The sequence below is a fragment of the Aquarana catesbeiana genome, linkage group LG04 (genome assembly GCF_042186555.1).
Source record: "Aquarana catesbeiana isolate 2022-GZ linkage group LG04, ASM4218655v1, whole genome shotgun sequence".
Lineage (NCBI taxonomy): Eukaryota > Metazoa > Chordata > Amphibia > Anura > Ranidae > Aquarana > Aquarana catesbeiana.
In genome coordinates this window covers 363,292,365-363,436,543 of record NC_133327.1, presented here as the reverse complement: position 1 = coordinate 363,436,543, position 144,179 = coordinate 363,292,365, and positions in this window count along the sequence as shown.

The window sequence follows — 144,179 nt, the reverse complement described above, 5'->3', positions numbered from 1 at the left end:
CCTCTATATAAAGATACATATTGTAACAGAGGAAATAAAAATATGAGAAAGTTTGGTCTAGTTGGATAGCAATTCCTACAACTGCATCGGAACAGTCTATTGACTAAACTAAAATAAATAGGAATAAGGTAGGGAAGATAGATGGGAGTGAGCGTGTGGGAAGTCTATAGAGCAATAACATGAAGCAATTTAAGATAAGAAAGCGGATTGGGGGAGAATGAGACTCTTGTGGTAATGCAAATGTGAATATAATAAAGTATATGTAGAAGCTCTTGTGTGAGCTCAAAATAGAGTCTGAATGTATGTTTTTTTATATGTATTTTGAAAAAAAGCAATAAAGAAATTTATAAAGAAAAAAAAAAAAACTGTGTGTGTTTGGTATCACTTTAATGTATTCTATGCATTAAGGTAAAAAAACCTTCTGGGTGCAGCCTGCCCCCCAGTCCCTTTTTATACTCACCTGGGTCCCATTTCGATCCAGGGATGTACATGAGAGCAGTGGTTCTCCAGGGTCTCTCTCTCCTTATTGGCTCACACAGCAGCTGGAGCCATTGGCTCCTTCTGCTGTCAATCACAGACACTTTAAGCCAATAAGGAGAGAAAAGGGGGCAAAGCCAAGGTTGGCGCTGAATAGATACACTGCAGTGCAGCTCAGGAGACAGCCTGTTCCAGTGCCCATATAGCAAGAGGCCTGCTATCGGGGGCACTCGGCAGAGGGAGTAGCCAGGACTGTCAGCGGGGGACTCAAAAAAAAGAGGATTGGGACTTCTTTTTGCAAAACCATTGCACAGAGCATGCACTGTAAATAAAACAAGTTTGTTATTTAACCACTTGCAGACATGCTCACGTACATTTACTGAGGCAGGTCAGCTCTCCTGCGCAAACCGACGTACCTGTACATCGGTCCGTGCAAGGAGGGTAGCGGAAACGTGGGCACGACCCTCGGTCGCTGTGTTCAGATGCAGAATGGGGAACTGCCCATGTAAACAAGGCAATTCCCCATTCTGCATAATGACATGTCAGAGATCTTCTGTTCCCAGTGATCGGGAACAGCGATCTCTGTGTTGTCCCAGTGAGCCTGTCTTTCCTACAGTTAGAACACACTCAGAGAACACACTTAAAGTGGTGTTCCGGCCAAAATGATACATTTTAAATAAAAATACCCCTATAATACACAAGCTTAATGTATTCTAGTAAAGTTAGTCTGTAAACTAAGGTCTGTTTTGTTGGATTATAGCAGTAGTTTGTTATTTTATAAACTTACAGCAGGCCGTGGCCATCTTAAGTGTGGGCATCTGAAGCCAGACTGTATTTCTTCCTGGATCTCATCCTTGCAGATCTCGCACATGCTCATTGCAGCACAAGCAGTGTAATAGGTTTCAGGTCAGGTTTCCATAGCAATGGCAGTGTCAGAGGAAGTTGCCGCCCCTTCCCAGAAGGCATTGCAAACAGGAAATGATGCGATGGGCCACGGCCAGGGAGGAGGAAGTGAAAAATGAATACAGCAGATATACAGTAGGTGCTGAGAAAAAAAATATATATATCCAATTCGTTTACAGTGCACAGTTTAGTGAGGGATGCTGAAGAGTTGTAAAAGTGGGTGGAACTCCACTTTAACCCCTTGATCGCCCCCTAGTGTTAACTCCTTCCCTGCCAGTGTCAGTTTTACATTGATCAGTGCATTTTTATAGCACTGATGTAATAATGTCACTGGTCCCCAATAAGTGTCATTTGGGATCAGATTTGTATACCGCAATGTTGCAGTCCCGCTAAAAATCGCAGATCGCCGCCATTATCAGTATAAACAATTTAAAAAGAATAAAACTCCCTAAATCTATGCCGTAGTTTGTAGACACGGTAACTTTTGTGCAAAGTAATCAATATACGCCTATTGCGATTTTTTTTTACCAAAAATATGTAGATGAAAATATATCAGCCTAAACTGATGAATAAATTTGTTTTTTTTATATTTTTTTGGATAAAGTAAATTTTTTTTTTTCAAATACCACCAAAAGAAAGCTCTATTTGTGGGTAAAAAAGATGTCAATTTTGTAACAGGTGTAACATGTGTGGAAAAATTGTGCTTTAGATGTTGATGGTGCCTTCTCACAGTAACCCTATAGAGGTAATCTTGATGAAAGCAAGTATTGGCCTTGCTGTCACAAAAAAGAGAAATTTGATGCCCCTGTCAAACAGTTGCGGAAAAAATTGGTCTTTCGGTGTTTGTGGTCTCTTCACCCCGTAACCTTCTAGAGGTACTCTTGATGAAAGCAAGAATTGGCCTTGCTGTAAAAAACTGAAATTTGACACCCCTGTCACACAGTTGCGGAAAAATTGGTCTTTGGGTGTTGGTGATGCCTTCACCCCGTAACCTTCTAGAGGTACTCTTGATGAAAGCAAGAATTGGCCTTACTGTAAAAATTTAAATTTGATGCACCTGTCAAGCAGGTGTGGAAAAATTGGTCCTTGGGTGTTAATTGTGCCCATGAAACCTATACCAGAAAACTACTTTAAGATAAAATCACCACCCACAAAGCTAGGCAGCATAGACAGTTTTGCAGAGATCCCAATAAAACTTAATTAGGGACATCGGCATCAGGGGTTTCATAGCTGCTGCTAATCCAGGACTGATTCATTCTGACAAATGTCAGCCAGTCAACGGAATCTATGGACAGACACACTCTTTTATCTGTCACAAAACCTCTGGCAGCCCTAAATGCCCCTTTGAAAAGCACGCTGGATGCTCAGGAGCCCAGCAGCTCAAATTCATACTGGGCAAGTTCTGCCCGGTGGTCTTTTCTTATGACCCAGAAGCCCAGTGGATCATCTACTGGAAAGCTCTCCATGTCTTCATGTCTGTTTTTGCCCCTAGATAATCTTCCACCATATGATGCAGACGCTGCCGATGGGAACTTGAAGCTGACAGCCTTTGGTACCAAGGACTAAAAAATGTTTTAAATGCATCACTGAGATGGCCCCCTTCTCCACTGCTCCTCCTTCGACCAACAGAAGCCTCAAAACTAGATTTTCCATGAGACTGTAACCAACCTGGAGTCTCGAAAGGCATTACATAAACTCCTCTTTAAGGTGTCCTCAAGATTTTTCATCCTGTGCTCTCTCTGCGAGGGCATGATGAGTTCCAAGACATTCCCCTTGTAACAGTGGTCAAGGAGGGTTGCCAACCAATAATGATCCTTATCCTTGATGCCAAAATTTCTCGGGTCCTCTTGTGGGCTTTGAAGAATAAGGGAGCCCAAGCACGGCAAGTTTGCGGAGGCATGAGAAGCAGAGTCCTCAGGGTCACTAAGGTTTACAGTATCTGGAGCGTCCTTCTACCAGCCACGTAGTACTCCCAAGGTTTCTGACTGAAAACCAACTCTTAAGGTTTGATGTATGTCATCCTCTGCTTCTATGCCTCCAGAACGGCCAGAATCCTCCTACTCCCTCTCCTCTTGCGTGTTCTGTGGCATCGCAAGAATGGTGTCTGCATAAAGCGGGCCTTGAGGGGAAAGGAAGTCCTCCTCTTCCTCTCGCTGCTCGGCCTCGAGTGCCCTGAGGGCACATTCTGCAAATTCACAGAAGGGTGCAGAATCCACCAGATGGAAAGGCAGCAGTTGTACTATTGTACACATTGTACAATTTGGACAAGCTGGAATTTATACGCTGGGCATGTGGGTTGCGGGGAGTGGTTTTTTTTTTTTTGCATTGGGGCAGAGAAATTTGCTTGCTATACAGATGGTGGTGTGCTGATGGCAGACGTGTTGCAAGGACCTGTGACACCCTTTGCTATACAATCATCCCTGTCATTGGAGGTTGCTGAGAGTTCATGCAGTATAGTGGGGGTAGACATGAAAGGTGAGGAGCGAGGAGGAAAAGAGTTCTGTCCCTTGTGTGTGGCTTTCGGGCTGAGTGGTGGGAGGTTAAATCTCTGCAGGCAAATTCCCTTCCTCTACCTCAGAACCAACATCAGAATCAAGTAATGTCTGTGCTTCCTCAAAAAGCAAGTGGCTGATGCTGTGTTCAAATAATTCAGCTGACTACTCCATGCATGATACTGGGGCTATGGTGGGAGAAGCTGTGGACAAGAAGGCAGAATAAGTCGCTCTGGTAGCTGCGGTGGACTGCGCGCTAGTGTCAGCTTGGGTCATAGAGGATGTGGAGGCTGAGGATGGTTTAGTAAGCCAGCTCAACACCTTCTCTGCATGCTGTGGCTGGATAGCACAGGCAGCATCACTAAACAGAGACAAGCCCTGCCCTGCCTGAGGACAGATCACATCAACCTTTGCCTGTGAACACATTTGCTGCTTGCCCCCTTATAGTGGCATGGGAACGCCTGCCTCTCCTTGTTGGTCTCCCAGACATGATGGGGGGGGGGATTTTTACTCAAATTTAATAGAAACTATGAAATGTGTGATTAGATGCATGTTTTTGAATAAAAAGTGGTGTTTGGTGCACTTTAAATTGAGGACTGACTCTGACAGAAATGTAAAAACTATAAAAAAAATAAATAGATAGGGGGAACACCATCATTGCAGTCAAACTGCGTCTGACAATTAAAAAAAAAGGGGTTAGGCAGGAAACAAAAAGAAAAAAAAACAAAACAAACAAAAAAAAAATGGTATACGGCACTAAACACTGCACTAACACTCTACACTTAGAGTCACAATAAGTGATCACACTAACTCGCTAGTAGCAAACTGATCCATGCTCTATCTATCTCCACTCCAACACAATGCAAAAGCTTCCTATGGGAAGTTATCTTTTTGAGTGTGGGGTGGGACTATGAGCACTGAGCCCCGATTTGAGAAAGTCATCATTACTTTGTCCAATTAGTGCTCTGAGAGTGCTCTGATGCCCTAATTGGCAAAGGTGAGGTGCAAGACTTCATCCAATCAGGCCCCTAGAATGCACTGTGAAGCGCGCCGTGCATTGCAGGGCGCTCGGTGGGCGAACATCCCGCCGAGATACCCACAAATTCAGGTGTTCTCTGAATGAGTGGACAGGCAATGTTCATGCCGAACTTTTGCTCAGCTTGAACCCTTCACTTAACACTAATTCTAATGATAAAGAGGCTCTCATTGGGCTTGAAAGGTTATAAAATAAAGTTTTGAATAGGCACAAGCTCGTCTTTCTCAGGACGAGGAAGTTCTACACCTATAGAGTTAACAACAGTTGACAGCTAAATCTAGATATATCTCACTGTACCTGTCAAACACACATGTAATATAATTTATGTATTTAATTGTACGCATGGACAAATATATGCTTTTTGGATCGTTGGTCAAAACTGTAAAAAACTACAGACAGCTATTGCTGTGATTGTGGCAGGTAAAATCTAAGATGTTGAGAACCTGATATGTTAATTATGCACGGATGCTTGTAGCTACATCTTTCACCAAAAGAAAACTGACCCTGCTTAATTACTAAAGGTGTATCTGTCTCCTTCACACCCCTCTCCCTTGGAGGAGTAGCAGAAATACAAGTTAACAGTGATGGTGGTGGTGGAGGCATATGTAAAACTTACCCTCCTGAAACGGGTGCTTGGTATTGCTTGGTATATGGAGCGGTATCAACACGGTGAAGCCTGTGTGCTCACCAGCCGTCTTAGTCTTGGGTTGCTAGCCTAAATGTTTGTGCATCGGATTGGTGCAAGATAGTGCACTCTTCATTTTAACTCATACATAAACCAGTGGTATGTATAAAATACCCATACCTGGAACTATTCTTTAAGCAGTAGAATAATTGGACTTGAAAGGAATAAACCTTGTGGAAAAAGGGAAAGTTCACTAAGCTCACTAACATAGGCACGCACAGGAGGTGTGCCTGGGCACACCCTAATCACTATGTGCGTTGCGGATTCCCCCTACTTCCCAGGCTCCTCCCCCTTGTTGAACCCCCAGCCCTGCATTGCTGCTGACTTTCCTCCTTTCCTCTCCCCCCAGCTGCTGCACTTCACATTCATTCACTGCCCTGTGCAACTGAGGCTGCAGAGAAAGGAATGTGTGTTTGAGCTTTGGGGTGCACACACTAATGCAATAAGCTGCGCCCACCTATGCTCACTAAACTTCAATCGACTAATTGTGAGCTACTGGAAATCCTGGGTTTTTACATTTCCCTCACACGTGATCGCGTATTCTATGTGAACACAGATTCAGCTTTATTTAACATTTACCTTGCAAAGTGTATATACACTATGTTAAAGTACATGCCCAGCCAAAACATGTTTTTCCTTCTTTTGGATAGAGTGGGGAAGAGTTAAAGCCCCTTCAAGTTTTTACTGCTACCCAAGGCTACATTAGGTAGATTTCCCATCACTTCCTGTTCTGGAGACAATGTCCTATGAGACAGGAAGGGAACTATTCAACAGCAACAGAGACAAAACTACAAATGCTTTCTTTAGTAGAACTGGAAATGCCAAAAAAAATCTGATAGAGGAAATCTCTCTAACAGGGTTAGCAGTAAACACCCTACCGGGGTTCTAATTAGAAAAAAGTTTTTTGGGATGACTTACACCTTATAGAAACAGGATACCCTGCTTCAGTAACTTGATCCAGCTGTAATAGCTAATCTTCTTGGCTGCATGTACATATCTCTATTCAATACAATAAGAAAATATGGAAAAGCAAAAACAAAAAAGCCACAACCAAAAGTACTTTAAACACCACAATATTTACCAAAAATATAAGCTCAATCAGTATACCCTATACTTCCTGTTTAAGCCGCTGCTAATACCCATTTCAATTGACCAGGATCTCATGGACCATGATAAAAAAGAGCTACGATTATAGGGCAGTTATTCTTCAATAATCTAAAATCAATCATTTCTATACTGTCTTACCTGTTACCCTCCCTTACACAAAACATGGGAAAACACAGACCAAGCTCCCAGACCAAATCAAAACCATTCATACTAATGTCAACATTGCTCCTAAAAATGTATTGTTGGTGGTGGTATATATAAAATATAAATTGTACTTGAAATTAAAGGTATTATAGGTGTTTGCAAATTTCTTATATGGAAAGAATGAACTTGCTTTGTGGAAGTATTAAGACACTTGTATTATCCAAAACACCAATAGCCACCAAGAACCAACAGTGTAGAAGTTGACATAAATTCCTTCAATACACTTCTTGATATAATGTCATTAAAAATAAAAGTGGTCTCTAATAGGAGCAAGTACAACGTTTATTAGAGGTGGAGTATGTATAATTTGATAATTAGATGGTATGTGGGTTGACTAATTCTACAAAGTTTTACAGTCAAGATTAAGAAAGTCACCCAGCCAGTTTTGCCATGGGGCAGATTGTCAGATGGAATGTGTAAAATATACATGTATAGTAAAAGTTTTCGCTTTTCACACTAGTCTAGCCACCTTGTTGGGGAAATGAAGGTTATTAATGTTTGCTTGCAAACAGGAATGAAAATTGTACGTCTTTTCATCTCTTTTTCTGTGATAAATACCAGAAAATTCAAGTTGGTTCCCTCTTGTCTGATCCATCCACAGACGCATGCTTTCTTTCTGTAACCAGCTGTACTTAATTGCACTGAGGCAAGCCTCTGTACATGAAAAGAAAACCTGCAATTTATTGCAACATTCTGTATGGTTTCTGCTGTACATCTGCCCTTTGTGTCAATTAAATGAACTGATCTATTAGGATATGTTTGCAATTCATGGGGTGGACAGCTATATTTGTAACAGGAAAGAGATGAAAAAGTCGGACATGTGGATCACTGGTGAAAAGAGACAAATTGAAGGCATCAGTAAATCATTTGCACGATTAGCTAATGCTGAAACACTTACTAGGATTCTGAAGTGAAATAGGAGTAAGATATACTCAGGTCATTGTTGGAGCAGCTTGACTGGGAGTTGAGTGCTAGGAGGCTTAGAGAAATCTGGGGGATATTACACATACAGCAATTATTTAAAAGGCCACAGTGAAAACGATTGAGATGTGATTCTAGAATAAAACAATGTAAGAGCCTTAAATAAGTGATAAAATGAATCCAGTGAAGGTTAAATACATATTGAATTACCAGGTGTTAAACGTCTGGCAATCCAAACAGTGTATCTTTAAATGAGTAATAAAAGACATTTGTCAAATAGTTCATTGGAAAACTTTGTAACAGGAGTCCCATTTGTAGTCTCAGTAATCGGGTCCTTTGTTGTCTTGGTCACCCACTATGCTTACCAGTTACAGTTATAAATTTCAATACCTAAAGTGAAGAAATTGAATACCTATAGTTAATTCCCATGATTACAGATTTTACATTGAAGTTGGACATGTGAAATAACCACACTTATTCCTTGTATGACAATGCAGGGCTTTCCTACCCAGACATTCAATATTCAGCCCTTACCAACAATAGACACAGTGCAGTGATACACCACTAGATAATTTCCTAAATGCACTTATGTTGTGATGTCACAAAGACCAGAAAAGTGTACCATGACAACATACATGATGGTCAAGTATAGGAACTGAAGGCAGGTACACTGATTCTATACCTGTGCCCTAATGAAGGTGAACTCCATACCTGACTGGGGACAAACTTTTTATGGGTATAAATGGATGGTCTTATTTTAGGGAAAATGACTGAAAAAAGTCAAATGACAACGGACTTCCAGACCCTGGTCTGACTCCATGTAATCTACAAAACAGTAACCACTTTCCTAATTCCGTAGTTAGTAGGGGTGTATAGCCAATAATATTTGGCAGTGGTCAGATAAGTTTTTATATACAGTGCCTTGAAACAGTATCCGTACCAAACATGGTGGTGGCAGCATCATGTTGTGAAGATGCTTTTCTTCAGCAGGGACAAGGAAGCTGGTCAGAGTTGATGGGAAGATAGATGGAGCCAAATACGGGGAAACCTTAGAAGAAAACCTATTATAGTCTGCAAAAGACTTGAGACTGGGACTGCCACGCTTTTCACATATTTATTTGTAAAAATAATGTTGAAAACCATTTATCATTTTCCTTTCACTTCACAATTATGTGCCACTTTGTGTTGGTCTATCACATAAAATCACAATAAAATACATTTATGTTTTTGATTGTAACATGACAAAATGTGGAAAATTTCAAGGGGTATGAATACTTTTTTCAAGGCACTGTATGCAACACAATATGGTCAAATGTTTTGTGGCCTCTTTATTAGTCAATCCAAATTCCATTCACACCATTTTGATATTAAAATATTCCCCTGTATGTCAAGCCAAACAGCTAAACAGCAATATTATACAACAAACATCCATAAGACATTCCAGCAGATCAGTAATGCATCCAAATTGTGCTAGTGACCAATTTAGTTCAATCTAATTTTATTAGATTTTCATAAGATACAGGAGAACATTGTACAAACTAACATAGTTTAAGAAACAACATGGGAAAGATGAATGATTACATTAAGAGTCAAAAGCAAATATAGAGTGTAAAGCTGGCCATACACTGTTTCTTTTTGTTCAGCCCTCCATCCACACAAACAAAGAATCCCCCTGCCTGGCCATTGTATTCTCTGTGACCCACGGTTTATTAGTGTGCCAATCAGGCTCGATCACTGTGGGGAGTAGTGTGTGGGTGATGCCGTGTCCGCTGCAGGAGTGCCAGCAAGGGATGGAGCTTGTCCTAGTTCCTGTAGTCACTGGAAGGAAGAGGGGAAAGATCCCCAGTGCCACATATACACAGAGTCCTATGGTGGTAATGAAAGAGACAACCTCAGCCTGGGCTCCCGCCAGGCCACTCCCCGAACGCATTTAGTTTTGCCCCCGGATCCCCATGACTAAGCTCCAGGGGGTGGAGTAAAATGTGTTGGGGGCGTGGCCTGGCGGGAGCCCTGGCTGAGGTTGTCTCTCTCATTACCACCATAGGACTCTGTGGATATGCAGCACCAGGGAGCTTTCCTCTTTTCCTTCCAGTGGCCATTGTATTCTGACAGTTGCTCCTACTGTTGTCAGAATACACTTATCAGCACCTGCAGCCACAGATTGAGAATAGTTTTCCAACTTGTTTGTATAACAGAAGTTGATAAAACAATAAAATTCTGTCAGAATGGGACTGACACACACTGATGGAAATTTTGCCCGTCCCTGTTGAACCCGCTACATTTCAATCAGTGTATGGCCAACTTAAGAAGAGATTGACATTACATCCCTCACATAGCAGGGCTCAATGGAATGGCAAAATATATAGGAGACTCAGACCCACTAGGTAGATACGTATAGTTGAGCCCAGGAGCATTAATGAATAAAGGATGCTTTTGGGGACTATGTTACTTGACTATGTAAAGGTAGGCCAGGACGGGAGGATACAGTCTATGGCTTCAGTTTACAATTTGGTGTGATATGAATATATATATATATTGACTTGTATACGGTACTCTTTTACTTTGCTGCTTCAGGTACTATACAAAATTCCACTGGACTCGGGTTTAATTAAGAATATTTTTTCACCATTTCATTCTTAGGAGCAAAATGGTTTTAGAGGTATAGCTTGGTGAGGGTATTTTATTTTTGTTTTTACTTTTTCATTTTCTTTACTTTCATTGATTTATAGACTGCTCCATTTGGCTACATTTGGCTTCTGTTATGTTGTTTATTAACCCATTTTTTAAGGAATTTAAGGTTTACATGATGGCAGTTGTATTATTGACTGCATAGCTTATTACTGGTTTAGAATAACATACTGCAGTGGTCAAACAGTTAAGAAATTGTGATGCCCCCCCCCCCCCTTTTTTTATGACACTCAAGGATTTGAAAATATTCAGATCTTTTGTGCAGGTAGATTCTTGTCTCAGCTGATTGTTTCCTAGGTTGCTTAGCTGTGGAAGAAACACCTGAACACTTCATACACAGTCCTGCCCTCTTTTAATTGAGAGTTTCTATCAGTTTCAATAGAATACTTGTAAATGTCCCTCATTGTGTCCTGTTCAGACACCCACTTGTATATAGCTATTGTGAATTTAAAAAACATACCCAGGAAACAGGATTAGGGATAATTTTCATAACTCTGTTTTATATTCAGACTTTTGACACATTTCAAATCCACCCATATGTTGTGACTGTGGAATGGATCCTGCAATTAATCTTAGAATGACATTTAAGTGGAGTTTAATGCTCATAATATACATTACCTTTATTTTCATGTACAAGTACCTTTTAGGCAGGAATCGTCCATTGACACATGAAACAAGTTTTTTCAAGCATAATCAAATTTGACACACTCAGGTATATGAATGTCTCTGCCTGGATAGATAGATAGATAGATAGATAGATAGATAGATAGATAGATAGATAGATAGATAGATAGATAGATAGATAGATAGATAGATAGATAGATAGATAGATAGATAGATAGATAGATAGAATAAGTTGGCAGTACTTGAATGGGGGGGCACAAAAAAATGGTCTCCAAAGAGGCCCCTTGGTGACTGAAGGATACGTATCATGTTACATATGTGTAGCGGTACCCCCGTAGGGGCTATTGATAGTTGTGGTCCGTCTCTCACCCTGCACAGCCAGGCACACAATCTTCAAACACTCAGAAGTCAAGAAGCAGTCCTTGTATTTTGTTTTTATGTTTTATTGAGGGGAATTAAACTTGGATGGGGTAAGGGTAAGTATGGGATGCCCACTTGATTGAAGAAAAAAAAAGGATTGGGACGTTAACTATATACACTCCTTGTACAGTGCCTTTAAAAAGTATTCATATCCCTTGAAATTTTCCACATTTTGTCATGTCACAACCAAAAACGTAAATTTATTTATTAGGATTTTATGTGATAGGTCAACACAAAGTGGCCTTGGAACATTATATTTTCTACTTTTTGTTGTAAAAAAAATACAATAAACTCAATTTTAGTCAAACATTTAGGCCAAAATGCATTCAGCCACATGTCTCGGGTAAAAAAATTCAATAAGCGGATATATTTATTAGTTTGCTCAAAATACCCCATGTGTGAGACATGTGTGGGACTTTTTTCGCAGTCTAGCCACTAACAGGACCCCAAACCAAACTTCAGGCTTTCTAGGGGCGTCAATTTTTAATTTCACTCCTCACTACCTATCACAGTTTTGGAGGCCATGAAATGCCCAGATAGCACAAAACCCCCCAATGACCCTATGTTGGAAAGTAGACACCCCATGCTACTTGCTGAGAGGCTTTTTGTCAAATACATTTTCCTTTTCTTTCTTCGTTTTACAAAAGAAATGAGTGCTGCAAAATACTTACCATGCCTCTTAGCAAAAAACCTTGGGGTGTCTACTTTAAAAAATTGGGTCATTTGGTGGGGGTTTGTGCTATCTTGACATTTCAGGGCCTCCGAAACTGTGATAGGTAGGAAGGAAGTGAAATCACCATTTTATGCCCTTAGAACTCCTGAAGGCGGTGATTGGTTTCGGGGTCCTGCACGAGGCTAGGCTCCCAAAAAGTCCCACGCATGTGGTATCCCTGTACTCAGGAGAAGCAGCAGAATGTATTTTGGGGTGTAATTCCACATATGCCCGTGGCATGTTTGAGCAATATATCATATAGTGACACCTTTGTGCAAAAAAAAAAAAAGTTTGTCATTTGCCCAAAACTTGTGGCAAAATATAAAATATTACATGGACTCAACATGCCTCTCAACACATAGCTTGGAGTATCTACTTTTCAAAATGGGGTCATTTGGGGGGGGGGGGGTTGTGCTATCTTGGCATTTCATGGCCTCCGAAACTGTGATAGATAGTGAGGAGTGAAATAAAAAACTTACTCCCTTAGAAATCCTGAAGGCGGTGATTGGTTTTCGGGTCCTGTACACAGCTAGGCTCCCAAAAAGTCTCACACATGTGGTATCTCTGTACTCAGGAGAAGCAGCAGAATGTATTTTGGGGTATAATTTCACATATACCCATGTGTCAGGTCACCTGAGTCCAGGTGACAGATGCACCCCGTTGGGGGTCGGGAGTGCACCGCTAAGATAGTGGACCCTAAGGCTGACTGCTGCGGATGGAACTTGGGGTGGTTCAGGAAGGCAGGTCCCCTGGAGCACCAACACAGATCCCACAGGGAGTTAGAGCATAGATTCCCCAGGGCACGGAGTCTAAGAGCCAGCAGGTGTTCACCAGAGCCTCTAGTGGTGAGGATGGACTAGGCTGCAACTGGCTCCAGGTCGCGGCCCCCAGGTTCTCCCAGCTCATGCTCATGGTAGGCTACAGGAGGATGGAGAGGAAACAGCAGCCCAGGACAGCAAGGGATAGTAAGGAGGTAGCCAAATGTCGGGGCGACTAGCAGACAAGGATAACAGAAAACACGCCAAAGGTCAGGGTCACAGGCAAACAGGGATGGTCGAGAACGCGCCAAAGGTCAGGGTCACAAGCAGACAGGGATAGTTGGGAACACGCCAAGATCGGTAACAGAGACAAACTTAGGGCACATGGCAAACAGAAAGCCAAACACACAATATTGCACGGCAAGGCGGGCTTGGAGAATACGGTGTTAAATAGTGGTTCCTGTTGAGGCTAGGGTGGAGCCACACTGAGGGAAGATTACTTAAGCATGCAGATGTGAGAGTACAAGCCTCAAGGCTGATGCACAGACCAGGTAAGAGACAGACAGGTCATGAATGTATTACTGCAAGGTCATGACACCATGCCATGTGTGAGCAATATATCATTTAGTGACAACTTTGTGTAAAAAAAAAAAAAAAATATATAAAATATTCCATGGACTCTCGATGGGCCTGTCTTTGTCTTCTTGGTGGCTGCGGGACACTACTTGTGCTAGCCACTGCACCAGCTTGAACTGCACTTATAGACACTAGTACTGGCTCTCTATACAAGAGCCCTGCAGTTCTTGCACCACAACAACAGAAGAACGGGATCAGGTACGCCTGACCTTAGCAGGGACCACTACTCTTCCATCGTCAGAGCTATCTGTCAGGGTGCTGCTGCTCTCTACTGGTTCTCATACTGAGCCTGAATCTGACAGTGAGGCTTCCCCTTCTTTCTCATCTGTCATGCTCAGCAACGTGAAGGTCTCTTCACTAGTGTACCTCTGTTTGGACATTTTGGCCTCTAAATTTATAGGTACAGCTAGTGTGACTCACAGGCAAAAGAGCACCTGATTGTCAGAGCCTGCTTTAATCACTACCAAAAAAATTGTTAGCATTCACAGGGATCAGGCCTGACTCTGCGAATGCTGCAGTTATGTGTGTCGTGTTTAGTAAGTGACAGTGATCTATTGATATTGCACTTGGGTGGATTGGGCTGGACGGCGGGGCTAAACGCAGGTGCTAACAGGTGTCTGGGCTGATCCTGCTAACACCGTGTTTTTGGGAACACTAAACTATTGGGGACGCTAATATAGTTCTGCTCAGATCAAAGATATTGATCTGTTCAAACACTATACTACTAAGGAAGGTGTATGGTGTGTGAGTGGGTGTTAGAGCTATTGGCACTAATCTGATGCTACCTGGGATTGACGCTGACCCTGACTGATGCGAAAACCTAACTGATGTCGGGCCATCAGGGGGTTAAACCTTTATTAGGTAATATATGGCGGGTACCCTGAAGCTATAAAAAAACTAACTAGCATTACTCGTGACATTAATACAGTGATCACTGGTGGCAGGGGGTGAAAGGGTTAACTAGGGGGCGATCAGGGGGTTAAAACCTTTATTAGGTAATATATTGGTGTACCCTGACGCTATAAGAGACTGACGATGAAACTAACCAAATATCTAGCTAACTAGCGTCACCCGTGACATTAACACAGTGATCAGAAAATAGATCTATACACTATACACTAACATTATACCAGTGACACTGGTGACAGGGGGTGAAAGGGTTAACTGGGGGTGATCAAGGGGTTAAACATTTATTAGGGGGTTAATGGGGGGTACCCTAGATCTATCTGGGCCTACTACTAACTGCCCTAATGCTGTTTAGTGACACAAGTGACACCAGTACAGTGATCAGTGAAAAATCTGAAAATTGCACTTGGAGACACATGGTTAACTGGGGGGGGCGATCAGGGGGTGATCGGAGGGCGAAAAGTGTGCCTATGTGTACTGGTGTTAGTGTAGTGCTTGGTGTACTCACAGTAGATGTTCTCTCCTCTCACTCTGGAACCGAAAAGGGCTCCACGAGGGGAGGTGACATCACTTCCTCTGCCTGTGTTTACATTTCACAGGCAGAGGAGGCATTTCATTCGCCAGAACCGATCATTGGCTTGGACCTGTAGACTGATCAGTTTTGTAACAAATCCAATCGTCGCGGGCACTGCAGGGGAGCGTGCCCCATACCAGCGGGTGTGAGCGACGTACAGGTACGTTGAATCATACAGCGCTGCCAACCTGCAGTAAATGTACGTGAGCTGGTCGGCAAGTGCTTAAAGTCTTACAGTAAAATCAGTCAGTATACGCAGTAAAGCAAGCTTGTTATACTCACTGTGAAACCTAAGGGGTTTATCCTCTGCATTGTGTAAAACGGCTGTTGATCCTGTCTTTTCTGATCCTCCGCTCCTTCCACTGTTCCCTAATGAATTCCTGATAACACTGAGTCTATGGGGTCAGGCTGCACATGCTTAGTTTGGTGTGTTTTGCTTAGAGAGGTTTTTTTTTCTTGGAAGGGTGCATGTGATCAACACAGGGCCAATCGGCACTGTCCAGACAGAGGGTCAGGGGTCTTGCAGTCTCATAGGATAGTCAGAAAACTCCTTCTACAAGTGAAGCGATGTAGTTGACGCTAGTACCAAACAATCCACCAATTCACCCGGCTGCCAGACTTCATACATCACTTGCAGAGACAATGAACAGTCTTTTGCTGGCTTTGTTTTTGTTGTTTTATTGGGGGGTACAACTTGGATGGGAAAAGAGTATATGGGATGCCCATAGGATCGATTAATTGCCATCATATTTTAAAGAATATACGCATTAGCACATATTTAGAGCCAGAAGGTATGATGTGCATCTGTAAATATTCTGTTTCTCCACCTGCATCTCCATGCAGACTGTTGCTCCTCCTTTGCTCTACTCCCACAGACTATTTGCTTCCAAGGATTCCTCATTCAATACCGTGTAGAGAATGAGGACACCACCTCTGACTGTGTAGAAATGATGTTCCCAGAAACTTCTCTCCTGCACAAAGCTTCTCCTCATGTTCCCCTCCTGCACAAACTTATTCTGAACTGAAGCAATGTCACCTCTTCTTCTATTAAGGCAAGAAGGACCCACTCTGAATAAATCCCTTAGCAGGCTCTGGTTGCTCGCTGCCACTGGGCCTGAGGCCTGCAGTACCTCTCCCCGGGGGCCCAGTAGTTTCAAAGCATTATCTTGGATGGTGGACTACTGTTCTCAGCCAGCCCAAACTTGCAAGGCCACATCGATTTGACACAGATCCCCACAGTCTCTTCCTCTGATTCAGGACTCCCCATCATTCACTGTGTAAATGATGAAGACTTTGCTAATGACCGTGTAGATGCAAAGTCCCCTCACAGACTTCCTGCCACATCCAGCCCTCCACTGTGGCAACACTCACCAACCTTTCACCGCCCTGAGTCCTTGATGAGGAACTTGACCGGATCACAAGTTCCGACAGCTTCACTTGCCCCGTCTGCTCCAGGAGTTCTTTATCACCGACCATGTGGTGACAAAGACAATGCCAACGACCATGTAGAGGCAAAGTTCCCTCACAGATTCTCCCTGGGCCTCCTCCTGCGATCGGCGCAACTCCCCCCCCACCCCCAGATACTAGCACCTACCTATTGGTAGAGGGTGCTATACAAGCTTTAACCAGTGCTTGGCTGGACACTGATAGAAGTCACAAGACTGCTCTAACTGCTGATGAGAAAAGCAATTTATAGTTACTAAAATATTTGCATTTCCATGTGCTGTGCATTGTGGGAGACCATATATAGTGAATGCAGGGTCCTGGGCTTATATCAAAACCCAACTTGTGACTTCATTAATTTATTTTTACCTAACACATATCAACTCTACAAAACAGGTAACTCAGTGATATCTACAGGTGCACACCTGGTTTAAGACACTACTTTAGGTGTCCAGAATACTCTGTATGCTGTAAAAAAAACACATAATTGAGACTGCATGTTGCCCTGCTCTAGACCAGCAAAAAATGTAAAAACCGATAGATTGTAGGCCAAAGATGTCTATAACACTAAAGCACACTATCCACCCTCTTACGGCATCTGTCTGCTGGTAGGTCCTGAAACATGAAAATTTTGGTTTAGCGTTATTGGAAGGGACATACAAAGAAGCCACTGGGAGTTAGGTTGTCAGGGGAAACCAATAACGAATGCAAAAAATGTTCCAACTTGTCCTATTGTTGTACCCTCCTGTTGCTAATAACTTATTGATTTCTGCATGTATTTCACAGATATGAGATCTGATATCTACCTAAAACCAGGTGCATCAAGTGACAGTCATGTCATGAGAACTTTAAACAGCTGTGTGCCATCATTCTGTTGCACAAATCATTGCATACTTCAGAATTAAATACTATTATTTTTTTTTTTTAAGAAAAACATGATTACGAGATAAGATAAAAATAAAAATGTATTTACCCCAAACTCCAGAGGTATTAGGCGGAGGTGGTGGGTACACTTAATGGGCTCCTAGAGGTAAATCTTCCCATTGAACCACTTACATGCCTAATGGGCTACCTTGATGACTCCTTTTATGAGCCTTCTATGTTGACTACTATTATGTGTGCCCTTTTTGTGGCCCATAGACAAATTTCCCTTATGTGGACCTCCCCACATGATTCCTATTTTATCTGACTTGATATCTGACCTTAACAAGTTTATCTCCTATGAAAAACACAGGTATTTTCTTAGAAACTCAATGAGGAAGGTTGATGCAATCTGGTCAAGGTAGCTTGAGTTTATGTGCCCCACGCTGGGGTAGGTTTTCTTATTCCATGTGATTATGCACATGTGTTATGTTCCTTTATTGGTGTCTTGCTATGAACATCAAATATACTGGCTGTACCCTCTGCACACTGCTGGCCAGGTATATCCTGTTTCTGTTGTATTGCAGGTCAGTTGCTAGACCTAAACCTTGTAGCTCTCCCCCATTTTGTGTCTGTTTGCCCCATGTTGGCATTGTGTCCACAGTAGCAGAGCAGAGTGAGACTAAAGAGGGATTACTTTGATGCAACTGGCCAGCTTAAACATGTATTGCAATATGTGTGAACTAAATATCCCTATTTTTTTATTGCAAAGTTTGCTAGAAAGGGTATAGAAGTGTGCAAAGGATGCATGCAGTATTTTTAGTGTTAATATGTGGTCACACCCCTTTAGCACCTGGTAATTTATATGCATGTACAATCTATTTGGATCTGAGCACAGGTATACAGTACTTTGTTTCTGTTGCTATAAACATCGGCCTCTGGTAGTCGCTATCTTGTTAATGTAAGCACCTATGTGACTATCATTTTGTTTGTATGTTCCAAGTTTCTGTTTCTGCCTGTCTTCTTCTGACGCCCCGTGTGGCATGTTTTGTACTTCTTGTTTGTTGTTTAATACAAAAAAGTGGATTTTTTTTATATGGGTAGAGGGCACAATAATATTGGGGGTTTTGATACACCAAAATAGACAATTTTTTTTTCTTAAATGCTTACTCCTTCAATAGACTTAAACCTAATGTCTACCTTGATGTCCATAAAATATTTAAAGGTGACAATGGTGTGTGTCAGGTATTTATTTTAATATACTGAATAAGTATGAATCCCCATGCCATAAAGTATTTTATAGTGAAACTGAATTATTATGACTAATAAAGGCTTTCACACTTTTCCTAATGTTGTCCTGTAATTATAAACTTGATGACATCTTTCAGGATAGAGATGTGCTTCCTTGATGCCCAATGAACAACTAAACAAGGTGAGTCAAAAGCCTTAGTAAGGTTTGGTCTATATTTAGTATCTGACTCATTCTCTTTAAGATGCTTTCTATACATTTTCTTCTAAATCCACCCATTAATTTGCATGTGGAAAACTGAGTGGTGAAATATAATTTCACTGTTAATGCTAATTAATGCAAATCTTTCCTGTGACTTATGCGTAGATAATTGATTCACATTCCTGATTTGAATGAAGAATGTGGTACCATTTCGAGCTTGTATAATGCCATCAGGGTGAGGTCAAATCCGATTACAACATTAAGAGCTCCTGTATTAGTATGCATATATAAATAGTTAGATCACTTTCATTGTACAGGAACAGACTCACCCAAAACTCATTCCATGCTTCATCCCAAGTTTTTTTCATCTTCTCTATAACTTTCACTTCCATGTTTTTAACTATTATAATATTATATTATGTTTTAACTTTTATCTACTTTGTAGGTCATGTCTGTTACATTTCTTCCAGGAGATAATAAAGGCTTCTTTTCTTAGGTTGCAGCTCATAGATGCAGAACAAAGGTGGGCCTTATTCCACTTTTTGTCTCCAAACAGAGTGAAGACTGATTCCCCAGAACACTTTGAACCAGTGAGTTGAGATTTCAGTAGTAAGATATCATTGCAGTAGTTGGTTGCTCCATTCCCTATAACAAGGTCATAACAAAGATGTATTTATTTAGTGCTAACAATGTAAGCAGTGCTTTACATGTGTATATTGTACACTCACATTAATGAAAGTTTGGGTATAGCTTCAGATAGACAATTTCAAAAATTACAGTATAAAAAGTACCACCATCCAAATATTGTATAGTGATAAAGGGAGGAAAGAGGGTGCGGACAGTTGTCTCACAGTGTATGAGACTAGATTCACATTAGTAGCTGCCCTCAAGGGGCTTACATTCATCAAACACATACTAGGTCCTATTTAGACAGGAGCTAATTACCTAATAGCATGTCTTTGGAGTGTGGGAGGAAACCGGAGTACCTGGATGAAAACACAGGCACAGAGAGAACATACAAACTCCAAGCAGGTAAAGTGATTTGTAATCATTAGAAAAGTCATAAATATAAATGTTGCTATGCTACGTAGCAAATAAGGTTTCAGTACAGATAGACCAGCACTGATAGTTTTTGTCTCAGCACTTTTAGCACTGAAAGAAACAGGTCCACCTGATATTACACGTGCCATGCACACTTATGCCCCGTACACATGGTCGGACTTTGTTCGGACATTCCAACAACAAAATCCATGGCTTTTTTCCTACGAATGTTGGCTCAAACTTGTCTTGCATACACACGGTCACACAAAGTTGTCAGAAAATCCGATCGTTCTAAACGCGGTGACGTAAAACACGTACATCGGGACTATAAACGGGACAGTGGCCAATAGCTTTCATCTCTTTATTTATTCTGAGCATGCGTGGCACTTTGTGCGTCGGATTTGTGTACACACGATCGGAATTTCCGACAACGGATTTTGTTGTCGGAAAATTTTATATCCTGCTCCCAAACTTTGTGTGTCGGAAATTCCGATGGAAAATGTGTTATGGAGCCTACACACGGTTGGAATTTCCGACAACAAGGTCCTATCACACATTTTCCGTTGGAAAATCCGACCGTGTGTATGGGGCATTACAGTTTAATACCAGTAAAAATCTTTTTTTCTGGTTTTGGATATAGTGGGGAAGGTAGAACTCCTGTCAAGATTCTATTGCTGTCTGTGCCCCTATTGGAAAGATTAATCCCCACTTTCTGTCATGGCATTGGAACAGAAGCTGAGAGGAAAAACGTCTATGTATGTTTGCTCCAATGACCCTCATTCTGAGATTTCCTCTCACTTCTTGTCATGGACACAGACAGTAAAAAAACTCTTAAAAATTTAACTTTAAAACAACTGATAGCATCTAGATTGTCAAAGAAATTCTGGTATCCCATCCATCTATAAAACTATTTGTATTTGTAGGTACAGTACTGTATCCTGTTGCCAGTGATAATAACTGTGCACGATTTTTGGCCCACATTCTCATCCCTAACTCTTAGCTACTTGGTTTTGATTGTTTTTTCGACAAGATGAAATACATGCTAGTTTCCTATAATGTTTGTGGACAGATATCAGCTGCAGAATTCCCAGTTTTATCAAATTGATTCTCTATACATAGACCAGCATTTTTAAGAAGACAAGATCAACTCTTGCTAGCTGGAGCCTTAAAAGAAATATCAATTTTAGAACAGAGTTGGACATTAAAATAGACCTGTGAACTCATGTTACCTTCTAAATTGCTTCAGCTACGTAAAGGAGGAACATCAAGGTGCCCATTTCTATCCTTCTCTTCTGGATGCTCTTGGATCCCCAAAACTTTGGATGCTCCTGGCAAGTAGCTAACGCAACTTTTTTGTGGTTGTCCTCTGGCCCATCTCCAGTTCCTGAACTTTCCTATTGGTCACCAAATGTTTATCCTCACTTAAAAATTGGAAGATGCAAGAAGCAGGAAAAGGCAGGCTAGGGCTCGACCACGAAAACTATAGTTAATTTTTGTTGAATATAGCACCTTTTTGAAAACCCAGGGTAACTGGAGACACTACTAAATAAAATCTCCCCATTTTGTGAAATTTTGTGGCTGGCACGTGTTTAAGAAGAACGTAGAAGAAAATATCCAAGAATATCTCATTTAAAAGTAATATGTTTGCAGATATTTTTAAACTAGGACTTAGTCTTCTTTCTGTAACCGTTTATTTACTCCCTAGTATGTTATTTCATGTGACATTTGCACCACCTGAACTATGATGTATGTACAAGTTCTCATAAACTCACTTTACAACTGCAGCTTTTAATATTTCAAACATGTATAGCATGCGCTAAACCTATTTTAACAAGACTATCATTAACATTTCATGGCTATCTAATCAGCAGAGGTGGAGTCATGTAATTGTGTTTGTATACCAGTATGGGTGAAGTGTGGACATAATTTTTTTCAGAATGTACATACTGTACTTCTTCTGTAGCAAATAACATTATAGTTGCCAAAATGTCTTTTTGTCTTATGATGCATATATAACAAAATCTCTTGTGCTACAAGCATGTATGAGCTATGAGATGTCAGGGTTTGCTTATGTCTACCTAGACATTCTTTAAATATCCCCAATCTTGTAGAATATGTATTTCTCTGTGATCTACCAATGCATACAATACTATTATACAGTCCAATCATGCAACTGACCCTGTGACAGATATTGGTTGATGGCAAATCCCCATATAGACAGTATGGAGTAACATATACAGTATCTCACAAGTGAGTACACCCCTCACATTTTTGTAAATATTTGATTCTAACTTTTCATGTGACAACACTGAAGAAATTACACTTTGCTACAATGTAAAGTAGTGAGTGTACAGCTTGTATAACAGTGTAAATTTGCTGTCCCCTCAAAATAACTCAACACAAAAACCGCTGGCAACAAAAGTGAGTACACCCTTAAATCAAAATGTCCAAATTGGGCCCAAAGTGTAAATATTTTGTGTGGCCACCATTATTTTCCAGCACTGCCTTAACCCTCTTGGGTATGGAGTTCACCAGAGCTTCACAGGTTGCCACTGGAGTCCTCTTCCACTCCTTCATGGTGACATCACGGAGCTGGTGGATGTTAGAGACCTTGCGCTCCTCCACCTTCAATTTGAGGATGCCTCACAGATCCTCAATAGGGTTTAGATCTGGAGACATGCTTGGCCAGTTCATCACCTTTACCCTCAGCTTCTTTAGCAAGGCAGTGGTCGTCTTGGAGGTGTGTTTGGGGTCGTTATCATGATGAAATACTGCCCTGGGGCCCAGTCTCCGAAGGGAGAGGATCATGCTCGGCTTCAGTATGTCACAGTACATGTTGGCATTCATGGTTCCCTCAATGAACTTTAGCTCCCCAGTGCCGGCAGCACTAATGCAGCCCCATACCATGACACTCCCACCACCAAGCTTGACTGTAGGCAAGACACACTTGTCTTTGTACTCCTCACCTGGTTTCCGCCCCACATTCTTGACACCATCTGAACCAAATAAGTTTATCTTGGTCTCATCAGACCACAGGACATGGTTCCAGTAAACCATGTCCTTAGTCTGCTTGCCTTCAGGAAACTGTTTGCGGGCTTTTTTGTGCATCATTTTCCTTCTGGGATGACAGCCATGCAGACCAATTTGATGCACGGTGCGGCATATGGTCTGAGCACTGACAGGCTGACCCCCCCACCCCTTCAGCCTCTGCAGCAATGCTGGCAGCACTCATACATCTATTTCCCAAAGACAACCTCTGGATATAATGCTGAGCATGTGCACTCAACTTCTTTGGTCAACCACGGTGAGGCCTGTTCTGAGTGGAACCTGTCCTGTTAAACTGCTGTATGGTCTTGACCACTGTGCTGCAGCTCAGTTTCAGGGTCTTGGCAATCTTCTTACAGCCTAGGCCATCTTTATGTAGAGCAACAATTCTTTTTTTCGGATCCTCAGAGAGTTGCCATGAGGTGCCATGTTGAACTTCCAAAGATCAGTATGAGAGAGTAAGAGCGATAACACCAAATTGAACACACCTGCTCCCCATTAACACCTGAGACCTTGTAACACTAACGAGTCACATGACACCGGGGAGGAAATATGGCTAATTGGGCCCAATTTGGACATTTTCACTTAGGGGTGTATTCACTTTTGTTGCCAGCAGTTTAGACATTAATGGCTGTGTGTTGCGTTATTTTGAGGGAACAGCAAATTTACACTGTTATACAAGCTGTACACTCACTACTTTACATTGTAGCAAAGTGTCATTTCTTCAGTATTGTCACATGAAAAGATATAATAAAATATTTACAAAAATGTGAGGGTTGTACTCACTTTTGTGAGATACTGTATATCAGCTTTTTGGAATCCCAGAATTTAAGCAGAGTATGGCATATCTTAGTAATTTTACATACTACGAAGTACTTAAAGCAGGTTTTTCAGCAAAACCACTAAATAAACAGATGACATACATAAAAGATGCTTTTTTACCTGTCAAATTTGTATTTCTGCACATCCAGTCCTGAGAGTTGCAAAGTCAAGTCCATGCAGCACAGCCAGGGGGCTGACACCATATACACTTAAGACCCCTTTCACACTACGAGCACCGGCCGTTAGCACTAAAGCGCAGCGTGTTTTAGCGGGCGATTTAGTGCTGATTTTGCAGCGCTTTTGCAACACTTTTCGGACGCTTGTGGGGCGCTTTTAACCCCAAAGAAGGGGTTAAAAATGCCTATGTTGTGGCCCTTTCATTTCAATGGGAATGGCGTTTTGGGAAAGCTGTATACAGCGCTCCAAAATCGCCCAAAGATGCTGCTTGCTTTCCTAACATCCCGCAAGCGCACCGCCTTAGTGTGAAAAGACACACTGAAATGAATGGGAGGCAGTTTTCAGGCGCTATTTAGAGGCTATTTCTAGAGCTAAAATGCCTGAAAACTGCCTCAGTGTGGTGAAAGGGGTCTTAAATCTATCTTTGGGCAAGCCTGAATTTTTCTAAAAAAAGACCTCTCAACCCTCTCCGGCTCCCCACTTTTCTAATATATAGTTACTGTATACTGTTACTCTATATTGCAGACATCCCAAGTCTCCCGCAAGCCGCGGGAGTCTCCTGCATTTGGCTGCGGGCTCCCGGACACACAAACGCAGGGTGATCTCCTGGCTGGGCCTGTCACCCAGCAACAGACAGAGCAGCCCTAGCGGCCAAATGGAGTATGGCCGCTCTGTCTGTGGCTAAGTGACAGGCGGATGTAAGGTGCTGTGAGCTGAGGCGGGGGGGGGGGGACAGCCCATACTGCTGTCCCCAGCCTGCTTTGGCTGCTGCATGGGTACTTTTTTTTTAAGGTTGGTTCCGGCCAATTCAGCAGGGGAGGAGGGGGGGGGGGTGGGCAGTGGCAAAGAGAAGACTGTGCGCGATCCGTGATCTGCAGGCTGTAGCAATTAAAAGAAGAAAAAACTTTCCCCAGTCAAGCGGACTCTTTCTCCACTTTCAGGTGCCGGTGCGCAGTGATCTCCTGTGCAACAAGTGCATGACAGTTCTGGTCTCTTCTATATCAATCCGACAGGCAGACACGGACTGTCGTGTACTTGTCGCACAGGAGATTACTGCGCGGTGGCACCGAAAGTGGGGAAAGAGTCCCCTTGACAGGGGAAAGGTTTTTTTTCTCTTCTAATTGCTACAGCATGCAGATCACGGATGGTGTGATTCCCCTTCCTTCTGGGGAAATTCTCTGACTGGGATGGCTCACCAGCCCCATTGCAGCCAGACCCCAGGCTCTAGGACCAGCAGCCAGACCCCAGCTCCAGCAGCCAGACCGCAGGACCAGCGGCACAGCTCTGGCAGCCATACTCTGGGCCCCAGCGGCCAGACCCTTGGACCCAGAAACCAGGCCCCAGCCCCAGCAGCAGGGGCCCTGCAGCCAGACCCCAAGCTCCAGCAGTCAGACCCTTGGCCCCAGCAGCCAGACCGTTGGCCCCAGCAGCCAGACCCCTGGCCCCAACAACCAGACCCTTGGCCCCAGCAGCCAGACCTTTGGCCCCAGCAGCCAGACCCTTGGCCCCAGCAGCCAGACCATCTAGCCCCAGCAACCAGACCCCAGGACCAGCAGCCCAGCCCCAGCAGCCAGACCCTTGACCCCAGCAGCCAGACCCTTGGCCCCAGCAGCCAGACCCCTGGCCCTAGCAGCCAGACCCCAGGACCAGCAGCCCAGCTCCAGCAGCCAGACCCTTGGCCCCAGCAGCCAGACCCTTGGCCCCAGTAGCCAGACCCTTGGCCCGAGCAACCAGGCCCCAGCCCCAGCAGCAAGGGCCCAGCAGCAAGGGCCCAGCAGCCAGACCCAGGCTCCAGGCTTTTAATTGCTACAGCATGCAGATCACAGATGGCACGATTCCCCTTCCTTCTGGGGAAATTCTCTGACTGGGATGGCTCACCAGCCCCATTGCAGCCAGACCTCAGGCTCCAGGACCAGCAGCCAGACCCCAGCTCCAGCAGCCAGACCGCAGGACCAGCAGTACAGCTTCGGGCAGCCAGACTCTGGACCCCAGTGGCCGGACCCTTGGCCCCAGAAACCAGGCCCCAGCCCCAGCAGCAGGGCCCCAGCAGCCAGACCCCAGGATCAGCAGCCCAGCTCCAGCAGTCAGACCCTTGGCCCCAGCAGCCGGACCCTTGGCCCCAGCAGCCAGACCCTTGGCCCCAGCAACCAGGCCCCAGCAGCAAGGGCCCAGCAGCAAGGGCCCAGCAGCCGGACCCCAGGCTCCAGCAGCCAGACCCCTGGCCCCAGCAGCCAGTCCCTTGGCCCCAGCAGCCGGACCCTTGGCCCCAGAAACCAGGCCACAGCCCCAGCAGCAAGGGCATGGCAGCCAGACCCCTGGCTCCAGCAGCCAGACCCCAGGCTCCAGCAGCCAGACCCCTGGCCCTAGCAGCCACACCCCTGGCCCCAGCAGCTGGCCCCTTGGACCCAGCAGCAAGACCCCTTGGCCCCAGCAGCCAGACCCCTGGCCCCAGCAGCCAGATCCCAGGACCAGCAGCCCAGCTCCAGCAGCCAGACCCTTGGCCACAGCAGTCGGAACCCAGGACCAGCAGCCCAGCTCCAGCAGCCAGACTCTTGGCCTCAGCAGCCAGGCCCTAGCAGCCAGACCCCAGGCTCCAGCAGCCAGACCCCGGGACCAGCAGCACAGCCCCAGCAGCTGTGTGATCAGGCTGCATTTCATGGCCACTGGTAAGGCTGCAATTCACGGGCACTGGTAAGGCTGCATTTCATGGGCACTGGTAAGGCTGCATTTCATGGGCACTGGTAAGGCTGCATTTTATTCACTTCATTGGAGCTCAGTCTTATTTACTGTCGGGTGACACCTGGATCTCCATCCCCCGCTGTCACAGGCTGCCCAATCACTGTTATCTTCTGTTATCAGCTGTTTGTGGAATGTGTCCCCAGTTGCCACAGTGGGACCTGTCAGCTTAGGCTGTGTATCACCTTACACTGTCATCCTGGTTGGACATAAGGCTGAACCTGGGTATACAGTGAACCTTCTGTTATCATGTGAAGAGATTTAACACTTTACTTCCCTGCATGCTTTTGCTTGGCTACTCTTATGGCTCCTTCACATGTGTGGAAGTCACTGTTGCTCCTCTGAAAAGATCCATGCTTGGATCACTTTTCAGAGCTGTTTGAGAAGTGGCGAGGAGGCAATATGTTACCTCCTCACACCTGATTTAACCCAATAATTGCCATACAGTGGCCACATTGAACTACATTATTCTTTTTCACAGCATCACCCACAGAAAGCAATATGCTGTTTAACCAGTTCTATCAGTGCTACCAATCAGTGCCACCTATCAGTGCTCATCAGTGCCACCTATCAGTGCCCTCTAGTGATGCCTATCAGTGCCCATCAGTGCTGCCAATCAGTGACCATCAGTGCCGCCTATTAGTGCCCATCAGTGCCACCTCATCAGTGCAGCCTATCAGTGCCCATCAGTGCAGCCTTCTCAGTGCACATTAGTGCAGCCTCCTCAGTGCACATCAGTGAAGGAGAAAAACTACTTATTTGACAAAATTTTATAATATTAGCTATTATAAACTTTTTTTTTTTAGTCTTTTTTGATTGTTTAACAAAAAAAAAAAAAAACCCAGTGGTGATTTAGTACAACCAAAACAAAGCTCTAGCTGTGTGAGAAAAAAAGATAAAAATTTAATATGGGTACAGTGTTGCATGACCGCACATTATCATTCAAAGTGTGAGAGCGCTAAAAGCTGAAAATTGACCTGGGCAGGAAGGAGGTGGAAGTGCCCAGTAGGCAAATGGTTAAGCACAGTATCATGGACACAGCATGTATACACCTGGTAGCAGCTGTATTTTTAGTGTTCAGGCAGGTAGTTGGTGGGGTGGGGGGTAAAACCATGATTCAACCACCCGATTTTACTGCTCCAATCCTATGTGTGAATCAGCCTTATTGATCCTTTCACATGGAATGGAGCCTAATTCAATCAGCAGGGGAATACATGAGCATAACCCTTGCTGAATCAAAGCTGAACAGGACAGATGCCAGTTTTTTTTTTTACATCTGTGCCGTTCAGTTTGTGCGGCAGACACAGGTGGACCCATGAAAGCTCTGTGGGCAGTCAGATGTAAAAAGACTGCAGTATCTGTTTAAATTAGGCTACCTCCGATGTGCCACGTTTAAGTAAAGAAAAGTGGAAGAGGACGCAGTCTTTTTTCCATTTTTTTTATCAGACCTGGATGGATTCGGAAATAGGTGGGTGTAAGCAGACACAAGTCCATTTACATCAGCCTGTCCATAGGCATTCATGGAAAAGTTGACAGGCAGACCTTATCGGAATGCCCATCTGAAAGGAACCTTAAGCTGGCCACAGAGGAGTCTGTTTCTTTGTTCAACCGCTGGGTTGAACATAAAAAACAGCCCAATTAACCCATCCATACATTTGATGTGGATAGGGGAATCCTCCAGTTGTGTCATTGTATTCTGACAGTTAGTCCTATATTTGAGCACCAATGTTAGATGTTTCAGTTTGCTGCAGTGTACCATAAATATTGGTACTATTTAATTGCAAGCCACCAACATTACAAACATTTTGGTGTATGCTGATATATTAGCCCCGCCCTCTTATCCATCCAACAGGGAGCAGGTGTTGGTGGGGTGATTGGTGGGGGTGGGGGGGGGTGCAGTTTCCCATTTTCGCCCCTCTCTGGTATATCCTAGAGCAGAGCTCAAAATTTCAAGTCCTGAGCTACTAGCCAGGCCTCAAGGGTTACTCGCCACTAGTTGCCCCACCCAACCCCTACTCTGCCCCACCCCTAATTCTGCCCCTAAACACGCCCTCAGAAATTATCTCATGAAATTACACTTAAATGTTTTATGCAGAATTAAGTTATAAAATAAATATTAACAACAACTTTATTAGTGCCCATCAGTGCAGCCCCACCTGTGCCCAACAATGCAGCCTACCTGTATCCATCAATTCCACTTCACCTGTGCCCAACAATGCCACCTACCTGTGCCCAACAATGCCGCCTACCTGTGCCCAACAATGCAGCCTGCCTGTGTCCATCATGCAGCCTGCCTGTGTCCATCATGCAGCCTGCCTGTGTCCATCATGCAGCCTGCCTGTGTCCATCAATGCAGCCTGCCTGTGTCCATCATGCAGCCTGCCTGTGTCCATCATGCAGCCCCGCCTGTGTCCATCATGCAGCCCGCCTGTGTCCATCATGCAGCCCGCCTGTGTCCATCATGCAGCCCTCATTTTCCACTCACAAATACGAGTAGGCGAGTGGAAAATTTGAAGGCTGTCCTAGAGGTCTCTCCTGCCACACACATGCATGCCCTAACCTACTGTCAGTTTTACAGCTGAGGTCCTGCTTTATCAGCTGCTAAAAGCAACTATTTCAGTACTAATTGATAGAAAAAGCGATTCTACTACATTTAAAACAGATCATATGTACGATATCTTCAAAATTATATCCATTCCTCTCTCTGACACAATACAAAAGCTGTTTTTATAACTTTACTACATTCTCTGTACTGTTTTTTCACACAATAGAGTATGAGGTGATGACATTCCACATGTTGTTATGTGCTCTTTGAAATAGAGGACTTACTGCACTTGTGAAACTTAAACTATGAAATGCATGTAAAACCCAGTTATGGGGCCTTTAACATGTATTGTACACAAAGTATCATTCAAACCTATAAAATACATACCTACACTGCAGAAAGCGTGATATTTCAAATAATGCACACCATTACAAAAACATAGGTGAATGATGTACAATGGAAAACATTGTTCAGGTGCAAGGTTGCCATTGTATTCCTAGCTTTAATGCCTAGCAAGTCAATGACCTCAAGCAAGCTTGTAGGAAAAATATTCACACTTTTCCAACTTTAATGGCTATATGCTTTTTCCAGGCAGTAAATGTAACATTTCATGGGGGTTTTTCCTACTGTAAAACTTTAATTGACCCACAGAGACGAAGAAGAATGATGGATCAATTATCCCAGGTAGATGGTGATGTTTGGTGGGATCCAGCACTGAGGTATATGGGAATTTTAATATTTACATACTTTTAACAAGGAGTAAATCAACATTAAAACAAACTCTCACTGACATCTATAGCTACAACCACTGTGGATTATTCCATCCTCGAGATTTTCAGCTGTAGCTTCTAGATTTTACTTTCACTTTTTCTCCATAGCTCAGCTTCCCCTTTGGGCAATGAGTTTGCAGCTTGCCAGCCTTCCAAAAGCAGGTGCAGAGAATATGTAGGGAGAAGAATGCTGAGATCTAACTGCAAGGACTGTACACCTTCTATTGTAAAAAAAAATGAGGATTAATAGCGCCACATTGGCTGTAACTACAGAAGGTCATTGGTGAATTATTTACAATGTAAAGCTTACAGTATTTACTGCTTAATAAGAAGTTTGAACATCAACGTACAGCACTACCCTATGGTTGGTCTACCAGTAATTGTACTCAATAGTTTAGCCAACCTGCACTTCCACAATAGTGGAAGGGAGGGAGGGTCTTAATGGGACATGGTTATATAAAAACTAAGTCTACTCACTCTATACACAGCACACATATGCCAAAGACCTTATGACCACACAATGTGGTTTCATTATTGTTTCAAAAGTAAGCATCTAACAGAAACGCACAATCATTGCATCTAACTGCATGCTGGACAGAGGCTGTAAGACAGAGTTCTGGGTGTTGGAGTTACAGTGCCTGGCACAATTCTTCCACACGGCATATCACAGGCTAATACAGAACCAGTGCTGGGAAGTACCCTCATATTTTGGCATAAAGAAAGGCCTCATCAAAGGTAAAGCAAACAATAGGGTTAATTTACTAAAGAAGTAAAAGTGGTTCACTGAACATAGAGAGTAGGGTGAAGCTTTGTTCATTTCAATCATCTAGATGGCAACAAAAATTAATCTTTACTCCTTTACGCATGATTCGGTATTCAAGGTTTTTTTTTTTTTCCTATTTTAGGAAAAAGGTAAAAACACAACAAAATTGCAAGAAATAATCATTATAAAGTGTTACAATGCCCATCAGAAACACATAAAAGATGTGTGTAAAAAATGCATACTAAAAGTTTGCAGAAATTGAATTCAGTTTTAAGACTGTATAAACAGGGCCTAAGGGAGGCAACTTGTATTTCCAATGCCAGCTAATTGTTTGACATTCTGCTTGGCAATAAATCTAGAATCACTCACTGTGTACCCATGCCTCCATCTATCAGAATCTTATTTAAATAAATGTATTGTGCATTATAAAGAAGAAAAACATACAAGTGTATTTGTTTAATAAATTGGTTAATACTAGAAAAAAACAAGCCCACGGTTTTCTCTAGCGATGCAATCGTTTGCTCAGTTAAACGTTACTGTAAATTTTCTCCCGAAAATCTAAAAGCTGCTAATGCATTACCCATAGTGATGAAGATTAGAGAAGAGTTTTGCGTTTGCCTCAATCTTGGGTTGGAAGCGTATTTCCAGGATTTACATTCTGTTAGAGCTCTGAACTATTGGCTAATAAGTTTGCGTCAGAATTTAGGAACAATCCATAATGCACTGCTTAGCCTTTTCCCCTGGTCAGCTGATTTACAAGAGTCAATAATCTGAAGAAATGGATTCCCCTGCCCCCTCGCAATAAAAGGGTGGCATCAGGGCAGCCATATTGTCATTGAGCGTTGGATCTATTAGGGACAACTGACAATTCTTTGAGAGATATGCTCTGCTATACTGTGGTTTGCACTAGTGGGCTACATATTGTTTGGTACTCCCTACCCATGTTTAAAGTTTATAGACCCAACAACTAAATATGTGTTGCCAGAGTATGCTTTTGATGAGGCTGTCCCTGAAAATTTAACTGTTTTGTAACACAAAGCAGTACAGTAAAGTACAGCTTTATGGCATGCCCAGAGCCTGTAATTTAAAGGATTTGTGTATTTTTTTGCTCTAAAAGGCCTTCTCCCCACCTCCCCACTGTACAGTATATAAAAATATATAGTGTTGGAACATATCTTTCATGCCCAGCTTCCTTATGCCTTTTTTGTCAATAGCTTGCTTATTAGACTTTAAAGGGTTTCAGGGCATAGCTTGCATTTTCTGAATTTTGAACATGATTTGCAAAGCTTACGATAAATTTAACCCAGGTCTTTTTGACCATGGATAATGATGTTTGGGTGATAACAATTTGTACTGTAGTTTTGCTAGCACGGATGATCATGCTGGAATACTTAGGAGGGTCACTATGGCCTGGAACCCTTCTCCATCACCCGTTCTCCAAACATCTCTGAAAGCATTGAAACATACTCTCCTTTACTGATTGACCACTATGCTGCAGTAGTTAATGCTTCTGTAAGTCAGAGATGTAACATGACTAAATGGACAGAAGGAATGTTACAATTATTATTATTATACAGGATTCATACAGCGCCAAGTTTGCACAGCGCTTTACCATTTACAGGGGGGACAGTACAATTACAATACAGTTCAATGCAGAAGGAATAGGAGGCCCCTGCTAGTGGAGCTTACAATCTAAAAGACTTATGAGAAGACACTTATCTATGGCCTTCATACTTTTCACCTAATTTAAATTGTAATTAAAGGCAAAACTTATTTTTTAGTTTTGGACAGAGTGGAGATGGATTAGAACACCTGTCACTTTTTATTGCTGTCTGCGCCCCTGTTGAGGAGATTTGCCCTCTCTAATTGTCTTGTTTACCATTATCATTGAAAGTGAAAATAAAAGAAACTTCCAAATTTTAGGTTGACACCAGAATTGTACAGAATAGTAATAGAGGGGAAATCTTATAATAATGGCACTCATTCTGGTGACCCTGGTCACAACCAGGGATTCCCTCACTTTGGAGGAATTTTCTCTCACTTCCTGTTTTGGCTATGGGATAGGAAGTGAAGGGAAATCTCCCTGACAAGGGTTATAACAATCCATTACTCTTTCAAAAATGAAAAAAAAAATGTTGCCTTTAGTGACATTTTAAATGTATACTTAACATGATGAATGTAATAATCTGATGAATGTAAAGCAAGGTCTATAAAGACATGGATGAGCAAGTATGGGGTGGAGGAACTTGATTGGCCTGCACAGAGTCCTGACCTCAACCCAATAGAACACCTTTGGGATGAATTAGAGTGGAGACTGCAAGTCAGGCCTTCTCATCCACAACAGTGCCTGATCCCACAAATGCGCTTCTGGAAGAATGGTCAAATATTCCCATAGACACACTACTAAACCTTGTGGACAGCCTTCCCAGAAGAGTTGAAGCTGTTATAGCTGCAAAGGGTGGGCCAACTCAATATTGAACCCTACGGACTAAGACTGGGATGCCATTAAAATTCATGTTTGTGCAAAGGCAGGCATCCCAATACTTTTGGTTATATAGTGTATGTATACTAATAAAGTAAGCTAATATAATCTGTATGCCAAATGATATACATAATTATTATACCAACTAACTGATACTCACTGAACATGTGAATAAACAATTTGCAATATTCTATCTCAAACGTGGGCAAAAGGGGAGGGTAAGCTTCAACTGCTTGTCACCACTCCCGGTTGGTGAGTTGGTGAGTGTTGTATCCTAGCCATAGTCAACTTAAGCAGCTTATACAGCACAGCTTGGACCTAGGAAAGAAGAAGCTGCATAGGGGGACACTATATTGTGCTGCAGGGCCTATGTGCTAGCAAGGAGCAAGCTGATAGGAGGAGCATTGCCTAGAAATGGGCATTAGGACATGTAGGAACACTCTTATTTTAAGACTAAAGCTGGGTACGCAATGGCCAAAATTGGTCAGTTTTTCAGGAAGCAGGAGACTTTCGGCCCATGTATACAGCTCCTTGTCTGACAGAAGCCGATTTCATGACCCCAGAAAGCTGGAAAACCAGCATCCGATGAGTGCTTTTAGCCATTGGCTTCAAGCGTTGATCACTGTGTTCTGGCCCTCTGCCAGAACACAATAGCTCAGCTGGGAGATGACTGCACTAACATCAGATGTGTTAGTAGAGAAATGTGTACTTTTTTTTGTTCAGCCCGCTAAGCTGAACGAAAAAATCTTCCAGTGTGTAACATGCATAACAGTGCTGGACTAAAAACATCAAAAACTAGTAAAAAATGGAAAGGATATACTGCGCTGTGTAAAAGTGAATACAAAAAATAGCTGCCAACGCAGCTGTAGACAGAAAAGCAATATATGATGTTGACTTTTTCGTTGAAACGCGACGGGTGGACCCACCTACATACATCACTCATGTACCTGCATTTATACGATAATCCTATGATGATTATCTAAATGTGAGTTTTCACCTTTATGTTTTTTAATAAATACTACTCTTAAACGGTATCACGCTATGCAAGTTTTTTTCATTATATTACGCATGGTATGTGGATACCGAACCTCTGGCCCCAATAAGGAAAAACGGTACACATCTTCCGTAATTTGTTGATGTTTGGGATCACTGATGTTGAGTTTCCGGTTGGATTCAGGACCAGCTGTACCCATCGAGTATACTGACCAATAAACTTTTCCGTGACTTGGGTGATATATGCCTCTCTAAGTCATCGACATCTGGTAAGCCTCCTCCTTTTATTGGTGGTGGTGCCTCTAACAATTCTGTTACTATCTGAAGGGTCACACCTGTGTTGGATCTTTTCGTTCAAGTTTGTTAGATCACATCTTTATTCTTGGACTTTGTTTTTGTCACTTATATTCACTTTTATTAAGTTCAAGATTTGTATTTATTTTTCACTGTTTGAGATTACACTATTTCACACAGTGAGGCATCACTGAATACTTTCACTCTGTGAAACTTGTTATAACTGAAGTGTTATATTTGTACGCTAACAATTTGTGTTGTTTTTATGTATTGGTAATACAATTATAGATACATTCACAGATACATACATAAATAGCGCTACACCTTTTTCACGTCCATCAAAAACTAGTAAACTCAAATCTCAGTGCCTGTGTGCTGGTAAAACATGACTGGCCTGGATATGGGTCCTCCTTGTTATAAAATAAGAAATTTGGAATTTTCAGTAAAAAAATGGTTTACCGATGTATGAGGCTATAATACAAAAGGTGTTGAGGTGGGGCTACTCAAGTCCCAGTCGAAGTTGGGTAGCATGGTATAATCTGACAACACATGGGGGACATAGGGGGGAGACACTTTTTAACAATGTTTACATTATTATATATCTGTTTAACCACTGAATGAAAATGAAACAATTATTAAAAATGTGTTAGTATCATCTCAAACCCAGGCCTTTATTTATTGTGTGCATTGTACTATTTTTATTAAATAATTGCACTGTTCAGTAGAGGGTTTGAACTAACAAAAGGGGGAACCCATCCAGCTAGACCATGAAGGTTGCCACATCCCTGAGATAAGGAAATAAGAATATCCCCAAAGGTCAGTGGAATTTTAACGGCAACGCTAAGTTTTTAATAAAAACAAGTTTATTAGTATATGCAAAAATATACAAAAACCAAAAATAAATATAGAAGCCAAAAGAATTGTACAAAATGTTACATCATTAAAAACAATGATCTGAAGTGGTGATGATGCTTGTAAAGTCTTCAACACAGCCCTGCGCGTTTCGGGGCTTGATAAGGCGTCCCTTTGTCAGGGGCAGTTTGTGGAGGAGAATCACACTATATAAAAACAACAAATTAGAAAAAACGAAAAAGTATATCAATAATTTTATATAAATATTAATATGCAGTTGCCATTGTGTCACAGAATAAACGGCAAAGTCATCACATAAAGGGAGCACATACCCGAACACATCGAGGTTAGAGTTTCACTGCCGGGATTGTGGCAACAGTTACGCCAGGAAAAACATCACCCCAATGTCCGAACGGAGACTGAGGTGAATGATTGGTCACCCCTTATCCTCACTGGTCCACCCAAGCCGCAATGGACCGGTAACCTCCCCGCAGCAGCCGTACCCCCAAATGAGATCTAAGAAAGAAAAATAATGCATAATTGAACAGAACCTTTGTGAATTCAAATCACTAGTACCCCAAAGAATTGATGTGTATGAATCACGACACCTAAAAAGTGCAACCTCAAAAACCTCCTACCTCAGAGGGGTTAGCCGTAACACAAGGAAGAGGCACCAAAATAAAGGGTGCGGGACATCAGATATGGGGTATGTACATGAGCTGGTCCTGGCTGCTGCACTGCCAATGACGCTTTCCACAGATGGTGATTGCCATAAACAAAATAGGATAAATGAAAATAAATGAAAAAATCCATCAGGAAACCTGCTGAGCAGTAAGTTCAGCAGTAGGGATGAGCTTCGTGTTCGAGTCAAACCCATGTTCGACTCGAACATCGGCTGTTCGATCGTTCGCCGAATTGCGAACGATATGGGCCGTTCGCGCCAAATTCGTGTGGCGCGTCACGGCCCATAATTCACTGCGGCATCGCAGTGCATTGCTTGCTGATGATTGGCCAAGCATGCACTATGACCCGCATGCTTGGCCAATCACAGCGCCGCCTTAACAGAGAGCCATAATTGGCCAAAGCCAAGGAGGCTTTGGCCAATTATGGCTCAGGGGATTTAGTACACGCCCCACACTATATAAGGCCGCCTGCACGGCGGCCCTGTGCAGTGTGTTCCGGTGTGCTTAGAGAGAGAGAGAGACAGTGTCATTTCATTTGAGTTAGCTAGATTAGGCAGGACAGTCAGTCAGTTAGCTGCACTTAAAGTGTATTGTGTATATATATGCATCCCAGGTGTTGCATATATATATATATACACTGTATTCAGTTTAGCTAGATCCGTTCCTGTTATCTTCTAGACTATTTACATTTAGTGCAGTGCGTCCTGCTCACAGTGTTCAGCTAGATCCGTTCCTGTTATATTCCTACTGACAGGCAGGCTTGTCTTGTTACAGTATTTTGAAGAAAATTACTGGTGTTCTTTTGATCCTATTAGTACCACAGTCAGGCAGCTAGACTATTTACATTTAGTGCAGTGCGTCCTGCTCACAGTGTTCAGCTAGATCCGTTCCTGTTATCTTCTTACTGACAGGCAGGCTTGTCTTGTTACAGTATTTTAAAGAAAATTACTGGTGTTCTTTTGATCCTATTAGTACCACAGTCAGGCAGCTAGACTATTTACAGTTAGTGCAGTGCGTCCTGCCCACAGTGTTCTGCTAAACCTACAAGTAAGTGGGGTGCGTCCTGCTCACAGTGTTCAGCTAAACCTACAAGTTAGTGGGGTGCGTCCACCTCACAGTGTTCAGCTAAACCTACAAGCTAGTGGGGTGCATCCTGCTCACAGTGTTCAGCTAGATCCGTTTCTGTTATCTTCTTACTGACAGGCAGGCTTGTCTTGTTACAGTAAATACAGCTACCTGAAGAAAATTGCTGGTGTTCTTTTGATCCTATTAGTACCACAGTCAGGCAGCTAGACTATTTACAGTTAGTGCAGTGCGTCCTGCTCACAGTGTTCTGCTAAACCTACAAGTTAGTGGGGTGCGTCCTGCTCACAGTGTTCAGCTAAACCTACAAGTTAGTGGGGTGCGTCCACCTCACAGTGTTCAGCTAAACCTACAAGCTAGTGGGGTGCGTCCTGCTCACAGTGTTCAGCTAGATCCGTTTCTGTTATCTTCTTACTGACAGGCAGGCTTGTCTTGTTACAGTAAATACAGCTACCTGAAGAAAATTGCTGGTGTTCTTTTGATCCTATTAGTACCACAGTCAGGCAGCTAGACTATTTACAGTTAGTGCAGTGCGTCCTGCTCACAGTGTTCTGCTAAACCTACAAGTTAGTGGGGTGCGTCCTGCTCACAGTGTTCAGCTAAACCTACAAGTTAGTGGGGTGCGTCCACCTCACAGTGTTCAGCTAAACCTACAAGCTAGTGGGGTGCGTCCTGCTCACAGTGTTCAGCTAGATCCGTTCCTGTTATCTTCTTACTGACAGGCAGGCTTGTCTTGTTACAGTAAATACAGCTACCTGAAGAAAATTGCTGGTGTTCTTTTGATCCTATTAGTACCACAGTCAGGCAGCTAGACTATTTACAGTTAGTGCAGTGCGTCCTGCTCACAGTGTTCTGCTAAACCTACAAGTTAGTGGGGTGCGTCCTGCTCACAGTGTTCAGCTAAACCTACAAGTTAGTGGGGTGCGTCCACCTCACAGTGTTCAGCTAAACCTACAAGCTAGTGGGGTGCGTCCTGCTCACAGTGTTCAGCTAGATCCGTTCCTGTTATCTTCTTACTGACAGGCAGGCTTGTCTTGTTACAGTATTTTAAAGAAAATTATTGATGTTCTTTTGATCCTATTAGTACCACAGTCAGACAGCTAGACTATTTACAGTTAGTGCAGTGCGTCCTGCTCACAGTGTTCTGCTAAACCTACAAGTTAGTGGGGTGCGTCCTGCTCACAGTGTTCAGCTAAACCTACAAGTTAGTGGGGTGCGTCCACCTCACAGTGTTCAGCTAAACCTACAAGCTAGTGGGGTGCGTCCTGCTCACAGTGTTCAGCTAGATCCGTTCCTGTTATCTTCTTACTGACAGGCAGGCTTGTCTTGTTACAGTATTTTAAAGAAAATTACTGATGTTCTTTTGATCCTATTAGTACCACAGTCAGACAGCTAGACTATTTACAGTTAGTGCAGTGCGTCCTGCTCACAGTGTTCTGCTAAACCTACAAGTTAGTGGGGTGCGTCCTGCTCACAGTGTTCAGCTAAACCTACAAGTTAGTGGGGTGCGTCCACCTCACAGTGTTCAGCTAAACCTACAAGCTAGTGGGGTGCGTCCTGCTCACAGTGTTCAGCTAGATCCGTTTCTGTTATCTTCTTACTGACAGGCAGGCTTGTCTTGTTACAGTAAATACAGCTACCTGAAGAAAATTGCTGGTGTTCTTTTGATCCTATTAGTACCACAGTCAGGCAGCTAGACTATTTACAGTTAGTGCAGTGCGTCCTGCTCACAGTGTTCTGCTAAACCTACAAGTTAGTGGGGTGCGTCCACCTCACAGTGTTCAGCTAAAGCTACCTGTAGAAGGTTGGTGGTGTTCTCATACTACAGGCAGGCAGTTGATTTTGCTAGCTGCAGTATCAGTACATACATATATATATATATATATATATATATATATATATATCCCAGCTTAGTGCAGCTACAGGCCATTAGTATGTCTGGAAGGCCAAGAAGGAGAGGCAGACAGTCACAAGCCAATAAGAGAGGGCAAGCAGGCTCTGTGTCTAGTGCTGGTCGTGGAGACGGTGCATCCTCATCAGCACGTGGCCATGGGACACGCTTGGCCTTTTTTTCGGCAGCTGGCCATGTTGAGCCGCAACATGCAGAAGACTTGGTCGAGTGGATGACCAAGCCGTCCTCATCCTCCTCATCCTCTCTCACCCATGCTCAGGGTACTTTGTCTAGCAAAGCAGCGGCCTCTTCCCTTGGCTCAATGTCATCAGTGACTCCTTCCCTAGCCCCACCATGTCCTCCTGAGGAGTCCCTCGAACTGTTTGACCACAGCGTTGGGTACATGCTCCAGGAGGATGCCCAGCGTTTGGAAGGCTCTGATGATGATACTGAGCTCGATGAAGGCAGTAACACGAGCACGGACAGAGGGGGTGCCCAAGAAGGACAGCAATCTGGCAGTCATGCTCCCCCTGCTGCAGCATACTGCCAGGTTTGCTCTAGTGATGAGGAGGGAGGGGATGATGAGGTCACTGACTCAACGTGGGTGCCTGATAGGAGAGAGGAGGAGGAGGAGGAGGCGGCACATCACCAACGAGGCAGGATGCCCTCCAGGGGCCAGCCTAAGGGCAGCACATTGACTGCATCACACCCCAAAGCTCCACATGTGCAGGGCGCTGCAGTCTCTGCGCGTTATTCAAAAAGTTCTTTGGTGTGGGCCTTTTTTGAGACGAGTGCATCAGATCGCACCGCTGCTATTTGCAACATATGTCTCAAGCGTATCTCGCGTGGCCAAAACATCTCCCGCTTGGGTACCACATGCTTGACCAGACATATGTTGACCTGCCATGCAGTTCGTTGGCAAGCGTATCTAAAAGACCCACACCAAAGAACAAAGAGGACCTCTGCTTGCTCCTCATCAGCTGAGATTTCCAACCCCACTAGACCTTCAGTCCTCTCTGAGACCTGCACTGAGAGGAATGAAGGTGTAGAATTAGGTGTGTCACAGCCACGTACTTGTGGGCAATCTGATTTTGGTACACCGACGTCAGATTGTACCAGGCAAATTTCCCTGCCCCAGCTGCTGCACCGTCGAAAGAAGTTTGCTCCCAGCCATCCACATGCCCAACGGTTGAATGCTAGCTTGGCAAAATTGCTAGCACTTCAACTGCTGCCTTTTCAGTTGGTAGACTCTGCCCCCTTCCGTGAGTTTGTGGAATGTGCGGTTCCTCAGTGGCAGGTACCCAAACGCCACTTTTTCTCACGGAAGGCGATTCCGGCTCTCTACCAGCATGTGGAAGGCAATGTCCATGCCTCGCTGGACAGGGCGGTCAGCGGTAAGGTGCATATTACCGCTGACTCATGGTCCAGCAGGCATGGACAGGGACGTTACCTAAGTTTCACGGCGCATTGGGTGACTCTGCTGGCAGCTGGGAAGGATGCAGGACAAGGTGCAGTAGTGTTGGAGGTTGTTCCGCCACCACGCCTCCAAAATGCTAATGATTGTGACACACCTCTCTCCTCCACCCCCTCCTCTTCTTCTTCCTCCATGGCCTCTTCCTCGGAACCAGCGGTGCTCCGTAGTCGTTCAAGGGGCTACGCAAGTACGCAGGCCAAAAGATGCCATGCGGTGCTTGAGCTGGTGTGCTTGGGGGACAGGAGCCACACTGGGGCAGAGGTTCTGTCAGCTCTGCAGGGGCAGGTTCAGAGGTGGTTGACGCCACGCCAACTTAAGGCAGGAATGGTGGTTTGCGACAATGGCACCAACCTCCTCTCTGCCCTCCGACAGGGACAAATGACCCATGTGCCCTGTTTGGCTCACGTCCTTAACTTGGTGGTGCAGCGGTTCTTGGGCAGGTACCCGGGCTTACAGGATGTCCTGAGGCAGGCCAGGAAAGTCTGTGTGCATTTCCGCCGGTCATATAATGCCAGTGCTCGGCTGACGGACCTCCAAAAGGAGTTTAACCTGCCCAAGAACCGCCTAATCTGTGACATGCCCACCAGGTGGAACTCAACGTTGGCCATGCTGCAGCGGCTGCACACGCAGCAGAGGGCCATCAATGAGTACCTGTGCGACTATGGCACCAGGACAGGGTCAGGGGAGCTTGGTTTTTTTTCCCCACGCCAGTGGGCCATGATCAGGGATGCATGCACTGTCCTGTCACCATTTGAGGAGGCCACGAGGATGGTGAGCAGTGGCAGTGCATGCATCAGTGACACTGTCCCCCTTGTCCACCTGTTGGAGCACACGCTGCGTGGAATAATGGACAGGGCACTTGAGGCAGAACAGAGGCAGGAAGAGGAGGACTTCCTTAGCTCTCAAGGCCCCCTTTATCCAGACAGTGTTCCTGCGTGCCTGCCGATCACACAGGAAGAGGACGAGGAGGAAGAGGAGGTGGAGGAGGAGGAAGATTGTGTCAGTATGGAGGTGGAGCCTGGCACTCAGCATCAGCAGCAGTCTTTAAGGGATCAGTCCCAAGAAACACATGGACTTGTACGTGGCTGGGAGGAGGTGGCTGCGGACCATGTCGTCCTTAGTGACCCAGAGGACTCCGGACCGAATGCCTCAGCAAACCTACGCTGCATGGCCTCCCTGATCCTGCAAAGCCTGCGTAAGGATCCTCGTATTCGTGGTATCAAGGAGAAGGACCAATACTGGCTGGCAACCCTCCTTGATCCACGTTACAAGGGTAAGGTTGCGGACCTTATCTTGCCATCGCAGAGGGAGCAGAGGATGAAACATCTTCGGGAGGCCTTGCAGAAATGTCTGTGCAACGCGTTCCCAGAGACTGGGAGGTTACAAACTCCTGTTTCTGGACAACGTGTTGCTGAGGCTTCGGTCAGTCAAAGAAGGAGCGGTGGAGAAGGTGGCCGTCTGACCGATGCGTTCAGACAATTTTTTGGTCCGCAGCCCCAAGGTATGATCGGTTCCAGCAACCATCGCCAGCGTCTGTTTTACATGGTGCAGGAATACCTAGGGGCAAGATCAGACTTGGACACCTTTCCCACCGAAAATCCTCTGGGTTACTGGGTCTTGAGGATGGATCACTGGCCAGAGCTTGCACAGTATGCAATTGAGCTACTGGCCTGTCCTGCATCCAGCGTTCTTTCGGAACGCACATTCAGTGCTGCTGGAGGCGTGGTAACCGATCACAGGGTGCGTCTGTCCACTGACTCGGTCGATCGACTGACCTTCATAAAAATGAATGAGTCTTGGATCACCACCAGCTACCAAGCACCTGATGCTGATGTAACCGAATAATTTTTTTTGAAATCTCAGATCCCTTCAAAGACTGCCTATGCTGATGCTGAGTGACTATCCCTGAGTAATTATCCTCTTCCTCCTCAATCATCACGCTGATAGCTTGTAAGAACATTTTTGGTTCTGGGTGCCACCACCAGTGCCTAAGGCACAATTTTTCAGCCCCTGTTTAACAGGGGCGTGTAATTACGATTTTTGATGTAATACTTTGCAGCAGGGCTCGTTCCTGCATTCCAACTAGAGTGTCTGTGAGGGGTTGCAGTGTTGTGGCACCAGCACCAGTGCCTAAGGCCCAATTTTTCAGCCCTTGTTTAACAGGGGCGTGTAATTACAATTTTTGATGCAATACTTTGCAGCAGGGCTCGTTCCTGCATTCCAACTAGAGTGTCTGTGAGGGGTTGCAGTGTTGTGGCACCAGCACCAGTGCCTAAGGCCTAATTTTTCAGCTCCTGTTCAACAGGGGCATGTAATTACAATTCTTGATCTAATATTTCACAGCAGAGCCCTGTGAGGGCTTACAGTGTTGTGGCCACAGCAACACCTAAGGCCCAAATTTCTGCTGAGTATATAGGGCAGGACCCTACTTTCAAACAACTAACTTACAAACGACTCCTACTTGCAAACGGAAGGAGACAACAGGAAGTGAGAATAAATCTACCCCTAGGAAGGGAAATTCTCTCCTGTAAGAGTTAATATGGGAAAAACATTTCTCCTTTCCACTGATGCTTTCCAATCCATTGGGACAAAAAGTGAGGTGAAATCTTCTGAAGAGGAGGAAAGACAGCAAAACAAATGTCACAGGGGTGATAACCCTTCCCTATGTTTTCCAAAAAGCTTAAAAAAGATTTTTTGGCTGGAGCTAAACACGTTAAAAATGTACCCGTTCAAAATTACAAAGAGATTCTACTTAACAACAAACCTACAGCCTGTATACTGCTGTTCAGAGTATATAGGGCCTGGTGGCCCCACACCTTTCCTTATTTTAATTTGGGTGCGGGGTTCCCCTTAATATCCATACAAGACCCAAAGGGCCTGGTAATGGACTGGGGGGTACCCATGCCGTTTGTCTCACTGATTTTCATCCATATTGCCAGGACCCGACATTACATTAAACCCGCAAGCAGTTTTAAATGAGATTTTTTCCTTTAAAAATGACATTTGGTGCAGGGACTGTTCTAAACACGGGAAACACGCGTCACTTTACAGGCATACTATAGACACCCCTCAGGTACGATATTTAAAGGAATATTTCACTTTTTTTTTTTTTTACTTTAAGCATCATTAAAATCACTGCTCCCGAAAAAACGGCCGTTTTTTAGGACAATACCATGCAAATTAGCCTTTAAAATGAGCACTTTTGATTTCGAACGTTCGAGTCCCATAGACATCAATGGGGTTCTAACGTTCGTGCGAACTTTCGGTCCGTTCGCAGGTTCTGGTGCGAACTGAACCGGGGGGTGTTCGGCTCATCCCTATTCAGCAGCAGCAGAAGAACAGAAAACCTGCTGAGCAGTGTAGTCATGCAGGTAATCTGCATATAACTTACTAATGATGGGGGTCGATAGGATGGACCAGTGAGGATAAGGGGGGGCCAATCATTCACCTCAGTCTCCGTATGGACATTGGGGTGATGTTTTTCCTGGCGTAACTGTCGCCGCGATCCCGGCAGTGAAACTCTAACCTCGATGTGTTTGGGTATGTGCTCCCTTTATGTGATGACTTTGCCGTTTATTCTGTGACACAGTGGCAACTGCAAATTAATATTTATATAAAATTATTGATATACTTTTTCGTTTTTTTCTAATTTGTTGTTATTATATAGTGTGATTCTTCTCCACAAACTTCCCCTGACGAAGGGACGCCTTATCAAGTCCCGAAACGCGTAGGGCTGGGTTGAAGACTTTACAAGCATCATCAACACTTCAGATCATTGTTTTTAATGATGTAACATTTTGTACAATTCTTTTGGCTTCTATATTTATTGTTGGTTTTTGTATATCTTTGTGTATACTAATGAACTTGTTTATATTTAAACTTAGCATTGCCGTTAAAATCCCACTGACCTTTGGGGGTATTCTTTTTTCCAGTAGAGGATTTGAAAGTATGAAATCAGTTTAAAGCACAATATAAATAGGCAATGTGGGAAAAATAGTATCTCTTTCATTTTCTGGGATTAAAGCACATATTAGACACTCAGTAATAGAGCTATTGTAGTCGTAAGGGAAAGTTGCAAACAAAACATTTTTGTGTAAGGAAGAACAAAATACAATTGTAGTTAATTATGTAACTACACCCAAAGGCTTTTATGTTACACCCAGGGTGGGAAGAATCTCAAAATAACAGAGCACGCTTACGTAGATGATATAATGCCAACAGTATGTACATATAATACTAAACAATGCATGATGCCAACATAATAAATTATAATGACAATTGATACATTTAAAGTTATTCTAAGAAGGAAGAGAGAGTTTTACCTAAAGTGACTGCTGAGTCTATAGCACAATGGGATTACTTTTAAAGGTAATAGTGAATAACAACGCGTTTGTCTTCCACAGCATGCACAAAGGATATACAGAGCTTATATTTTGCTCTGAAGGAGTTTTTGAGGTTAAAAAAACCTTCAAAGTTATTGGATTTTATTCACAAAGGAAAAAATGCAATAAACACTAATATGTATGTAAACCCAGTCAATAAAATCACATGAAATGTTTAACATGTTAATGTAATTGTAAAAGTAATTTTAATGTTTGCAAATCTGCAGCTTTCATAAAAATGTTACCTGGTGCTTCTGCCATGGTCCTTGTTCAGGCACTTCCTGTTGCGAGAAGCTCAGTTCCTGCCTCCGAATTGTGTTGTCACCTTGCCACATAGACTTCCAATGGAGAATACGAGTGGCTGTTTCAACACACATTATGCAGGTATTGCCTATGTTGTCACTAACAAAAATACAACACTACTAAGGCTGACTTCACACATGTCTGTTGCAATGACTTATTCATTTGAGAATATAGGTAGAGGTTAGACTCATGTCTTCTCCCAAAATTCATTACTTTTGCTAAATAATCATTTTACCAGTGCGAAAACATCTTAGGGCTTATGCATATTTGTGCTGAGATCAGTAGTTTTCTAGACTGTAAAAATACCAATCTCTGTATGAACACACAGAAAACAACTGATCACACTTGAACACAAATTTACAATGTGTTACAAGGTGTGGAGGGATCAATTTGTTAACTGATCTATGCTCTCTTTTCATCGGAAGAACAGCTTTTTTTTTTATTTTGTCTTAAGCTAATCTATACTAGATTTATATACCTTGATTCCTTAAAACTTTTGGGGGCATAGGTTTCTGCCCATTCTGGTCCGCAACACTCCCAGGTTCGTCATCTCATCGGTGCGCCAGCCGAGGTTGAATAGCAGATGTGGGGGCTACAATCCCTGGCCTTTAGACCAGAGAAGATACTGTTATAGAGCCTTCATTAAAGGTAAAAAAGGAAAGGAGACAGTGCTCTGCACTTTAAAAGCACAAGGTGTCCCCAGCCAGATCACTGGCTAAAACTGATTTCCTGCTTGGTAAAAAAAGGCATTTTACTGTGCAAAAAATGTGAACCAAACCTAAAAGTGAACCTGTATTTTGCAAGTTTACATAAAGTATATCAAAAGGCAAAATATTATTTTAGCTTTAGATAGAATGTTGAAGGGTTAGAACCCCTGCCAGATTCCTATTTCTTGAGGAGTATGGATATGAGGCACTGGATCTTTTATGATTTTAGTAATGTATACATGTTGGCTATCTTTGGTGATTTTAGCCTATTATAATGATTGGGAAGCACTCCAGGAAAAATCCAGAAGTTAAGAAATACAAATTGTTAGCGTCCAAAGGTCTAAACCTATTAGTCAGGATTAGTGATGAGCGAACCAAGCAAAGTTTAGTTTGCTTGACTTCTGCTGAACTATTAAAAAATACACAAACCCTAAGTAACCTAAATCTTGTTAGTATTTTTCTGCCCTATTTCAAAGTGACATTTAGAAAGAAAAAAAAACAAGAACTTTTGCTGCTAAATGAAGAATTCTTCTTCTCAACATCTATATAAGATCCTTATTCTTAATGAGGGACCTGTTTGAATTTTAAGGGGGTTGTAAACCCTCGTGTTTTTTCACCTTAATGCATCCTATGCATTAAGGTGAAAAAACTTCTGGCAGTGACCAGCCCCCTGTTTTATTTACCTGAGCCCCGTAATTCTCTTGACGGAGACGCGCTTTCCCTCTCCGCATGGGGTCCTCGCTCTTGATTGGATAGATTGATAGCAGCGCAGCCATTGGCTCCCGCTGCTGTCAATCACATCCAATGACAAGGGAGCCAGAGGGCGGGGCCGAGTCAGGCCTTTCGTGTCTATGGACATAAATGCTGGACTCAGGAGCGGCCCGGACGATGACCCCTGGGAGAACACTTCTAGGGGGTTATCTGATGCGAGGAGGAGCCACGAGAGCCGCTGAGCAGCCTAAAACAAATCTATAGGACTGCGGCTATAACTGCGGGTAAAACGTAGGAAAATACCCTTTACATTACACAGCCCCTGCACCTCTGGCCCCCTTTACATTACACAGCCCCTGCATCTCTGTCCCCATTTACATTATCTAGTCCCCTGTACCTCAGGCCCCTTTTACATCTCACAGCCCCCTGTACCTCAGGCCCCCTTTACACTACACAGCCCCCTGTACCTCAGGCCTCCTTTACATTACACAGCCCCCTTTACATTACACAGCCCCCTTTACATTACACAGCCCCTTTCCTTGCACATTACATAGCCTCTTACACATTACACAGCTCCCTTTCCTTGCACATTACACAGCCCCAGCACATTACACAGCCTCACCCCATTACATAGCCCCTTTTACATTACACAGCCCCCTACACATTACACAGCCCCCTGCGCATTACATAGCCCCCTTATCAGGTACCTAGTAGATAAGCCCGATATGCAGAGGACAGCCTCTCTTACGCCTCTGACTCGAGGCCCCTGATAGAGGGAGGCGCGGGAGTGCAGAGTAGCACGAGTACCTAGCAGGATCACCAGTAGGGAAGCAGGTCCAGAGTTCTAAATGGCACTGAGCAGGGTATTGAGCAGGATGAGGAGCAGGAACAGCAGACTTGTCTGGAGACTGAAGCAGGCTCGTGTCTGGGTGCCACACACAGGGATGCAGAGGTGAGCAGGCAGAGAGGAGGTTCCAATGGGACTGGAACGCAAGAAGGTCAGGCAAGCTGGGTCATACACAGACAGGTAATACTGGAACAGATGCACAGACAGGAGCAAGGTCAGTGAACAAGCCGGGTCAGTTTCAGGTGGGCAGTAGAGGTACCAGAGGAGACGGCAGGAGCAAGGTCAAAGACAAGCTGGGGTCAGATGCAGCAGACAGCAGGGGTAAACACAGGAACAGATGCAGAGTCTCAAGTATAACACAGGGAATGCTGTAGATCAGACAGCAATGTTCCTGTGTGTCAGCCTGGTTTAAGTAGCCCGTTTGGCACCAGGAATCACACGAGCTCGCGCATGTGCATTGTCACCGGCAATCGCACACCAGCTTGCACAGATCTTCTGTTTCTGGCAAGACCTTCCCGACATTGCCCCCCTCCAAGGGGCAGCCTCCGGATGCCCAACCGGGCCAACTTCTCAGGATGGGACCTTTTTTAAATGACTGGATCAGTCTCTTAGCATGGATATTAGCTCCATTTTCCCACGAGCTCTCTTCTGGTCCATAACCTTTCCATTTATTCAAGTATTGAACTTGATTATTTCTCTTCCTACAACCCACCTCAAATTCTTCCTCCCCATCAATTATTACAGGTTCTGGAGGACTAACATTCCATTCTGGAAAGGAATTGGGAACAGAGGGTTTTAACAGAGTAACATGAAAAACAGGAGGCGCGGGACTGGAACGCAGAAAGGTCAGGCAAGCCGGGTCATACACAGACAGGTAATACTGGAACAGATGCAGAGACAGGAGCAACATCACTGAACAAGCCGGGTCGGTATCAGGTGGACAGTGGAGGTGCCAGGGGAGAAGGAAGGAGCAAGGTCAAAGACAAGCCCGGGTCAGAGGCAAGCTGGATAAACACAGAAACAGATGCAAAGTCTCAGGTATGACACGGGCAACGCTGTAGATCAGAAAGCAATGTTCCTGTGTGTCAGCCTGATTTTAATAACCCGTTTGGCACAAGAAATTGCACACACATCGTGCTTGCAGGTGTCGCAATCCAGTGGCAGTGCATCCATAAGGGCGCACGGGTGCCGTCCCCTCACTCTAGCCACCCCTCTAGCACCAATAGATAGATTCACGCATTGCTAAAGGATTGGCACGTGCAAACAGGTCAAATCTAGCTTTTTAGTTTGCCCATTCATTGAACCTCGAACAGCTAGAATTTGGGTTGAACCCTTTGTCGACCCGAATCCAAACCTCATACCTAGTGAGGATGACACAAAATGTTATAGTCATTAAGGGGCATAGTACTGACCCATGTCAGGGTCACATTGCTGAAGAACTTTAGCAACCCCCAAAATGTGTTGGCTGTAATATCCTCTGTCGTCCCAACTAGGGATCAATACATTTCAATTTCTGGGCTCTACAACAAATGGTGTGGTGCTCACTTTCTGTTTACAAACATTTGGTTCTTACTGCTGTCTTTGTTCCTGCTAGGAAGATTCATTCTCTTCATTTATTATGGTGACCATTGTCACTGGAAAATGTGGGAAAATCCAAAATTTTTCATTGCCATTAGAACAGAATTAGAGGAAAAATTATTTGTTTCTACGACAGGATTTCCCTCACTTTGGAGAGATTTCTGTTCACTTCCTGGTTTTTGCCTGGACAGGAAATGAAGGGAAACACAGTTTTAGATATATTTTAAGCTCCCACTATCTTCTATTTGCTCCCATGCATTTCACACTCACTTGCCGTAGCCTGGCACCCAGTGCAACATTGCGGGAGGTGAGGGAAAAACATTACATGCTCCCCCAGAGAAATACACCTGGTATTTGAGTTTGCTCTGAAGAGAATGGAAGCTAAGTATAAACATGGTATTTGGTGAAAATGTTATGCAAATAGGAAAAGTACAGGTTCACTTTACAAGGAAACCTTGATATTGAAAGACATTACAGTGCATTCTGTTGCTGTATTTCTATCAATGTGTAGCTTATTAGCCTGTTTTAAATATCGTAAAATTTTAAAGAGAAATATATATTCAATTTCTCACCAACACAATGTTGTAAAAAAAGAAAAGATGCATTTTTCCTAATAGAGATCAGGTACGTGTCTTCATGTTTTTTTTATGCTGGTCAAAACAAAACATTTCAAACCAGACTGACTACTGTTATCTGTAAATTTGGAATTTCTGACAAGATGCCCTCATGCTACTGTAAATTAGAAGGTCTATTGAAGATTCAGACAAGTGATTCTATTTTACTTTTTATTATGTCTCATTAGTAACTGTGGGAAGCATTCTCTATATAGACAAAACCTCAGCATTTGAGGAATAAAGCATGAAAGATTGGCGACCATTAATTAATATTAAAGAGATGAACAACCATGCAATACATATTGTGATAATTTGGGGTTGTTTAGCTCAAGTGTAGCGCTCAACAGTGAGTACAGTCCACACCAGATATGCCATTTAATGGCTTGTTGGACCGCATTTATTAAACAGAACAAAAAAGTCCAACAGAACAGTTTCCCTAACAGGAGTTTCTACCATCAACATAAAATAAAGTAATATTCCTCCTCCAGCTTCTTACTGGTCCGGCCCTCAGGCCTGGGCCCTCTGTCTGTTCTTTTACAAACTGCACCATGCAAACATGCACATTTCTGGTTGCTCCCTTGCAACCACTCGGACTCCTCGGGAGGGTGGTGCCCCAATTTACCATCAGGTCCCAGACTATAACAGGTGTTCACACCTGCACCATGAGTCTGTTGGTTGCCTGAAAAACCTGGTCCCAGAATTGGAGATTTCTCTCTCCGAAATCTGTATAAAATATCTGGGCTCCAGGGCTCAAATCGGGTTTTACCAATCACAAAACTGCAAACCCACTTTCCTGTGAATTAAATAAGCATCCTGGAGCCCCTTAACTAATATAGTTGGGAATCCTGAGTGCCCTAAAACCCAGTAATCTCTATAACACTGTGACAGGGCACTGTAGTATATATATAAATATATATATATATTGTTAGGGATTATTCATAATCATAATACATGTAAGTGTGAGGCTTAATTGTAACTGTACCGAACAAGAGGAGTTTTTCGGTGCAGGCTGAGATTCTTATGCCCTGTACACACGGTCGGACATTGATCGGACATTCCGACAACAAAACCCATGGATTTTTCCCGACAGATGTTGGCTCAAACTTGTCTTGCATACACACGGTCGCACAAAGCTGTCAGAAAATCAGATCGTTCTGAACGCGGTGATGTAAAACACGTACATCGGTACTATAAACGGGGCAGTAGCCAATAACTTTCGTCTCTTAATTTATTCTGAGCATGCGTGGCACTTTGTGCGTCGGATTTTGTTGTCGGAAAATTTTATAGCAAGCTCTCAAACTTTGTGTGTAGGAAATTCCGATGGAAAATGTGTGATGGAGCCCACACACGGTCGGAATTTCCGACAACAGGGTCTTATCACACATTTTCCGTTGGAAAATCCGACCGTGTGTACAGGGCATCACACAGAGATTCTTAGAGAAAGAGTATTAAATGAAGTCTCTGTCAGATACCCTCGATCAGGTTATATTATTAGATAGGGCAGATTTATTAAAGGAGAGACCTAACCAAGAAAGGGACGATACAATTAAAAATCTGTTTATCACAAGCTTTTCTAATTAACATCAGAATATTAAGCATATTATTAATAAACAATGGCATATTCTGGGTAATGACAGAATATAGAATACCATTTTGCCATTAAAGCCACAGGTAGTATTTAGGGGTGCCCCTTCTCTAAGGGATAAATTGGCCCCTAATGTTCTAAATCCTCCTACCAACAAACCCATGTTTTTTTGTGATCTTACGGGCTATTATCAATGTAAGTAATGCCAAGTATGCTCCCTTAATGGGTGCAGAATGAGGAGAACAAATTGTTTTTTCTCTAGCTGTACTTCTAAGGAGTATAAGATAGAGCCCTTTATCACCTGTTCCACTGTGGGGTTAGGCTACCTGTTGCAGCACCCTTGTGGACTGCAGTATGTGGGCAGGACTAAGCGCCCCCTTCAAGTTCGCCTGAACGAGCACATCAATAATATCAGGAAGGGGTTTACTAAACATTCTGTATCTAAACACTACCTAACAGTACATAATAGGGATCCCTCCAATACCATCTTTCTAGGGATAGACAAATACAGCCCACATTGGAGGGGCAGTTCCCTTGTTAGAAGTATCGCTAAACTTGAGATGTCTTGGGTCCATAGAATAAAGACTTATGCCCCCTATGGTTTGAATGTTGACGTGAATGTCAACGCTTTTATAGACAATTCCTAATTGACATCCATTCTTCTGCCTCCATCTTTATAGCATTTACAGCTTTGTATAAATTTTGGTTGGCCTATTAATTCACGGTAGAAATTTTTTGGCTACCAGCCTTTTATAGGTGTGTACTGTGTGAACTTGGTCTGACTCTTCGGTAGCCACTTTACCCTAGGTTTGGGTGTATTGGTCAGTTTATTTACTACCATTGGGGCTGCATGGTTTTCTATTTTTTATTTTGTCTGGTGTGTACCTATAGTTCCACCGATAGGGTGTCCATATTCAATATCTGCTGATACCTTCCAACAGATTTGTGCTCTCTGGGATGACATTTATTCTGCCATTCTTATAGACATCGTCCCTAGTTTGGGACAATTACATTTTCCAAGACATGTATAAACCAATTTATTTATTATTTTGTCCTTAATAATACTTTTAGTTTTTTAGATAAGAGGTTCAACACATTTTAAGTTTAGTATAAATTTAATTTCATTAAATTCAGTGTCACTATAAAATAAAGTAATTTTTATTTATATCTGCTGTGGGGATTACTAATTAATTTTATATAATTGGTTGGCTTACCCAGTAGTGGTTTTGGTTTATTAATTAAGGTTTAGTATGAAATAAGGTTCCTTGTTTATAATGTTGGTTATTTGCCACCATTGATACTAAGAACCTGTGACACATGGGATGTTTGACTTAGTTTCCGGACAATTTTCCAAATGTTATAATGGCACCTTCAATGTTAGTTGTCCGAGACTATCATATGTGCTCATTTTCTTACCATCAGTTTATATTTGTGGTAGGATAGCTTATAATTTGGTCTATCATAATATTCAGTCTCAGTGGGTGCGGCGGTCTAACACTGGAAATGTTTTATTATCCTTTGTTTTCTATGGACTTCTTGACTTGAGTTCCTGGATTTCCCATAACCAAAATGGCATTTACAATATCAGCTGCCCGAGGCTCAGACTGAGGCTTGGTTATTTGTGTTTACTATTCATAGCTGTACGTCAGTATGCCGCCTGTGCCCCAGGACGACGAAATGCACCAGGAGGAGTGAAGTGCTGACGTCACCGCTCTGGTCCACGTCCCATTTGTACAGGCGTTTGCATTGTTGCCAGCCGGCTCGTTTTTTACTGTTCATTTTTGACTGGATTTTCATATGCTTGTTAGCGATACTGCTTTTTAATAATAAATACCTATGGCGATAGTTTCCCATTTTTTCTTCGGACTGCTTTGACCACCTGCTTCAAGTGGGGATCAGAATGTTGGGATGCTGACCGCTGTTACGACAGGCAGTTCATAGCGGTATATGGTCCGATTGGGCACTGGAGGCTCCTAGATTGAAAAGGCCCTGCCTGGTTGTTAGCCACAAGCTTCAAAGCTTGTGCAGCTGATAAGCATGCACACTCTGTAGTGGTGGATTCACATTGTCTGTTCTATAGTCACAAGAGACAGTCACCATATTGTTTAGTTTGCTTTATCCACTTATTCTTCCATTGAAGGATTTTTCAAGATTTCCCCATTCATTGGAGGACCTTAATATGTCACATAATTCACTCATTGGGACTTGTTTATTATTTTTTTAATATCAGTTCTTAAATACCTGCCTCAATATGGGCACACCCCAATTTTAACTTCCTAGTACTTATTTTGTTACCTGTTTTTCCTTTTTTTTTTTTAATATTATGTAGTATTTGTATGATTTTATATCTATATGACTATATGTCTGTATTCTTTTACATAAATAAACCATACATTTCTTGATGTAAGCGTCTGATCACGCGCCTTCCACCCACTTCCTACTAAACAGTCCACTTATTCTTCCATTGGAGGATTTTTCAAGATTTCCCCATTCATTGGAGGACCTTAATATGTCACATAATTCACTCATTGGGACTTGTTTATTATTTTTTTAATATCAGTTTTTTACAAAGAGACAGAAAAACATAGTAAGAAACAACTGAATGAAAAAAGATTACAGCGCTATTATAGTGGTAGTAAACTCAGTTCTTACAAAACTCGCTGACAGGCAGGGTTTTTTTTACTGAAGAGACCCTAGAGGTTTCTTCTATCATAAATCTCCCCCCTGCATGTCAGGGAGTAATGTGATCCAAGCTGCACATGCGCACCACCCTGTGTGCCGCTGCGATGTGACCCCTGTGTGCATGCGCAGGTGTGACGTCGCCCTGACACAGCCAATCAAGCGGCCAAAGATCGCAAACATGGAAGAAAGACTAGGTGAAAATGAAAGCGTCCGGGGACAAGGGAAAACGGTGAGAGCGCAGCGCTGGAGCGCTGCGTTTGTAGGTAAGTCTGCCATAATGTGCTAGTATTCAATGCATACTAGTACATTATGACTTACAGCTGCCAGGGGACCCATTTAAAAAAAAAAAACATTATCGACTTTACTACCGCTTTAAGTAGTAGATGTGTACAGGTTATTTTTGGACAACAAGGATATCATTTAGTGTCACTTTAGGGTGGAAAAAAACATATCTGTGAAATCTGAAGGGTATGTTGTCATGCATGTAAAAGATAACATATCTGGAAAATAGTGTTATGTTTTAAAACTATCCTTTGATGAAATCCCTGAATGAGTCAATGAAAGGAAAAGCACATCTGGGTGTAAAGAATACAGATGAAAATGACTGTTAAACTGAAAGTTGAAAACTACAAGTCAAAATGTATCTACTGTTCTTATTCACCAAGAAGATAAATAAATGGGGTCAGTGGTGACTTTATAGTGTGTCTTCTGATCTTCCTCACTTTCTATGGCCTTCAAATATTTTAGGTATTTTTCCATCAGTTTAAATGTAGTATGGACAACTTTCTATGCAGGATCTTGCTGCCAGCAACCCCTGTGTGTATGAGGCCTTATAGTTCTTCATATGGTTAGATAGAACACAGAGAACTGCTAGTTATTTCCTGGAGGCTGTATTACTAGCTTAATGTTAAATCCAACAATAATGAAATATAGGTATATCATAGTGGACCTAGCATCAGATATCGTTCCTAATGCTAAATCATACAGGTTAGGTAATGTGCAGTAAAAGGCCTCATTCACATGGATGCTTAGGGCCCGTTTGCAAATTAGGGCTGCAAGAATCAGTGGTGTGTACATTTAGTTGCAACAGCTCTACCTATAAATGAATAATAACAAGCTGACAGCCGCCATGGCTGTCCACAGGTAAACCCACATGCAGTGGTTGCTTCTGTTAGGGATGGATGATTGCTTCTGGGTGCAGATAGATGCATCCAGGCTTGGACATCAGTTTCTAACCACAGATAACAGGACTGCAAGCAAACTTACAACAATTCTGTCATTCTGGAAGCTTCTCTCTGCATAGCGTTACAATGAGGAACAGCCATTTTACCTACCCCTGCACATGCAAGCATTGAGCTGCCAAGATAAGGGTCAAGCACCAGGATACCTGTGAGTTCAGCTACCTCAACGCTGACTGTTGCAGGATATAGAATGACAATATCTGAGACTGTTTAGGTAACAGACCATACACCATACATGCTGGCTAAAGGCCTATACACACCAGCAGCATGGCAGAACGCAGGCGCTCATTAGACACTGCACAAGACAGTGATAACTTGGACACCGAGGCCATTACACAACTGCGAGCAACGCAAGAAGGTGCAGTGCCTAATTGAACAATCACTCATATACAAGAGGCCCACGAAAATTATGAAGCTAACATTGACGTGCACCGTGCCAAGTTAGAAAAGTCTTGGGAAGACACAATACTTGAAATATGTAATGCCACAGGTGTTAGCAGTCAAGAAGGACAGATTATAATTTTAGATTAAGTTATGACATGGACGTTATGTAGCACTGTCGCAGACTTACTTCACCTTTCTGACTAGAACGAACACAAACAGCCTGCAAGAACGTGACCTGCAAAAAATGATTGATCTGGGGCGAGAGGGCATTGTGGAGACCCCCATCACAAAAGTGCAAAAAGAAAGAAAGGAGCTCCTCCTGGAGACGGTGTCACTGCGCTCTAGCACATCCAGACACTCCTCAAGGTCAGGCAAATCAGTGCAGTCAGATGCATCCAGTGCAAGTGCAAATGCTATCAAGGCTCGAGCCACCGCGGAGGCTGCACGTGCTAGGGCCAAATATGGCCAGAAAGAGACATCCATGAGAGCTGAGAGAGCACGCATAGAAGAGGAGGAGCAGAGAGCTGCTGCCAAAGCAGCCACTGCCACTGCGCTTAAAAAGGCTGAATTGGACACATCCTTAGAAGCCCTAAGTAAGGAAGAGGACGCAGCAGCCACCATAGCCCAGGCTGAAGTCTTGGAAGCAGCTGTGCAACTGGACAGCGGGGAGCAAAGTACGACCTGACACCGACAGAGGGTCCAGGCAGTCGTACAGCAGATTACGTGAGAAGCCTTCTCCATTTCAACACTGGTACATCTCAGTGCAGTGAGGGCGACATATCTGACACAGAAGACTTGCTAGACCTGAGAGAAGACGCTGTTCCTCCAAGGGTACTAGGTGCCTGGGATATCAGCAGTCAAAGAAGTCATCCACACGACAGTGTGCTTATGGATGCACCACCACAGGTTCGCCATGTGGCTGCGCTAACACAGAGAGATACATCTATACACACTGGCCAGCAATCATCAAACACTTGCATCAAAGAACCACGGCAGAACAAGATCAGCACACCAATGTATCAGGCCTGACCGTCATGGGGAAGTATATGATCCTGCGTGACATGGTGCAGACGGGACTCACCAACTTCGAGAACCATCCCGAGAATTACAGGATATGGAAGTTCACATGCAAGGATGCTATTAAGAGTCTGGGCTTCTCCGCCAGGAAAGAACTCCTGCTGACCAAATGGCTGGGGAAAGAATCCGTGGAACATGCTAAGAGGCTCAGGGCAGCCAAAGCAAACCACTCCCAAGTAGGTCTGGACTTAGTATGGGAAAGGCTAGAGGATTGCCATGGTAGCCCCGAGTCAATTGAATATGTACTCTTCAAAAGGGTCGACAATTTTCCCAGAATTACTGCCAAATACTATACGAAGTTATGAGAACCCTGGGATTTGTGCAGGAGCTGCAGTCTGCAAGAACAGATCAATCCCTGACAGGCCTCAACGTGACAACCAGAAAGAGCTGTAAGAATGTATGCTATCATCGACAATCAGAGCAATCGATCGTTGGTTATGTCAGAATTCTTTAACCTATTTAACATACAAGATAACACTTCCCCTTACATGCTCCAAATGTGCGCAGGACAAATAGAGACAACAGGGAGGAGAGTAAACGGCTACATCATATGTTCCGTGGATGGTAAGGTAAAGATGCCATTTCCCACACTTATCGAGTGTAATCACATGGCAGAGGAGAGGAGCGAAATCCCGACACCAGACGTTGGCACGCAACCACCCTCATCTCAAAGCGATAGCTGACTGCATCCCATTACTAGACGAAAGCGCACAGATCTTGCTGCTACTCGGTAGGGACATCATGAGTGCTCATAAAATCAGCGAACAACGGGATGGGGAACATAATTCCCCATGCGCCCAGGGGCTTGATATAGGATGGGTGATAATAGGCGAATTGTGCATTGACAAGACACGCAGGCCTGACAATGTAGAAGCCCTATGTACAAACTTGCTGGAAAATAGTAGTGCACAACAAGAGATTCCTGGGTTAGAGAAATGCACCGATAACCTAGGGTGCACAGCGTTCCAGACTACAAGGGTTGATAACAAACAAGCACCTTTGATAAAAGATAGAGAATTCCTGTGGTTGATGGACAAGGAGCTCTACAAAGACAAATCGGGTAGTTGGGTGGCCACATTTCCCTTCCGTTCACCCAGAAGACGTCTCCCGAATAACAGAGAGCATGCCATCTCTAGGTTCACTTCACTCTGTCATAACTTACAAAGGAAAATGGAGAACATGGATCATTTTGTAGCCTTCATGTAGAAAATGTTCCTGAGTGGTCAAGCAGAACCAGTGCCCCCATTGAAGGAAGGTGAAGAAAGATGGTACCTTCCCTCATTCGGTGTCTACCATCCTCAGAAACCTGGTCAAAACCTTTCTACCATCCTCAGAAACCTCTTCAAATTTGATGTAGTGTTCAACTCCAGTGCTAAGTACCAGGAAGTCTCTCTAAACGACGTCCTTCTCACCGGAGCAGACTTGAATAACAGTCTTCTAGGAGTGTTGATCCGCTTCCGCAAAGAATCAATCACCATAACGGCAGATATTCAACAGATGTTTTACTGTTTCCTTGTACGAGAAGATACAAAGAAATTATCTAAGGTTCCTATGGTACCGGAACAACGACGTGAATGACGAAGTCATAAAATATAGAATGAAAGTCTTCGATAACAACCCATCCCCAGCAGTTGCCACCTATGGACTGGAAGAATGGCCCAAGAAAGAGTATGGGAAAGACGCTAGGAGTTTAGAAGGCGTCCCTCCTGTAGCAAGTTACGCCCGACCCATCTGGAGCTGGAGCTGCAAGTCTGGGTACCGTGTGATAGGCTGCAGCGGCAAGCTGGTGCACACTCAATGGGACCCGGGGGAAGCAAATGAGCGTGGGCCTGCCCAGCAGATCACTTTATAGTCTCACCCATAATTCTCCCCCCTGGAGCAGATAGCTTGCTGGGAAGTGTAGTTCATGGATAGTTCTGCAGTTCAACGATGTCTGCTTGGGAGACTACAGTTCCCACATTGCTATGCTCTCCTCTAGATTCAGAAGTATGATGCAAGTAATCCGAGCCCAGCACTAGGGGGATACAGAACAGCCTGGGAAGGTAGAGAACAAGCCTGCAGTGTCAGATAACCGTAGCCCTCTCCTGACTACATATCTCAAACTAACAGTTTATTATGCTTCAGTGATGAATGAACACAGGAGCAATCGGTACAGAATGCTTACTGTGTTCATTTAGGAAGGGCTGGTAAAAATGACATGTGTACCAACCCCCCTTCCTTCTCTCCATCCTGACACCGACGTCCCTCCCCAGCAGCAGCTGTACCTGGCAGAAGGGGGAGGAGGAGAAACCGGCAGCTGCAGGGGAGTGACGGAGGATCATTGCTGCGGTGGGGCAATGATGGTGATGCGGCACCATGTAGAGCGCGGGGCAAAGTCAACCTCCTCCTGGCCATTCTGCTTCCCCAAGCTCTGTGTGCAGTAGTGGAATCCCGCAGCACGATGGTCAAGAGGAAAAGCGCTTAGCCCCACACAGTGTCCAGAGTGGCTTGTGGGTTCCACTGAAATCTAGGTGGGGGGCGCAGCCCCCCCCCCAACACCCCTCTAGATCCAGCCTTGTCCATGTATATGATGGTATCCACGCCAACAGTGAGATCTGCATCCCAGCACATACAGCTCCTCCTCAGTATCCATGTAGCCTGTGGGATCTGTGCCCAAGCACACACAGCTCACCCCTAATGTCCATGTAACTTGTAGGATCTGTGCTCAACTACACACAGCTCTCTCCTCAATTGCCATGCCAACAGTGAGATATGCATTCCAGCACACACAACTCAGTCCTCAGTGTCCATACCACCAGTGAGATCTGCACCCCAGCACACACAGCTCACTCCTCAGTATCCATGATACCTGTGGGATCTGTGCTTAACGACACACAGTTCACTCCTTAGTATCCACGCTAACATTGAGATCTGAACTCCAGCACACACAGCTGTGTCCTCAGTGTCCATACCACCAGTGAGATCTGCACTCCAGCACACACAGCTCACACCCCAGTAACTACATCACTAGTGGGATGTGCATCCTAGAACATACAGCTTACTCCCAAGTATCAATATCAGGTCTGCATCGTATTTTCTCCTGATCAGGAAGTAAGAAGAAATCTCCCCAACTAGACCTCAGATAGCAATAAAAACCCAGACATTAACCCTTTCCCACTGCATACAAAACTAAAGAAAGAACGCTTTGGCTGGACATACACTTCGATATTAAATAAATGCTTTGAATGATCGGTCATACTATGTATTGCCTACAGATAAACCCCAAAACCTTGCTGGCAAAAATACATTGGTATAACGTGTTCAGTTTTGAATGATGTCATAATGGTTTAAGATACTGAAATATGTAGGTTCCCAGAAGATTCATTGCAGTTCAACAGAAATGAAACAGCCGACTTCTCTAGAGGCCACACCAAGATTCAGCAGATTATGTGATTTTGATATTATTTGTACTCTCTGATTACACCAATAAGCTTAGTTTAGCATTTTCCAACTTGTACAGCACTGACAAATATGTTTACATTTCTTTCTAGCTCTATAATATTAATTAAGCTTTTATCTGGCATTTAATAAGATAATGCAGCACCTCCCAGTGTTCTGTGGAAAAGTGCTCATAAAGACAGACCATATTTATCACGTCATTGATTTGAAGTCAGGTGTCAGGAAGGAAACATAACCAACCACGTTGTACTAGGATTCTTTCTAAATGACTGCATGCATAATGATCAGTGTTTCACTACACGTGTTCTTAGAACTGCTCTATTTTTTGTCCAGGACAAACCAACAGTCATAAATAAAGAATTAAATGCAAATATCTTCTTGTACTGATAATATCTGTCATAAACTTACGTTCTTGAAGCTAAATAAAAATTAGATTTAAAATAAAATCAGTATAAAAGCAAATAAAATGTGTAAAAATGTTGTTCTTTAAACCCTTAACTAGCCAAGAAAAAGAGTTTCCAGTGATAACTACTTCTACCTATGTTGCATTTTCTCCTCCAACAGCATGGTGTACTGGGCCTTTTGATATTCAACTTGAAGCATATGTATTTCATTTCTTAACAAGCTGGTCACATTAGTTTTTCTTTTCCACTTTTATTTTACTGAAAAAAGTGTGTCGCACACATTCCATGTGTCACCTTTAGGAGCAGAAGGTACAAAAGCAGCATTATTTTAAAGTTTAAATACCACAGCAAACTAGGCATGCACTGAATGCATTAAACATCAGATCACAACATGATCTGCTAGATGGTTAAAAAAATTGTGATTATTATTTAAAGTGTAACTCCACTTTTGTTGAGAAAAAAAAATCCCCCTCTGTGTGATCTATGTACATTGCAAGGAGTAAAATAAACTTTGTTGCAGATTGCTACCTTTTGTTATTCTGAAGAAATCCCTGTGTGTTTGTCTCTGCCTCTGTTCTGAGTGGGTCTAATGGGAGTGGTTTCATAATTAACTGTCAGGTGTGCAGCTGCAGGGCACTAATGAGGAAATCTGCTGGGCCCGCATCCCTCACAGGTTCCTATTGGAAATATCTCACCAAAAATGAAATTTTTGTTGCAGGGGATGCATGAAATCTGTCTTGTATCTTAGACAGACTTAGACAGACTTCTGGAAAAATTGGTGAGCCAATCACAGAAACAGGAAATTATGTTTCTGGGGAGTGGTCAGTACACATTCTGTGTACAGAACAACCCCAAGTAGCCATATTTCAATGTATTCTCAGAAAATTACAGATCTGCAGATTGAAAAGGAAAGGTAATTTTTAATAACAGTATGATTAGTGTCACAATTATACGCACTATATTATTTTTCTTTATTTGCTATTTTTTCCCCACGAAAGTGGAATTACCCTTTAACCACTTGCTGACCAGCTGCCGTCATTATACTGTGGCAGGTCGGCACGATCCCGCGAACCGTCGTAGCTGTACGTCGGCTCCCTTAAGCGGGATAGTAGGCGCGTGTGTGCCGCCTGCATTGCAGGAGTGCTCATGGCCGGCGGTCGCATGCACGAGAGGCAGAACAGGGATGTGTGGCACCCTGTGTATTGCTTGCAGTCCTAACGCTAATGAAATTATGTGTCTCCGCAATGGAAGCACCTATAACTGGCCTTCACAGCAAGGAGCACATGGAAGGGCAATTTCATTTACCTACAGGTTTAGCGCACTATCCTGTGTGTGTGTGTGTGTGTGTGGGGGGGGGGTTTGACCCTCCCCCCCCACACACACACACATTTAAGAGGTTAATAAATCTAGATTAGGTCATATATTCAGTACAATGCCAGTGTAAGACATAGTTTGGCTGTTTTTATTCTAAGGGTTAAACTTTGCCCTTTTGTGACTGTTGTATATACTGCATAGGAAACAACATTTTCACATGGATTCTTTGCAGGAAAATGTATTTTGAAATTGGTTCCTATATATCAATCTTTATTATGAGAAACAAAATACTTTGCCTTAGATCTTAACATATTCCAGTTAAAGTTTTACCCAATCTACCTCTTTTATTTCAAAATACATGTTGCAATGTACCTCTTGTAAAATGTTTAGTGCAATAAAGCAAATCCTAAACGATAATTTCCTCTATTTTCATATTTTTTATGACATGCAAATAATGTCAAAATTGTGTGTGAAATGGTGACCAAATTTGTTTACCATGAGTGAAACCATTAATTTCTTACCATGAGTAAAATCAATAATCCATGTAGTTATTCTGTAGTGGTAGACAGTAAAGAGGAACTGTACAAAGTTGGCAGTTTTGCTAGCACTGGCCCAATAAGACATGTAAACACTACAGTTTTACAGGACTCTTGAAGTCTAGGCAGTTGGCATCAAAGCCTACTTGCCAGTCACTTCTACTAACTGTGTACTCTCTGGACATTACATTTGTTACAATGGGTTTTCCCAAAGTGTGGGTGAGTACCACCGATGAAACATGTCCTCACTGTAGAGGGGGGACACCGCAGGGCCCAGAATTTATCCAGTGACCATTACTGCCAAGAGTTGTAAAGCAGTATAGGCTTGCATGGAGAAGATCCTTCTAGTGGATCTCAGACATTGCAAAGACTGTAAAGGCAATATTTAGTGGAACAGAGTTTGAAAACAAAGCATTAAAAAATAGAACATCACTTTACTTTTTTCCCCCATCTCTATTCTGTCACTTTCTGTTGAGTCTCTTGTAGGCTACTAGGCTTATTCAGAAAGAAACTGAAACCTATTTTTTTTTTTAACAAAAGGCCAAATGCTAAATAAGGGCAATGTGGCAAGCCTGTTCATATATACTACACCCACTGAGTTAAGATTATAACTCTGCATGTGGGTCCACTGTCCTTCATCTATATAATTAACAGGTTGTTTTAGGACAGAAGTTCTCAAAAATGTCTTGTAAAGCTCTATATCTTTGTGCACTGTATAATGTGAATGTATTGTGATAGTTTACAAAAAATTATGTTTTTAAAACAGTAAAGCACTATGATGGCTCTCTTGTAATCATCTTTGAGCACACTACTGAAAGCTAAAGGTCACTTTCCCTATAGCAAGTGTTTCCATATGAGGAGGATTGTTTGTGATTGTGGAGAGTTCTCAAGTTGCTGGATAGTATCCCCGGAGGGGGAAGGTGCATATTGACCAATGGACAGGTCTAAAGCCTCGTACTCACGATCGAAATGCTGGCAGACAAAGCACCAAACTTTTGTCCAAAGGGCATGTGCCAGGAACTTGTCTTGCATACAAATGGCACAAAATTGTCGGGCCAACAAACACGAACGTAGTGACGTAGTGCGTGGAATATCAGCTCTTTGGGCACCTTCTGCTAATGTCGTATTTGGTGAGCAATGATTCCAAGCATGCGTATTTATACTTTGGACTTTTGTGTGACGGACTTGTGTACACACGATACGAAGATCTGACAACAGACCGTTGTCCGCCAAAAATGTACTAGCCTGCCATCCAACATTTGTTGGTGGAAGGTTGGACAACAATTGTCTGATGAAGCTTACTAAGAGTCGGAATTTTAGGCAAACAGTCTATCATCGCACAATTCCCTGCCGAAAATCTGATCATGTGTACGAAGCTTGAGGAGAATGTGAGCGCATTGGTTGACTGGTGTCGGTTCACTTGTTGCTGGATGTGAAACTCAATGTTTTTTTTTTTGCTTGTGCATTTATTATTTTGTATAGACCCAGAATGGCTTAAGGGTCCTCATCATCATTCATAGTAGTTTCCACCACTATTTCACTGTAGGTTATTTGCACATATATAGTTGTAAATGTACATAATATAACTGGGTACTAACATTTATAGGTAAAGTTGATCCAGGGAAAATCCAATTGCCTCTCGGGGGATCAGAAAGGATTTTTTTCTCCCTGCTGTAGCAAATTGGATCATGCTTTTCTGGAGTTGTTCACCTTCCTCTGGATCAACTGTGGGTATAGGATTATGTATATGGGATTGTATGTTTTTTTTTTTTTTTTTTTTTAGTTGAACTAGATAGACTTGTGTCTTTTTTCAACCTGACTAACTATATTTGTTTTCAAAATATCTATTTTCATTTTTTTGCTCATTTAAGGGTCTTTTCACTTATTGCTTCACAGATTTTATTGGTTGTCATTTTGTCATGTCATGATTGTATGAGTCATAGAGGGTTGCACCATTGTTGTTATAGTGTAAGAAAAAGGGAGTGCTTCACTTTTATTTTTATGTATTTCTTATTGGATGTGGAAACACATCAGTTTATAGCTGCACACCTTTTTTATTTCTTGCATTTCTTTTATTAGTTTACACACATAGTAACGTGGTAAAACCTACGTACATATTACATTTCTGAGGATTTCAAATGCTGACCTGGCTTAGAAGTCATACAGCTACCTCTGACACTCCAGGACCAAATGCAGGTGTGCTGCCTGTGCTTCCAATAGTCATCTGCTTACAATTATATTTGACGTCCTCTGCTTATAATGACTTTTGACAAACCCCAGATCACATTAGAAGTTCTTCACATGTACACTATATTGTCAAAAGTATTGGGACGCCTGCCTTTGCACGCACATGAACTTTAATGGCATCCAAGTCTTAGTCCGTAGGGTTCAATATTGAGTTGGCCTACCCTTTGCTCCTATGACAGCTTCAAATCTTCTAGGAAGGCTGTCCACAAGGTTTAGGAGTGTGTCTATGGGAATGTTTGACCTTTCTTCCAGAAGTGGATTTGTGAGGCCAGGCACTGATGTTGAATGAGAAGGCCTGGCTCGCAGTGTCTGCTCTAATTCATGCCAAAGGTGTTCTATTTGGTTGAGATCAGGACTCTGTGCAGTCCAGTCAAGTTCCTCCACCCCAAACTCACTCATCAATGTCTTTATTATTATTATTATTATTATTCAGGATTTATATAGCGCCAACAGTTTACGCAGCGCTTTACAATATAATCTTTATGGACCTTTATTTGTGTACTGGTGCGCAGTCTTGTTGGAACAGGAAGGGGCCATCCCCAAACTGTTCCCACAAAATTGGGAGCATGAAATTGTCCAAAATGTCTTGGTGTACTGTCCCCTTAAGAGTTCCCTTCACTGGAACTAAGGGGCCAAGGCCAGCCCCTGAAAAACAACTCCACGCCATAATCCCCCCTCCATCAAATGATTTGGACCAGTGCACAATGCAAGGTCCATAAAGACATGGATGAGCGAGTTTGGGGTGGAGGAAATTGATTTGAGTGGAGACTGTGAGCCAGACCTTCTCATCCAACATCAGTGCCTGACCTTACAAATGCGCTTCTAGAAGAATGGTCAAACATTCCCATAGACACATTCCCAAACCTTGTGGACTGCCTTCCCAAAAGAGTTGAAGCTGTTATAGCTACAAAGGGTGGGCCAACTCAATATTGAACCCTACGGACTAATGCCCCGTACACACGGTCGGATTCTCCGACGGAAAATGTTCGATGGGAGCTTGTTGTCGAAAATTCCGACAGTGTGTAGGCTCCATCGGACATTTTCCATCGGAATTTCCGTCACACAAAATTTGAGATCTGGATCTCAAATTTTCCGGCAACAAAATCCGTTGTCGTAATTTCCGATCATGTGTACACAATTCCGACGCACAAAGTTCCACGCATGCTCAGAATCAAGCAGAAGAGCCGCACTGGCTATTGAACTGTTTTTCTTGGCTCGTCGTACGTGTTGTACGTCACCACGTTCTTGACGTTCGGAATTTCCGACAAGATTTGTGTGACCGTGTGTATGCAAAGACAAGTTTGAGTCAACATTGTGCGTCCGAATTGTGTACACACGATCGGAATTTACAACAACAAGTTTTGTTGTGGGAAAATTTGAGATCCAGAACTCAAATTTTGTGTGAGCCTACACACGGTCGGAATTTCCGACAACAAGCTCCCATCAACCGTGTGTATGGGGCATAACAAGCCAGTGATAACAAGTATTGATAAGCACAGAATCATATAATTTTAGAATTATGATTGCCTGGTTTATCAAATTGTATGATCCTCTGCAAGTCAGACAAAGATTATGCAGATATTCAAGAGAAATTAAAAATGATGAACTGGTGATACTCCTTATCTAACCATTCCTAATTATCAGTAAAGATAAGCAAACATTGTAAAATTCAATCCACTTCTGGTCTGTACAATTTGACCCTGTGAACAATTTCACTGGAGTAAATATAAGAGAAAATTCTCCTTTTTGTACCTGAAAACACATCAAGAAAGTCATTTTTATGATCCAGGTCACTGCCAAGGCGGTACCCTATTATAAATAAAGGATCAGTCCTGCATATGTGAAAAGACACAAAGGCTGGGGCCTAGAGCAGGAATATTTTCAAAAGTAGTGGCCTGACCTCAGTGATTATCTTTTTCCAGAAAATTGCTATGCTATATTGCAATTATAAGACATTGAGTAGATGATAAAGTGTGAGGGTAAAATACATTAACAAAGACCAGTTTGTTGCAGCAGAAGAATACTTATACTCACCTCTTTGCATGACCCTCTGTATTAGTGTGTCAGGCTTAGTCAGTCCATTCGGCATTCAACACTTCTGAGCATGTCAGATGCCTGTAGTTACTACCATACGCATAACTCCAAACTGTCCCTGATTTTGCGGGCCTTTCTCTCATTTGGAAAACAATGCCTCTGCCCCTCTTTCCTCCTCATTTGTCCCTCATTTTGGTCTGATCTATTAATTTGTACATAAAATGCACTACTTATCTATCAAAAAGTGTTTTACAGCGCCAAACCTTTCATCCCATTTCTAAATTGCTGTTTTTGTGAATTTCCAAAAGTGAATATAAAGGAATAATTGTGGTAAAAAAACACCTGTGGGTTTAACCAATCTTTTATTTTGTAGAATTCTCCTTTAAGGGAGGACGTGGCAAGGGTGTGTCCTATGCCTACATACTTTTGCTAATAGGTGTTCCTCATTCCCATCTCAGAAAGTTGGGAGGTATGCCATACGTCATTCCTCCAGTTTATTCCTCCTACCTCTACATCATTGCAGTACAGCAGTGACAATCTGACACTCCTAGAAGTGTTAAATGCTGAAGACACTGTTGAAGGCCGCAACGCTGGATTTGAAACACAGGCCACCAAAGAAATAAACATAGGAGAACTTATATTGCTGCAAACTGGTGTTTAGGATTGTTCTCCTGATAGGGTCGCTTTGTTTAAAGAAGAATACAGGAAAACTGTACAATGTGTAGTATGAAGATTTCAATTGCAATTTTTTATTGAGATTGATAGTCCTTTAGCTGTCTTACTCAGCTGATGACCTGGAATAAAGCATGCAGCTCATTAGGTCAGATGATTTGTGCTGTTATTTGCACACTTGTCCTGAATAAGTGACCCAGGGAGTATGAAAGTCTTTGGAATAACATAACAGCTGGGCAATATTCTTTTCCAAAAGGGGCTACACGATTGACAATCTATATATCTATATATTTCTTCAGTACTGGTATAAAGTAAATGAGGAAATGTCAGTGGAAGCTGCCATTGGGGACCTTACTGTTCCCTGGCTGTTATGCTGACCAATGGGCTTCTACAGTTCTTGGATAAGGTCATCTGGTGCCCAGGGCAAACATTGTAACCTGTGACCCATCCCTATGCGTGCACCTATTTTTTTCTGATGTTCAAATACACTACTAGCTGCCGCTAAGCTTGTTTCAGCATCACTGTACAGCTCCAGGTCCACCAATCAGGTTTTACGTGGACCTGGAAGCACACAGGCATGTTGTGGGACCCTCTGCTATTCTTTCTGCCTCTGCTGGTCTGCTTACATTGAAGTAAGTAGTACTAGACTGGCCAGAGGCCAACAGAAAGGCAGGGCACCAGGGGCACTGCTAGTGTTATAAAAGACCTGGGCCATCAATGGCAACTGCAACTAAAAGTATAATGCGGCATGCATAGTAGAGCATATGGCCACACTGTGTTAACAGTGAGAGGTGTTAAAAAGGTAAAGTTAAAGCGTTTGTTACCCCAAAACTTCATATTCCTGATATATGCCTGCTGTACCATGTTCTGTATCCTGTTCTCTTTGTATTGCTTTCTTTGTGTGAAATCCATGGTGTTCCCGCCAGTCCCCTTGCTTTCCTATTAAACACTGACCACACTAAGCAGGAGCGCACACTGTGGTAAGTTCTCTAGCTATGCTGGGAACTCAGTGTACTCTCCTCCAATGATTAGACTTGTACCTGACCCCCCCCCCCCCCCCCGCACAGCCATTCACTGGGAAGCTCAGTGTGCTGCTGCTTCTCCTCTCCCCAGCTCTTATGCAGCTGAGAACAATTTTTTTTATATCTACACAAAAATGTTTTGCCTTTCATTTCTATTTAAAACTGAATAGATTGTTTTACAAGGTGATTGTTTACAATCACTTTAAATAGGACCTGATCTGTATACACAGTGCACGTATGCCACATTCATTGTACCCACAAAATATGCTTTAAAGAGACATCTTCTTTATATTTATGATTTATCAATATGCAACTTTGCAGAGGATCGTTCAGGTGCAGAACACAAAGAGACTTATGAGCTAAGTCATACCAGTGGCAGTGTCAGTTTCCACAGCACACTGCCATTGCAGAGGATGAAAAGCAGAAGCTGCTTGTATATGGCATGATACTTGCAGGGGGAGTTGGAAGATATTCAGATACAACACTTACAAAAGTGTCAGAATCCTATTCATTTTGTAGGTCTTAAAGTGATTGTAAAGTCTTGTTTTGTTTTAGTTAAAAATAACAAACATGTTATACTTACCTCCTCTGTGCAGTGGTTTTGCACAGAGCAGCCCAGATCCTCCCCTTCGCGGGTCCCTCTTCAGCACTCCTGGCCCCTCCCTCCTGTTGAGTGCCCCCACAGCAAGCAGCTTGCTATGGGGGCACCCGAGCTGAGCCACAGCTCCCTGTGTCCATTCAGACATGGAGCCATGGCTGGCCCTGCCCCCTTTCTCTCCTCATTGGCTAACTGAGTTTGATTGATAGCCAATTGACTTTGATTGACTGAGTCAATGACTTAGCCAATGAGGAGGGGAGTCCTGGGCAGCCGAGACAATCTTACGACAATGCTGGATCTAGAGGTACCTCAGGTAAGTATTAGGGGGGCTGAGGGGGGCTGCTGCACACAAGGTTTTTTATTTTAATGCATAGAATGTATTAGGATAAAAACCTTCTGACTTAACAATCACTTTAAAATGAAAGGAAAAAGCAACCAATTGAAAAATAGCACGTGTATCTGTTATGCTTCTTATATTAAGAACTGCTAAATAAAAAAGCTTGTTCTGGTGATAGTGTCTCTTTAATTACAGTGTCTCAAACGAGAGTTTAACAGACACATATATAACCTAAGCACCCCAAGTTTTTTAAAACTGAAACTCCTATTAATACATACATATTCCTTTCTGAACACAGAATATAGACAAAGATGTAACACTTCGCATGAGCCTAACTAACAGAGGAACTTAAAGTGATTGTAAACCCTCACCCTGTAAAACAACCCATTCAGTTTAAAATAGAAATGAAAGGCAAAACATTTGTGTATAGATATAAAAAACAAAACAAAAAAAAACCATTATAAATACCCTTTTTCTCTTTTTTATATGTAATCATATTCCCTCTGTTCTCAGCTGCATAAGAGCTATAAGAGCCCCGGGGGGGGGGGGGGGGGCTTCCCAGTGGATGCATGTGCATGGGAGGCAAGTCAGGACAAGTCTGATCATTGGAGAAGGGCAGGCTGATTTCCCAGCACATTTGCAGAACTGACCTTGGTGTATTCTCCTGCTTAGTGTGGTCAGTGTTTAATAGAAAAGCAGAGGGACTGGCAGGAACACCAGGGATTTCACACAAAGTAAGCAATACAAACAGAACAGGATACTTTTTCATACAAGTACATGGTACAGCAGGCACTTATCAGGAATATGAAGTGTTGGGGTAACAAACGCTTTAATTAAAATAGTCAGAGACTACCTAGTGACCAGCAACTTTTGAGATAATAAACACTTTAGTCAGGAGTATATGGTTACTATTGGCATATAGAGTCCAGGAATCAGGAGTATATAATGTGAATGCAGAATGTTATGTACAGTCCAGTGAAACAGTGCAGCAGCAATACGTATAAGTAACATACAACAGTAAGGTGTGTGTACTGTTTATTGCAGAGCACAGAGTATGGCGGTCAGGAGAACAAAAGTTACATAGTATGTTACATAATCCCAATGCTGCACTCTGTATGCTCTGCTGTATGTTGCACATCTCTAACTGCTGCACTCTCAGTCCAGAGAGATGACATTCATGGAGATATCCCCCCATTAAAGTCCCCCCAAAAAAGGAACTCTCCCTACATCAAGCAAACCCCTCTTAAATGAAAATCTCTCTTGCAGCAAATCCCCCCCCCAAAATACCAATACTTACTTTGGCACAACCTGCCCACCATGTGCCTCCTCATTTACCATTCTCCTCTGCACTCCCTCATCCATAGCTTGGCAGCAAAATTACCCCTCCAAAAGCTACCATACCATAGCATATCATCCACCGCTTATCTTTGCACCACTACTGATAACCTCTGTACCCCCTGTACCCCTCTTCCATCAATTCTCAACCCTCTTCTGTCACTGCTCACTTCTGCCTCCTTCCTTGCACTCACACACAACCCCCCCCCATTCACATATAATGCAGCCCCCTACCCCCTTTCTTAAACTCCCACACAATGCATCTGCCCCACACTCCCATACAATGCAGCCCTATATCCTCTTCCTTAAACCCACATCCCCCACATAAATACAATGCAACCCCCCAAATTCTGCACATATAATGTATATACAATGCAGACCCCACACACATACTCACAATTAATCCCCCTCACACATACAGTACATACAATTCATCCCCTTGCCCCTCTTGCCTTGTCACATATTTACAGTACAGCTCCCCTCAACCTCACACAGGCATAAAGTGTAGCCCCCCCCCCCTACATACAAACATAGCAGCCCCTTTCCTTTCAGACATACAATAATGCAGAACCCCTCCCACTCATACAAACTGCCCCCCCCCCTCCTTATATACAGTGCAACCCCCACACAGTAACTCATCGCAAATACGGGTGGGCATGGCCATGTTATGACTAGGAACAGGAATGGCCCTTGTATAGAACGTCTGTTCCATTCCTCGAGGAGGGTTCAGCTCTCTGTGTGTCCCCCACCTCTCAATACTTCGTTCAGGAGAAAATGCCACTCCTGACCCCCTCCCTACCCCTTGTCCTGGCTCTGGCTTCTATACTTTCTGAATCACTGATATAAAAATATGGAACAATTAACAGATCACAAAAGTCAGGAGAGTCAGAGTTTCTCAATGGCTTGCCTGTTCAGATTAGAGACTCAAAGTATTAAACCAAAAGGGTAAGCATTACATCTGGGCAACTACCATTTTCAGAAGGAAAAGGTCAGCAATCACAGCCTCCATGTTTCCCCAATGAGAAGGCCATTTTGGTGATAATAGGCCATTTATAAAGTCCATTTTCCTTTTCAAATTTCCTACTCAATTTTGACAATACAGATCATTTTTGACTACCCTAAGGAAGTAATCTGAAGCAATCTACTTAGCAGCAACATCAAAGTAACATTTAATGTTAGTCTTACTTGCCTGTCTTATTAGTACGGTAAAGAGCAATATGTACGAACAATGTAAGATTGGTAAGAACCAATAATAACTAATCAGAAATTGACTGTCACTGATCTAACTTCGGTAGTTAGAGTTATTGCACTCAGGATGCCATCTTACTCATAAACTGTAGCACCAAATTGCCCTTCTGTGTCTTATACAGTGTGTATAATGACCTGTCATATATTTTCTTTTGAAATGTATAATCTTTTTCAGGCTTGAAATAAATGTCACCCTCTGGCAAGTGTCGCCTGGGTGCGGGCTGCACCCCACCCCACCCCTAGCGACGCCACCGAATGCATGTCATACTAAGTTTTCATAAGCAATGAATACACTGGGTTTCATCGTGTAAAAAAGCTTAGAGTAAAGGAAAGTAAACACATCAGCTGATTTCCATATTCTGTTTGAACAAGGAGAAATAGCAATTGGGAGCTAAATGGTAGCAACTGCAATAACTCTGCATTTTGGCTCTTTATACATAAGGCCCCATGCTAAAACACATACAGACTGATATTGGAAATGTCAACTTTGCAGGGGTACTTCAGCAACAGGGAATATTAGCTTAAAGGCCTGAGCTACCAAGTTAGAATATTTTGGGGTGGGTAATGTCACACAAAAAAGAAATAAAGCTAAAATTAAAAATCTAGAGGATTAGAAGTGGCACATTGGAAACTGCCAAAATTGCAGAAGCTGAAGGTGAATTTTGAAATTTGCACGCATTTTAAATTCCTACAACAAATTAATTCATGCAAAAAAAAAAAAAAATTTCTTTATTTCCGTATGAATAATATTGTCTGTTTTGAAAAGCTTTATAGCTCTATCTATGGTTTGTAGTCATCAATAGATGATGTCAACATTCAGGTAAGAATATAGAATGTGGTTACTGTGTAGGTTGACCCATATGAATTTGTGATAATTTGCTCTACTTCTAATGCATTATTGCCGATGATCTCCTAATAGCGGTTTTGTTACACAGAGTTTCCACTACAGATTCATAAATGCAACATCAATCATGTATCAGTCATTATGGTGACTTTTTTCAACAGTGAAAAGTTATAGCTTATTTATAGTAAAATACATATTGTATTTAGCTGGACACTAATGAAGAGTAGCCTTTGCAATACTCTGAACCCTCCCTTAGAGGACACAAAGTTTAAGAGGAAAAAGCAGAAGCATCCTGCATGTCTCAGCAATGGTCAGGCAGGGAATAAAGGAGGTGTTTACCACCTGAAACCACTTGGATATTGTAAACTAGAAGCATGTTTAGGGCAACATGATGTATGTCTCTCACTTCTCATCTGCCTAGAAGTGGGCAGTGTATAGGTCTACATGACAGGTTCCAATACCCACATCTGCTATAAATGCTGACCTAAGCCATTATGCACAAATTGTTTGTCTGTCTCTGGGCAGGGCTAACTGGATGGCAGTAATTTACAGGGACCAGCCAAGACAAAGTCTTCTGGCAGTCTTCTGGTTTTATATAATGAATGAACAGTACAGCAATGCTCTGATAATCCAAGCAGCCATATGTAAAATCGGGCACTTTACAGTTCAGTGGCAAGACGGTACAGATATGCAGAACTTACAGATGACAGTGTTCTTATGTAGTGCTCTTTAAACAGGACCTCTTTACCAATATAAAGTAGTTTTTCTAAAAGGTGCTATGCTGGTAATACAGGTCACATGAATGCATGCACCAGATTTAGGCTGGAACAGGGTCCTCCCTGGAGTTGTCCGCACCATCTCTACAATGTCCTACTCGCCAGGAACCTTTCCCTGCACTAGGTCTATCTTTCCCTAGCTAGCATGTGTACTGTTCATGCCTAGATACTTCACACAATGCAGGGACACCTAACTAACCTAGACTAACCTAGCGAGACCTAAAGTAAAGCCTCTCTGGATCCCAAACTTTCTGCCAAATTCTCAGAAGAACTTAGTGTGCAATAACATACTGTCTCTCTCAGAATGGGTGCCAGGAGCCCAAAACAGAGTATGAGGCAGTTCTTTGTAAGGTTGTGAGGTAAGCAGCAATCACACAATTACTGTGTTTGCTTCTGGATGTAATAGGCAGTAAGTGGACGATCTATGAATGCTGTTACCCACTTGAACAGTATCCCCTGTCAGGGTAACAGTAATGGTTGTGACACAGCAGTACTCTCCTGCACACCCTGGTCAACAAATAGGGATTAGGTTGCTTGTAGGTGGGGGTTAAGGCCAAGAGTATTTTTCTTCTTCCCAGAGGAGGAGGGTGGAGTTAGAGTTTGAATTTGAAAATTAGGTGGAAATCAAGATGGAGGACAGTGCAGAGCTCGTTGGACAGGTGTACACAGTGAAGCCTATGGCCTGGGAAGAACTGAGACCTTGATTTTGGAACAATCTAGCACAGAGCAACCCCCTGTCTATTATTATCCTTGGATGGGACCCGATATGAACTGTGAATTGTTCCTCCATAGCCTGTGGACTGTACATATGTGTGGGACTTACGCTACCAGTTTGGGACAGTACTACACTATTTGAATTGAATTAAAATTAAAGAAATCCACTTTGCCCCTGTATAATACTGAGTGCAATCAACAGTGCAATCAACTGCAGACAGAGTAGGCTCAATTGCTCGAAGGCTGCGTGCAGAGCGGTAAAGCTAAATCATGATTCAAGGACATTCAGGTTTAGTCTATACTTTGGGGAATCATGTGAGCAGCTGGTTGGGCATAAAAATGTTGGTGATCAATTACATGGATCAGTTGGAAGCAGTCACCAGATAACACCTGCTGTGGTCATGACCAAATGTTAATTGCATATGGACCACCATAGTAAAGAGGCCTCTGTAGAAAATGTGTGGTGCTCCTATCCAGGCCTAGAACCTACAGGTGACTGTACTGGAAAACAATGGGATGTGCTGGTGCTTCGGCACACTGTCACTGCAAAGCTGCTGAATGAGAGGCCCCCTGTAGCTCTGGTAACTGGCTAAAGAACCCAGACACTAGGGGGAAAGTTATTATTTCTCATGATGGGGATCAATGTGTGCTGACAAGGAAATCATTATGTGCTAAGGGGAAGAATTTCTTACTTTTGAGAGAGGACGCAGAGAGATGTATGTTCTGCTAGTAGGTGTGGGAGATGTATATATTCTTGGGGTGGGGGTATATATTGATGTTGGGGATGAGAGATGAGAGACGCTATCAGTCAGTCTACAATAATTTCTCATATGCTAATGATAGGCACATTTCTTTCTAAAATAGATGGATTGGTTTTCTTTGAGTGTGTACAGAGTGAGTGGCAGGTGGTTGAAAGATAAAGATCTAGGCCATGGTGGAAGTGAAAGCTGGCACACCCATTGTAATTTGGCTATGCCCACATTCAGTCACGACACAAGCAATGCATAGATTACTTTTCACCCTTAACTTTTTTTTTTCTTCTAACAATTATACACCAGAAAAGAAGGACTACTGAAATCCAATCTTGGGAATAAATTGACCACACCTAGACTTTGCCCCAAAACCTCTAGCTAAGTGTCTAAGAGCAACAAAAACACTGAATACACGGATTACACAATGAGCGGTACAGAAATCAGTGATGTATTTCAATATGCCATAATCTCAGTGGGATTTTCCCTTCTCTTTACTTTCCATACTTCACTTTTCTCTGTACCTGTTTCAAAATAAAAGAAACTGTCATACAGGAAAGCCTTTTATTAACCACAAATTAAATCTGTTACTATATATACCACACAAAGGTTACTTATATTAAATGATCATCAGTTTGTATGATTGAAATTCTCATGATAGAACGAGGGAAGTAAAATAAATGCAATAACAATATACAATACAAAATATATATACACAAAACAATAGCATTGATTAAAAGAAACCCCTGTGGACAGAAATATAGGAGTTGAAGCGGACTTGTTTTTGCAGATATTGTATATGTATAGAGGCATTATATATATCTATCTATCTATATATATATATATATATATATATATATATATGGGGGCATTCTCTGTAAGGCAAATGCATAATGAATGAATGCCAATCTTTTCAAGATTGTCTTGACTTTTTCTTATATCATAGCTGAGCTCTTGTGATTTGAATACAGATTCCTTTTAATTCATCATAAACAAAGTTGTGTTAAAAGCATTGTTTTTTTCAGCAAATTGATGGTTACACCAGAACTATTGTAATGATCTGTATCAGTTATCATTTATAAAGGAGTACAAGGCAAAGGAGATATATGGTTGCAGCATACGCTTTAATTCTATAGCTTTAGAAATGCAATATCAATACAAACAATAATTATTTTTAACAATCCAAAATACTGTAAGTTTTCTTAAAATATACCCTTTCATGTTGTGAGTGCTGCCTGGCTGCTGGCCATTCCTTTCTGCAACTTCCCAGATTCCCTGCATGCTTTGCAGCTTCCCCTCTGCTGTTTGCTTTGTTTCTAAGGGCTACAAATCCCATGGTATCTTGCCACCTGCAAGCTGTGATTCCTGTACTGACTCCGCCTCCTGAGACTCCTCCTCTGAGCTCCCTAGCAGTTCAGAAAGCAGGCTTTGTGAAAGGAGTGACACAGTAGTGTCTGCGCACAGGGCATAATAAATATGTGTCACATAATTCAATGAGGTAAATGTGTGGGGAATGCCACAAAAAACTTCAAGATCATTCAGATTAATAGGAATAGCCTAAAAAGAAATACAATGATTTTACCTTTTGACCATAGATATGCTTTCAAGTAGATCTATCATCAGATATACTGTATTTTTTTTTCATGTTAAGTGCATGCCCGCTTATCAATGTGTAAGTAGGTAATTTAGGAAGAATCTATTACCTCTCAAGGAAATCAGTTTCCTAACCCTTGACAATGCTTTCTTTTTCCATTCTCAGAATACTGATACCATTTGTATTCAGATATTACTTAGGGTTAGCATCTACTTTGGGGACTCAGATGCTGGCTTATGTGGTTATAAATTTATTATAAATTCTAATGCAGGCACAGTATTCTTTATGTCCTTAGCTGTAATAGACAGACGTAGATAGTTGGTGCAGTGCTATACATCTGAAAGGCAAACAAAACATATTCCCAGTGCACTTGCTTTGCAGTATAGCACTACATATGGCAATGTACTAATGTGGGTTGAAATGTGCTGCCAAGGTTGCATGCCTAAATTTGGTCCATTGCAGGGTAGATAATGAATGGGCTGCATTAACAGAATGGGGATTATTTACAAACGGCAAATCCACTTTGCACTGAAAGTGCACTTGGATGTGCAGTCGCTCTAAATCTAAGGGGTAGATCTGAAATTAGGGGAAGCTCTGCTGATTTTATCATCCAATCATGTGCAAGCTAAAATGCTATTTTTTATTTTCCTTGCATGTTCCCTTTGGATCTACAGCGACTTTACTTCCAAGTGCACTTGCAGTGCAAAGTGGATTTTCCTTTAGTAAATAACCCCCAATGCATGTTAACACACACGTGTTTAAAAAAGGAGTATGCCCAAAGATTTTTGGCCATACTGCTCTTGTAGGTCACAGGAGTGCACTTACATTTGCTCTCCTTTGACCCACAAGTAGTCAACAGCAGGCTATATCCCGCTGTCAGCTAACTTGCCAAAGTTGTTCCAGGCTCTGAAAAGGTCTTGATTGACAGCTAAAAAAATGTTGGTAGATTTAAAGAAGATTGTAGAATCAATGTGTATGGCCAGTTTTATGCAGGCTCAAACTGTGGATCTGAGAAAGGTAAAGAAAAGTAGACAATGTAAAGTGATCATTCCATAGGTAAATAATTGCTTGGGTCTTCTGCGATCCATGCACCCAGGAGAAGTTGGTACCCTAGTAGATATATGCTATTTTCCTACTGAAGCTATAATGTTAAGGCCCTGTTTGCAAAACCATTAACAATTTTTGTTTCATATGCACAAGCTGCTTTCTTAATACTGGAATAGTTGGGTCTAACACAAAATTATGACAAAAAAGCGGGATGGGTTTGGAAGGAAAGAGACAAGTGGCTGAAACTCTAAACTCTGGATGCGCAATGATCAGTATCGCCCACCAGCCAAAACAGTAAACATTTTGGGTGGAAACATAGTTAAAAAAAACAGTTTTGTCCAGGTACTAATTAATATTCAAAACAACAGAGATTTTGCAGAATCCTCTGTAGACTTCACTTATCTTTATTTATTGAGCAAAAAAGTCATGACTTAGCATACTAAAAATATCCCCTTTGTAAAAATAGTCTGCTTTTATGACAAATACATCCTACATAAGCTTGATTAAATAGGTGGCAGTCCTTATGCAGATTACTGTAATTCTTTGATATAATAACATCTGAGACTTCAGTTATACTTGGCTAAAGACAAAAAGCATATTTTAAAGTTTTCACTTTGAATTGGCTTCTTGTAGGTTTCTCGCATAAACCACAGAATGCTATTCTATTGGTGCAGGAGCCTCGGTGGTTTGTGCTTTTTTGCTTTCACTTCCCACCTTAAAACTTAAATTCAGCACTAATGAAACATTCAGAAGCGCCTTATGTGCGTATATTCTTTCTTCTCATGTAACCAGTATAGGTTAAGATATACAAGAAATACTAATTCTGAAAATGGTTCAGTTTCCGTAAATATATATCTAGACCCATTAGCCTTTAGAAGATCTGTAAAAAGACGTGTAGAATTTCATGAACTCAATTTTAAAGAGTAGAAGAAGAGCACGTTATTGCATGACTGTTCTTTAAAATTGTTCACTGTTAAGGAAAACCAGTAAAACAACGATTTACATGCCTTTGGCTAAGACTTGCCTGGTATAAATTGTATGTTGGCTTAAAACACCAGAGATTAATTTCTTCCCAATGAATCTTTGTTCACAAAAAAAAGCAGAGACCATGGCATAAAAAACACCAGTAAATGTGTAAATGTATATATTAGGTAGGTAATAAGCATTTGTTTTATTTACTGCACACATAGTTTACACATTTCCAAAAGGGTTCTGCAATCACAGAATGATTAGACTGGACTATGTGTAATGACTAGTTGTGCCCATGGCAGGGATGTAGATAAGGGGGAGGTAGGGGGGTCCAACCCCCTCAGAGCTTCCGCTGTGCAGCACAGCAGCTAGTGCTGGAAGCCAGGAACCTGCAGCTTTTCAGTTTAGAGTAAGTCAGGATGCTCCTCCTCAGCTCCATTCACATGACTCATCCGAAGGAGGACTTTATTTGTTGTACTCTCTCTACTAACCTATGCATTACTCTCTCCTGACCCCTACACTCTATATGTTACGTACTCCTGACCCTTGCACTTTGTGCGTTATGCACTGACCCTTATGCTCTACAGTAATTACTCCTGACCCCTGCTCCCTGTGTTTTATGCACTCTTTATTTCTGCATTCTGTGTGTTATAAATGCCTGGCCTTTGTACTCTATATGTTATGCATTCCTGACTACTGCACTCTACGCTATGCACTCCTGACCCCTGTACTCTATAGGTAACACACTCCTGTTTCCTGCATTCTGTGTGTTATGCACTCCTGATCACTGTACTCTGTGGGTTATGCACACTTGTCCGCTGCTCTCTGTGTTATATGCGCTCCTGATCTTTGCTTTTTGTGCATTACACACTCCTGTGCTTTGTATCTATCTCTGTGATATAGTTTTAGGCCTCTCCTACTTCAGAATTTTTCCATATGCATAATCTGCCATACAGCCAATTTTTTTTCATCTGGGTTCCCAAGGCCAAATCCCCAGAAAAAGGAGCAAGATGGTAAAAGTGTCAGTACATCCTAAACTCAATACCCTTTGAAACCAAATCATTTTCAAACTTTATATATGGTGTGGGTATAATGACTAATGGTGGAAGCATATATCAGACAGCTTGTAAGAAACCAGCAATCCAAAGCAGCATGTACAAAACTTTAATGCAGATTCAAAATTAAAAACAGCAATGTTTCCAAGACAACAGGGCATTTTTATCAAAACTAAGATACACAAACAACATTATGACCCATACAGTATGTTAAAGAACAAAATATCTCATATTAACATGTGTGTCGACACCTCTGGTAAAAAAAACACTATAGTGTGAAAGGGTCCTGAAAACTGCAGAAGGAGAAACTACCGATAATGCCCATTGCAGACTTTCAATTTTCATTCATAAAATATGTAGTTTAAAGAAAAAAGTGATAATATGATTGTTATAGGAAAAACATCTGAGATGTGGCTTACCTTTCCTTACTACAATATACTTGGAGGCCACACTTTGACTTAGGCTGGCCATACACGGTTAATGGGCAGGCTGAATTTACCAAGTTAATCGATCGATCACCTTGGGTACAACCAGCCTTCTCTTCCAATTATCTCTGGCAGCTGCTATAGCTGCAATCAATAATCACTTCCATCTCCTGTCGGGGAATGGCTTCCCCTGCCTGCCCCCGCCGGGAGAACACAATTGTGCAAATTTCTTTCCTGCAACCCAGCCTTAGACCAGTAAGCCTTCCAGAGCCAATTGTTGCCTAGCAAACTAAATTTGCTTCCACTGCTGTGCAAATCTATTTTTCATTATCATAGTATACTGTACTTTTTTTTTACTTTTTATTTAATTTCTTAATAAACAAACTAACGAAACAAAACACAAGACATCATACACATTGAGTCTGAAATATATTAATGCAGTTTCAAGATCCAATCATACTGCATGTAGCGCTCTGGGGTTTATTCAGGAAGCTCCTCACCAAATTCCTTGTCAGGGGTAGCTACCATAGTTAAATTGTTAGAGATCCATTGATTTCTCCCTAAGTTTGGCCTTGTTGTACTTTTCTCTTCTACCACTAGGTGGCCGGGCACTTGTACTAGATATGAGAAATACAACTCAAGGTCAGGTTATGGGTATATGGGGTATCTCAGCCAATGGGCAGGGGTTTTCTTGAATCCCTTGGCCTGCTGGGAGAGCCTATATATTCGGGTGGAGTCAGGTGATCTGTGTTCTGTGCCACCCGGACTGCCATCTAGGTGGACATGTGTCGGCTGCCCCGGGCTGCTAGGCTGTGTGAGGCCTATCCTGGGGGCATCGGGCTGCCAGGCTGTGTGAGGGCCTATGCAGAAGTAAGAGGGCAGCACACGGTTGGGACTGCGGCTTGCAGTCCAACCAAAAGTGATGGTTCTGCCAGCCGGAGAACCTGTCGTGGTCAGAGGTAGAAGGGAAGCTGTCGGCACTAAGGGACCAGCCAACTTTACCAGGGACCACAGTGAGTAACTGAAGCAAGTAAGGGAGCAGTATTCTCACCAAACAGGCACGGTGGAGAATCAGGAAACTTCAGACAGTGATCAAGCCAGGGACCCAACCAGCAGAGGTGACGCTTGTAGAGCAGCCTTGTGTGTCAAGCCAGGGACCGAGCTGGTCAGCGGGGGTGAAGCTTGAAAGGTATCCGAAGTGCCAAGCAAGGGACCCAGCAGGGAAATTGAAATTGCAACGACTTAAGGGTGTCCTGGCCCCAACCCTCTTTCCCTTGCAAAATATAAAACTGTTAAAAGAAATAAAACCTCTTTTGCATCCAAGGAGTGTCTCGCGCCCAATTACTTTTACCACCTTTGCACCCACTATGCCTCACAACCCACTACATATTGAAGGATGTCAGCAGTCTGTGGCCTCAAAGGTTCTCATTAGACTGGAAGAGGTTAGAGATTGTAAACCATCCCATTTATCCATTTAAATGCCAAACCATGTCCAATATATTAAGGGGCGAGAGAGAAAAAAAAAAAGAGGAAGAGAAAGTAAACATTAACCCCTTCTGTCCCCAATGGCTCCAAGCATTCCTTATGTAGAAACACCTTTATTATAATTAATGGCCCCCATGGGCCATTAATGCCGTATACGGTTTGTCCAGCCACATTGCCCAGACTTTATCGTACTTACTAGGAGTACTTACTAGGACAACCTCTATTCAGTATACTGTACTTTACATTAAATATTTCATGATCAATAAAAAAAAAGCATTGCCATGTCCTATTTTTTATTTACCATAGCAGGCAAAGGTCCATGCTCTGGCCTTGACTCTAATTTACAACTAGATTGTGCTGATTTGCTAATAAAAAGAATCATTTTTGGAAATATGGAAACCAGAAACAGACTATGATAGGTCAATTTATTTATCTGAAATTAAAGTAATACTGGAGTATTAAAAAATTACAGATAAATGTGTGCAAGGTTGCTGACTATTTCCTACATTGCATACAGACAGCAGAAAAAGAAGAAAGAAAAGTAGAAAACACAAAGAAAGTTGTGAGACACAGAGGAAGTGCATGAGGAAGAAAATAAAAGTAACTGACAAAGTGAAAAGGAAGGAAGAGTCGCAAAGTACATTTCGAAAATACTTTTCTGCTTTGTATACACGTACAAGAATTTCAGCAGTCTTTGCATCAGTAAAGGGGCTTTAAAAACTGTGAATTAGAACATAAAGTGTTTCTACACCCAGCAGAAAATGTTGAATATGACAAATAAGATAAGCATCTCCCCTGGCCAACCACCATTACCAGCTCTTGCCACCTCTCCTGGACTATTGCAGCTGGACCTTAGATGCAACATTTGTGCTATCAGCTCTTGGGAAAACCCTGCGTTACACTTCAAGTTTCCAGCCTATTCCAGTGCTCTGGCACTGTAAAGATGCTACACATAATGTTTCTGCAGCTAGATTTCAACTGCAAAATTTAACAGGTATGCTTCCAGCATAAATACTGTGTTGCACTTCCAAGTTTGCAACCTATTCTACTGCTCCAGCACTTTTAAGATGCCACACATCAGGGGTGTTGCTAGGTCTACAAAAGATCTGGGGCTAGAGCCCATATCAGTGAAGTAAAGAAAGTCATACGCTTGGGCGGGCATACACATGTATATAATATACACGTGCGTGTGTGTGGGTGTGTGTGTGTGTATATATATATATATATAAAACATTATTACATTACATCAGGGTGCTCAGAGAGGGTCCCTCTTACATCAGGGTCACCAGAGAGAGCTTGTCACATTACCTGCCACAAAATGCAGATTGTCACTTGCCAAGTCACCTACCACCAGATGTGGATTGTTACATACAGAGAGGCTAGGGTATATAGAAGATAATCTAGTGTATACAGAGAGGCTAGAGTATACAGAGAGGCTAGGTATACAGAGAGGCTGGGTATACAGAGAGGCTAGGTATACAGAGAGGCTAGTGTATACAGAGAGGCTGGGTATACAGAGAGGCTGGTTATACGTAGAGCCTAGTGTATATACAGAGAGGCTGGGTATACAGAGAGGCTAGTGTATACAGAGAGGCTAGTGTATACAGAGAGGCTGGGTATACAGAGAGGCTAGTGTATATACAGAGAGGCTAGTTATACATAGAGGCTAGTGTATACAGAGAGGCTGTGTATAAAGAGAGGCTAGTGTATATACAGAGAGGCTAGTGTATATAAAGAGAGGCTAGGTATACAGAGAGGCTGGGTATATACAGAGAGGCTGGGTATACAGAGAAGCTAGTGTGTACAGCGAGGCTGGGTATACAGAGAGGCTAGTGTATACAGAGAGGCTGGGTATACAGAGAGGCTGGGTATACAGGGGGGCTAGTGTATATACAGAGAGGCTAGTGTATATACAGAGAGGCTGGGTATATACAGAGAGGCTGGGTATATACAGAGAGGATGGGTATATACAGAGATGCTGAGTATATACAAAGAGGCTGAGTATACTGAAGATAAGCTGGGTAGTACAGAGTTTCCACCCTCCTCCATGGTCTGCACTCACCTGCTGAGGAGCTCAGTGTGAGAACTTCCTCCCGACTCTATGATATGGGCGGAGCAAGGAGGAGACCTGCTCTCACACTCATCTCCCTTGTCTGGCTGTCACTGAAGCACGGAGTACAGACTCGGTGAGATGGCTGTGCGGGAAGTGCAGTGTCAGGCAGCCCGGGACACTCTCATGGTAGGGCCAGCCCTGGACTCAGGGCTACGGGCCACAGATTCGGGGATCTAGCCTCAATAGCCACCCCCTAGTGACGCCACTGCCACATGTAATAGTTCTACAGCTGGAGCTTAGCTGCAAAATTTGTAGTGTCTATTTCCAGGATAAATTCTGTACTGTGCCTCAAAGTTTGCAGCCTATCCTAGCGTTCTGGCAATGTAAAGTTGTCACACATTACTTTTCTAAAGATTGGACCTCAGCTGAAAAATTTGGCTGAGAGTCCCCCACTGATGTCAGCCAGGAGGGGAGAAGGAGAGAGCTGGCCGGTCACGTGAGTGCCGATCGGCGCTCTGAAATCAGGTATATAGTGGCATTTTATTTATAAAGCACAGACACAGGGGCACTTGTCATTAGCAAACAGGAACGTTTGTGTGAAAACTTAAGAGATTTGAGAGTAATTTTAGCAGCAGGAGGGGGGGCGGGCACATATAAGAGCTGACAGACAGGGAGGGTAGGGGGGAGAGAGAACAGAGCAAGACACAGGAGAGCAGAGAGGATAGCTGCGGATAACGGAGGGACGTAAACTGACCACAGTGTCAGAGCTCAGCAGCCATGATAAACTGTGGTCAGTTTACAGGGGGAGGGCAGAAGCAGGCAGGATCAGCCAGGTATTTCAGGTGTTACGGGGGGCCAAATTACAAAGCACTGCACTGTGCTGTATAACATGCTTTAAAGGAACAGGATCATAATTTTTTTTTTTTTAGGGTAACAAACACTTTAAAGTGGCTGTAATGCATTCTATGCATTGAGATAAAACACCTTCTGCATGCAGCAGCCCCCTTCAGCTCCCCAAATACTTACCATCTAGATCCAGTGGTGTTGCCGGAGTGTCTCGGATGCCCGGGACTCCCCTCCTCATTGGCTGAGACAGCAGTGCTGTGCTATTGGCTCCCGCTACGGTCAATCAAAGTCGGTCAGCCAACCAATTAGGAGAGAAAAGGGCTGGACTGCGGCTCCGTGTCTGCTTGCTGTGGGGGCACGCAAGAGGAGAGAGGGGCCAGGAGCGTTGAAGATGGACCTGAGAAGAGGAGGATCTGGGCTGCTCTGTGCAAAACCACTACACAGAGCAAGTAAGTATAACATGTTTGTTATTTTTAACCAAAAAAAAAATAGACTTTAGTATCACTTTAATAAGGCCTCTATCATTAAAATAAAAATCCAAGACAAATACAAACCATAAAAGACCACCCCTAAGACAAATGCATACTTTTTAGGATGCTTTTCTGCAAAAACAGCAGTTTAGCATGAAATAAATAATAAATTAACTATAAATAATAATAATAATAAATTAACCTTGTTGATTGTCATGCGCTGTGACTCGGCTGTGTTAGACCAAGATAACCAAGTTTTCTGGACTCCTTGTTGGAAGCCTATTTGGGGTTCCCTTATTCAGCTCTCTCCATTGTGGGATCTGAATTATTGTGCACCTGATTGCTTTCTTTGGCATTTGCAATTTCATGCTTCCTTGGTTTACTACCAATCAATACATATCTTTTGATTCTAACACATCCCAGTACCACACTTTAATTCATCCAGCGCATCCTCGCATGTATTCTACGTTTCTACCCTTGTTTTTACAGGCACCCTTCTCGGTCCCCTGTAGCCAACTACAGGGCTGAGTCCAACTACCGTCCACAGTTGCTTGGTGGTGCCTATTTCATTGCCCTGGAAGTTTGACACGTGTCCTTTTCTTTTCTACTACTTGTTTATTCCCCTGATGAAGCCAATGTATTGGCCAAACTAGTAGGGATGAATTGACTATCGACTACCTTTCAACATCTCTGGTGTCGGTCAATATATAAACTGCAAAGTGTCTTTTGTCCGTTTTTATAAACACATAATTTATATGTATCAATTATATATTTTTAGAATTGTATATCAATAAAGAATTTATATTTTTTTAATCAATTGTGTTCTAAATTGTTCTTGGCACCGCTATAATCCCCTTCTCCCTGCTTTACTATACATATCTGTTTAGGGATGAGGTGCCGTATCTATTAGGACATTCCACCCACTACTGCCTTTTTTACCTCAAAGAAGTGATGCACAGTGTCTGAGGACACACACTACATCTTAATCAGAGCACCCTGCAGGGGATGATGGACCTTCCCAGTAGGTGTATAAGGTTGTGGCCCTCCGACACACCTGTGCAGATAGTAGCTGATAAGAAATGGAAAATGCCTGTACATTTGTTTATATGTTCTTTATCTGGAAAATATGTAAAAACCATTGCAAAAAGGAAAAACACTTGCAGCTGATTATCAGTAAAGTGAATGACATGGACAGGTTGTGAAAAAATTAAATTGCAGCCAATAAAAATTGGGAAATATTCTCTGTAAAAAAACACATGCAGCCTGCTATGACTGTAGTACATGTGGGCTTGAAAATGCTGTGAGAAAATCAATTGTAACAAAAGAAAAAAAATAGTAATAAAGTATCTCACAAAAGTGAGTACAACCCTCACATTTTTGTAAATATTTTATATCTTTTCATGTAACAACACTGACGAAATTACACTTTGCTACAATATAAAGTAGTGAGTGTACAGCTTGTATAACAGTGTAAATTTGCTGTCCCCTCAAAATAACTCAACACACAGCCATTAATGTCTAAACCGCTGGCAACAAAAGTGAGTACACCCCTAAGTGAAAATGTCAAAATTGGGACCAATTAGCCATTTTCCCTTCCCGGTGTCATGCAACTCATTAGTGTTACAAGGTCTCAGGTGTGAATGGGGAGCAGGTGTGTTAAATTTGGTGTTATTGCTCTCACTCTCTCATACTGGTCACTAGAAGTTCAACATGGCACCTCATGGCAAAGAACTCTCTGAGGATCTGAAAAAAAGAATTGTTGTTCTACATAAAGATGGCCTAGGCTATAAGAAGATTGCCAAGACCCTGAAACTGAGTTGCAGCACGGTGGCAAAAGATCATACAGCGGTTTAACAGGACAGGTTCCACTCAGAACAGGCCTCGCCATGGTGGACCAAAGAAGTTGAGTGCACATGCTCAGCGTCATATCCAGAGGTTGTCTGTGGGAAATAGACATATGAGTGCTGCCAGCATTGCTGCAGAGGTTGAAAGGGTGGGGGGGTCAGCCTGTCAGTGCTTAGACCATACACTGCATCAAATTGGTTTGCATGGCTGTCATCCCAGAAGGAAGCCTCTTTTAAAGATGATGCACAAGAAAACCTGCAAACAGTTTGCTGAAGACAAGCAGACTAAGGACATGGATTACTGAAAACATGTCCTGTGGTCTGATGAGACCAAGATAAATGTATTTGGTTCAGATGGTGTCAAGCATGTGTGGCGGGAACCAGGTGAGGAGTACAAAGACAAGTGTGTCTTGCCTACAGTCAAGCATGGTGGTGGGAGTGTCATGGTCTGGGGCTGTATGAGTGCTGCGGCACTGGGGAGCTACAGTTCATTGAGGGAACCATGAATGCCAACATGTACTGTGACATACTGAATCAGAGCATGATCCCCTCCCTTCAGAAACTGGGCCGCAGGGCAGTATTCCAACATTATAACAACCCCAAACACACCTCCAAGACGACCACTGCCTTGCTAAAGAAGCTGAGGGTAAAGGTGATGCGCTGGCCAACCATGTCTCCAGACCTAAACCCTATTGAGCATCTGTGGGGCATCCTCAAACAGAAGGTGGAAGAACGCAAGGTCTCTAACATTCACCAGCTCCGTAATATCGTCATGGAGGAGTGGAAGAAGACTTGAGTGGCAACCTGTGAAGCTCTGGTGAACTCCATGCCCAAGAGGGTTAAGGCAGTGCTGGAAAAAAAATGGTGGCCACACAAAATATTGACACTTTGGGCTCAATTTGGACATTTTCACTTAGGAGTGTACTCACTTTTGTTGCCAGCGGTTTAGACATTAATGGCTGTGAATTTAGTTATTTTGAGGGGACAGCAAATTTACACTGTTATACAAGCTGTACACTCACTATTTTACATTGTAGCAAAGTGTCATTTCTTCAGTGTTGTCACATGAAAAAATATAATAAAATATTTACAAAAATGTAAGGAGTGTACTCACTTTTGTGAGATACTGTATGTTCTGTGAAAAAAACACACACAGCAAGGTATTAGTAATGTGCTAGAAGACAGGGACAGGCTGTGAATATAATTAATTACAGCCAGTAAAAATTAGGAAATATGTCCCATGAAAAATACATATGCAGCCTGTTGTGACAAACATCAGCAGCGGTAATATGTAAAAATCCTTCCCTCCTCTGCTCCCAAATTACTGAACATACACAACATTTTAATTTCTGAAAGACATTTAGTAACGGCCCATTCATAACAGAACGCGGTGTGGGAAACCAGCATTCCAAATGCATTTAAAAAAACAGACACAGTCAAAATAATACTATGCCCCCTGGCTTTCTCATCAGCAGCACCGATGCTTCTGCCCCGAACCTTGATCTTTAACTTTTGATTGGTCCCTCAGACAGTGTCACCTAGCTTTGCTAGCTCCCTGGGTTCTCCCGGCTCTCAGCCTTTAGTCGTAGCACTCTGCTGCATAGGCACACACCCTGGCCTCTCAACAAAGACTCCTGTGGCACCCATCTGAAGACCTCCTATCTCCTAGCCTGAGATCTCCTGGCTTTTGGGTGGAGCACACCAGTCTCCTGGATGGAGCAGACCTGTCTCCTCTGCAGTATTGTCAGATTCTTCATTATAATGGCTATGCACACCTACACTTACAACCTTCCAGTCTGCCGCAAGACCAGGAAACTGAATTGAAGATCTCTTACCTCCCAAAGCACTTTGAAATCTCCAAACTATGGAGCTCAATCCAGGAATACCAAAATCTGCAGAAAGCTGTAAAAACTGTTTCCGCCACTCATAATCGACACACCAGAGTCCTGCATTCTGCATACTGTGTCCTTTCTACAACCATTTTCACAGTGGTAGGGCCTCACACTGTCACAATATATATAACAGTGATTAAACAATGCTTGAGTTCATGTGTATATCAGTTTTTTTTTTCTTCAGAGGGTATCTTACAATGCAAGAATGTTGCCTTACCTTATATCATGAACAATCCTATTGTATGAGCAATGTCACAATAGAGCACAAATATTTTTTTTTAATTATGCATTATCCTAAATGACCCTATTGTATAAATCAAGTCTTCTGGAGTATAGTCAGCGTGTATTCCTAAACGTCTATATATGTGTCACCTCCAGTAACTGTGACGCTAATCACACATTTGCTGCTACTAATTCACGTAGGTTTGTTTACATGCTCGTGTTTCTTCATATCAAGTACTCAGCAATTCGATGTAACCCTGTGAAATCATACCAGTAGTTGAAGGAGGAGGAATTACGTTATGTTACATATAATACCAGAACTACCCACATATTATTTTAAGAGGTTTTCCACGAAGCCAGAAACACATATATGTACTGTGTCATGTCATGCAGAGAAACCAAGGCAATGTGGCTCAGATTTAACAATGTTTATCCCAGTACATATGAATGTGAGTACTCAAAGAAACCACAGGTGGAACTTTAAAACTCTCACAAGTTACTGTATGCCTAGGTATCAACATGTTTGTGTGTCTCCCACCTCCCACCCATTCGAGGAACTAAACCTTCAGCCTTCTTCTTTATTTTCCACTACAAAAAGCAGAAAAGGGGCTTTAGACTAGTAAGTGAAGGCTGTGAAAGTTGGTGATATGGTTCACGCTTTGTTAAAATACACAGGAAAATGTGCATGCGTACTTTTTGGTAAGCTATGTCAGAAAATTACTGTAACTGACTCATTTTTGCTTTGTGGCGGAGGCTGATTTTGGTAGACTGACTAATGGAGAGATGGTAGTCTCCACACATGCAGGACCACAATTACAGGAATAAAATGAAGTGTAAGGGATACCAAATGCAGGTATCCAGCAGCAGTGATGACCAAATAACAGGGCTACACTTAAAGGCCCCTTTCACACGGGTCAGATCTGTTTGACGGACTCAGTTTGCTCAGCAGGGATCACTCCGCTGGTCCCCGCTAAGCAGGCGGATGACAGGTCCATCTCCGCTCACTGTGCAGAGACGCACCTGTCAGAGTCCTGCTCTCCTCTATGGGGAGATCGGATGAAAACTGACCGCCTATCCGTTTTCATCCAACCCCATCCGGTCTGATCCACCAGACAGATGGAAAATAGGACCAACATCTGTCTGGTTTTGGCGGACAGGATCGGATGGCAGCGGGTGTCAGCGGACATGTCACCGCTAACATCTATCGCTCCATAGGTGTGAATGGAGCGTTCGATCAGGTCAGCCTGAAAAACTGACAGGCGGACCTGATCGGACAGCCCATGTGTAAGAGGCCTATGGAAGCAGGAACCAGACCAAGTGTGATTAAGCAACTTTTATTAATATAAACACCCATCCAACACCAACAAATCATAAACAAACCAAAAGTGATAAACATGATAGTGAAGCAAATTACTAAACAAGGGGATCAGAGATGGGGTAACAGGATATAGGGTACTTGATACAGTATGCAAGATACTGTATGCAGGTACAGGACACTGGATGCAAGGTAAAGGATACAGGATCAGGCAGGGAAGCGTCTCACAGAAAGAATTTAAGATAAACTCTTAAAGTATGTATTGGAACCAGAAGACTATCGCATGCTCATGTGCATGCTCATAATTCTGAGCAAAGATCACTGCAAGACAAGCATTGACACGCAAATGCAAATGAATTCTCTTCTGATCAAACCAAAATGTGCATTTGTGCATGCATACGTTCACATGCATGCACACGTTCAGTATTGGCACTAGTGCCAAATGCCCTTTTTAAGCTGGACTATGGCAGAATAGATTGTTGAGTAGCTTTCAGCTAGTTCCAGCTTATCCGCACAGGGTTGAAGTAAGATGTAGAGCTGTGCAGAGTAAAATGAAGGGCTGCACAGACTGAGCTGGGGGGCTGAGCAGATTAAGATGGGGCTGTGCAGAGTAAGATGGAGGGGCTGTGCAGAGTAAGATGGAGGGTTGAGCAGACAGAGCTGGGGGTGGGGGGTTGTGCAAATTAAGATGGAAGGCTGTGCAGACTTAGCTGGGGGGGCCTGTGAAGACTGAGCTGGGGGGCTGTGCAAACTAAGATAGGGTGCTGTGCAGACTGAGCTGGGGGGGGGGCTGTGCAGAGTAAGATGGGGGCTGTGCAGACTGAGCTGGGGGGGGGCTTTGCAGAGTAAGATGAAGGGATGTGCAGACTGAGCTGAGGCTGTGCAGAGGAAGATGTGGAGCTGTGCAAAGTAAGATGGGGGCTGTGCAGAGTAATATGGGGGCTGTGCTAATGAGCTGAGGAGGGGGGCTGTGCAGAGTAAGATGGGGGGCTGTGCAGATTGAGGTGGGGGTGCTGTGCAGAGTAAATGAAGGAGCTGTGCAGACTGAGCTGGGGGGCTGGGCAGGGTAAGATGGGGGGCTATGCAGACTGAGCTGGGGGGGCTTTGCAGAATAAGATGGGGGGGGCTGTGCAGCTGTTCAGACTGAGCTGGGGGGCTGTGCAGAGTAAGATGGTGGGCTGTGCAGAGTAAGATAGAGAGGCTGTGCAGACTGATCTGGGGAGTTGTGCAGAGTAAGATGGGGGCAGTGCAGAATGAGATGGGGGGCTGTGCAGAGTAAGATGGAGAGCTGTGCAGACTGAGCTGGAGGGGCTGTGAAGAGTAAGACAGGGGGCTGTGAAGACTGAGCTGGGGGACTGCACAGATTTAGATGGGGGATGTGTAGCCTGAGCTGGAGGGAGTGTGCAGAGTAAGATGGGGGGGCTGTGCAGAGTACGATGGTGGGGCTGTGTAGAGTAAGGTGGGGGGCTGTGCAGAGTAAGCTGGGGGTTGCGCAGAGTAAGATGGGGGGCTGTGCAGACTGAGCTGGGTGCGCTGTGCAGAGTAAGATGGGGGCTGTGCAGACTTACCTGGGGGGGCTGTGCAGACTGAGCTTGGGGGGCTGGGCAGATTAAGATGGGGGGCTGTGCAGAGTAAAATGGAAAGGCTGTACAGACTGAGCTGGTACATAAAAACAGGAGGGTTGGGACTTTAGATGAGGTGAGCAAAGAAGGCCCGGGGGATAGTCAAAAATTGCATAAAACACTTTATTGATACATAGTAGTGCAATGACACAATTGGAGTTCAAGTGTGGATTATAATAACAAGTCATATAGCAGTCACATCCTAACTGATGCATGGCAGACATGGTAAACAGCCTCCAAATGGAAGCAGGGAAAATATTTCTAATCTGGAAAAAATATTCACTAGAGTAACATAGAATCATGAGGTAATAAAAAACTTGTAGGAATAAGATTGTCTGGTGCATGTCGTAAGCCCGACGCGTTTCGTGTATTGAACACTCTTCAGGGGCGATATAGCACCAGGGTCTACAAAGGAAAAGAACAGTGTGATAAAAACTGTATGAAAAAGAAAAAGTAAAAGAAAGAAAATAAAATGAACAAAATGAAAAAAATGAATAAAAAGGGGGGAAAAACAGAACCCCTAGTCTCCAATGGGTACTCACATGCCACGCGATAGTGAATCCAAGGGGGTCCACGACTGCCGGCAGCCAAATAGCCCGGGCCCGGGAGCTGAGGGAGGAGCTCAAAGAGAGGGGCCGGGAGAGACTCAGACACAACACAAGGGTCCCCAGAGAGTAGTAGTTCACACTGGTAATTAGTGGGGATAGGGTCCTAAAGTAATAAAAGTAAAATATATAAGGTATAGCCCCAAAATAAGACTGGGGCCCCTGCTTACAACAAAAAGTACAGAAGTATCCCTGTGAAACCCCCCTTACCTAAAGATGGTGAGAAGTGGCCAACCGGAGCTGACCCAGTGATCTACATGCTGCCTGAAAACAGGCTAAGCCTGAAAGAGAACCCTATATACGGCCAGTCCCCGCCCCAATCGGATAACTCCCCCCAGCATCATGTGGTGCAGGCACACCTGTGGACGGAGGACTCCTCCAGCGCAGCGGCAAACGCCGCCCACAGCTGCTGGGGAGGCCGCCATCCACGTGTCTGCACAAGAAGAAAAACCAGCGCCAACGCCGTGACACTCATGCAGAGGTCACGTGTGTGACGGGAAGGCGTGATGCAGACGCACAACGGGAAGCCCGCCCCAACCACCCGTCAAGGAGGACGAGGGGGGAGGGGGAGGGATCCCAGCCGTGCCTCGCAGCTCCCGGACACAGAACAAAAGGCCGCCAAACGGAGGCCGACCCCTCGGAGACACATCACGTGGTTGCACCCAAATGGAGAGAGGGGAAAAACAAAAGGGAAAGAAAACAAAACAAAACAAAAGAGGGAAAACAAAAGCAAAAAAAGATTCACTATCGCGTGGCATGTGAGTACCCATTGGAGACTAGGGGTTCTGTTTTTCCCCCCTTTTTATTCATTTTTTTCACTTTGTTCATTTTATTTTCTTTCTTTTACTTTTTCTTTTTCATACAGTTTTTATCACACTGTTCTTTTCCTTTGTAGACCCTGGTGCTATATCGCCCCTGAAGAGTGTTCAATACACGAAACGTGTCGGGCTTACGACATGCATCAGACAATCTTATTCCTACAAGTTTTTTATTACCTCATGATTCTATGTTACTCTAGTGAATATTTTTTCCAGATTAGGATTATTTTCCCTGCTTCCATTTGGAGGCTGTTTACCATGTCTGCCATGCATCAGTTAGGATGTGACTGCTATATGACTTGTTATTATAATCCACACTTGAACTCCAATTGTGTCATTGCACTACTATGTATCAATAAAGTGTTTTATGCAATTTTTGACTATCCCCCTGGCCTTCTTTGCTCACCTCATCTAAAGTCCCAACCCTCCTGTTTTTATGTACTTACACTTAGGGATGGAGACCTAGTGTCTCATTTAAAGTCCCATTCTTCTACTTAACCTGATCTAGGGATGGAGGTGCGCTCTGAAGCCTATGGGAAGTCATTTAATCATATTTGTGTTGACTTTACAATTCTTATTGGGACCACTCTGTATTACTGCGTCATCACATTATTTTATTATATGGTTTATCCTTGAAGACTGTTCCTTTGTCCTGATTTGCCCCCCTCATTCAAAGTCCCCACTTTCCTGTTTGATGTATGTACAGGGATGGAGACCCAGTGTCTCATCTAAAGTCCCACTTCGTCTTAATACTCGATATGGGGATGGAGGTTGGCTTGAGGACATTTGGAAGTTTTATTATCTTGGAAACCACTTTAACAGGGCATTCCCCTGAATTACTTGTTTCCCTGTGTTTCTTTAGGGGTTTGTTTAGCAGTATACAAAATGTTGTGTCCCATTTTTCTCATCTACCTCTTTTGCTTTTATTTTCCCTCTTTTGTTTTGTTTTGTTTTCTTTCCCTTTTGTTTTTCCCCTCTCTCCATTTGGGTGCAACCACATGATGTGTCTCCGGGGGGTCGGCCTCCGTTTGGCGGCCTTTTGTTCTGTGTCCGGGAGCTGCGAGGCATGGCTGGGATCCCTCCCCCTGCCCCCCTCGTCCTCCTTGATGGGTGGTTGGGGCGGGCTTCCCGTTGTGCGTCGGCATCACGCCTTCCCATCACACATGTGACCTCTGCGTGAGTGTCACGGCGTTGGCGCTGGTTTTCCTTCTCATGCAGACACGTGGATGGCGGCCTCCCCAGCAGCTGTGGGCGGCGTTTGCCGCTGCGCTGGAGGAGTCCTCCGTCCGCAGGTGTGCCTGCACCGCGTGATGCTGGGGGGAGTTATCCGATTGGGGCGGGGACTGGCCGTATATAGGGTTTTCTTTCAGGCTTAGCCTGTTTTCAGGCAGCATGTAGATCACTGGGTCAGCTCCGGTTGGCCACTTCTCACCATCTTTAGGTAAGGGGGGTTTCACAGGGATACTTCTGTACTTTTTGTTGTAAGCAGGGGCCCCAGTCTTATTTTGGGGCTATACCTTATATATTTTACTTTTATTACTTTAGGACCCTATCCCCACTAATTACCAGTGTGAACCACTACTCTCTGGGGACCCTTGTGTTGTGTCTGAGTCTCTCCCGGCCCCTCTCTTTGAGCTCCTCCCTCAGCTCCCGGGCCCGGGCTATTTGGCTGCCGGCAGTCGTGGACCCCCTTGGATTCACTATCGCGTGGCATGTGAGTACCCATTGGAGACTAGGGGTTCTGTTTTTCCCCCCTTTTTATTCATTTTTTTCATTTTGTTCATTTTATTTTCTTTCTTTTACTTTTTCTTTTTCATACAGTTTTTATCACACTGTTCTTTTCCTTTGTAGACCCTGGTGCTATATCGCCCCTGAAGAGTGTTCAATACACGAAACGCGTCGGGCTTACGACATGCACCAGACAATCTTATTCCTACAAGTTTTTTATTACCTCATGATTCTATGTTACTCTAGTGAATATTTTTTCCAGATTAGGATTATTTTCCCTGCTTCCATTTGGAGGCTGTTTACCATGTCTGCCATGCATCAGTTAGGATGTGACTGCTATATGACTTGTTATTATAATCCACACGGCCTATTACAATATACAAGAACATATTTGGGGGGGCACACCATACAATGCGTTTAAAAAATGTCATTCTTGTATGTGTGCGCTGTAAAATATTTTGTACTGTTTGAAGGTCTTATAGCAGCACCATCTTGAATTTAAACGCATTGTATGGTGTGCCCCCCAAATATGTTCTTGTATATTGTAATAGGCCCTGACCAGGTTTTTTGGGCTGGAGCACCCCTCCCCCTCCTCATTACCTCTTATTAGTGGCCACCAGTGTTTAGGATGTATCCCCTACAGTTCTCCCACATAGAGGAGTTCAGCTCCCATGGTTGAGACAAAGGATCTTCCATTCTATTACTAGTGTAGGACCCACTAATTCGGGGTACTTTGTCGCAGTAAGTGGGCTTAGCACTATATGATCATATAGTGTGACCAAACCCCTGTATTTTTTTAATATGTTCAGGTGTTTTTAACTAGCCCTGCAGGAAATGTCATTCTTGTATGTGTGCGCTGTAAAATATTTTGTACTGTTTGTAGGTCTTATAGCAGCACCATCTTGAATTTAAACGCATTGTATCTTGTGCCCCCCAAATATGTTCTTGTATATTGTAATAGGCCCTGACCAGGTTTTTTTGGGCTGGAGCACCCCCCCCTCCTCATTACCTCTTATTAGTGGCCACCAGTGTTTAGGATGTATCCCCTTCAGTTCTCCCACATAGAGGAGTTCAGCTCCCATGGTTGAGACAAAGGATCTTCCATTCTATTATTAGTGTAGGACCCACTAATTCGGGGTACTTTGTCGCAGTAAGTGGGCTTAGCACTATATGGCCATATAGTGTGACCAAACCCCTGTATTTTTTGAATATGTTCAGGTGTTTTTAACTAGCCCTGCAGGAAATGTCATTCTTGTATGTGTGCGCTGTAAAATATTTTGTACTGTTTGTAGGTCTTATAGCAGCACCATCTTGAATTTAAACGCATTGTATGGTGTGCCCCCCAAATATGTTCTTGTTCATCCCAAACAATTCTGTGGCAGAGACTTTTGTTCGTGCTATGTTCTGGCTGCTAGGCAAGTGAGAGAGGTCTATCCAGGCGTGCAAGGAGTGTGCCCCACCAAGGGAGTGCATTCTATTGAAATATCCAACCCCAAAGGACATTTGTCAAGAGTTCTACTAAAAAAGGTATTTGAGTTTCCCGTGCGGTTTTCCTTCTGCCTCTTTCCTGCTACTTCCTTTGTTGATGGTTTAATAAAGCATTGAAAACGTACTCAAGTGTTGGTGCATGTGTCATCCAGAGGTAAACTCAACGGAACCCTAGACCCGGTGCCGGTGAAACAGAGGGAAGGAGAGTGTAGGTAACAAGCCCGCTTAAACCAGCAGCTCCACCGAGAGTTATTGCTACACGTATTTAAAACTGCTTTTTTTTTCTAGTGATATCAAGAATAATATTATATTTTTCATTTATTTTTGGTCAAGTTACCACAACACCATTATCCCATAGTTTTTTAGATCAAAGATACAACTACAGTATTTTGGTGTCCCTTGTTCATTTTACATTGTACTTTTTAAATGTAACTGCTTACTCCCAAACTGTCATTTGAAGTAAAACACATAGCCAAGTATTATTCTACACAATTATTTTTTATTGTGCGTTATTCAAAAACTTAAATAAAATAAATTAGACATGCTATCTGACATACAAATCTAAATAACTTAAACAAAAAGTGCATTCTATGCATACAAAAAGAAATAAAGTATAACAAATAAAATCATAATTCAAAAAAAAAAAAAATTAGTAATTGAAGGGCTGAAAATTCCCAGCCCAGCGGCCTTGTTGGGGGTCTTGTGGCTGGAATTGTCACTGTCCGCCATGCTGCTGTGGTGGATGGGGTTGCTGTGGTGGGTGGGGTGGCTGTGGTGGCTATGGAAGTGGTGGAGGTGGGGAATCAAAATCCGAAATGTGGGTTTTTGATGTAATTTGTCCCCTCCCTCCCTTGTTTAGGAGCTGCAGCATGAGTTCCTCACCTATTCTCCTTTGATCCACATCCATCTCCCTTAACTTATTTGCCGTCAGACACCCAAATGCCTCAGCTGCATCTGGGTCCATCCTGATGGCACTAGTGGCGTGGCTGAGGAAGGCAGCTGTGGCTTCGTCCAGGTTCCTGCTCTTCCTGGCCCTTTTAGCAGGAGAGCTGCTGGCCACAGGCTCTTCCTGACTGACACTTTCCTGTGGATGAAAATGGGACATAATTAGTTTTTGTTTTTGGTCATCAATCACACACAATTTTGATCTCCTGACTGTTGCAAATTGAATGTGGACACATTGAAAAGACTATCATTCTGACCCCAGCATTTTTCATTCTTGTACAAATAATTTTTGGGCACTACTGTATATTGATATGGAAACCACTTTGTTAAGGCAGAAATATTTGAACAATAACGTCTAGTTATCATCATTGTATTTTTGGATAAAAATATGTTCAACAATGCTTTACCTGGGTCAAGCTGGGCTCCTCCACATCTTCATCCTGTGTAGAAGGACCAGGGTGGATCTCAGAAACAGTGATGGCCTGGGTTCGGTCTGGTCGGTCAAAAACCACAGGCTGCTGTAATACCACAGCCTGGGAACATAGATATCATCAGCTGATGCTCCCAATCTTTGTGATTCCTGGACCTTTTTGAGCTCTCTTTTAAAGGTACTACTCAGATTGGAGATTTTGGTCTTGATATACGCGATGTCTGCCCAGGGTTGCACTGGTTTGACCAACTCGAGGAGTTTCTCCAACGCTGCCTTCCTCAAGATTTTATTTGAGTAGTCTCGACTTTTGACCTTCCATAGACAGGTCCGATCCTGGTACAGGTCAATGAAGCGTGGCAAAAAATCTGGTGATGTAAATTTATCAACCATGATAAATGATCACATGCCTGCAAGACAGACAAACACACTCATATAGCCACGATTCTAGGTGGGCCAAAGGCAATGGGCTCAAGCCAGAACTTAAGGGGTAAAGAACACTTTCTGGTTGCTGCTTGGCTCATCAGTGCCCATTAATGCAGCCTTGCCAGTGTAGACATGGGTAGAGGAGAGGCCCCGGGAATCACAGTCACACAGAGTCACACCTGCTAGAATGATCATCATATATCCCCTATCCCATAGGAGACAAGAGGGGTGGGGGGCAACTGCAGGAGTTTTTCAATGTTGGCACTTGTCCAGTGTTTGCCCTCTGTAAAATTAGATCACCTTCCCTTTTTGATGCATTTTTCACTGAAAAAAACACAGTGCAGCATGGTGGAGACTAAGTGCAAGGTTGGTCAACTAATGCAGCAAAAATGGATGCTAGAAACAGATGTGACATGGGGTGGCTTAATGAATGGCATATTGTTTTTTTTTTTAGAGGAAAGTGAGTGTGGTCAGCTCAACCAGGATGTTGGTTTTGAGGCGTGGGATCTGACACCTGGGGGTTTATTTACTAAAGCTGGAGGGTGCAAAATTAGGCTCACTTCTGAATAGGAACCAATCAGCTTCCAGGTTTTATTGCCAAAACTTAATTGAACAAGCTGAAGATAGAAGCTGATTGGCTACCATATACAGCTGCACCAGATTCTGAGTGCTCCAGCTTTAGTAAATCTACCCCCTGGACCCAGCACAGACCTTGCACTTGTTGACATAACCTCCCCTGACGCAAGTCATGCAGAGGGCCAAAGAGACCCAGAAATGGAACAAACTATTTGTGAGCCTGTTGTTTGCGCAAGTAAATATGTGAATCTGGCTTCAAATGTGTATACATGGGGAAAAAAAATGCAGCGCTAAGAAGTATTAGGAAGTTAGGGTGTAGTGAAACAATTAAGTAAGAGATGCTGTACTGAACAGTAAAGCATATGTGCAAAAACCATAAGTGAAATGAAATGAACAAACACAGAAAAAAGTGTCCACATATGGTAAATGGATGATTCCAAACTCAAATTAATAAGAGGAACTGGTATGGACCAAAAAATTATGTGAAACTAGAAAATAAAGTCAATGGTGCACGGTGTGGATCTGTGACTGAGTCAACAACGGGGTACAGAACTTCTGTAGCTGTAAACCGACATCTCAATAAGGGTGCATCAGAATGAAAACATCAGGAAGTAAGATAAGATGGGTACTCTTACCAGATGACGTGGACTCCACTGTCATATGACATGGAGTCAATGGTGCATGGAGCCAAACCTAGGCTGGAAAACGATATCTGGAACGGTGGAACCTCTGTCTCACTTCTCGACTTCTCTGGTGGGGTGAAGAAACATCAGGAAGGGCCGCCAACTGGATATCAGCCAATAGACCTCAAGGATGTGTTCCAAGGAGAAGCCGGGGACAGATTTGATCCAGACCCCATGATGGAAGTAGGGCTACTGGAAGGCAGTTTCTTGCATCGGGGTAATATGCAAATAAAACATAAAAAGCTTCTGCATAGTGAAGGTAAACCAGGGATTTTTATTTCTAAAAATACCATACAAAAAATGGATAAAAGTGATCACAATTGAAATAAAATCTAAGCAGCGTAAGGAAGGGGAGATCTCCCCTCTCTTACGCTGCTTAGATTTTATTTCAATTGTTTCTTCACCCCACCAGAGAAGTCGAGAAGTGAGACAGAGGTTCCACCGTTCCAGATATCGTTTTCCAGCCTAGGTTTGGCTCCATGTACCATTGACTCCATGTCATATGACAGTGGAGTCCATGTCATCTGGTAAGAGTACCCATCTTATCTTACTTCCTGATGTTTTCATTCTGATGCCCCATATCGAGATGTTGGTTTACAGCTACAGAAGTTCTGTACCCCGTTGTTGACTCAGTCACAGATCCACACCGTGCACCATTGACTTTATTTTCTAGTTTCATATCATTTTTTGGTCCATACCAGTTCCTCTTATTAATTTGAGTTTGGAATCATCCATTTACCATATGTGGACACTTTATACTGTGTTTTTTCATTTCATTTCACTTATGGTTTTTGCACATATGCTTTACTGTTCAGTACAGCATCTCTTACTTAATTGTTTCACTACACCCTAACTTCCTAATACTTCTTAGCGCTGCATTTTTTTTCCCCAGTTACCAGTTATTGTTTGTCACAATGTATGCAGCTGCTGGCTCACATATATTTTATTTTTGCTATTAGAGCACAGTGTTTTCATATTCTCTTGTACCAAATGTGTATACATGTCAAGTGTTTAGATGTCCAAACCAAACACCCACTCCACACATTAGCAAAGTATGTAGTGCCTTAACATTAGCATGGAGCAGGAAGAGGTGGAAGGACCTGGCAGTCTTGCTAGGTACCCGAGTTTGTAAACCCAGGCACCAGGGCCAAGATTACAGAGTAGTTGCGGTGTGTACATTCCTAGTAGTGTAGGTGTCTGAAGTGCAAGCAGGTTGCAAGCAACAATAGACTGGGTAGGTAAGTATTTCCAGAAATTGACTAGTAACTTGACCGTAATTCACTATGTAGGGCCTCAGCCACTTGACCATCATTCCCTTAATACTTTTTTCTCTTCTTACAAGGTGAACTTCCAAATTGCACGATTGGCCGAATGAGTGCACATATGATGCAGTGTTTGAATGATCTTGAGCAAATAAAGGAGGCTGCCAGTGCTTTACAGAGAAGAATATGTGATTATGTAGACATGCATGCCAAATTTTAAGTTCATCTGGCCTGGGCGAAAATTTCTTGTTCAACTTGTTGGCTCCTGTTTGCACTTTTCATATTTACATGTTTTTAGGACTTTTAAGCCCTGGTTCACATTGATGTTACTTTGAAATTGTGCTACTTTGCTTGAAGTAGCATGGTTTCTAAGGAGCAAGGTCAGCGTGATTTCAGGTGCTACTTGATAAACATTTGTGTGGCTTCATGCACAGATGTCTATTGAAGTTGCAGCTAAAATCGACAAAAGTAGTGCAGTAGTGTTGCTTCGATTGGAACAGTACTATTGCCTCCAATAGGCTGTGACTTGCCATGCGATTTGATCTCTCAATGCGAACCTAGGCTTTAATGTCCGAGGTCAGTGTTTCTCCACTCCACTTCTCTAGGTGCACCACCAGGTTCTGTTTTATGTATTTTTTGCAGTATAGTACGACTGTGTGAATTACTAACCTAGAAAATGACAACATCACCTGTGCCAAAATCAACAAATATAGAAAACATGACCTGGGAATGCATCTTGAGAAGGAGAGTTTGGAAACACTGTCCTAAGCAATGTTAATTGTAATCTTTCTGTGTTAAGAAGATTCGCAAAGCCAAAAATTGAAGATGCCCACAAATTGTGCCTTAAAATTTGTATTTCCCTCATGATCCCATGCCTAAAATGTGTGCCTTTCCCTTCATCTAGTTTGCTAAAGCCCCAAAACACAAAGTGTGTCAACATGTGCTAGCTCCTCAATGGACGTGTTTCAGGGGTGCAACCCCTTCCTCTGACCTACTTTAGTTATGAGGAAGGAGTTGTACCCCCAAAATGCATCCATTGATACCCCGTGATGGAAGATGGCACATGTTAGCAATGGACACGTTTTGGGGGTGCATTCACCAATGCCAGGAGCATGGCAGACAAGATGGGTGAACTAGAGATACTGTTGTACAAGGGGGATTTGGATTTTGTGGGAATTTCAGAGACCTGCTTCAACAGCTCTCATGATTGGCTGGCAAACATTCAAGGATATACCCTATACCGCAAGGATAGAGAGGGTAAAAAAGGGGGAGGGGTATGCCTATATATCAAGAATAATGTACAAGCAAATGTGAGAGATGACATCACTAAGGGAGCTAGAGAGGAGGCGGAATCCTTATGGGTAGAGCTCCAAAGGGATGAAGCTAAGGGGAAAATAATACTGGGAGTATGCTATAGGCCCCCTAACATGAGGGAGGAAGTGGAGATGGATCGCCTATCACAAATTGGATTAGCAGCAAGGATGGGAAGTGTTATCATAATGGGGGATTTTAATTATCCAGACATAGACTGGGCGGAGGGAACCACACATTCATTTAAGGCTCGCCAGTTCCTTAATGTCTTGCAGGACAATTTTATGGGTCAGATGGTAGACGCACCAACTAGAAATAATACATTACTGGATCTACTGATTACCAACAATACAGACCTGATCACGGATGTGGAAATATGGGGCAATTTAGGTAACAGCGATCACAGGTCAATTAGTTTCAGTATAAATCACACAAATAGGAAACATGAAGGGAACACAAAGACACTGAATTTCAAAAGAGCCAACTTCCCTAAACTACAAACCTTGCTAAAAGGCATAAATTGGGATAAAATATTAGGAACAAAGAATACGGAGGAGAGATGGGTTTGCTTTAAGAGCATATTAAATAAGGGCATTAGCCAATGTATCCCATTGGGTAATAAATTTAAAAGAGCGAACAATAATCCTGGATGGCTTAACTCCAATGTAAAAATGCATATAAAAGCAAAGGAGAAGGCCTTCAAAAAATACAAGGTTGAGGGATCATCCTCAGCATTCAGACTTTATAAAGAATGCAACAAGAAATGTAAGGGTGCAATTAGGACGGCTAAGATAGAACATGAAAGACACATAGCGGAGGAGAGCAAAAAAAATCCCAAGAAATTCTTTAAGTATGTAAACAGTAAAAAAGGGAGGACAGACCATATTGGCCCCATAAAAAATGAGGAAGGACATCTGGTTACAAAGGATGGGGAGATGGCGAAGGTATTGAATTTATTCTTCTCCTCAGTCTTTACGAGTGAATCGGGGTGCTTCAGTAACCAAAGCTGCAATGTTTATCCTCATGACACAACACAGGAAGCACCTCCATGGTTAACAGAGGACAGAATTAAAATCAGACTTGAGAAACTTAACATTAATAAATCACCGGGACCAGATGGCTTGCATCTGAGGGTACTTAGGGAACTCAGTCAAGTGATTGCCAGACCTTTGTTCCTAATTTTTACAGACAGTCTATTGATTGGAATGGTACCAGCTGATTGGAGAAAAGCCAATGTAGCACCAATATTTAAAAAGGGCCCAAAATACATCCCTGGGAATTACAGACCAGTTAGCCTAACATCAATAGTATGTAAACTCTTGGAGGGGATGATAAGGGACTATATACAAGATTTTAGTAATAAGAACGATATCATTAGCAGTAATCAGCATGGATTCATGAAGAATCGTTCTTGCCAAACCAATCTATTAACCTTCTATGAGGAGGTGAGTTGCCATCTAGATAAAGGAAGGCCCGTAGATGTGGTGTATCTGGATTTTGCAAAAGCATTTGACACAGTTACCCATAAACGTTTACTGTACAAAATAAGGTCCGTTGGCATGGACCATATGGTGAGTACATGGATTGAAAACTGGCTACAAGGGCGAGTTCAGAGGGTGGTGATAAATGGGGAGAACTCAGAATGGTCAGGGGTGGGTAGTGGGGTTCCCCAGGGTTCTGTGCTGGGACCAATCCTATTTAATTTGTTTATAAACGACCTGGAGGATGGGATAAACAGTTCAATCTCTGTATTTGCAGACGATACTAAGCTAAGCAGGGCAATAACTTCTCCGCAGGATGTGGAAACCTTGCAAAAAGACCTGAACAAATTAATGGGGTGGGCGACTACATGGCAAATGAGGTTCCATGTAGAAAAATGTAAAATAATGCATTTGGGTGGCAAAAATATGAATGCAATCTATACACTGGGGGGAGAACCTCTGGGGGAATCTAGGATGGAAAAGGACCTGGGGGTCCTAGTAGACGATAGGCTCAGCAATGGCATGCAATGCCAAGCTGCTGCTAATAAAGCAAACAGAATATTGGCATGCATTAAAAGGGGGATCAACTCCAGAGATAAAAAGATAATTCTCCCACTCTACAAGGCTCTGGTCCGGCCGCACCTGGAGTATGCTGTCCAGTTCTGGGCACCAGTCCTCAGGAAGGATGTACTGGAAATGGAGCGAGTACAAAGAAGGGCAACAAAGCTAATAAAGGGTCTGAAGGATCTTAGTTATGAGGAAAGGTTGCAAGCACTGAACTTATTCTCTCTGGAGAAGAGACGCTTGAGAGGGGATATGATTTCAATTTACAAATACTGTACTGGTGACCCCACAATAGGGATAAAACTTTTTCGCAGAAGAGAGTTTATTAAGACTTGTGGCCACTCATTACAATTAGAAGAAAAGAGGTTTAACCTTAAACTACGTAGAGGGTTCTTTACTGTAAGAGCGGCAAGGATGTGGAATTCCCTTCCACAGGCGGTGGTCTTAGCGGGGAGCATTGATAGCTTCAAGAAACTATTAGATAATCACCTGAATGACCGCAACATACAGGGATATACAATGTAATACTGACACATAATCACACACATAGGTTGGACTTGATGGACTTGTGTCTTTTTTCAACCTCACCTACTATGTAACTATGTAACTATGTAACCCTTCATTATCACTAAAGTAGGTCAGAGAAAGGGGGTGCACCCACAAAACACATTCATTGATACCCTGTGATGGGAGATAGCACATGTTGACACACTGTGTGTTTTGGGGGTTTAGAAACGAACATGTTTGGAACTACACACATTTTCGGCAGGGTATCATAAGGGACATTTAATAGTTATGCCTCTACGTGTACGTGGCTTCAAATTTTGGCTTTTAGAGGGGTGAGATCACCCTATCTGAGGAAAGGCAACAATCACACAGTCTTGGGATAGTATTGTCTCATTTGGCCTTCACTTTACCAAAGTCGAACTTTGTAAGTTCCTGAGTTGGGGATGTGTATCTTATGTTTTCTAACACACCTGTTTAGCCACAAAAAAGGCAAAATAATTGCTAACATACATGTTATACACCAAGATGTTGGTTTGTTTTAAAACCTTAAAACGCACATGTTTTTTACTAAACAATGTGTGGCTTATTATTTGAATGCCTAATACTAGTGTATTAGTTAAATTGTTGTAGTTACAGTGACAATGTGCTCCTAAATGTGGGCAACTCCGCATATTTTTAGGCCTAACAAAAATTAAAGGAGTTCAAAAGGCATAATGTTTTTGAACTTCATGCATTAGATCCATTAAGAACAAAAACATTGTGTGTGTGTAGCAAACCCAAAACACACCATAATAGTTAGCTGAAGAAGAGATTCTCACCTCATGTAGCAAATACATTTGCACTATTGGAGAAAGTGGCCAAAATAAAGCCCATTTGTGAACATATTAGACAGATAAGAAACACAGACAACAGTAGTTCAAATGAAATATGAGTTTATGATCTCAAAATTAGATTAGGCATAATCAGCTACAATTTGCTGCCAAGCCACTGCTCCTCTACCCACAAAATATTCCAGGTATTTTTGTGGGATATCTCTGGCATCTTGGGAGAGCAATCCAGCACGGTCAGTTTCTAAAGCCGTCATCTTCAGCTGGGCCTGACACTGCAGGCTTGCATCAGTTGGCACTGATTCCAGGTAGCTGCTAGCATTCCCCTGTAACAAATTATGGAGGATGCAGCAGCACAATACTACATGGTTTATTTTGTATAGTGCCAGGTTTATTGGTGTTAAAAACAGCCTGAAACGACTGGAGAGGATGCCAAAAGCATTTCAACCACCCTTATGGCACAAGAGAGCCTGTAATTGTAGATTCTCTGCTCTGGGGTGAGGTTCCTCATAGGAAACGGCTTGATAAGATGTTCCCCCAGAGCAAAGGCCTCATTTGCAACAAAATTGAGGCCCTCAACATTCTCCTCGACAGGTGGCAAATTTAAGGTGCCATTCTGGAGCCGCTTGTAGAACTCTGTCTGCATAATGACTCCTCCATCAGAGTTGTGGCTGTTCTTCACAACATCCAGAAACAATATCTCATGTAGCAGACACTACAACTAGCAGGACTATGCTGCAAAAGCCCTTGTAGTTGAAATAATATGAGCCCGAGTTGGATGGTGGGACAATCCGAACATGTTTTCCATCAATAGCACCACCACAGTTGGGATAATCCCACTGATACTGGAACTGGGCTGCAAAGTCCTGCCATTGCTGTGGGTTGGAAGGAAACTGTGGAGTAAAAAAAAGGAAAAAGAAATTACTACTTCTGCACATAACAATCCAAGCAGATTTGACACAAAGATTCCTGGCCAACATAAGTATAAAACGTAAAGGAGTATTTAGTGACAAAAGTGTAAAGTCAACTTATCTAATTCCTCAGCCTCTCTGGTGGCCCATTCTAAAAATTTTATGGTGGGGGGAGGTAATGGGTAGATGTTTTGGACAGGTAATCCTCTCCACTTCCATGAGAGCTGTTTGCATAAATAATGTGTGAGACTTTGGCCAGCCCCTCCTTACTTACACTATTGCCAGCCCAGTGGACAGGTAAGAAGTGTCATAATCTAAAAATATGGATACACACTGTCCAAATTGAAGCACATTTTGCCATTCATAAATTAACTATCAGGATAATAGGAGACAAAAAATGTCTACGTTACAATTTGAAGGTAATCAGGCAGGCCCTTGCACTACATACTTTGGTGAATTCAACAGGAAATAGGACCACAAAAGAGGGATAGTGTGTATGGGTTTTGCAAATTTAGCAGATAGAGTATTTGTATCTGATGACTTTGCATTTTGGAGGGGGAGGGAGGGCTCCAAATGAGTTTGGGCCAACAAAAAATGACTTATTGCACTCTGCATGAATATGAGGACAACAATAACATTTGGACACATTTTAGGGGGTGTTTAGGGTAAGTCCAAAAATGTAGCTGACAATAAACATTGTTAAGTTACTATGCTAAATGGGTATGGGCCCAGGATAGCATGCTGGGGAGGTTAATGAAGGAAAATATGCATGTTGGCCAAAAAAGGAGCAGCAAAAGATTACAGAATGCATTAGGACAAATAGGACATTCATACCATATTACAATATTGCTAAATATGGAATCAAGAAATGAATACAATACATTAGTAAACATTAAACACATAGAATGTGATGTTAAAGGAAAAAACTTACCCGGATATAGTCCTTCTGCAGCACTTGAATGATGGCTGAACAGGTCTCTGGAATAATGATTCCCAGAGCCTGGGGGAGATCTCAGTGGTAAACGTGAGGTCCTGGAGTCTTCTCCCCATCGCCAAGTACCGCAAGGTGGCTATGAGCCTTTGCTCTGGAATAATGGCAAGCCTCATGCATGTGTCCTGCTTCTTAATATAGGGGGTCAACAATGCCAAGATTTGGTGAAAACAGGGATCCATCATCCGGAGATAATTCCTAAAATCATCAGGATTATTCTCCTGGAGCTCCCGCAACAATGGCATATGACATAATTGGTCACGATTAAGCAACCAATTTTTGGTCCAAGAACTCCTCCTCCTCCTGTTCCTGGACTGGACTTGGGTCAAAGCAATAACTTCAAGCCCAATAATAGCACGTTCTCTCCTCCGGTTCTGCAACATGGCTGGTTAATGAACGGCTGCTCAGAAACAAACTGAAAAGCACAATCTGAAAAGTGCGAATCAACACTCACCAAACTTCTACTAACACAAAATTAGCAGAAGAAGCCCAAAGGGTGGCGCGTGACAATTGAATTTCCTCTTTGTAGTTTCGTAGTATGTCTAATACGTTAATAAAACAATAATGATCCCGCGCTGCAGCAATAAAAGTGCAAAACGTGATAAATAAATATATTGTTAATACAATATAAAAAAATGAATTAATAAATTAATCAGGGACGTTCGAAGTAAATAGTGACAAATAGTCCATGTGGTGATTAGAAAATTCTCTTCTAATCGGGCATCTTTCTAATTACTGGTTTATCCAAAATGTTCTCATAAATGGGCTATATTAACCGCAAATCATAAGGGTGAGAGATGTATAATCCATAAAATGAGCTCACAGAACTCTCACCTTAATTTCTTGAATTAACAGTATGTATTTCTGTTGAAAAATCTGTTCCGCTATTCCGACATCTACCACCAGGGGGTCCTCCGTTCCACCATAAGTTGTCCTTGTATGTATGTTCTATATCCACATCCATATAATGCTCTCACAATCCCGGGGGGAGAGAGGGAGGGGGCAGGAGAATGAAAGACCTCCAATAGTGTAGTATGTTCAAAAATCAAAACTAATTTTATTAGGTAAATAGACTGGACTCTTACATCAATAATGAATAAAAACAGCTTAAAATCGTAACAGTGTGGCGTTTGTACGCCATTCTCACGTTACTTCCGGTATCTAATCGACTTCCATTTCCGGTCACTCCCTACACGTGACTTCATCAGGGGAACTGGATTGGCTGTGGTGGATTTGTTTATAAATGGTGAACCTGGAAATAGAATTGTGGCCATTTTCTTGTAGCCCGCTGTATCAAACAGCCGTGGCCATTTTCTAATAGCCTACAGCATATAGTAGATGCGGCAATTTTGCTGGTCATTGAAATATAAACCTTCTATGGTGACAGTCCTAAACTCGGAACTTCATATGATAGTAAAAGGGGGGGGGGAATAAGCCAAGTTCATTTTAGTGGCATAGTATGACTCCTTCCAAAGAATATCAACTACTTCAGTTGTTTAAGATTTGACTATAGATACTAAAAGATTTTATAAAACAAAATTATATTATAATTGAGTCAAATACTGTAGAGGACAAAATAATTAAGTGACCCACTAAGCTCAATAAATAAAATAGGTGAAAAAATTGAAATAAATTAAAATAAAAATAAAAGTAAAAATAAAATTAAAGTAAAAATAAAAATAAAAATAAAATTAAAAGTAAAAATAAAATAAAATAAGATAAAAATAAAAATAAAAAATAAAAATAAAAATAAAATAAAAATAAAAATAAAATTAAAATACAAATAAAAATAAATATAAAAAATAATAAATGATAAAAAAAACTGAATTTGGATTGAATCATAAAGTCCTAGCCTAGCAAAGTGTCAAACATACATAAAAATTATATAAAATATGTGCCCCATATGGGCGATGGTTTAATAAAAATGAGTAATGCCTAGACAAGATCCATGAAATAGGGGTAGATATAAAATCCGATTTAAAATTTGGTTGTCATATACCGGAAATTAAGTGATTACTGCATCCTGAGCTAATAACCATACAGTACATCAATAAAAATATCAAACTAAAACCTATACAGTGATAATCAAAAATTACTGAGGAAACAATTGAGGTCAAACTCTACGTTTAGGCCTTCAGGTGTCAGACTTTTCATAATGTGTATCCACCTCGACTCTTTTTGACTAATAGTTCTAATCTTATGGCTTCCTCTCTGTGATGCATTATATTTTTCAATACCCCAGAATTGTAACTGGGATGGATCTCGGTTGTGAACTTCAGCAAAATGTTTAGAAACATTATGTTTGGGGAAACCGTTTATAATGTTTTGGACATGATCTTTTACTCTGACTTTAAGTGCCCTTTTAGTTCTCCCTATATACTGTAAATTACAGCTACACTGAAGGCAGTACACTACTCCCTCCGTATGGCAACCTATGAAATCTCTGATCTCATAGGATTGGCCTGTAGTAGTAGCTGTAAATTCTGACCTTTTACTTTGAAACTTTTTTGTGAGGCGACATGCGTAACAATTCCTACACGGAAAGAAGCCTTTTCCAGAGAAAAACGTAAACTTTGTTTTTGGGGGAGGTTCTACTACAGATTTAACAATCATATCTTTGAGAGTGGGAGCCCTTCTGTATATAAAGTTCGGTGTATCTGGCAGGATGTCTTTTAGATCTTTAGAAATTTTTAATATATGCCAATGTCGTTTGCTAAGTTTAGCCACCTCCTTGTATTGCACATTGTAGTCCAATATCAGACATGGGACTTCATGCTGATGTATTCTCCTCCTAGGGTTATTCTGTAGCATGACTGTTCTGTCCATTTCATTAACATGTTGTATTTGTTTATCAATCCATGTATCCTCATAACCCTTCTTTTTAAACATTGCACCAATTAATTCTGCTTGCATTTTGTAATCCTCTTCTTTCATGCAATTTCTTTTGATCCTAACCAATTGTCCTTTAGGTATATTGTATAACCAAGGTTTAAAGTGACAACTGTTAATGGACAGATAGCTATTGGTGTCCACATTTTTAAAATGAGTTTTCGTAATCACCTTATTGTTTTGTAAGGAAATATTCAGATCCAAAAAATCGACTGCTTTCTCATCTATTTTCCATACCAGATTAATGTTCTTCCAACGAACTACGTTTGTGCTTTTTGGCCGACAATTTCTTACCGTTTGTATGCAAGCCAAGTTCCTGACCAACACCCTTTGGACAAAAGTCTGACGTTTTGTCTGCGGAAAATCCGACTGTGTGTACGAGGCTTTAGATGGGAAGGCTGTGCAGACTCAGCTGGGGGGACTGTGCAGAGTAAGATGGCAAGGCTCTGCAGATCGAGCTGGGGTGGGGGGCTGTGCAGTCTGGGGAGGAGGCTGTGTGGACTGAGCTGGGTGGGGGGGAGGGTGTGAACTGAGCTGGGGGGGGGGGGGTTGGGGAATTGTGAGAATCAAATTTAATCTGGCCAGTTTAACAGACTCCTGCACTATATACACTATATTGTACATTACATATGTCTCACCAAAGTGTTCATTGTGCCAACAGTTGCTCGTAGTTAAGCAGTACTGTTTTGAATGAAGGTCTTCTTTAAGGTAGGCTCAGATAAAATGTTAGCTCTTTGACTATACTTCAGCATATGCAAAATCATTTGTAATGGAAGAGTTTTATTTTTTTAAATGATTGTGCTGGGGTTCATACATATCTGTGAGACTTTTCTTTGCCCCGGGTGAAAGAATATCTAGCTTTGCCACTGTACCTGCGCCTTAACTTGCTATACTTGCCTACCTTGTACACCCAGCTTGACCCTGACCTGTCCCTGGACTTCTGCCTGCTTGCTGCGACCTTGGCTTGTACGCTGGCTCTGTTCCTGTCTTGTACTCCTTTACCTCACTTCCTGGCTGTGTACTGATCCTGACTTGTATCCAGAATCAGCGTTTGCCTGATGATCCTATACCTTGCTGCCCGGCTGTTGATTACTTTTTGACTTTGTACTGGCTATACTCCTGCCTGCCAATCAAGTGTCACAGTGTTCAAGCTCCTGATTCCTTACTGCTGATCTAGGGTCATCTGCTTCCTGCAAACATCAGCTAGCACTGTTTGCTACACCAGCGCTCATGCTACTCTGCATCTTCACACTTCCTGTCATCATTACCAGGGGTATTGGGCAAGAAAAGGCCCCTCTCCAGCTCAATCTACACCAGGTACGTGACAACTGAGGCCACAATAAAAGTTAATTGAGGGAGTATATACCTTCCCAGCAACAGGTGGAACCTAGTTAGTGGAATCTGCTGGTTGCTGGGAGACACCTGTTGGTGGCCTCTGCAACTACACCCTTCAGCTGCTGGTAAAATGATAGGGCCATCAGCAGGTGATCCAGGTCCTGACAGTTCCACCCTTTAAGAAGCAGCTTCCAGATGTCTCCTCTTAGTAACAGCTGTGGTTACTAAGGGAAGGGCTGCTATTTAGAAATCACAGGCCCCTGTATAGCCTACCTGACAGGGGCCACTTCCCACCCCAAAGATATAAAATTATATTTTTGCTAGAAATACACTAAAATCGTTATTAGTGAGCACAAACACAACACAATTCCTGCTAAAACTATAAGATAAAACTGTGCTGAGTTAATAAATAAAGCTGTGTGTGAATGAGGTCCTGGGTCTTATTCACATCGTTTATGTGGCTGAAGGCTCCTTGAGCTGTATGTAAGCAGGCTATGTTAAACTATGACAAATAAGCTAGCAAAGATAGACCACCACAGGATGGTACTGTGAGTGTATAAATAATGGTAGAAAGTGCCATGTCCTAGTAACTAAGTTAATCGTATTGAAGAGGAATCACAGACTTTACAGGCACCAATGTAGTAAAAATTGGTAATTTTTATTAATAACAGAAGTAAGTGTAGCAGCCTCTAGTAGTGTGCTAGAGAGAATAGGTACATTTTAAGCAGGCTTGGCTGGTGCTAGGCCTGTTTGTTTTCATTCCGGGCTGGAAGTGGCTCAGGGTAGGACTGGGTGACTCACAGGTGGTGTCATCAGGACCTTCCACTTCTTTCCAGAGGCTTCTAGTGCTTTCCGGAAGCAGGGGTGGGCGGGGAGGTGGAGCCACTTGAGGTGTTTGAGGAGCCCTGACCAATCCCCAATCTGGATTGGCAGGGAGTAGGCCTCCTTAAATACCCAGGGTCAGCACAGCTGGGGACGAGTGGTTGGAGTGAGAGGGTGTGGAGGCTGTCGGGGCCTTTGGGGAGCTCGCCAGTCTGGGGGGGTGACCTTGGGCCTGGGCTTGGGTGCAGTCTGGACCACTTTTAGGAATACATGAAGAGATTCTGAACCAGAGAGAGCAAAGAGAGGACAGCAGACAAGAGCACTGCTAAGAGACTCCAGGGAGGACAACTGGTCGCAGCCAGGAGGGTTGGTGAGTGAGGCACAGTCAGAAGGACTGGGGAGTCACACCGGGGAGGACTGGGAGTTTGCAGTCAGAGGTGGATGCAGAACCAGAAGTGTGGACTGTGGCGGAAGGGGCAGTGGAAAGAGGCAGCTGCAGCAAGGAGGGCTGGCAGGGCCTGAAGTGGGCTAACTGGGATCATTAGCCATAGTAGGGCAGCTAGCACAAGGACTTTTCTACTACACCATTGGTGCTCACGGTCCCAGCCTGCAAAGGGCATTTGCTGAGGCCTGGCTGAGTCAGTGTCAGGCCTAACCAACAAATAGTGCTAGCTGTTCTTGGGGAATCAAGTGATATGCGGGAGGTGAATAGAAGTAACAGTCTGCAGCAAGAGATGTGCTGGTGAAGTGAGGAGGAATGAGCTTCAAGCAAGTTTGTGCAGGAGGAAACTGAAGGAGTGTGTGCAGAGAGTGTACATAGTTATCCCAAAACCAATTGCTCTTATATGTTGGGCATCCCATAGCTCCCAACCCCAACCAAGTTATACCCCTCAATAAAAAAATAAAATAAAATTTCACTGGCTGCTTTATGTCTCGGAGTGCCTGAGAGTGAATGCAGGGCTGGGTAGGGTGACAGACAAACCACAATTCTCAGCAGCCCCTATGGGGGTACCGCTACATACAAAAATATCTTAAAAACATATAAAATACAGACTTATTTAGGCAGTAATCAGCACATCCAACTCTGGCCGCTGGGCCTGGGTCAATAAGTGTAATGACCACTGGGGGTTCCCTTAAAAGAGTGGGGGCAGAATACCATTTTTGGGGGTACAAGTTAGACATGTTTCGCAATATGACACTTCTTCAGCAGTTTATCAGTATTTTTCACTAAATAAATGGAGAAAACATCAGTAATTATACATAAAAACAAAAAAAATAATCAAATATGAGATATGTAAATCGAAAATATTTTCAAGATTTCAAGATTACACTATGAGTACACGTCAGTTGTACAAACACAGCTGCAGGTTATAATTTTACAGGAGTGTGGGTGCAGGTGTATGGCCCCAAACAAAGTGTGCATTCAAGGCCACTCACCCTCACCTGTCAAATTAGGATCTGTGGCTGTGTTCGTACAGTCACTGCATCCCTGTAGAGAAACAGGGGGCTTCAGCTGCATGAACAAACCACTCATTCATACGGCCAAAATAACTGTGTGAATAAACCATTAGGGCTTTTTCACGTGTGAGGTCAGGGAGTGGTAAAATCCCACAGTTGACCTGCACTTTTACCATCCTTCAACCACTAACCCATTTAGCAGAGGGAGTGACCGGGAGTGCACATGTGCAGCCAGCACGATGCTTTGCTTCTCAGCCAGTGCGGGAATTATACCCCCAGTCAAATGAGGACTCTGTGCAGGCCAGTCAAATACCTCCACCCCAAACTCGCTCATCCATGTCTTTATGGACTTTACTTTGTGCACTGGTGCGCAGTCATGTTGGAACAGGAAAGGGCCATCCCCAAACTGTTCCCACAAAGTTGGGAGCATGAAATTGTCCAAAATGTCTTGGTATCCTGACGCCTTAAGAGTTCCCATCATTGGAACTAGGGGGCCAAGCCCAACCCCTGAAAAACAACCCCACACCATAATCCCACCTCCACCAAATGAAAAGTCCTGACCTCAACCCGATAGAACACCTTTGGAATGAATTAGAATGGAGACTGCGAGCCAGAGACTGCAGACATGATACAAGAGATGGTCAGAGACTGCGAAAATGATACAAGAGATCAATGCAGCCTCACCAGTGCCCATCAAATGAAGCCTTATCAGTGCTCACCAAATGCAGCCTTATCATTGCCCACCAAATGTAGCCTTATCATTGCCCACCAAATGCAGCCTAATCAGTGCCCATCAAATGCATCCTACCAGTGCCCATCAAATGCAGCCTACCAGTACCCACCAACTGCAGCCTACCAGTGCCCACCAATTGCAGCCTCATCAGTGCCCACCAAATGCAGCCTACCAGTGCCCACCAATTGCAGCCTACCAATGCCCACCAAATGCAACCTACCAGTGCCCACCAATTGAAGCCTACCAATGCCCACCAAATGCAGCCTACCAGTGCCCACCAACTGCAGCTTTATCAGTGCCCACCAAATGCAGCCTACCAGTGCCCACCAAATGCAGCTTATCAGTGCCTTCCAAATGCAGTTTATCAGTGCCCACCAAATGCAGCTTTACCAGTGCCCATAAAATGCAGCCTACCAGTGCCCATCAAATGCAACCTACCAGTGCCCACCTATTGCAGCCTACCAGTGCCCACCAAATGCAGCCTTTTTATTATCAGTGTCCACCAATTGTAGCCTCATCAGTGCCCATCAAATGCAGCCTACCAGTGCCCATCAAATGCAGCCTACCAGTGCCCACCAATTGCAGCCTACCAGTCCCCATCAAATGCAGCCTACCAGTGCCCACCAAATGCAGCCTACCAGTGCCCACCAAATGCAGAGTACCAGTGCCTGTGGATCACACAGAGGAGCGATCTCCTGCTGTCATGGATCTTGGATTTGAATCGCCCGGGCGGCCACAGTAACAAAGTCCTGCCTCCTAGACCGGCTTGTGGGTCCTATGGTACACGTCACACTGATTCAATTTCCTGGCATTGGATCAATGTTCCATCTATCACAGGAGAGGTCTAGGAGGCGGGACTTTGTTACAGCGCCGGCGGGCATTTCAGACCAAAGATTGCAGTGTGTGTGACATACGCAAGGAGAGAAGGAGGGAGGGGAGCACTCTGGCACTCAGGGCCGGTGCAAGGATTTTTGACTACATAGGCGAAGATGCATTTTGCCGCCCCCCCAGCACTGTCCTCTTTCTTCTCTCTTTCTAAAACAGAGCTGGTACCTCCTTCATAGTGCACCTGTAATGTGATGGGGTGCAACGTGAAGCACGTCACATACCATTGAAAATGGAGCTGTGCTGAACATCCACTAAACAGCAGTGTGTAATGAGTGGGTGGGGTTATGCATTCCTCACTTCCCCTCACTGGCCACAGGCAGCTGAGGCCAACTAAAACTTTCAATGACTGGGTTCCCCCTATAAGCAAACTCCCAGATCACACCCCACAGATAATCCCACTTTGATCACACCTCCCCAGATTCCCTTACCCAATTTATACTCCCATATACCCCCCACCCTGATCACACCTCCCCGGATATCTCTACCCTGATTACAACCCCAGATACCCTCCACTCTGATCTCACACACCCAGATACCTCTACACTGATTACACCCCCAGATACCCCTCACTCTGATCACACTCCCAGATGATCCACCCCACCCTGATCACACTTCCCCAGATACCACTACCCTTATTACACCCCTAGATACCCCTATACACACTGCAGAGCGCTCCATCTTTAGAGAGGGGGGCTGAAAGAGAAAGGGGGGTTGAGAGAGAGAGAGGGGCTGAGAGGGAGAGAGGGGGCTGAGAGAGGGGGGGCTGAGAGACAGAGAGGGGGCTGAGAGAGAGAGAGAGGGGGCTGAGAGAGAGCGAGAGGGGGGCTGAGAAAGAGAGAGAGGGGGCTGAGAGAGAGAGGGGGGCTGAGAGAAAGCGAGAGGGGGGCTGAGAGAGAGGTGGACAAAGGGCGGACTGAGAGGGGGCTGACAGAGGGGGGTGGGCTGACAGACAGGGGGAGATGAGAGAGAGACCTCTAGCCCTGTCCCTATCCACAGTCCCTCCTCTGCCCCCCCCATCCTAGTCTGTATCTGCAGGTAGGTCTGTGTCAGTGTATGATGTCCAGTACCTTTTTGATCCGGGAGGTGCTCTGCTGCTCCTTCCAGCAGCTCACTGGCAGCTTGCGCTTCCTGCTCATGCTTGTCCTCCAGGCCCCACTGACTGCTGATGGTGAAGCAGTGAGGAGGTTGGAATTGATGAAGTCCAGGCTTTGGGACTCCGAGATGCTTCTGCATGCCACTTCGGGTGTCAAGGAGGTTGTGGAGCTCTTCTTTCTCCTGGGCTCCCAGCTGCCCTCTGTGTTCACCTTCCACATAGATGCAGCCTCCTTCTGCGGGGCCGCCCACTCACCATGTGGAGTTGCCCGAAGGCAGGAAGATTATGGCACATGGAAGGCTGAAAGACTATGGCACATGGAAGGCAGGAAGGAGGGATCACCGGCACATGGAAGGCAGGAAGGAAGGACCACTATGGCACATTGAAGGCAGGAAGGATCACTATGGCACATGGAAAGCAGGAAAGAGCACTATGGTACATGGAAGGCAGGAAAGAAGGATCACTATGACACATGGCAGGCTGGAAGACTATAACACATGGAGGGCTGGAAGACTATGGCATATGGAAGGCTGGAAGGAGGGATCACTGGCACATGGAAGGCAGGAAGGAAGGACCACTATGGCACATGGAAGGCAGGAAGACTATGGCACATGGAAGACAGGAAGACTATGACGCATGGAAGGCTATGGCACATGGAAGGCTGGAAGGCTATGGCACATGGAAGAAAGGAAGTAGGGATCATTGGCACATGGAAGGCAGGAAGGAAGAACCACTATGGCACACGGAAGGCAGGAAGGATCACTATGGTACATGGAAGGAATGACCACTATGGCACATGGAAGGCAGGAAGGAGCACTATGGTACGTGGAAGGCAGGAATGAAGGATCACTATGGTACATGGCAGTCTGAAATAGTATGACACATGGAAAGCAGGAAGACTATGGCACATGGAAGGCAGGAAGACTATAGTACATGGAAGGCTGGAAGACTATGGCACATGGAAGGCAGGAAGGAGGGATCACTGGCACATGGAAGGCAGGAAGGAAGGACCACTATGGCAAATGGAAGGCAGGAAGGATCACCATTTTACATGGAAGGAATGACTACTATGGCACATGGAAGGAATGACCACTATGGCACGTGGAAGGAATGACCACTATGGCACATGGAAGGCAGGGAGGAGCACTATGGTACATGAAAGGCAGGAAAGAAGGATCACTATGGCACATGGAAGGCTGGAAGAGTATGACACATGGAAGGTAGAAAGACTATGACACATGGAAGGCAGGAAGACTATGACACATGGAAGGCAGGAAGACTATGGCACATGGAAGGCAGGAATACTATGACACATGGAAGGCAGGAAGACTATGACACATGGAAGGCAGGAAGACTATGACACATGGAAGGCAGGAAGACCATGGCACATAGAAGGCAGAAAGACTGGGGAGGAGGTGGGGCACCTGCCCAGGATTGGCCCTGCTCTATGGACTAATGCCCCCTACACATGGTCGGATTTTCCGATGGAAAATGTCCGATCAGAGCGTGTTGTCGGAAATTCCGACCGTGTGTGGGCTCCATTGGACATTTTCCATCGGATTTTCCGACACACAAAGTTGGAGAGCAGGAGATAAAATTTTCCGACAACAAAATCCGTTGTCGGAAATTCCGATCGTGTGTACACAAATCCGACGGACAAAGTGCCACGCATGCTCAGAATAAATAAAGAGATGAAAGCTATTGGCCACTGCCCCGTTTATAGTACGTACGTGTTTTACGTCACCGCGTTTAGAACGATCGGATTTTCCGACAACTTTGTGCGACCGTGTGTAGACAAAACAAGTTTGAGCCAACATCCGTCGGAAAAAATCCTAGGATTTTGTTGTCGGAATGTCCGAACAAAGTCCGACCGTGTGTACGCCCTATAAGACTGGGATGCCATTTAGTTAATGTGCGTATAAAAGCAGGTGTCCCAAAACCTTTGACAATATAGTGTATTTACCATCCCTCCCCCGTTCTCCATCCTGAATGATTTTCCCGTGTGCCCCACAAAAGCTGGAGCTTGCAGGAGGGAAAGGAGGGCAAGCCAGCAGGGCTGTAAGGGGAAAGGGCACACGGTGGGGGCCCCGGCAGCAGGGGGGAAGTGATCAGAGAGATGAGGGTGGGGGGGTGCAAATACTGGAACCAATTCTCCTGTAGCTTCCTCTGCAGCACAGCTGGTGGGAGAGGAGAAGAAGCCAGGTTATGCTGCAGGGGGACCCACAGGAGGATCTGTTACAGTGAAAAGACAGTACAGCTTGTCCTCCTGCTGGGCAGGTGCCTGGACCCTCCTGTTGAACTGATGGGGCCCGGGTCTGGTACAGGAGAGCCGGCTGTATCCCCTTATCCATGGGCCTGACTAAGGGTAACAAAGGAAGAGAAATCGGATCCCTGTTCATTGAAGTCAGACGCATGTCGGACTTCAAGTCGCAGGGCAAAGTCGGATCCAAAGTGGTACAACTGTCATGTCATACCAGTGTGAACCATACCTCCAAAGTCAGAGCATATGTCGTACCAGTGTAAACCCAGCCTCAATCTGGTAGCAAAAATCTTTATTCTCTGTTGCCAATAACACACAATAGATCACATATTCTGAATGCCTCTTGCAGTAACCACTTTCTGACCACGCTATAGCCGAATTACGACTACAGCACGGCCGGCTAGACCTGGGAGACCATCATGTGACAGCCTCCCGTGCTCGCGCTTCTCGCGTGCCCCCCTGGGACGTGCATCCGCAAGTGTCTGTGATGGCTGGATCCACAGGACTCAGCTCATCACGGAACGGGGTAAAGGGCCATTTACAGCGGCCATTTACCACCTGATTGCTCTGTCTAATGACGGAGTGATCACTTGTCAAAAACGGGGATCATGCCTGGTTCAGCTTGTGCTGCTGCATTGTTTCTCTCTCCTCTCCTCACATGCTGTATCAGTGTGAGGAGAGCAGAGAGAAACACCAAAACAGCGCAAGCTGGCAGGATCCCGAGTGCCATCAGTGCCAACAGTACTCATTAGTGACACATGAGTGTCCCTACAGTGCCAATAGTACTCATCAGTGCCACATCAGTGCCCCTAAAGTGCTCATCAGTGCCACATCAGTGCCCCTACAGTGCTCATCAGTGCTCATCAGTGCCACATTGGTTCCCCTACAGTGCAAACAGTGCTCTTCAGTGCCACATCAGTGCACCTACAGTGCCACTACAGTGCCCATTAGTGCCACTACAGTGCTCATCAGTGCTACTACAGTGCTCATCAGTGCCCTGTGGTGCCGCTACAGTGCTCCTCAGTGCCCTACAGTGAACCTACAGTGCTCATCAGTACCACTACATTGCTCATCAGTGCCACTACAGTGCTCATTAGTGCCCTATGGTGCCACTACAGTGCTCATCGGTGCCCTATGGTGCCACTACAGTATTCATCAGTGCCCTACAGTGCATATCAGTGAGTGCTTATCAGTGCACATCAGTGAGTACTTATCATTGCCGTCATTGCACATCGGTGCCATCAATGAGGACTTATCAGTGCTATCAGTGCCCTACAGTGCCATCAGTGAGTGCTCATCAGTGCCACTAAAGTGATCATCAGTGCCACTACAGTGCCCTATTAGTGCTCATCAGTGCCCAATAGTGCACATCAGTGCCCATCATTGAGTGCTCAACAATGCCACCCTATCAGTGGATTCTCATCAGCGCCTGGCAGGGCCGTAAAAATGTTTAAAAAATGCACACAAAAATACGTACATGTACATGCTATGTGTTAAAAATATCTTATAAATGGACAAGTTTGTGTTTAAAAAATGTGTTTTTTTTCCCCCACCTTTTCTAAAAACTTGTGGAAAAAATGACATATTCAAAAGACTCATTTTGCCTCATATATTATACTTTGGGGTGTTTGCTTTCCAAAATGGGGTAATTTTGTGAGTATTTCCATTGTCCTGGTGCTCCAGAGCCTTTAAAAGAGTAATAGGTAGTCAAGAAGTTAGATGTGTAATTTATGCTCCTAGAACACCTGATGGTGCTCCCTGCATTTTGGGCCTCTCTATGGGTACTTTCACACTGGGGCCGCGGTGCGTTAGCGTTAAAGCGCTGCTAGTTTTAGCCTTGTTTTAGAAGCGCTTTTTGGCCACTAGCGGGGCGGTTTTAACCCCCTGCTAGCGGCCGAAGAAAGGGTTAAAAGCGTCCGTATTGCGGCGCTTCCAAAGTGCTTTTCAGGCACTTGGGAAGTGCTGCCCATGCATTCCAATGGGTAGGGGCGGTTTAGAGCGCTGTATACAGTGCTCCAAAACCGCCCCAAAGATGCTGCTTGCAGGACTTTTTGTCTCGTATGCGCACTGCCCCAGTGTGAAAGCACTCGGGCTTTCACACTGGGGAGGCATGAGAGGCAATTTTACGGCGCTTTACAGGCGCTATTTTTAGAGCTAAAATGCCTGAAAAACGCCTTCAGTGTGAAAGGGGTCTATGTGGCTGGGCTTTGAAAAATCTCACACATGTGGTATCGCCATATTCAGTAGCAGAATGTGTTTTGGGGTGTACAGTAGTTTTAAAGAGCCTCTGGTGGATCAGCCGTGTCCAATCACGATGTCAATAGGAAGAGCCGCTGATCGGCTGACAGACGCGAGTAGAGGAGAAACAATCGGCGGCTCTCCTGACAGGGGGGGTCTGCGCTGATTGTTTATCAGTGCAGCCCCCCTCAGATGCCCGCACTACACCACCAGGGAAGCCGCCAGGACCACCAGGGAGCCTGGCAACATGTGGATGGCCAGTTATGTACCCCATGGCCATCCACATGTGCCCAATCTGTGCCAATCAGTGCCCACAAATGGGCACTGACTGGTACCATTTTAAATCAATGATGTCCAGCAATGCCACCCATCAATGTCATCAGTGCCACCAATCAGTGTCAACAGTGCCACCCATCAGTGTCCATCTGTGCCACCTATCAGTGCCCATCCATGCCCACCAGTGCCCACCTATCAGTGCTCATCAGTGCCACCTATCAGTGCCACCCATAAGTACCCATCAGTGCCACCCATAAGTACCCATCAGTACCACCCATAAGTGCCCATCAGTGCCGCCTATGTGTGCCCATCAGTGCCGCATACCACTGCCACCTATCAGTGCCCATCAATGCCACCTATCAGTTTCCATCAGTGCCGCATATCAGTGCCCATCATCAGTGCCTGTCAGTGCCACCTCATCAGTGCCACCGCATTGGTGCCACCTCATCGGTGCCCATCAGTGCCGCCTTATCAGTGCCCGTCAGTGCAACCATACTAGTGCCCGTCATTGAAGAGTAAAATATACTTATTTACAAAAAATTTTAACAGAAACAAAGAAAAACTTGTTTTTTTTCAAAATTTTCTGACTTTTTTTATTTGTTGCGCAAAAAATAAAAATCGCAGAAGTGAACAAATACCACTAAAAGAAAGCTCTATTTGTGGGAACAAAATGATAAAAAATTTGTTTGGGTGTTGTATGACCGCGCAATTGTCATTCAAATTGCGACAGCGCTGAAAGCTGAAAATTTGCTTGGGCAGGAAGGTGCCTAAGTGCCTGGTATTGAAGTGGTTAAGCAGAGAGCAGGCTGAAGTCTGCTCTCTGCTGACATCACAGAAGTCAGTCTAGGCTCCCCGTCATCACGTCCACAGAGTCGGGAGTACCGAGTGATTGGTGATGTTCGATCACTCGGGTCTCAGTGCAGAGGCCTCGGGGGGACAGATGCAGCATCAGACCAATGCTGCATTCACCTAGGTAAGTACTGTATAAATCTGCAAAAAAACCATACCCCATACATCTCTTTTAATGAGTCTGCCTTGAACCTTGAACTCTTTGCTCCTGCCATTAACCTCCTGATTTAAACCCCATGTCTCTGAACTTCCTGTTTGCCAGATAATTGTACTCTCTCCAGCCAGTCTGTCTTTCCTGCTGCCATCCATATCTTTGCTACCACTCATTATTGACCCTTGGCTTGTTCCTTGACTACGCTTCAGCTTGATTAGAGCCTGCAACTACTTGTTACTGACCGTTGGCTTGTTTACTGACTACGCTTCTGTTTGATCTTCACCTGCTATATCCACTACTGGATCTTGGCTTGCTCACCTCCAAGTGGGGCGATCCTGGGGACCGTGACCTGAAACTAACATGCAGCTAAACCCATCAAGAGCTATGGTGAACAGCGGTTAGTACTTAGACTCTGCACCTCAGGTGAACCTACGTTATTTGCCAGGGTGACCTGCTTGTATACCAATCCTGCTGGTCAGTGGGAGTTCCCCTACTGCTATAGCTACTGGTCTCCGAGCTTGAACCCAGACCATGACACTGGTGTGGGGCTAGTGGCAAGTGTATCATGCCTTTTATAAAAGTCATGGAATGTGGTGGCATTAGGGAGTACTGTATTGGCTTTACTCTTGGAAGCTTCTATACAATTTGGCCGATTCTGTCATAATAAAGGCAAGATATGGAGATGTTTGTCACTGTTGACCTAAAGAAAAAGAAGGCACCGGTTGAGGTCCAGGCAAAAACAGTTACTTAATGCTCATGTCCAAAGTTTGTACTCTGTGAGTAGTTTGCTACAGATGGCTTCCAGAAAGGAAATTATAAGGCAGCTTTTGAGGAAATCTTTAAATGCAGATACTGATACTTTATTCTCACCTATAGGAAAATACATTTGTGGGTGGGCATGGGCCTTAGCAGGAAGATAGGTTAGCCACAATCTTTCAGTATTTCATACATTTACCTAGTTGACTTTCTTGGGCTTAATGTACTTAATGTGCTTAACGTAAAGGAAAAAAAAAAAAACTGTATTTCATAGTCACGAAGGATACCAAGATTATTTTATTAACAATTAGTACTGCTTCATAAGAAAACCACACTGGCCACTGTCAATCTAAGCTGAAGATTTTCACATTAACTTCTCATCATACAGGATGTCGATATTATTAATGCTGTGAAATTACTACATTCGTTCTTAATATATATTGCCTTCATTTGAAAGCCAACAAGGTAAGCATTTCTCTTGGGAAAGTAATACCAAAAATTGCTTAACAAATGTTTGACTGCTGATAAATCCAAATAGGGTAAGGAAGTTAGGCTTCAAAGACCTCTTTGTATTTGGTGTAAATAAATAATGATGAATGTATCTGCTCTGAAGAGTTAAAAAAGAAAAATTAAAGTGATTGTAGTCTTGTTTTTTTTCTCTTAAAATAACAAACATGTTATACTTATCTGCTCTGTGCAGTGGATTTACACAGGGCAGCCCAGATCATCCTCTTCTTGGGTCCCTCTTCGGCTCTCCTGGCCCTTCCCTCCTGTTGAGTGCCCTCACAGCAAGTGGCTTGCTATGGGGGCACCCGAGCCGAGTCACAGCTCCCTGTGTCTATTCAGACACGGAGCCCCGTTTCTGCCCCGTCCCCTCTCTCTCCTGATTGGCTAACTGACTTTGCTTGACAGCAGCAGGAGCCAATGGCACCACTGCTCTGTCTCAGCCAATGAGAAGGAGAGTCCCAGACAGCTCATGGACATTTCTGGAGGAAGATTGGGCTCAAGTAAGTATTAGGGGGACTGAGGCTGCTGCATACAGAAGGATTTTTATCTTGATGCACAGAATGACTCTACAACCCCTTTAAGGCTAAACCTGAACAAACACCTAATGCAAAGTTGGAATACATCTAGGAACTGTTTTATCCACAAAATACTTGGAATTATGCTCAGCCAGTCTTGTGATATATAAATCCCTGCAAAGTGGCACAGTCGGGAAAAATACCTAACTCTTTTCTATTATGGAAAAGCAATACCACTTGGTCTCTGTCTCTCCCTCAAGCTGCTGAGATTGGATAATGAGGGGACATCACCAGGTCATCCCTAATAAGGTCACGTGCTCTCTTTGTGTTAGTTTATCTTAGAGCTTGTTCATAATATAGTTGAGCAGAGAAATCAGCTGTCAGGGAGATGCCCGGCCTAATCATGTACAAGTAATACTAATATGAACAAAAGCAACAGTTTGCATGTAGCAGTTGGTCAGTGTGGTGCAGTTACAAAATTCTAGCTGCAACCTTTCCTGGTCTGTAGATTTACAGCTAGAAATGAGTGAGAATGGCTAATAAGTCAAACATTGATACAGTATGGCATTTGCATAGTGGCTTTTAGGCAGTTAGCATTTAGCAATTCCTGGGAAATATGGAAAACATTAGTAAGGGAGGTAGGACTGGGCTTAACATAACTTCCCGTTTGGCAGCCATTTTTCAGAGAGGCACATGGTAAGGAAAAGCTTTATAACCTTCAACTTTACCACCATTCTGCCATAATAACCTAATTGCGGTGTGAAATATAGTAGAACATTAATTTCTTGTAAATGCAGAAGGTTTTTTTTACCTTATTGCATTCTATGCAGTAAGTTAAAAAAACTTCTGCATGCAGCTTCCCCTGCAGCCCCTAAATACATACATGAGCCTGATCTCGATCCAGCGATTTGCATGAGAGCCGAGGCTCTCTTAACTCTCTTCTCATTGGCTCAGATACAGCAGCAGGAGCCATTGACCCCCACTGCTTTCAATCAGAGCCAGTGAGGAGGGAGTGGGGGGCAGGGCTGTCTTATGCACACACGAGCAGGGCTTGGGAGCGAGCACACACAAGTGCCCCATAGTAAGAATCTTGCTATGGGGGCACTCAGAGAAGAGGAGGGGCCAGGAATACCAGCGGGGGGACCCAAAAAGAGGAGGATCGGGGCTGCTCTGTTAAAATCCATTGCTCTGTGCAAATTTATCACAGAGCAGTTAAGTATAACATATTTATTATTTTAGTTTTTAAAAAATTCAACCTTTAATATCACTTTAAATCATGAGTAAACTTTATCTCCATGCAGATTTCGGAGTATGTTGTGGTGAAACTATTACCTTATCATAGTATTTTCTCCTTCTAAAAGAGCTACCTTTCTATGCCTTTTTATGTCTGTGTGTGCGGGGGGGTTCATTGTGCAATACTGTTCATCACAGTGCTAATACATACCTCCCAACTTTTTGAGATGGAAACGAGGGACACCTATAAGCAAAAGTATGTCGGCAAAGGACACCCCCCATGCCACGCCCATTAAAGGAGAGTTATACCAAAAAAAATGAATAGTGCATTTTTTATCCACTACTATTCCTTTATATTGGCTTTTTTTAAATATACAAATGCAGCAATTTAGAAATTGGATGAAAGGTTTAGCACTGTAAAACACTTTTTGAAAGATACCTTTTATTGTATGCATTTTATATACAACTATATAGATCAGACCAAAATCAGGGACAAATGAGGAGGAAAGAGGGACACAGGGACTTTGTTCCAAATCAGTGAGATAGAAACAAAAATGATTTTCATGCACTCAAAAAAAAAGAGTACATCAGTGGCCAACAAAGTGAAAAACATTTTATTTCAAGAAATTATGTTTCTAAAAGTAACTGAATTTACATAGGTAAGCTCTATATTTATGTAGCATGCAGTTTGAAAATTCTAATTTACATTGCACTGTGAACAAATGACTTTAAAAAATAGCCAATTGTGTGCCAGCCAGCAAAAAAACAAAATGATTTTTATTCCATAATTTAATAGCAATAGCTTAAAGTGGTTGTTAAGCCAACAATATAAAAACCTCCCATCCCCTCTGTAACATAACATTATGTGTTCCTGTGCCCTCTTATATAAAAATCTGCCGATCTGTATCTATATAAGAGCGTCTCCTGGCACTCACGTGACTCCTCTGCTCTCTCCTCTGCCCGGCTGACAGCTATAGCAGGAGGGGCCGAGCACTCCCGCTGATGTCAGCCGGGGAGGAGAGAGGAGAGAGAGTCGAGGACTCACGTGAGCTCCGGGAGACGCTCTGTACAGATTGGCAGCTTTTTTATATAACACAGGCACAGGGACACATAAGATTATGTTATAGAGGGGATGAGATGATTTTATTTTAGTTATGATAGCAGCAGGAGGGGGCGGGCACTGACACAGAATAGACAGGTGGGGGTGGGGGAGAACAGAGGACGGCAGAGCACAGCTGCTGATGAGGAAGGCACGTAAACTGACTACAGTGTCAGGGCTCGGCAGCCATTATAAACTGTTGTCAGTGTACAGGGGGAGGGCATAGCCAGGCAGGATCAGCCTGTTTTTTTAGGTGATAGAAGGGGCCAAATTACACAGCACATGTACTGTGCTGTATAACATGCTTTAGGGAACAGGATCTGTTTTTTTTTTTAGGGTAACAAACACGTTAAAGCTAGGTGTTTACAATGTAATGAAGGGTAACATTGCACAGTATATTGAAACCTTGAGAAAGCATATGAGAAACAAGACAGTAATGTCAGCCCAGCATCCTCTGGGGACTAACAGGACACTCTTACAAAGCAGTTGTCTAATATTATTGAAAATGCTAGATGTGGCAACGCTGACATATTGAATTCCTTGTGCATACAAATTAGGAAAACTGCATCCATTGCAGCCTGTTGTGACTCTAAAGGGAACCATCTGGGCAGCATCAACTTGCGGGTGGGATTTACTTCACCCATGTGGGGATTCGGACAGAGCGCTTGCTTGTGCCCCCAAAGCCGGACTGAGGCCTCCGTTTAATGTAAATGTAGCGCTTACCCCCGAAGGAGCGGCTGAATATTTGCTATATCTGTAATTCATGTTTACTACTCAACGCTCGCAGACCAAAGATTTAAAAGTCACAGTCCTTAATGGTTTTTCTTAATGCTTTATTCATCAACATAAACTGGGATGGGAGAAGGACTTCCTTTGAGATGCTCTTTTGTTACTTTGTCATCTTTCAACGATTCTTACAGAAAAATCTATGAACAATTGCGGATAATCAGGAGATCATGTTAAACAATCTCTTCACTTAGGGACGATGGAAGTAGATTTGATAGAGAATTAATTGATAAAGAGTCACTCTGAATAACTTCTTCATCTGGATAACTTTAAAAGGAACGATCCATATCTCTATATGTGTACTTGCAGCTTCACCGCTACCTCTTTACCACTACTTCCCACCGGCATGGTACTTCCAAATTAAGCTAAAGGAGAGCCACTCTGCATAACTCCTCCCGCTTGACTGATTGGAATCTTGGGGCAATGCTGAACTCAAAGTGATAGGCCATTACTGCCCATCTCACTGACTTGTGCACCAATAACCCTCAGTCTCTGGTAGTACCTTTCCCTTGGGCTTTCACTCACGTGATCAATAGTCCATGTGCCAGTTTCCTTCCGCTTTGTTGCTACTTCAGCCGCAATGATTCTCAGTTTCTCTAACTCTTTGTGGCCCGCTCCCCTCCCCGCAGGGGCGGCCTACAGCATCCACGACCACACGCTGTAAGATGTCGTCTGTTCCTCCATGAGGATTGGATCTCCACCCTTCTCGCTAGGGTGAAGCTCCGTTGGCTCCACGGAGGGGAAACCCTCCAACTTCCCCTCCGGGAACCAGGCTGGCTCTCTCACTCCTCAGAGCAGGACTGGACTCGAACTCTCCCTCCCCGGCACCATGTGACCCCACTTTTATATGAGAGTCCCGGGATTACCAAGCAAATTAATGATTGGTCAAGACCAACACATAAACTACCTGTCACTCAAATATGGAAATTAACCAAACAGGCCTGCTGTAATAGCATCAGCCTGTCTAAATTTACCTGTCATAGAAAGCTAACAAGAAAGGTCACCTACATAAAAATAGGTGCCCGCTACATACACCCCCCACTCGAATCACAACTGTCCCCAGTTGTGGGGAATAAATTTCAGAGTAACTTTCTAAAATTTTAAGAAAGAAAGAGAATCTCATTACATCAATGGGAACGGGGAAAAAGGGAAAATAAACTTTGAATGGGGTTAACATCACTTGTCACTGTATACAATATCAGCACAAAAATATTTACATGGCCTGACTGTAGATCCCTACTTTAACATTCAATACAAGCGGAACCAAAGCACTGCTCTCGTGGGAGGAATACTCTGATTGCCACAGGCCTTCTTCTGTAGAATGGACAGCTGTCACATCTCCAATATACCTAAAGAAAAACACACAATAATTCTAACTACTACACAAACATTACCATGCAGAGGGGGTTATAATCCTCTACCTGGTAATTGAACAAATACACATTTCTTTATGGCATGTATGTTCCCATTGGAATAGTCACTCCCTCAAAAGCAGTCCAACGGTACTCCTGCAAAGCGCATCCCAATAGACATGCTCGGCAAGCAAATCCGTCTGCCCATTGGCAAAAATAAACTTTCTGTTTGGCTCTTAAACAAGAGTCCTTGAAGAAGTACTTGTGCTACAAAGGAATTTAAGCAGAGACAGCACACCCTAGTGTCCTTAACTTTGTCCTTGTTAGGCACCATGAATGCGAGCCTCCTGCTCAATAGTTTAATTGGGGAAAACCCACCCTAACCCATCTGCCATCCTGCAGTCAATCTGGGTAAAAGACATACACTTGTGAATACAATTCTTCTCACAAATAAGGGGGCAGCCTACGACATCCACGACCACACGCTGTAAGATGTCGTCTGTTCCTCCATGAGGATTGGATCTCCACCCTTCTCACTAGGGTGAAGCTCCATTGGCTCCCCAGAGGGGAAACCCTCCAACTTCCCCTCCGGGAACCAGTCTGGCTCTCTCGCTCCTCAGAGCAGGACTGGACTCGAACTCTCCCTCCCGGGCACCATGTGACCCCACTTTTATATGAGAGTCCCGGGATTACCAAGCAAATTAATGATTGGCTGAGACCAACACATAAACTACCTGTCACTCAAATAAGGAAATTAACCAAACAGGCCTGCTGTAATAGCATCAGCCTGTCTAAATTTACCTGTCATAGAAAGCTAACAAGAAAGGTCACCTACATAAAAGTAGGTGCCCGCTACATAAAGTTGGCATTAAGACAGCACTTCAACTTAAAAGCGATGCTTCTCCAAAAGTATATATAACACATCACATGGTTTACTATGGAAATCAGTTCCTCATTACACTCTGTACACTATAGATAATGCCGCGTACACACGAGCGGACTTTCTATCCTACTTGGTCCGGCACACTTTCCGACGGACTTTGTCCGCCAGGTGCGCCGGACTTTAAAACGAACGGACTTGCCCACACACGCCGGGATTTTCCGGCGGGCTAAGTCCGCCCGTCTTTCCGACGGACTTTCGCCGGAGTTCCGGCGGACTTTCAGAATGAACGGACTTGCCCACACACGGACAAGTCCGTTCATTTTGAACGTGACTCAGGTGCGACGGGACTAGAAAAGGATGTCAATCTTGCCGCTTTTATCGGCTAGATTGACACCTTGCGAGCCCCGTCGCGGGGCATACCAGGCCCTTAGGTCTGGTATGGATTATAAAGGGGAACCCCTACGCCGAAAAAACGGCGTGGGGTCCCCCCTAAAATCCATACCAGACCCCGATCCGAGCACGCAGCCTGGCCGGTCAGGAAAGGGGGTGGGGACGAGCGAGCGCCCCCCCCCCTCCTGAACCGTACCAGGCCGCATGCCCTCAACATGGGGGGTGGGTGCTTTGGGGGAGGGGGGCGCCCTGCGCCCCCCCCCAAAGCACCTTGTCCCCATGTTGATGAGGACAAGGGCCTCTTCCCGACAACCCTGGCCGTTGGTTGTCGGGGTCTGCGGGCGGGGGCTTATCGGAATCTGGGAGCCCCCTTTAATAAGGGGGCCCCCAGATCCCGGCCCCCCACCCTATGTAAATGAGTATGGGGTACATGGTACCCCTACCCATTTACCTAGGAAAAAAGTGTAAGTAATAAAACACACTACACAGGTTTTTAAAATATTTTATTAAACAGCTCCGGGGGGGGGATCTTCCTCCGGCTTCGGGGGTCTTCTTCCGGCTTCGGGGGTCCCTCCGCTTCATCTTCTCCCGGCGTCCGGTTGGTTCTTCTCCGCTCTCCGGCCTCTTCTCCCGGTGTCGCAGGTCTTCGGCCGGCCCCTCCGCTCTCTTCATGTAGCTCTATTGCGAGCGGAGGTCCGGACTTCTGGGCTTCTTGGCTTCTTGGCTTGGCTTGGCTTCTCTTCTCTTCCCCCAGATGTTGACACGACGCTCTCTCCGGCTGGACTGGTGTCTGAGGGCTGCGTTGTGACTTATATAGGCGGAGACCCCGCCCCCATATGATGTCACAGTCCTTGGGCATGCTGGGACTGTGACGTTTTAGGGGGCGTGGTCGACCACGCCCCCTAAAACGTCACAGTCCCAGCATGCCCAGGGACTGTGACATCATATGGGGGCGGGGTCTCCGCCTATATAAGTCACAACGCAGCCCTCAGAGACCAGTCCAGCCGGAGAGAGCGTCGTGTCAACATCTGGGAGAAGAGAAGCCAAGAAGCCAAGAAGCCCAGAAGTCCGGACCTCCGCTCGCAATAGAGCTACATGAAGAGAGCGGAGGGGCCGGCCGAAGACCTGCGACACCGGGAGAAGAGGCCGGAGAGCGGAGAAGAACCAACCGGACGCCGGGAGAAGATGAAGCGGAGGGACCCCCGAAGCCGGAAGAAGACCCCCGAAGCCGGAGGAAGATCCCCCCCCCGGAGCTGTTTAATAAAATATTTTAAAAACCTGTGTAGTGTGTTTTATTACTTACACTTTTTTCCTAGGTAAATGGGTAGGGGTACCATGTACCCCATACTCATTTACATAGGGTGGGGGGCCGGGATCTGGGGGCCCCCTTATTAAAGGGGGCTCCCAGATTCCGATAAGCCCCCGCCCGCAGACCCCGACAACCAACGGCCAGGGTTGTCGGGAAGAGGCCCTTGTCCTCATCAACATGGGGACAAGGTGCTTTGGGGGGGGGGGCGCAGGGCGCCCCCCTCCCCCAAAGCACCCACCCCCCATGTTGAGGGCATGCGGCCTGGTACGGTTCAGGAGGGGGGGGCGCTCGCTCGTCCCCACCCCCTTTCCTGACCGGCCAGGCTGCGTGCTCGGATCGGGGTCTGGTATGGATTTTAGGGGGGGCCCCACGCCGTTTTTTCGGCGTAGCGGGGTTCCCCTTTATAATCCATACCAGACCTAAGGGCCTGGTATGCCCCGCGCTCGCCGCAATAGGAAGATTTGTTTTTCCTATTGCAGCGAGCGCGAGATGCAATACCATGCCCTCGTGTTGTATTTGGTCTGTCGGACCAGCCTACACACGAGCGGGCTTTCCGTCGGACCAGCACACACACGAGCGGACTTTCCGCCCGAAACTGAGTCCGACGGAAAGATTTAAAACATGTTTCAAATCTTGGTCCGGCGGGCTTTTGGGAAAAAGTCCGCCGGAAAAGTCCGCCGCCGCCCACACACGGGCGGATTGTCCGGCACACTCTGGTCCGCCGGACCAAGTATGCCGGAAAGTCCGCTCGTGTGTACGCGGCATAACAGTTCATCAATAACTTTATAACTCTTCTCTCTGTATTGTGCAGCATTTCTGAGCTGGTACCGCTGAGCTTGTACTGGACTCCACCAGCTCAATTACCCATCACCTCACACCCAGTGCCATTGATTCATATATTACAGTGACGTGACGGAGCTGACAAGTGACCGAGGAGTGGGTGTGAGTGAAGGAGTGGAGGCAACACCGGGCACCCCAGCTAATGTGAGAGCACTCTGTACAGAGATAAAGTGAGTAACCAGTGGAATGGATACCAACATTATCCTGTCTATATCCAGAGGACAGATCCTTTGTTGTTGTATGAATCCAAACTTTACCAGGCTCCTATAATGTGGAGTCTAGCCATCTGGTAAGGCAACAGCTTTTTCTTATCACGGTGATCAGTGCACTTTGGGTGTTTAGTCGTATAGCATCCTTGAAGACAAGACCACTTAGGATATTTCACATAATATTTACTTTGGACTTTTTCATGGATTGATCACTGTTATTATTTTCAACCATTTATTATTTCACATTAGCGCGACAATTTTTTATACTTCATTGTTTTTACACGAATGTTCTATTGTGTGATTGTCAGCTGCCTTTTGTTTATCACTTTCACCTGCGCAATTACTATATATATCTCTATAATTCATATATTACACTTGAATATTAGGAAGCTGAACTCTTGTACATATCCCGTGCTTATTCTTATTCTGAGGCCTCGCTCCATCTTCAAGGCTGGGTCCCTAGGATGTCCGTGCTGTGATGTTGGACCCAGTATAGGAGTTCCAGTCACTAGGGAATAAGCCTAAGCACACAAGCACCTTCACTACCAGGGCCTTCCATCATATTTACCAAATCACACCACTACCTGACTGGCTGGCTGTTTATGTACTTGACACTAGCACTGTAGTTATTAGCAATGGCAATATAGCTTCCTCTGAATAGCTTCATGGCCTCTTAAACATTTGTACTGCATCTTCCGTAACTCGTCTTGTCCCCTGATAAGTCCTGTTCTTTGTGATATGCCATACATGCATGCATGCCTTTAAGATTGTGCTCAAGTAACTTCAGACTAGGTTAAGTTTAATAACATAAAATGTTATTTACTGAAGTTGTTTAAATGTAACAATTGAACAGTTCAACAAAAGATGTCTTCAATACACATGCCTGTACACAATCATCTAAGTGCCCATTAGCTAGTCCACTGGTGCCCCTAAATGTCCCATGCAGTAGTCATACCTTAAATAGGTGAGACATTTTCAAGTCCTTAAGTCCGAAGCATGAGTCCAAACCCCTGGAACCCCAACTAGAATCCCACAGGGGGTGGTCACGTGCATGTAGTAGTTCACATCCTGAGCAGCATTCTGTTCCTAGAATGGAACCATACCTCTGTATGTCTTACTAACTACGGCACCCCCGAGAGGTGGTTCCCTCCCTTTTTATATGTTTGCCACAGCAGATGGTGGTACTTCCCCAAAAATCCTGGAAAACCTCACCAGTAGAGTTAACTCTTACCTCCCAGGGAGTACCACCTCAGCAGGGCAAGCACAACTAAACCATGCAATATTCTAACACAGAAGACCATAGACATCAAGTGAAAAACTGTAGAACTTTTTTTTTTTTTTTTTTTTAAGCAATCTTTATTTTACATTTTCATTATAAAAAACATAAAATAGAGAAACATAAAGGAAAAAATATCAGCATCAACAATCACAGGTATCACTAATTCCTGTGCTAAAGCAAGTAACTATAATATTACATCTGCTGGTTTCTCCATGTTCTGTGTGGAATCGAAGGGTTTGAATTCCCTCAGGAATGAAGAGAACATGTTGAGACCAGTACAAGTAGCTGATTGAAATTATTTGAACAGAAAATATGCAAATGAAAAATAGGGAAAAAGACAAACAAGTTTAATGCAATCAATAGCCTTTAGACATTTTCAGATTTCGCCAATAGAGCGTAGTACCATGTGTAAGTCCGGAAAGGCCCCACCTGCGTGGCAGATGTTGCAAAGGCGAAACCAACCACCCTTGGGAAAGAAGTCGCACTAGGCAGAAAATGGCCCCTACACCTCCCTGGGCTGCGGCCCAGTTATTGGCTGAGCAAAGAGCTGATCACACGAGAGCACCAGTGAGGCCAACCGGGTACTCACACAAGGTCTGGTAGACGACTAGAGAAAAAAAAAGGAAAATATTGCATTAAATGAAGTGCAAAAAATGTTGAGACATATAGGACTAAAAAGCACTGCCGAGATGCTTATATTCAGCATTCACACATGGTTTCCTTGCTGCTAGAAAAAGGAAAAAAGGAAATAAATGATTCAAAACCAAAATTGTCTAAATGTTGGATTCACCAGGGCCAACAATGCTACATCTAAACTGGATGAGACTGAAACCGACCCTGAGACATGGTTCTTCCATGGAGCCCAGATCGAGTCAAAGCGCTCCTGGGAACCCTTACAGGTAGTGATCCACTCCTTCGCCTCCATTATCTCCCAGTCCAATCCTTTTTACTTGGAACACGTGTGCTCTTCCAGTGAATTGGTATAAGATGTTTGGTAGCATTGAGAAGGTGAGGGAGAGCGCTACGTTTTTAATGAGAAAAGTGGATTGTGGGAATGTGGAGCAAAAAGTGCTTCGGTGAAAGGGGAAGATCAATATCTAGGCTTTCCTTTATGTGTTTCTGAACCATGGACCAAAAGCTCGATAGCACAGGGCAGTCCCACCACATGCCTATGACAGATTCCTACCCGCAATAGTTTTTTTCGAGGGGAACACACAGTTTAGAGGAAGTTTGAAACCTCCAATTAAGAATTTGCTGTAGTGCAACCGTTTGATAATAATGTTAACTAATAATACTGTTAATACTGACATCAGGTATTCCAAGACCTCCCATGCGTTTGGGCCGTTGCAATAAAGCTATGGCAAGTCATGGTCTCCTACCACTCCATACAAATGAGATAAAAAGGCTTCGGAGCTCGACAAAGAAGCGTTTAGGCAGGGGGACTGGTACCATCTGCAGAAGAAAAAGTATGTGGGAAAACTGTCATCTTAATAATGTTTGTGCAGCCGATCCACGTGAAAGTAGTTCTGTCCCAAGACTGCAGGTCCCTACGAATTGTTCTAAGGAGGGGGGGATAGTTTTGAGTATACAATCAGTCTAGGGGGTCAGTGAGTTGGATACCTAAATATCTCAGTGAGGTGGTAGCCCAGGTGAAGGAGAAAGCACCCCTCAAAGCAGTAGCAAGATTAGGGGGTATGGTGATCGGTATGATCTCAGATTTCGTGTAGTTAATCTGAAAATTAGATACCTGGCCATAGTCTGATAATTCCACCATAAGGTTCGGCAACAAGACAAGGGGGTCAGTAACATGAAAGAGTATCTCATCCGCATATGCCGATAGCTTATGTACCATAGAGACTATGGAAATTCCTCCGATATTCAGATTAGCTCAGACCCTCCAAAGCAGCGGCTCTAAAGTCCCCTGAGTGGTAGGTGAAGAGTAGATTGCAAAAAAAAAGTCCCAATCAACCTGATCGAAAGCCTTCTCTGCATCTGGTAGATAAAAACAAATAGGGAGGTAGGGGTTATGTGAACGGGCCCAATGAACAAGCTGGAGTGCCCTAATGGAGTTATCTCTAGCCTCGTGTCCCACAATGAAACCGGTTTGGTCAGGGTGAACTATCGAGGGTAGGAGGTGCTTTATCCAATTGACAAGGATTTTGGCAAATATTTTCAAATCAGTATTTAATAGGGAAATCGGGGATAGTTTTGTGGGAGAGTATGATCCTTCCCCTCTTTTGTCAAAACCGTAATGTGTGCCAATAAGATCCCCTTAGGGATGTGGCCCCGAGATGCAAGAGAGTTAAAGTATGTACACATATGGGACTGAAGCTGAGAGAAAAACCTCAAATAGTATGCCTAAGTAAAGCCATCGCCTGACTGTGGCCAATAGTTTTATCGGAGATAAGGGTTGTTCCAGGTCAGTCTGCAAGAGAAAGGTTGGGGAAACCAGAACAGGCAAGATAGGCTTCAATGCGAGACTTCTTTAGCGCTATGTCTACAGGGGAGAAGGCAGAATCCAGGTCGTACAATCCTGCATAATAATCGTGGAACAGGGAGGCAATTTTAGAAGTGTGTTGTACCGTCGCTCCTGAAGGGGAGTGCAATTTGTGTACATGGGTGGATGCGCGATGCCTGCGGACTGCCCATGCGAGCATCCTGCCACGTTTATTGCCATGTTCATAATACTTATGTAATGTGGGGCATATAGCAGCTGTCTGCAGATACGTCGGTCTAATGCCGCGTACACGCGATCGGATTTTCCGACGTGAAATGTTGGATGTAAGCTTGTTGGCGGAAAGTCCGACTGTGTTTGCTCCATCGGACATTTGTTGTCGGACTTTCCGCCAACAAATGTTGGCTAGCATGTTCTCAAATTTTCCCCCAACAAATGTTTGTTGTCGGACTTTCCGATTGTCTGTACACAAGTCCGTCAGACAAAAGTCCAAAGTACAAACACGCATGCCCAGAAGCAAGGACGAGCCGGAATCGCTAGCATTCGTAATTGAGATATTACATTTGTGACGCGGCAAATCATGAAATTTTTCAATGCAGTGCATTCTCTTCTTCTTTATAATGGGATAATAATGAAGCTGCTTTCCTGCTGATATTCACAGTTATTCACAGTAAGTTCTGACAAACTTTTTTTTTTTTTCTAGTGATCTCCAGAATAATATTTTTTTTCTGTGTTTTTTCTATTGATCTCCAGAATATATATTTTTTATTTTATTGTGTTTTCTGTGTTTTTTCTAGTGATCTCCAGAAAAATATTTTTTTGGTGTTTTTTTTCTAGTTATCTCCAGAATAATTATTTTTTAGTTTTGTGTGGCAAACGCCATTATTAGCTTGTATTTTTTTAACCTCAAAGATACAACTATGTTGGTGTCCCTTGTTAATTTGACATTGTATTTTTGAAATGTACCTGCCTACTCACAAACAAACAGTCCTTTTTGAAGTAAAACACATAGCCAAGTATTTGTCAAAACAAAACTTTTAAATTGAATAGGGAGCACAAGGTCATATCAAAATAAAGAGGAAGGCAATGATGGACAAACAGTTGGAATTGGTGAAACCTTTGTACCCCAGGGCAGACATCAATTATTTGACTGTCAAAATTGGTAACCTGAGGAGTCCATTTAATAGGCAGCACAATATGGTCCAGGACTCCGAGAGATCGGAGCAGCAGCAGATGACATATATGTCCCGAGGCTGTAGTCTTACATAGGGATGGGCTATCTGTTCGAGTTGAACATGAGCTCGACTCGAACATTGGCTGTTCGCCCGTTCGCCAAACAGCGAACAATTTGGGGTGTTCGTGGCAAATTCGAAAAAGCCCCGGAACACCCTTTATAATTCTATGGGAGAAATCTAAAGTGCTGATTTTAAAGGTTAATATGCAAGTTATTGTCATAAAAAGTGTTTGTGGACCTGGGTCCTGCCCCAGGGGATATGTATCAATGCAAAAAAAGTTTTAAAACGTCAGTTTTTTTGGGAGCAGTGATTTTAATAATGCTGAAAGTGAAACAATAAAAGTGAAAGACTCCTTTAAATATCGTACCTGGGGGGTGTCTATAGTATGCCTGTAAAGTAGCGCATATTTCCCGTGTTTATAACAGTCCGAGAGCAAAATGACATTTCTAAAGGAAAATAAAGTCATTTAAAAGTGCCGGCTATTAATGAATTGTCGATCCCAACAATACACATAAAAGTAATTGAAAGTCATTGAAAAATAAAAAAATAAAAATGTGTGGGGGTCCCCCAAAATTCCATTACCAGGCCCTTCAGGTCTGGTATGGATATTAAGGGGAACTCCATGCCAAAATGTTTTAAAAAATGGCGTGGGGTTCCCCCAAAAATCCACACCAGACCCTTATCCGAGCACGCAACCTGGCAGGCCGCAGGAAAAGAGGGGGGATGAGAGAGCGCCCCCCCTCCTGAACCGTACCTGGCCACATGCCCTCAACATGGGGAGGATGTCCCCATGTTGATGGGACAAGGGCCTCATCCCCACAACCCTTGCCCAGTGGTTGTGGGGGTCTGTGGGCGGGGGGCTTATCGGAATGTGGACGCCCCCTTTAACAAAGGGGACACCCAGATCCCGGCGGCGCCATCTTCACCAGGAGGGGATTCTGGACAGAGCCTTTGAGGTCTATTGTGCTGAGAGGGCACCTGCCCATTCCAGTAGAGAGTACAGTATTGCTGAGTTAGTTCTTTCTACAGACTGCTGGTGAGACTTGTAGTTCCACTGAGGTGAATCTACTTCTTCACAGGCATCATACAGCTGGACTTTGGGGCTTTGTCTTCCTCCCCTGCGTTGTAAGGTCAATACTGTATTGCACTCACATGTAAGGAGGAAACTACAAGTGGTGATATTTCTTCAGTTAAGCAGTCATCAGCATATCTTTTGTTCTACAGTCATTTCTTTCCCTTTGTCTTTGTGGATTACAAATACTGCAGTTTAAACATCAGGCTAGCTGAAGATATCCGGAGTTAAAAGGAACTTTCACCAACTTCCTTTTTTACTAAGCATTGCTGCTTTACTCATAAGTTGAACTCTGAATTATAGCCTAGGGTGAGCCATTGAGTATATGTTAGACTTTACACTGTGTTCCTGAATGTAAATCTTATATCCTGTATTTTTGGTCTGTGTGTTGAGTCCTCAGTGGGAAGGTATTTAATATATGTCTTGAAGATATTAAGTACTTATCCCTCGGAGTACCTGTTCACATATACTCTTTAAGGTGATTATAATGTTATAAGTTCTGTGTATGTGCATTAAGTGAAAATCGTTGCTAATTATAACTTGTGTCCATTCACGCTCTTTATTGTGTTCCGTTGCTTATCTCAGTAAACTTTTTCTGAGTGGTTCAGTGATATCGTGTGAGTTTCTCATTACTAATGCTACATTGCAGAATGAAACCCAACGTGTCAGAGGTAAGAGAGGATCTGAAGAGTCGGGGTAGCCAGTGGGGTATAGAGTTAATCAGCAGCCCTCACGGGAGTACCGCTACACATACATTAACAACAATAACATTGTGTGTGTGTAGCAGAACCACAGCACAACATAATAGTTAGCTGAAGAAGAGATTGTCACCTCATGTATCAAATAAGTTACGTTTGCACTATTGAAGAAAATGGCCAAAATTAAAAGGCTATTTGAGAACCTAGGCGACAGATAAGAAACACAAACAGTAATTCAAATGAAATATGAGTTAGGTTTTTCAAAAAAATGTTATTCAACATCTGCAAGATTTGCTTGTAAATCAATTGCCCCCCTACCCACGAAGTAATTAACATAATTTTGCCTGACTTTGCGGGTGCTTTGGGGGGCAAGCCAGGACAGCCACTTTCGAGCACTGTCATTGAAGTAGGTTCTGCTGGCTGCATTCTTGCAAAGGTAGTTGTGCAGAATGCAGCAGCTCAAGATTAATTTTGTATTCAGCCAGGTTGATAGACATAAGGAAAAGCCTGAACTGGCTGGCCATTATGCCAAAGGCATTCTCAACCACTCTTCTGGCACGGGCCAGTTGGTAATTAAAAACCCTCTGCTCTGGGGTCATGTTCCTCATGGGGAACGGCCTCATCAGATGTTCCCCCAGAGCAAAGGCCTCATCCGCCACAAACACAAAATTGAGGCCCGCAACATTCTCCTCTGGAAGTGGCAACCCCAAGGTGCCATTTTGTAGACGCCGGTAAAACTCCATCTGGGAGATCATTCTTCTATCCGAGTTACGCCGTTCTTCCCTACATCCAGGTAGATGAATTCATAATTGGCCGTCACCACCGACAAAACATCACTATACTACTGAACCCCTTATAATTAAAGTAGTATGACCCCGAGTTGGGTGGTGGGATGGTCCTGACGTGCTTCCCATCAATAGCACCACCACAATTGGGAAAGTCCCACTGGTGGAAAAACTGGGAAGCCACAGTCTGCCATTCCTGTGGGCTGGAAGGAAACTGTGGAGTCAAACAAGAAAAAAAATATCTACTTTTGCATATAACATTGCAAGCAGATTATACACAAACATTCTTGGCCAACATGAGTATAACATTTATTGAAATGAGTATTTAAAGACAAAAGTATAAGGTTAACGTATCAGGTTCCTCACCCCCTCTGGTGGCCCATTGGAAAAATTTTATGGGGGTGGGGGTAGATGTTTTGGACAGGTAACCCTCTCCACTTCATTGAGAGCTGAATGCATAAATAATGTGTGTTACTTTGGCCAGCCCCTCCTTACTTACACTATTGGCAGCCCACTGGACAGGTAAGAAGTGTCATAATCCAAAAATATGAATACACACTGTCCAAATTGAAACACATTTTTACATTCTGCAATTACCTATCAAGATAATAGGAGAACAAAACTTTAAACAGTACCATTTGAATGTATTCATGCAGGTACTTGCACTACATGCTTTGGTGAATTCATCCATAAATATGAACACAAAAGAAGTAGGTATAGTGTGTATGGGTTTGGCAAAGTCAGCCGAGTATTGGTATCGGTTGACTTAGCGGTTGGGGGGGAGGGAGGGTTCAAAATGAGTTTGCCCCCCCCCCCCCAAAAAAAGCCTCTTGCATTCTGCCTGAATTTAAGGACAACAATAACATTTGGACACATTTTAGGGGGTGTTTAGGGTAAGCACTGCAATGGAGCTGACAAAATACATTGTTAACTGACTAGGCTAGGTGTGTATGGGCCCAGGATAGCATGCTGGTGAGGTTAATGAAGGCAAATATGCATGAAGGACAAAAAAGGAGCATTAAAAGCTTACAGCATGCATGAGGACAAAGAGGACATTCACAGCATATTACAATCATGGTAATTATGGAATGATGAAATGAATACAATATATTAGCAAACATTAAATACATAGAATGTGATGTTAAAGGATAAAACTTACCCTAATATAGTCCTTCTGAAGGACTTGAATTATGGCAGAACAGGTCTCTGGAATAACGATTCCCAGAGCCTGGGGGGAGATCCAAGTCGTGAACTTCAGGTCCTGGAGACTCCTCCCCATCACCAAGTACTGCAAGGTGGCGACGAGCCTTTGCTTGGGAGAGATGGCTTGCTGCATGCAGGTGTCCTGCTTTGTAATATAAGGGGACAGCAAAGCCAATAGACGGTGAAAGACGTGGTCCGTCATCCGGAGATAATTCCTGAAATCATCAGGATTATTCTCCTGGAGCTCCCACCACAAAGGCATATGACAGAATTGGTCACGATTAAGCAACCAATTCTTGGTCCAAGAACTCATCCTCCCCCTGTTCATGGACTGGACTTGGGTCAAAGCAATAACACCAAGCCCAACAACAGCACGATCTCTCCAACGAGAACGCAACATGGCTAGTTAACAAATGGCTGCTCAGAACGAACTGAAAGAACGCACTGAAAATCAGAAAAGACCTGACAAGCACAACCTGAAAATCAGAAACGACTGGACAAGCACTCACTGAAAATCAGAAGCGAACTATAAATAGAATGCACTGAAAGACAGAAATGACCTGACAAGTACGCACTGAAGAACAGATACGATCCGACAAGCACAACCTGAAAAGCAGAAACAAACTGAAAAGCATGACGCTGTAAAGAGCGAATCGTCACTCACCAAACTTTTACTAACACGAGATAAACACGAGATTAGCAGAAGGGGCCCAAAGGGTGGCGCACAACTATTGAACTTCCTTTTTATCAGCTCATCGTACCTCTTGTACGTCACTACGTTCGTAATTGGTGGCCAACAATTGTGTGACTGTGTGTATGCAAGACAAGTTGGAGCCAACACACTTCAAACAAAATTCCACGGTTTTGTTGTCGGAAAGTCCGATCGTGTGTACAAGGCTTTAGAGTTTTTGCAAAAAGCGCACGCAATTCCACCAGAGGTCGCTTACAGGTCAGCCCGCTGTTTCTTTGTTGCAAGGCTGAAAGGACCCTCTGGAAGTCTGCCTGCCTCTCCTTCTTTCTCTTAGTTCCTTGGTGATAGAAGCGCAACTGTCTTGAGGCCCTCCTAAAGAACTCCACCGCTAACCTCTCCATTATTCTTCTCTGCAAAGTAATGTGATAAAGTATCTGTCGTCCCCGCTAATACAGCCACGTCATCTAGAAGGTCTTCATTAAGCCTCCATGACCAGGTCCTGGCCGCAGCGCGTGGTAATGAAAGAGAAATCGTAATTGGAGAGTGGTTGGAGATGGTGATCTGCTCTATGGCGGTGGTGGTGTCAGTCAAGAAGTCCAAAGTGCTATGGTCCACTAACAATTGATCTATTCTAGTGTATGTGTCATGAACCCTAGAGTAGTAGCTGTAAGCCCTCTCTGAGGCATGTAGGGATCTCTAGCCACCCACCAAGGCAAGATTTTGGAGGGATTTACGAAAGTGTTTCAAGAAGGAGCAAGAATGTGTAGGGCGGTTTGCAGAGGTGTCAAACTGTAGAACATTTTAATAACACATACACATCTTACATCCACCTGCTTACAATCTAGCCTTCTGTGACATCTAGTTAGTGCCTCTGCTGCCTGCCCTTACAGTGATAATAGCTGGTAAACAGACTGCTGTGGTTTCTTAGAATAGAGTGATGACCAATATAGCAACTACAAGCAACAAGTGATGGTGATTATGGTAAAGTTTAATCTACACAGAAATTATTGCAATTGTTGATTACTTGTAGGTGTGTCAGTGTATAAAAAAGCAGTACAACTAGGCCTTACAAGAACAGAAAAAAAACATTGATCCTGATCAAACTGCATTCAGCTTTTATTTTCCTGTTGTGGACTGACAACATGCTGCCTTTACTGAACTGAAATGGCAAAGAAGGGTGTCACCTCTGCTCAGTTGTCTTTTTTCTCTTCTCTTCTCCAAAACAAAGGGAAAGGGTTGTGTAATTTCAAAAACACAGTTATGCACTTTAGGGGTTTTTTTTGCAGTTCACTGTCAAGATCTGGGTCACCTGCTGGTGACACTGTGGTTCCCAAAGCTGAGGGGCACAGTTTTGGTGGCCACCAAGGGGGGTCTCCTAACAGCCAACTGATCCCAGTAATTGGGCTCCAGCTGATGCTGTCTACTGGGAAGATATATAACCCCCCACTTGATTTAAATCAGTGCTATAGTATTTTGCCTGTACTGTACCTGCTTGCTGGTTATCCTGATCCTGATCTCTGCCTTATCCTGTACCCTGTATCCTGTTCCCCCATTTTTTCTTGCCTTGTTGCCAGTTTCAGTCCTGGTTATGCCCTGTTTATGGCATTTATGGTTTATGTTTGCTTCCCTTTTACTTGTATAGATATATTTTAGTATAGTTATTGTGCTAGTTAGGTTTTCTGTCACTTGGTTTACATATACTGTTCACATATATTTTCACATTTGTTTTGTGCACTGTCTGCTGTTGTTGGATGGGGTTTTGTTTCACCATTAATAAATCTTACTTTAAACCTTACTAAGTCTTATTCCAGTTTACACTGATCTGGTCTTCCCTGCTGCTGCTGCCTGACGCTTGCACTTGGTATCTCTGACATAAAACTTAAGCCCACTAACGACCAAATAAGTTACGCTTGGGGACTAAGAGGTATCTGCTCTTAGCCCTGGTTCACACTGAATGTGGCTTTAAACTCGTGTGAGCTTCCCCTCATTTCCGATCTACCCCTCAGATTTACAGCGACTGCACTTCCAAGTGCACTTTCAGTGCAATTTCAAGTGCACTTTGCACTTGTAGTTGTAGTTTGCACTTGTAGTGCAAAGTGGATTTGCCTTTTGTAAATAACCCCCTATATTTCATGTGAAATTTGCATTACTGAATAAAGATCTTTGCCACCAGATTTTGCAGGATTGCCCTAGTGAAAACAAAAAGCACAAGTAAAGGCGCAAAAGCTTAGAACCATCAATATCCCAAATACAATTTAAAATCTGATGTTGTAGAGCACACAGCCTGTATTAGTCCATGTAAGTATTTAGTAGTGAATGGGGAGTAAAAGTGAAAAACTGCCGCTATAATCATTAGTCGATCAAGGCAGGTTTCTATTTAGTGAAGTGCAGCCTTTGAAATTTGTTCTGAGCTAGTTCTTACTGGTATTCCTCAAGGCCATGATGATTTCCTTTCTCCCTTAATGCCGCATATACACGGTCAGATTTTCCAACAAATGTTCGATGTGAGCTTTTTGTCGGAAATTCCGACTGTGTGTAGGCTCCATCGGACATTTTCCGTCGGAATTTCTG